The sequence below is a fragment of the Mytilus galloprovincialis genome, chromosome 2 (assembly GCF_965363235.1).
Source record: "Mytilus galloprovincialis chromosome 2, xbMytGall1.hap1.1, whole genome shotgun sequence".
NCBI lineage: Eukaryota > Metazoa > Mollusca > Bivalvia > Mytilida > Mytilidae > Mytilus > Mytilus galloprovincialis.
The window spans coordinates 111,706,950-111,847,528 of NC_134839.1; the positions used below are offsets into that span (position 1 = coordinate 111,706,950).

At 32.8% G+C, this 140,579-nt stretch overlaps 6 protein-coding genes across 8 annotated transcripts; 3 read left to right on the top strand and 3 right to left on the bottom strand.

Annotated features, from left to right (window-relative positions):
* Positions 1-201: 201 nt before the first annotated feature.
* Positions 202-2,943, bottom strand: LOC143062501 (aquaporin-11-like). Of its 2 annotated transcripts, none has more exons than XM_076234175.1 (3): positions 2,852-2,943; positions 1,681-2,327; positions 202-557 (listed from the first exon to the last, which is right to left on the bottom strand). In XM_076234175.1, exons 2-3 carry the CDS (start codon positions 2,315-2,317, stop codon positions 301-303), a joined length of 894 nt encoding a protein of 297 aa, XP_076090290.1. In that variant the 5' UTR covers positions 2,318-2,327; positions 2,852-2,943; the 3' UTR covers positions 202-300. The 2 variants fall into 2 exon arrangements, with proteins under 2 accessions (XP_076090290.1, XP_076090289.1); XM_076234174.1 differs by having other exon boundaries at positions 202-553; positions 1,677-2,327.
* Positions 2,944-6,651: 3,708 nt separating this feature from the next.
* Positions 6,652-24,430, bottom strand: LOC143065385 (glyoxal reductase-like). 2 transcript variants are annotated; one of them, XM_076238929.1, is made up of 9 exons: positions 24,321-24,430; positions 15,835-15,915; positions 15,078-15,185; positions 14,335-14,523; positions 14,033-14,124; positions 12,014-12,124; positions 10,967-11,060; positions 9,233-9,329; positions 6,652-6,770 (listed from the first exon to the last, which is right to left on the bottom strand). In XM_076238929.1, the coding sequence occupies exons 1-9, from the start codon at positions 24,388-24,390 to the stop codon at positions 6,743-6,745; spliced, it is 870 nt and encodes a 289-aa protein (XP_076095044.1). In that variant the 5' UTR covers positions 24,391-24,430; the 3' UTR covers positions 6,652-6,742. The 2 variants fall into 2 exon arrangements, with proteins under 2 accessions (XP_076095044.1, XP_076095043.1); XM_076238928.1 differs by lacking the exon at positions 6,652-6,770 and having other exon boundaries at positions 9,155-9,329.
* A 199-nt stretch (positions 24,431-24,629) lies between these two features.
* Positions 24,630-35,550, top strand: LOC143065386 (transmembrane ascorbate-dependent reductase CYB561-like). The gene is made up of 5 exons (XM_076238930.1): positions 24,630-24,724; positions 28,747-28,976; positions 29,545-29,753; positions 31,090-31,283; positions 31,658-35,550. The coding sequence occupies exons 2-5, from the start codon at positions 28,757-28,759 to the stop codon at positions 31,809-31,811; spliced, it is 777 nt and encodes a 258-aa protein (XP_076095045.1). The 5' UTR covers positions 24,630-24,724; positions 28,747-28,756; the 3' UTR covers positions 31,812-35,550.
* A 21,996-nt stretch (positions 35,551-57,546) lies between these two features.
* On the top strand, positions 57,547-89,081 carry LOC143065387 (salivary peroxidase/catechol oxidase-like). The gene is made up of 14 exons (XM_076238931.1): positions 57,547-57,635; positions 57,943-58,106; positions 66,688-66,796; positions 69,354-69,562; positions 74,833-74,994; positions 79,144-79,180; positions 79,800-79,903; positions 81,562-81,663; positions 82,329-82,421; positions 83,000-83,492; positions 84,540-84,764; positions 85,629-85,798; positions 87,662-87,764; positions 88,882-89,081. Exons 2-14 carry the CDS (start codon positions 57,953-57,955, stop codon positions 88,943-88,945), a joined length of 2,025 nt encoding a protein of 674 aa, XP_076095046.1. The 5' UTR covers positions 57,547-57,635; positions 57,943-57,952; the 3' UTR covers positions 88,946-89,081.
* A 2,716-nt stretch (positions 89,082-91,797) lies between these two features.
* Positions 91,798-107,346, bottom strand: LOC143065388 (peroxidase-like). The gene is made up of 11 exons (XM_076238932.1): positions 107,166-107,346; positions 105,018-105,194; positions 103,828-103,864; positions 102,526-102,647; positions 101,603-101,707; positions 101,058-101,171; positions 98,843-99,335; positions 97,294-97,494; positions 96,124-96,284; positions 93,517-93,622; positions 91,798-91,920 (listed from the first exon to the last, which is right to left on the bottom strand). The coding sequence occupies exons 1-11, from the start codon at positions 107,251-107,253 to the stop codon at positions 91,857-91,859; spliced, it is 1,668 nt and encodes a 555-aa protein (XP_076095047.1). The 5' UTR covers positions 107,254-107,346; the 3' UTR covers positions 91,798-91,856.
* Positions 107,347-126,268: 18,922 nt separating this feature from the next.
* LOC143065390 (ferroportin-like) lies at positions 126,269-131,213 on the top strand. Its single transcript, XM_076238933.1, has 4 exons — positions 126,269-126,423; positions 127,447-127,692; positions 129,545-129,759; positions 131,071-131,213. Exons 1-4 carry the CDS (start codon positions 126,273-126,275, stop codon positions 131,080-131,082), a joined length of 624 nt encoding a protein of 207 aa, XP_076095048.1. The 5' UTR covers positions 126,269-126,272; the 3' UTR covers positions 131,083-131,213.
* The last annotated feature ends 9,366 nt before the right edge of the window (positions 131,214-140,579 follow it).

Sequence of the window (140,579 nt, forward strand, 5' to 3'; positions counted from 1 at the left end):
TAATTCCTGACTAAATTTTGTGTCCCACGTAAACCTTTTTAACGATTTCCGGAACAAATGAGCCAATTCCATCCAAAGTATGTTGGAATGATAATCAGAGTGTCTAGAATCAAATTTGTGAATTTAATTTCTGTGCACCAACACCCGACATCGCTAAAATATATCTTAGGGATAAAAGGCAAATCTAAAAAAACACCCATATTTAACTATATCATTTTATTGCACTGTCAAGTCTGTTTGTACAAAGGGAGATCATTGTAGAATAAAACCATGACTCGTAAGCTAAATACTATTATTTAATTATTCAGTTTTCTTAATAGAAACTGCTTCATACTTCTTCTTTTTAACTCCTTTTTTATCAATAAAGTTTTTCCCTGATTTAATCGTACTTCCTTTTGTAGCAGTACTGTGTAACATGAACCTGTATGCTAGATAACTTCCAATTAGCGGAGCTAAGAAATATACTAATATATGTTGACTTGGACTTATTCCTTTACACCCAAATGTTAAGCCAATCGCTTTAGCTGGATCCCTGAACATGCCAGTAGGATAACTTCCTGTAATGAAAGGGAAATACATTAATAAATCTTAATGATAAATTGACAAAGAGTGATAAAAGAACTAAATGTACACAGCTACTTTTTCATAGGTGCTATTTCTGTACTAAAATATGTAGTACTGGAAATTTACTTTTAATATTTAGTACTATTTCTTTACTTTAAAATTACTGCAATATTTATGTACTTGTATTTTACAGTAATTGAGTTGTACTAATTTTTTTGGTACAGAAATAATACTAACAGTGATCACAATATTCCATGTTTGAAAATCATAACTTTAAGAGATTTAAAAAAGAAAAACTTTCAAAATGCTGAAAATGTAACAATAGTAACCACAAATCTGTAGTACCTAAATTTCAAGTACTAATAAAGTACTCTAAGATACAGGTACCTAATTATTACAATAATTTTAAAGTAACAAAATAGTAATGAATATTAAAAGTAGATTTCCAGGACTACAGATTTTTAGTACAGAAATAGTACCTATGGAAAAGTAGCTGTGTATACTTCCAGAAAATTATATATATTTTAAAGTATACGTAAAATCAACATTTTTCTCACGAATGTATGTGTTAACCCATTTCTTCTTATCAACTAAGACATGATTCCTAGTCTGAAAATGAATATTAACATTCAGCTGGCGAGTTATTGCGTCTGAAAACATTCACAACGAATGATTGTAATATTCCAAATAGGTATCCTGCTCTTTTACTAGTCTTTATCTATATCATTTTGATGGCTGCTTTCATGTTTGTATACTTTCATTTAATGGCACCAAGATATAGATCATGTATATGTACACTGTCGCAGGTGTCTCCATCAGTCACATTGTGGTCACATAGTCTTTTACCATGTTTTAGTCGTTCTAGAATCGTTTGGAAATAAAACAAGTTAAACTTTCTTGAAAAGAACAGTTTTATCAAATATACGTCATTTATTAAAAGGGTATGTAACATAAATTCAATATTTAGTTTTAAAGGTTTATCGTTTAGTCTATTGTGACAAATCTATATGTCTTTTTTCAATGTTGTGTGTTGTTACCTTGCTGTCTGATTGGAGTATATATGTCATCATTCTATATAAGTTTGAATGCAAACGTAAAAAAGCACACCATACATACCTAAGCAAAAGGTAAAAGACGAATTACAAAATTTCAAGAGCTTATCCAACACAAGATTGTCTGAAAAGTTTTGTGAATGAAACCATACATCCCAAGTTGTTCCGAAAAGTTCAATAATAAATCCCGTTGTAACTGCAACATTCAGCGCAGCAATACATTCTGTTTGACTAAGATTCTCCTCAAATGATGGATGTAAATCTAACTTCATTAATGTTTTACCAATTCTAAAAGCTGTTATTCCAGCCCCAATCTGGGTAATTATTCTAATAGTACATTGTTGTAGTGACTGAGATCCCTTCACAAACAGTAACCAATTACCGACGGGCGAGCCTTCGCCAGATGATAGAATTAATACTGTAGCAGTGTTCAGGGGTATGCTGCAAAGAGCGTACCCAATATCCCCATGGTATTTCCGTAAAATCATCAGACCAAATGGATAGGTACAAAATGCCAAAGTTTTGAAGAAATCTTGAGTAAGCATTTTTATTGTCGGTGGAAAACTTTCTGATAATCGATGCATGCAAAAACAGAATGAGAAAATGATAATAAACAAAATAATTGATGCCACTGCTGGAGGGAAATATTGAAGAGGAGGGTCCAGCCCAATAAGTACTGTCCATAGTTCCCGCCAACTCATTGTAATATTCCTAAAATATCAAAGATTTATAGTGATCTAAATGCAATTAAACATATATATTTACATTTTCTTTTTAATAAATAGTCAAGTTATAGAGATGTGTAGTATTACTTCAGTTTGAAATTTATGTTGATTTATTGCAGATGGGTAGAAGGATGAAAAAATTGCAGTCGTCGAATCGGTGCATAAAGGTACTATGGATTAGCCTGTAAGCATTAGATTTGATAAAGAAAGTAATACACTGCAAAACTGAAGCATGTATTAATATATTTCTTGTAGAGGGGAACCTTCAAAAGTTCAACTACAACAATATTATTAGTGTAAAGCACATTATTCTATCTCAGTTAAAATTTGAATAGATAGGTCGTTCGATTTAGACTTTTAAAAAGAAACACAATGAAAGATTTCAGTAAATTACACAACTCTGAAGAAAAGCAGTACTATATGCAATTTATTTTACAGCAGATATAATAAAAACTTAACTTTTAACAACTAAAAACATTATATGCAATGTGTTTAAAGGAATTAACCTACCTCTAGTAAACGTCAACTATATGTACATGTTCCTTCTCCCTGGGAACACAACTTTTTGACCTTACTATCATCTCATAATCTATCACTTTTATCTTTGACACAAATCCTTGAGTTTACATACTTTGTTACGCATGAACTGACTGTCGTCACGGATGTTTATGTATGATTAATACATGTATTTGTATATTTGATTAAAATTGATATTGGGTTTTCTTCGATTATGTCATATCATAATTTTAATCATTGGCTGTGGAATAGTTTTAATTACTTTAAAAAGGGTTTCATCTTTATTTGTTACATGTCCCACTTCATGTAAAATGTCCTGAAACTCGTATTACCTTTTTGGCTGTTCCAGGTACAGTTTCCTTCTTTCCTGAAATGGATCGTGTGATAAATTTCTAATAATTTCTTTCCTTGTGGTCATCTTCAATATGAAATGAGATTAAGTCAGTAAATGAATCTACCCCAATACTATCACACAAACTATTTCTGACTGTATGACACCTTCATCAATATAGGTATCTTTACCAACATGCACATTAACTTATCAGATAGAATATTACCAAAGTCATGGTCTCTGTACAACCACCCGTCTCATCTAATCTGACAAAATGACACCGCAGTCCGGGAAACTTGCACCTTTTTATAAAATATTTGATATTAGGAGTTCCCCCTGGTCTCATAACACAACTCAAATCATCTTTTCTGACAAAATGACTTCAGTTGGGATCTTTATAACAGCCACAACAATTAGATATGTGAGCTATTTCTAACTACCGGTAATGATACTCTCGCATTAACAGGAAGCTGACGAAAATATAACAAAAAAATAATGTTTGCATGGTAAGTCCTATAGCAAATTTCAGGGTGCTCATATTTGTAGGAAAATTACACCGCAATCTTGGTCTGCAACTGAACTCAAATTATAGATCCAGTGAAACGACACTGTAATATAAGTCTCTGCTCAACTATCCAAATTATGTTATCTGGTAAAATGACACCTTAATGCAGGTTTTATATCACTTTCAAAATTATATTATCTGGTGCAATTCAATATCAATGCATGTATCTTTATCACTATTCAAATTACTGGTATATCATCTTATTATGTTAAATGAAAAGGTCTCTGCAATTCAACTCAAATTATTAGATTTAGTCGAATAATCACCTCAATCTAGGTCTCTGTTCCCCTATCAAAGTTATATTCTCTGACGAAATGATACCTAAGTTGTAGTCACTTTACCACTATTCAAATTATAGTATTTGTTGAAATGACACCTCAATGCAAGTCTCTATAACACTATCCAAATGATCTTATCTGAAAAACGAAAGCTCAATCTAGTTCTCTGTTGACAACATAATTGTTGAATTCGGAGGTAGATAATTTCACCAAATTGTCGGCATTCCTATGGGAACAAACTGTGTGCCTCTTCTTATTTTCATATAAATCGGAGTTCCTTCAGACACTTGTCAAAAATAAGTAGATCAAAGAAGCCAGGTCATTTAATTTCACATTCAGATATATTGATGCTGTTCTTTCCATTAACAATCCAAACTTCTCTGATTGAGGTCCATTTATATACCCCCAAGAACTAGAAAGTTAAGAAACAACAGACATGGATTCCTTTGCCTCATTTTTGGACTTATACTTCGAATTTGACATACATGGTCATCTCAGCATCAGAATCTGACAAACGAGACGATTTTAATGTTGAAATTATCAATTTCCCTCACCTTAGTAGCAACATACCAACTTCACCTGCATACGAGATATACATTTTCCAACTTATTCTGTATTCAAGAGTTTGCAGCTCCTACTTAGACTTTGCAAAAACGTCCCCATTGTCTGAGCAGTACGTTGATGAAACAGGGGTATGTCAAAAGAACGTCTTGTCCTTTTTCTAAAAAAAGTTCATCGGAAGGTACAAAGACCTTGTTGATAAATCTTCCTATAATACACGATAATCATTAAGTATCGATTCTGGGAAGTAAAGTTGTTTATCATCTGCATAACATGTTATAGTATTCTTTTATTTGTCTTCATGAACATTACTTTTACTGTTTAGTCTGTTTTGGTGATATATATATGGCGTGACTGTATTTATACATCCCGTCATTGTGTTATTGTTCTATGATAATTTTTGGTATTCCTGGTTTTCTTTTTTGCTAATGTGCTTGATCTATATGCCTTTTAATGTTTCTTTGATACATATGAAGTGCCTCTGTACTTATACATTTCGGCATTGTGTTATGGTTAATTTCTGTATTCTAGTCTTTCATTTTTGCTTATGTGCTTTTCTACTTTTGATGTGTTTTGTCATTTGATTTTGCCATGTGATTATTGACTTTCCGATTGGATTTTCCTAAGAGTTCAGTTTTTTTGTGATTTTACTTTTTTCTATTTGCCTTTTTGTGCTTCTTTGTTATACATTGGGTTTTTTTTTATAATGATTAAGATTATAACACAATGTTGACTGCTGTTCCCCAATTTTTTTACATTTTTACCTAGTATGTTTGTTTGTTTGGTCACACAGCGTTCTCAATATAAAAGAATTTCATGTTACTGTCATACCAGTGAGAGGTTTAGCTAGCTATCAAACCAGATTCAATCCACCATTTCTCCGTAAGAAAATGTCTGTATGTGACAGTTGTTATTCATTCGTTTGATTTGTTTGAGCTTTAAATTTTGCAATTTGATTAGGAACTTTCCATATTGTATTTTCCTCTGAAGCCAGTATTTTTTGTTTATCCAGTAACCAAATCATATTATCTGATTGAATGAGACCTCAATGCAGGATTCTGGGCCACTATCTTAATTATATTCTCTGACGAAATGATACCTCAATGGCAGTCACTTCCCTGTGAAATTTGTTATCCAAAGGTCTGAAATATCGCGAGCCTAAATCAATCAATTGGAAATACAACTTCAAAATACTGATGGATTCAGTCGAAGATTATGCCAGGCAATGGCCTTAACGCGAGAAAGTTTATTAAGGCTGTGAGGTCTTTGGTACAACTCCGAATTAAGAAACTAAATGGGTCTATCAATACCCAGGCTACGTCAAATTTTAAAGACTCAAATGTTACAAAACACTTGTCCTACCTCCAGGACAAATATTTTGTTGTCCATGCAGATAAAGTCCCAAAACAACATCGTTTTTGTGTGTAAATATCATTTCATAAACTGTTTGGTGAATGAATTAGGTATTGACAATTCACTTGGAAACTCAACATATAACCTCAAGAAACTTACCAAAGAAGAAATCCTGGATAATCATAGGTCTGTTGTTTGTTCCTTTGGAATTTCAACCAAAGATGAAGAACTGTATTGGATACCTAAACTACACAAGTGTCCCTACAAACACCGTTGTATAATGTTGGGTCTTCCAAGTGCTCCACGAAACCTCTTTCTAAATTATTAACATCCATTTTATATCAGCAATCAAAGCTGGGCTCTAAAGTTATTGTGAAACTGCCTATTCTAGAGGTGTCGTGAATCAGATGTGGATACTAAAAAATTCCGAAGATCTTTTAGAGTACATACAATCTAAGACTCTCTCATCTTGCAATAGTATTAAAAATTCTACACTTTACACAAGTATTCCCAATTCCAAACTAAAAGACAAATTAAAAGAGTTGGTATTACTGTTTCATTAAAAAGAATGGCGAACGTTGATACAAGTATCTTGTCTTGGGGAGGGATACATCCTATTTTGTAAAGAATCACTATGATTCAAACAAAAAATTCTCTGAAACTGACATTATCAAGATGCTCGATTTCTTGATTGACAACATATTTGTTACGTTTGGAGGACATGTTTTTCAACAGACTGTCGGAATTCCAATGGGAACCAATTGTGCCCCTCTTCTTGCCGACTTGTTTCTTTATTATTATGTGGCTGACTTCATACAGAAACTTCTTCTGAAGAAAGATAAGAAGTAAGCAACATCTTTTAACTTTATGATCCGCTATATAGATAATGCTCTCTCACTAAATAATACAAAGTTTGGTGACTATGTTGAAGCAATCTATCCCATCGAACTAGAGATAAAAGATACTACAGATACAGTTAAGTCTGTCTCATATCTTGACTTAAATCTAGAAATTCACAATGAGGGTCGGTTGCAATTGAAAACTAAACTTTACGACAAAAGGGATGATTTCAGCTTCCCAATTGAACTTTCAATTTCTATGTAGCAACATTCCAGCAGTGCTGCTTTTACTTGATTTGAAATAACATAAGCAACACGACGGTTGCCACATGTGGAGCAGGATCTGCTTATCCTTTCAGAGCACGTGAGATCACCCACAGTTTTTGGTGGGGTTCGTGTTGCTTAGTCTTCAGTTTTCTATGTTTTGTCTTCTGTACTATTATTTGTCTGTGTGTCTATATATTTTTAGCCATGGCGTTGTCAGTTTGTTTTCAATCTATGAGTTTGACTGTCCCTCTGGTATCTTTCGTCACAAGAAGATACACCAAAAAAGGCCAGGAAGCTTAACTTAACAAAATGACACCCTAGTCAAGATGACCGTATCACTATCTATGAAAAATCTTTTATTATGGAATACCACCTCATTCTAGGTCTTTTACCAGTATCAAAATGTTTTAAATTTGTTTTGCTATAGTTTACACCATGTTTTACACTGCCTTTAATTAAAGTGATCAAAATAACTGATGGGAAGCAACATTCTATTAAGTTACAAGTTAATATTTTTAACAAACCATGATCACATATGTAAAGTTTTAAGTTTATATTTCATAAATAGTATAAATAACCAAATGAAGATATTTCTCTTAGATGAAGGATAATTATTTTTTAGTCTCCGTAATAAACCTTAGAGCAATTTAAAGAGACTTTTAACCTCTTTGTATCCAAAAATAATACTTGGATTTCAAGAATTGTGTATTGAGTTGTGTAATTTAAAAGTCTACTCTGTTTTAGGTCAATATTTAGGTACCTTGATCAACTAAGATAAGCCTGAAATAGGACGTGGAGGAAGGGAATCTATTTAAACCCTACCTGTCTGTCATAGTTTGTTGATTTTGACAGTTGTCAATCATACTGATATTCTGTCAGTGCTCTTACTGAGTAAAATGACTAAAACTAGCCTGCTAATTGACAAAAGATACAACAAGAATTTTACACAATTCATTTGTGCATATTTCAAAAGACTTGAAAAGTATTGTAAACTATGTTTCAGTGTGTATAGAGTTAGTGGTTAACATGGCTACATCTTAGTGGTGAGAAGATGACAGAGAAAAACTAAACAATTGTATCAATCATTCAAACAAAACAATAGAAAATGATTTTTTAATATATATACAAAACCTGTTTAAGGATGTATTCTTCTGACTTTTCAGTCTCGTTGAAATCTCGTTCTTGAATTATTTCCAAAACATGTGATACAAGTGGAAAATATCAATGAAATTTAAAAATATTATAATCAAACATAACTATGTGAAAAAAGTTATGTATTTACAATGAATGGTTTTTGAGTAATCCAGTTTTTAAATTTTACGACCAATCAAGTCAGTATTTTTAGCCAAAATTTTGAGAAAATGGGTGAGGGATACAAAAAATGATTTTACAAGAATTATGTATATCCCATATCATTTTGGTCTTTTCAAATTTCTTAGATATGTATTTTTTCAATCATTTAATAACAAAAAAGTTGAAATAATATGCATTTTGTTCTTAAAACTGTGAAAAATCACAAAAATACAAAATTGACAGCATGGTAAATTTTGCACAAAAAAGCATCAAAATATGATAAAACTTTCTTATATTAACACCTACCTATAGTTTTTTTAAATACAATTTATGCAGATTGGTCCACTTCATCTTAATAGAAAGTATGAAAAAAAGTTTAATTGTGGAACTGTGATTTTTTTCACGATAATAGCCAAAAAAAAGGTAAAAATCAATGAAAAATGGGAAAATCATCACAATTGGGCATTTTCAAAGGGCCGTAGCAAAAAAAGAAGTGCACCACCATATGATTTTTTCTTCACCAATTATTTTGTTAGTCTTATAAACCCAAAAATCAGGTTAAGAAAAAAGTTTAATTCTAGAAATTTTTGGCTCCTCAGAGGTGTACATCCTTAAATGGTTTCACATTAGTCATATTTTGGGGCCCTTTATAGCTTACTATTCGGTGTGAGCCAAGGCTCCATGTTGAAGCTCTTACTTTGACCTATAATGGTTTTTCTTTTAAAATATTTTGAATTAAATGGAAAGTTGTCTCATTAGCACTCAAGCCACATCATCTTGTATCTATTGTTGGCATTAAACACTGTCAAATAACATACAATAAACCTTATTTAAAAAACTTAAGAAACAGATTTTGGATTCCAACAATAATGTATCTGTTTATCTAACTTGTTTAAGATGTCTATATCCCGATGAGACAAAGAAAAGTCAAATATGTCCATGTTTTCTCTGATGTGTTCAGGATTTGTAGACTTTGGTATTACACCTGTAAATATAAACAATAAAAAGTCAAATATGTCCATGTTTTCTCTGATGTGGTCAGGGTTGGTAGACTTTGGTATTACACCTGTAAATATAAACAATGAAAAGTCAAATATGTCCAGGTTTTCTCTGATGTGTTCAGGATTAGTAGACTTTGGTATTACACCTATAAATATAAACAATAAAAAGTCAAATATGTCCATGTTCTCTCTGATGTGGTCAGGGTTGGTAGACTTTGGTATTACACCTGTAAATATAAACAATAAAAAGTCAAATATGTCCATGTTCTCTCTGATGTGATCAGGGTTGGTAGACTTTGGTATTACACCTGTAAATATAAACAATAAAAAGTCAAATATGTCCATGTTCTCTCTGATGTGGTCAGGGTTGGTAGACTTTGGTATTACACCTGTAAATATAAACAATAAAAAGTCAAATATGTCCATGTTCTCTCTGATGTGGTCAGGGTTAATAGACTTTGGTCTTACACCTGTAAATATAAACAATAAAAAGTCAAATATGTCCATGTTCTCTCTGGTGTGTTCAGGATTGGTAGACTTTGGTATTACACCTGTAAATATAAACAATAAAAAGTCAAATATGTCCATGTTTTCTCTGATGTGGTCAGGGTTGGTAGACTTTGGTATTACACCTGTAAATATAAACAATGAAAAGTCAAATATGTCCATGTTTTCTCTGATGTGTTCAGGATTAGTAGACTTTGGTATTACACCTGTAAAAATAAACAATAAAAAGTCAAATATGTCCATGTTTTCTCTGATGTGATCAGGGTTGGTAGACTTTGGTATTACACCTGTAAATATAAACAATGAAAAGTCAAATATGTCCATGTTTTCTCTGATGTGTTCAGGATTAGTAGACTTTGGTATTACACCTGTAAATATAAACAATGAAAAGTCAAATATGTCCATGTTCTCTCTGACGTGGTCAGGATTAGTAGACTTTGGTCTTACACCTGTAAATATAAACAATGAAAAGTCAAATATGTCCATGTTCTCTCTGGTGTGTTCAGGATTGGTAGACTTTGGTATTACACCTGTAAATATAAACAATAAAAAGTCAAATATGTCCATGTTCTCTCTGATGTGTTCATGATTAAATTAGTAGACTTTAGTATTCAGTGGCGGATCCAGAACTTTTCCTAAGGGGGGGCCCGCTCAAGTCATGCTTCAATGATTTCATATATAATCAACCAAATTTTTCCCACGAAAGGGGGGGCCCAGGCCCCCCAGGGTCCCCCCCTGGATCCACCTATGGTATTACACCTGTAAATATAAACAATTAGGGTAAAAAATATGAGATCATATAAATGGCTGAATCGGATAGTGAAAACAATTTTGGGTTAAAAAAAGAATTACATGAATTATCATAAAAGTAATTGCTATACATGAAATTGGTCATATGTTAAAATATTTTTTTCAACTGTATAATTTCATTTGTTTTGCTGTATAATCTTTGTTTGTGCTTAGTTATTTCATTAATCATTAATACTTGTTCCTTATACACGTATGTAATACCTTGAACAAAAGTAATTAAGATACATTAACACATATTCATTCAATTTTATTTTTTTTCATCTTATCATTACAGCTTTCTTACAATTGAGAAGTACCTACTTACCAATATTTTGTTGAACTGCCCACTTTAATAAAATTTGTGCTGTAGTTTTATTGTGGATTTTGGCAATATCTTTAATAGTTTCATCTGAGAGCAACTGAAAAATTCAAATAAGCATTCAAGGAACAATATATTCAACAGTTTTACATCTCAAAACAAGCAAAATATGTACATAGGTTTTACTCTTAATCTTGAAAACACTAAGACTGTTTCTAAGTATCAAAATCTGAGAAATCCTCAATACTTTGACTAAGCATCATAATGACTCAATCTGTCTAATGGCTGCAAGAAGTATACCATTCCCATGATTTTCTTATGGCTTGTTTATTTAGTTATTCCATATACTAAGGTTTGCTTAGCACATCTTATTTCTTGTATGTTTAACTTGGTTATGCTGGAATGTTTCTACATAAAATTAAGTCATCAACCTATAATTATTGTCAATTTAAGATGAAAGCATCTTGTATTCCTTATTTCAAGTAAGATGGGACAGACATTGTTAGCTTGGTCATCAAACTTTGAATCATTTAGTGAGAGAACGCTATCTACTGTTATATATACAGGAATGTCAAATGAAACGCATCTGTATGAGGCATGTGAGTATTGGAACAAGTTGCACATTATGTACCAATAGGAATGCTTGTTGTCAATAAAAAAACTAGGAATGATGTCAGTTTCAAAGCTATATATATATTTGAACCAGACATATGGGATATATTATATATTTATTCAAAAGTATAAAAATCACATATTTAAAAAAGTTTTCTTGTGTCTTGGGAACACTGAAGAAATGACATTTCAAGACTTTTCCTGAAACATGCAAAATACTTACTTGTTTTTTGGTACAATGTTTAAAGAGGATTCAGCACTGGTCAATTTAGAGTAAGCACATTTATAAATTAAGGTAAAGCTAATTTCAATGTCTATTTGAAAAAGAATATTACATTTTGATGCAACTAGCTATAGGCACACAATATAGACAATCAATTTAAGTTAATACAGGTTCTATGTATTTGACAGTGGTTAAATATCAGATATAAACAACATTACCTTGTTTTCTACTACAGAAGTTCCCAATGATGAATAAGCTTGAAAATGGATACCTTTTTCTTTACAGTAAGATATCAGATTATCTTGTACTAAATGTGGATGGTGTTCAATCTAAAAAACAAAAATTACTCAATTTTTAAAAAACAACTAAAGGGGAGTCGGAGTGACTTAAAAGATTATTTGTTTAAAATAAATCTGTTTACATGTATGTATTTTTAATGAAGTGAATTTGAAAGGATATGGTATTTTCTGGTATTTAATGTTTATGTTTACACATTTTGTGTAAGTATCTATTCAAGGCTATTTATATCAATTCTTGAATTTTGCTTTTCGTTTTTGCATGAGTGATACATTTTCATAGAACCTGGGGGTAGCTGGTTTGGGTTGTGTGGCGTCTTGTGCTGTCCAGCCTTATTGTAATTCTTATTTTATTTTATTATACACTAGAAAAAACAAAAAACAGAAAAACAGCATGTGTATTACTGTTCCTCATCTCAGAATGAGCCCTCCACACGATGAAAAAGCTCTCACCTCAAATTCAAGACAGTCTTGTATAGTTTAATTTAAATGTAAATGAAAGAGTCTTGATGAAGTGCAAATAATGTTTTGTCTTTTTCTAAGTCAGGAAATTACAGCTTGGCACAACCAACTAGAGGCTGTGTAGCTGATCTTGGTATATGTGGGCATATTAAACAAATTATACATATGTATTCATGACAAAATTGTGCTGTGGTGATGGTTATGTGTTCGTAGGTCTTACTTTACTGAACAGTCTTGCTACTTACCATTTTTCTATAATAAACTTGGCCCTTTCGTTACAGAGGAGAAAATATTTTGTAAAATTTTACAAAAATTTACCAAGCTAATCAAAATTGTTAAAAATTGACTACAAAGGGCAATAACTCCTTAAGGGGTCAACTGACCATTTTGGTCATGTTAACTTATTTGTAGATCTTACTTTGCTAAACATTATTGCTGTTTACAGTTTATCTCTATCTATAATAGTATTCAAGAAAATAACCAAAAATGGCAAAATTTCTTCAAAAATTACCAATTGGGGGCAGCAACCTAACAACCAGTTGTCCAATTCATCTAAAAATGTCAGGGCAGATAGCTACTGACTTAATAAACAATTAAACCTCGTCAAATTTACTATATATGATTTGGTTTCAGAGTTATAAGCCAATGTCTACATTTTACCCCTATGTTCTATTTTTAGCCATGGCGCCAATCTTGGTTGGTTGGCCGGGTTATTTTTAATCTAGATACCCCAATGATGATTGTGGCCCAGTATGGTTAGATTTGGACCGGTAGTTTCAGATGAGAAGATTTTTGTAAAAGTTAACAACGACGGACACAGGATGATGGCAGATGCCGGACGTTGGACGCCAAGTGATGAGAAAAGCTCACTTGGCCCTTTGGGCCAGGTGAGCTAAAAATGGAAAATAAATATATATGAAGATGTTGTATTTATTGACATAAATTTCCTCCAAAGAAACCCAACTCCAAATGTGTTTAATTTGTAAGAACACTAATCCATTATACATTGACTCATTTAACAAGAAATCTTACTAGAAAAATACTGAAGCACATTTTAAATGAAGGGCGAAAGCTCTTCATTCTAGTAATGTGCACACAATCAACACTTTTACAACCCTATAAAATAACAGGCTAGGGTCATGACAAATCCATTTCTATCATTTATTTCTTAAATTAACATGTGCACTTTATTGTGATGGCACGTGTCATCATAAATGTTTAACTTCATTGGGATATATAGGTTAATTTTAGTATGATGACTGCAAGCTTTGTTATCCAATCAAACTAACAGATTCTTTTGAGACATACATGTAAAGTAATTATTTCTATACAAGTTACCATTATTTTTTTCTTATAAGATTTATGTGGAAAGAATGGTAACCTATAAATTAAATTTTAAAACTATAGTTGGTGGTACTAATAATTTGTGAACAATAACAGGTTTATAAGTTAATAACTTTACAGAAATTCCATAAATACCTGGAGAACAGCTGGCACAACACTTGTCTCTAAAATTATATCCTCTATATGATGTTGAAGGAAGTTTGAAACACCTATGGCTTTCACTTTCCCTACAATTATAAAGCCAGTTCAACTTTAAATTTTCTAACCATTAAAATTCTTATTTAACATATATTATTATTCATAAAATAGGGAACATCATAAGAAAAGGAATTCAAGGAACATAACATAAATTATTGAAACCTTTACTAGATTTTCTTTACCACTCATATTCATGTATTTTTTGTATGTGTGTGAGTGTAAATCGTTGAAATACCAACCTTCTTTATGTAACTGTATCATGTCCTGCCAGCTCTGCAGTCGTAATTCCTTGTTGACTAGTTCCTCCGGTTTTTTACCCTGGGTACCAGGCCAGTGTATGAGATAGAGGTCCAGATAATCACACTGTAATCTTTGTATGGACTCAAGACAGGCTGTTCTACATTTGTCTTTACCTTGATTTGCTGGACCTTAAAAAAGATTATTAGTAAACTTGGGTGAAGAGATGTTTTTGAAAAAAATCATTGTTTTCCCTCAAAGGTTTACAAAAACACAGAAGATATACATGATTTAAATTTACTAATAATAAAGGTATATATAAAATAAAAGGGAATGTTGGGTAATCATCAATAAAAAGGTAACCCTTAAAACAAGAGGCTACTTGAGATCAACATGCATGTTTAGACCACTTGGTCTAATGAGGCACTTTTAATTAAATCTTTAAAAAAAAAAACTGTTTATATATAAGAAGATGAGGTATGATTGTCAATGAGACAACTTCCCATAAGAGAACAAATGACACAGAAAATAACTACTATACAATGCTGTATGTCACTGTAAGGCCTTCAACAATGAGTTTACCATACCGCATAGTCTGCTATAAAAGACATGGAAAGGACTTTACTATTTTATAGTGAGGTGAGGGACTGTAACTTGGGCAGTCAGACATCAGAGCAATCTCATTATGAAGTTGCAGCCAATACACAGTTAACATTTTGTAATTGGTCAGAATACAGTGTTTTACCTAGTTTACTGGTTATGAAAACATCTTCCCTTTGAAGTCCATGTTCAGGCAGTAATTTTTTCAAAGCTTCACCAATATCAGATTCATTTTTATAAACTGAAGCAGTATCTGTAACAGAGAGAAACAGAATATTTTTTTATAAACTGAAGCAGTATATGTAACAGAGAGAAACAGACTAAACATGCAAGTACTTTACTACATAGTCAGTCTGTCAAATTACACTTTTTAAGTTTAGTTGCTTCCTTTAGCTAATTCTAGAAACTATCAATCACAAGAAAACTGTTCACTTAATATTACAAAGCATGGGTTCTATTTTATTGAAATTCTGTAAAAGAGTTTTTATGACATAAATATTTCATTATTTATAATATATGCTTATGTTCATATGCCCATATTAGAGCATTTATAGACAGCATATTTTTGTTTTATATTCTTAATATTCAGAGCTATTTAAGAGCTTTTGCAGGACTGGACTCTTCTATTGATTATGTTTATAATTATGCACTGAACAATATATTAAAAGGCAGAGGGTTGAAAGTTTGAAATTCTATTTTAACCACGCCACATGCACCAGTCTAAAGTCACTAACCTTGAGAGCCGCTGCATATAATATAATTTAATGTTTGTCCAAAGAAAACTGTGTATTCAGGACTAGAAGTGATTATAGGTGTTTAACATATTGTAAAAACATTTGTATATTGTTGAAGATTTTATTACATTCTCATAACATAACTACATATATATATATATATCATACCAAAGGACCTATAACCTGATTCCAAAGCAACTTGTAAACATCTATGAATCAAATCTCTTCCTTTTATCTTGAAGGTTCCCACTGAAATAAAGCATCACTCAAAATGAAAATAAAATGTGTTTTACTGTACTGAAGCACAAAGTTGTATGTCTGACGTATGAGTAGCTATAATGTATGTCTGACGTATGAGTAGCTATAATGTATGTCTGGCGTATGAGTAGCTATAATGTATGTCTGACGTATGAGTAGCTATAATGTATGTCTGACGTATGAGTAGCTATAATGTATGTCTGGCGTATGAGTAGCTATAATTAAATTAAGACAACTATAAATTGTATTCTTCTACCTTAAAGAGTAAATGTTAATAATGATACCATGTTTAATGCTTTATCATACAAGTGTGTGATTTAAATTATAATGCTCTGTGGTGTTGTACTCAGAGTTATTCCATTATATTGAATCAATCAACCCACCTAGCTACATCTGCAACATTTTTCTTCTTCTTCAGATTGTATATTAACAACTGTTAGATGAAGGTATGAATGTTTATTACCGTCCGGCTACAGTTAGTGTCAAATTGATTAAGATTGTATATAGTCATTGCTAGTGCTTTGAGCCTTTGTCAAAATGTCCTTATCATAATTCCACAGAGATTTCAATAATTATGCATGTTATAGTTGCAGCTCTACTATTTTTTGAAATAATTGATCATAATTTAATGCGATTCATCATAATCAATAAAATTTTATTGTCTTGGGGAAAGTGTATATTTATCATAACTTAAGGGACCAAAAATCACCGTTAAGGTAATTAATTTTGAACTATCTTGTACTTTTATTCATCACGTAGGTACCCCCATGTAGGTTAGTCCAAATAATTATGACGTCTTTAAAGGCTATTTTAAAAAAAAAATCAGTGAACCTTTCAAGTCATCATAATTGTTTGGACTAGTGGTAATAAATGTACCCCTGACACCCATGCATGCATTTATTTGTATCTTTGGCTTTTTGTATTGTCATAAGAAACACATTGTATTATCTTACTTGTCTAGATATCTTATAATAAAGAGTAACTGATATTTAACTCCAGCTTTTTTCCAAGAAACCTGGTTATGTTAGTAAAGAGTTACTGTTGGCTAACTACTGTTTTTTCCCCCAGATGCATTTCTTTATTATCTCCCTTGCCTGTTTATCTTATTTGAAAGTAAATGAGAATGGAGATCAGATGGTGGTTAAAGTCATCTCATACATCAGTCAAAGGGTACAACTGTCTTAAACAAAACATAGCCCAACAAATTGGTCAGCTGGATAATATACACCTCTACGTCTGGCTAGGCACCTGTGACCTTACAAACTACGACAGGAAATTCATCTCACTCTACAGAAGAGAACAAAATACAACAAATAACTGATACATTCCAAGAAATAGTAGAACTTTTGAAACCATATCCTGCCTGTAAAATTACATTTTTAGAAATTCCTTCATATTCGATACTTGATTTCAACACATACAAAAAGCATGACAACCCGTCAACCTTCAAACACCAAGAGCAACAACTAATTAAAAAAGTAGAAGAACTCAACAGCAGCATTCGCTATATAAACTCAACTTTAGACACCTTCTCTCCAAATTTCGCAATAGACATCAGCCATCATCATCAAGAAAAAACCTCAAAATCCAAAAAATTAACCACCAGAGATAAATACTTTTTTGATCTATACAGGGATGGAATTCATCAAAAGCAGACCTTGTCGAAAGTTTGGCTTAGAAAATTGGCAAATCAGGTACAATATACAAATACAGTGCTGGGGCTGATATTATAGCCAACGGTGGTATCATAAAGTGGTTTTACTAAAACTGCATGTAATATAACAAAGACGTCTAAACTGTATGAATTTGTATTGATGACTGAAGTACAAGATAACGTCATAAGTAAACGACGTTGGATATACAATAATGCCGCGTTACGTTAACGTTCTCTTCTGTGCCTGATTTCCAACATTCTCCGGCCCACGAAAAGTGAAAATTTAAAACTTGGTTAAATAATTAAAGTCTCTCTGTTAATAACATGAAATAAAAATTAACTTTAAAATCCATCATTAAAATTAAATCTTTTAACCACAGTTTGTTATAGTACGGTTTCATTTATTTCATGTTCTTTTTTCTTGTAAGTTTCTCCCTGTAATCCAATTTCTGATATAAGTTGAGCTGTTTGAACTGAGATTTTGATTTTCCCATTCCTTGTAAATCCTCGTAAAAGCGTTTGTTATAGTTTGTGTGCGTAAGAGCAAATCCGGCAATGGTATATGACGCTTCTCCTTCTAGTAAAGATTTGAGGTAGTTGAACTTTTGAACTTCGGTTAGTGTGTTGTTGTTGTGAATTGCGGAATCAAAAGAATCCCAAAAGGATTGCCATTCAAGTACGTTTCCATCAAATGTTGGTAAATTCAATTTCGGTAGTTTATGAACATGATGAAAGTTGCTGCTATTGACGCTTGAATTTGAACGTAAAGATGTGAAATTGAGGCCAGTATTTTGTGAGTCATCTCTTATGTTATATACGGGGCCAACATTTTGAATGGGTTGCAGTGTCTCATTGTGCGGCGAAAAACTTCTAGCGGCTGCATTTAAATTAGATGTTTGAACGTGAATAAATTTACGAATTTTACGTATTTTCGTCTCCAAAATAAATTTACACTCATCTGTGTCAAGTATCTCTTGCTCTATATCCTCCTCTTGTACACTATCTAAAATGTTCTTATCCAAATCCTTCAGAATATCTTGCTTTTCCTTTAATGTATCCAGAATTGTTTCCAGCTCGTCCTCTTCCGGTTTTTCTTCTGTTTCACTTTTCTCCTCAAATCTTCTTAAAATCCTAGAAACTGCGCTTCTGTGTCCCGCTCGTATAGATTTCAGCTTTGAAGTCATCTTCTTCTGGTCACGGTACCAATATCGTAAAGTGGTTTTACTAACTGCATGTAATATAACAAAGACGTCTAAACTGTATGAATTTGTATTGATGACTGAAGTACAAGATAACGTCATAAGTAAACGACGTTGGATATACAATAATGCCGCGTTACGTTAACGTTCTCTTCTGTGCCTGATTTCCAACAGGTGGGAACATCCACGACGTACTCCCTGACTCAGCCTCTGCACCCAAATCCAAGCAGCAGAGCCTTCCAACAGTGGGAATATCCATGATGTGTTGACTCTACTGGCCGTTTGCCACTTTTATACAAACCTACTCCATAACTTGAAAACTTGCGTCTCATCTACCTGCTATACATAATCCTGTATAATTCCTTCTAGGCTTCATAATAGCAATAGACAGCAAACTCCTGAAAAAGTGATAACAAAACATAGGCATTAGGAAAATGAGAACATGACAAATGTACAGCAAATTCAGAGCAAAGAGGGATCTCCACTATTTAACTCACCGGGTGATATCCCATGTGATTGTTCTGCAGACTTATCTCCTCCTGATGGCAAACATCCTATGCAAACCATATCGTCCTCAAACTACCCTCCTCAATCAGATACAGCAACAGTTGTAACCTCCAGGGTCTGTCTTCCAACAACAAGTGTGAATGATCCTGAACCTGTAACATCTAACAACTCTTTTTAAGGGCTCATCCAAAACAGACATACCACCCGATCCAGGCCTAGGCAAAAACCGGCAAAATCACCATCTCTAAAACCAACTTCTCATATTAATGCTAAAGAACATCCTAGATTAACAATAATTAATATGGAAGGGAAGGGAAATGCATTATTTAGAAACTCATTAGAATCATCTTCTGACATTAATTGTATCCAAGAACATTGGTTATATGAATTTCAAAAACAATAATTATGTAATGTTCTACCAAATATGAACATGTTCACTAAATGCAGTGATACAAATGAGGAAATTTCAAATTTTAATCGGCCAAGAGGCAAAGGTGGTGTTGCAATAGCTTGGAAAAGATTCTTGACTCCATCACCCCTGCAGGAAACAACAGGATAATTGCAATTGAGCTGAAATCACCAATGAAGATATGCATCATTTGTGTATACATCATACATGCCTACAAACAACTCTGGGGACTAGTATCTAGAATACACAGAGTGTCTTGATGTTATTAGCTCACTTTTATCAATGTACTCAGTATCGCATAGAATCATCATAATTGGAGACTGCAATGGCACTTTAAAACAGCCCAGAAACTATAACAAACACGATTTACTTCTGCAAGCCTTTGTACATGAAATGAATTTTCAATCTCATCGCTCTGAGAAATCAACTTTTTTTCATACTTCTGGAATGTCAACCTCTCAAATTGATTATATCTTGCACATTGCCACAACTGCCTTTCTTTCAGACTACAAGATCCATGACCAATGTCACTCCAATACTTCAAGCCATGTTGCCGTGAGTGCAAAGATGAATGTTAAATCAAAACCAACGAATAAAGCAATAAAATCAGGCTATGTCAGTAAATTCAAACTACAGTAAAAAGATATAGATAATGAAACATATCATAATCATATATAAGTAATGAACTCTCTCAGCACAAAATTGAAAGTCACTCGATCAAAGAAAGCATTAACTTCCTGTGCAACTGTCTTAAAAAAGCTGCTACAGTTGCTGTACCATCTAAGATCATCAAATTAAAAGGTCCACATTTCAAGGCATCTCCAACCACTCTTATGCTGCTCAAAACTAGTAAAGAAAAATATCAACTCTGGAAATCTCATGGCAAGAAAAATTATCATCTCAAAACAGACAAAATACTGGCGCAACGAAATCTTCGCAAACAACTCCGAAAGGAACAGTATGTGGATAGAACCCAATTCTACAATGAATTAATGGACAATCCAAGCAATGATATGTTTCATAAACTCATTTGACGTAACAGAGGCTCCAAAAATAAAGATGCAATCTGTATAATAGAAAATGGCAAGCACTACTATGAGGGTCTGGATGAGGGGGTCTGTTATTCTGTAAACATTTGATTTTCACCCCTTTTTTCTCTAATCTTTAAAAAATTAACCCCTTTTTTCTCTAATCTTCCCAAAATTAACCCTTTTTTTCTCTAATCTTCTATTTTTAAGCCCATTATTCTCTAATCTTCATTTTTTAAGGGCATTATTCTTTAATCATTTAACCCCATCCAAACCCTCTACTATTCTGCAACTGACCAAACAAACAGCTTCTCTAGATACTTTGAGGACTTGGCTGTTCAGAAACAGTCTTAGACTTAAAATTGGCACAAATTATGTTGGCTGCCCAACTTGTGCGGACGACATAGCCGTCTTAAGCAACAATCATCAGGAATTACAATGCATGCTCTCTGTTGCAACTCATCATGCCAGACAGTCAAGAGTAACAATAAATCCTACCAAAACTAAAGCTGTCATCCTCAACAAACTGAAAAAGATAAACAAGTCTGACTTAAACTGGACCCTAGGCAACACCCTTGTTTATCCATCAGAAGACACAACACATCTTGGCTTAATAAGAGCAGAATTGAAGGAAAACAATCTAAATATTGATGCACGCATCAGCATTGCGAGAAGAACTCTATACTCTCTGATGAATACTGGTTTACATGGAACAAATGGACTAAACCCACAGACATCTTACAAGGTATATCAGAGCTATGTTATTCCCCGATTGCTATATGGAATGGAAATACTCCCTCTTAACCAAAGCCAACTTGATATCATGGCCCATTTTCACACAAAAACATTGTGAAAAATTCAGTCTCTACCTACACGAACAGCCACTGGATCAGTATTTATGCTGCTGGGAGTGCTAACAATTGAGGCAGAAATACATAAAAGGCAACTTTTATTTCTATACAGTGTTCTCTCATGTAACAACTCAACAATTCAAGGCTTAGTTGACAGACAAGTCATCATGAATATTGATAACCATCTCAGCTTCTTCTGTAAGGTCACAGGTGTACTAACTTTATATGATCTGCCAAGTATATCTAAACTAGTCAAAATTTACCGTCAAAATTAAAATGGAAAGCAACAGTTAAATTAGCAATTAAGGGTTATTGGACTAAAACTCTCATTAAAGAAATAGAAACAAAGTCTTCATTAACATATTTTAAAAGACAAAACCTTGATAAGAATTGGACATACATGTACACATCCGGTTTGGACCAGCCTTTCTTCAACTGTCTCAGGTGTTAAAAAGGGAGCGATAAAAGTTCGGCTATTAACTGGGACTTATTTATTTGAATCTCACAGATCTAAATTTAGTGGTGGCAGGGAGTCCGCATTACGTAAATGCTGTGAAACATCAGATGAAGTTATAATTCATTTCCTACTGTTGTGGCCGGCTTTACACCAGCAGAGAAAAGAAACATTTAGCAAACTCAAGTCTTATGTGATTTCAGTTACTGGCACAGGATATTGGTCTAAGCAATTTAAAGGACATTTGGATCTGATAAAACTTATTGTTGACAGCTCTTTTCTACTGCCATTGCTTAGAAATAGGACTGAACTGGACAAAATTCAAAGATTAGCTACGGACATGTGTTATAGACTCCATTCTCAGTGTGTATGGAAATTACAAGGAAAATAATAACTGTATACTTGTAGTTAAATATGTTTAGACAATACATTCAGTGAAATAAGGAAAGATATGAAATGAACATTATGTACATATGTGTATAGGTAGAGGCAGGGGTGTCCTGTTTCCATTGTATAAAGCACCCTATATTTTTAGATTTTAGTTGTGTACAGTAAATCTTATAAATAAATATTGATAGGGACTAGATATTTTTAACTTTTAATTGCGTAAATTATTTTATCAGTCCTTAAATATTTTAGATTTTATCCATGTACTGAGTGAATCTAATTTTTTTTAAAGTTATTTGTGGAAAACTTTTAGTGCATACTATATAAGTTTTAATTAACTCCTGTCTGGATAATATCCTTTGAGGTGTTCCATAATTGGAAAGATGATTTACATTTTATATGTGAATGCAACCTCTATCAAGATGAGAGGGAAAAGTTTTATGATGACATTGTTAATATTATACCATGTTTTTGTAGTTTAGATAACTTTGATTAATTCTAATGAACTGTACGGAGACTGATGTTCTCATCAGAATTCTTATATATATAGACAATTGTATTTTGATTAAACATTCATCAGTGGGAATAATACACCTTATCGCTATTTGTCTGCCATTACTGGATATCACACAGGTTCCCGTAAAACTTTGACGTCATAATACAAAATATCTGACTCCACAATGGAAAAGTGATTGTTGTATGCGTCAAAAGTTCAAGCGGCCGGGTCAGCAGGGATTAGCGATAAGGTGTATTGCATAATATTGAAGAGTGAGTGTCTCTTGCTTGTTATAAGTGTCAAAAGTGTTGGCTGTTATGTGTTATTGTTGTTTTGTTTTGTATATGTTTTTATATGTGTTCATGTGTTTCAGGGATGATCCTTTTGTACTGGATTTTATACTGAATAAAATTAGTTACTTAGTCAGTTTACAGAGGATGGTAAAGGGGGGGGTACTTGCACGAAAAAAACGTGAAATAATTTCTGTAATGAACGTTGCACGAAAAATAAATACTTTTATGTGAACCTTTTAATTTTTGTGACTGAATCACTGTCTTCTTGTATATATTAACTCTTTGTTTTACTTGATATTCCCGATTTAGTATACAAATTTATGATATAATTGGTTTACAGTTTTTAAAAAGTATTTCTTGACGATCCCTGTCAAGTGTTTGAATTTTATTTGAAAAAAACCGAGCACGCAAATAAGACTTTGAAAATCACGATGCACGTAAAATTAAATAAGCAGAACACGTTGAACGAGGCACCCATCTTGCACGACTGAACGTCAAATAAAAAAGTAAAAACATGTTGAACGTGAAATAAAAAACGGCGATCACGTTGCACGAAAATAACCCTTTACCACCCTCTTTACATATAGAAGAAAATTGTTAGATTGCATTTTATGGTATAATCTAATTTGTATATATATATATTTCCTAGAGAGGAAAGATACTGTCCTGTCTGTAAAAATGGGGAAATTGAGGATGAACAACATTTCTTATTAAAATGTAATAGATATACCTCAAAGCGAGAAATATTAGAAAATAAAATAAATGTTATATTTCAAATACAGCGTAACATTACCGCTGATGAAAAAATATCTCTATTGGTCAATAATAGCTCAGCATTATTACTTAGACTGTCTTCCTCTTTCATATCAGAATGTCTAAATATAAGAAATAGTGAACTTATATAATACATCATTTTGTAACTTTTCATAATTTAGCATGATATGTTATCATGGAACCTTTCATTCTACCATGTCAATTATTATAGTTGTACATGTATGTAATGCCATAGGTCTTAACCATTTATTGTTAATGAGTTTGTGCCAATAAAAATATTTGTATTTGTATTTGTATATAATTTTGTTTATTTGAATGTATATCATTGCCAAAGTTTTTCTTACATCCAACCAAGGGTATAAAAGTATTGCTGTTTAATGCAATCACAGGATATTTGCAAACTTGACTAGACATCAGTCACAAATAGAAAGGAAACTGTCCGAGATTTTCGAAAGGATTTCCCGCCAATTTTTGCCTTTGATAATATTTTGATTTTTTGTTTTATATTTTATTATATTGTATTTAATTCAAAGCCCTGTAAATCTTTTATCATATTCAAAACTTGTAAAATTTACTATCAAATACCTATTTAAAACATATTGTAAGTCATTAAGATTATGAAGTGTTATTCTTTAGTTGTATCTGCTGTTCGAAACTCATCTAGAGACATCTATTCTTTATTGATTGTTTACGTTTAGGCACAGTTCGGTGAATATTGGTATCTTTTTCGCCGGCTGGTTGGGCATTGGTAAGATTTATTTACTTAGCATTCTATTTGGTTTTAAAGATTTATTTTAAAACGATGTTTTCATGTCAGATTTTAAAATACAGACACATTCAAAATAAAATTTACACAGCTAAATGTCTGTGAAGTTTCTTTTTTGTTTACATATTTTTTTTCTCTTGTTGCATTATGTTTGTTGGCTATCATTTCAAATATTGTATAAAATTGTGCTAATACAAGTTTCAATGTGATATTTTGATATGATTGTAAATCTTGAAATGTGAACATATGGTGAAAGTCTGAAATTATGTTAATGAGGATGTCAATTGTCAGTATACACTACAGTCTATACAGGGTGAAAGAGATTCTAAAACAATTCTCAAAATGGCATACCACGTTAAAAAGAGTACACAGAATGACGTTGCAGAAGATTATTCCTAAAGTAATGAGTCTCAGTTTGTAGGCTCCTGCATTGTTTAGAGGTTAAGACGATGTGTGCTTTCCTGAAGGTCCTGGGTTAGCACTGTGGGTTAGATTCTGACTTGGTGCTGGAGCTTTCGGGTCGATCCGGCCCCACGTCGATCCGGCCCCAATAAAAAATATATTTATAAGGAATAAAAATAAAGATATATATTAATTGTAATTCATAAATGTTTATGATTTTTTTTATTATAATGTAAAAGGTGTACAGTGTACTGTAAAAAAAACAAAGGCCTTTGAAAAAATATTTTCTTTAGATGAGCATAAGAAAACTAGGTTGATTATGTTCTTATTACAAGTTTTCAAGATTGAGTATAATTATATTAAAACGTATATAAAAGAATTCAGACATCAACCTGTATGTATATATATATGTTAGATAAATAATTCATTTCCTATTATACAAAAAGGGTTCTGATCTTCTATCTACAATATACTAGAAGTAAAAAAAAATATGAAAGTTTCACCTTAGTGAAAGATGATGATGTCGAAATCGTTATATTTTTGTGTTTCGCCAACTTGAAATGTCTATGATTGTCTATGTAATGAAATAACTCAGTGATATTTGCATGGATGGCACGGTTAACTATTCGATACATGGGTGTAAAATGGCAACTTCATTCCTCTTGTGTTTGTGTTACTTCCACTTTTTATCAAAATGTGTGATCTGCTTATTGATTTGTGCACAACCCGAAGATTAAATCTCCAGCCCGAGGTAGATAAATTGACTTTAAATGCGCAATGCATACTGCTATTACAAAAATTTCATGTACTACAATCAACGGTTGTTGCAGGTTTCATTTAGGACAAAGTTCAAGGTAATCAGTAAGGTATCTATTTCCCGAAACGTAGACTTTTTTTTGCGGAAAGGTAGACTTATTTTTGCGGAAATGTAAAACGCCGAATGTAATCCAATACGTCTTTTATCTTGTGTTATAACAAATAGCTACATACACAACGGTACATGCCGATCCCCAAGCTGATACATACAAATTTTGTATTTCTTTTAAGTTCTTAAAATTCTCAAATTGAGAAATGTTGTTTAATTTGCCTAGTCCTTTCTATAAAAGATAAGACAGAATGCGTTTGTTTTTAATATCATGTGCAATGGCTTTTCCTTGTGTGTTATGGGACCAACATGTGCATTTAGTGTCATTGGTTTGTTATTTTCTTGCAATAAAGACATGAAAGAATAATGGATACTCATATTACTTTTTTTTTTTTTTTTAATTACACACAACTATTCAAAGTATTGTCAATTTTAAGAAAAATAAATTGACTATATTCGATATTACAAAAGAAAAACAAGTGTAACATGTGTTATAGAAGCCTCTGATGTTACTTGAAAAAAATACAATTAGTTATTATTATATAAACACCAAACAAATTAAGATCAAACTACAAAGACCATGTTGATAACGTAACTTTAATTAATCAAGATTTGATTGAATTAAGTGATTACGATTGGCATTACCTTAGTTCACAATCATCAGACAATTATTGAATAAACAAACCAATTATAGACTAATGATTTGGTTAAACAAGACATTAATAATGAGTTAAATTTTTACGGTTCCATTGGACTGTAAATATTTATTTAGATACTCTGTGTGAGAAGTAAATAAAATAAAAATCGCCATGACATTCAACGTCAAATATCTTCACATTTTAAAATATCATTGGAGCTGCTGTACAAATAGACACAATAACTATAGTTATACTAAACCAGAGACATATATACACATATATGTGTATATATGTCTCTGACTAAACTAACACTCAGTTTCATATCGATTTAAAATAGTTCTTTAACTGGTACTTCAATACTTCGCTTACCTGTTGTCATCCATCATCGACACTTTTTGCAAATTCCGTTTATACAGTTCAAATTTGTCACAAATTCCTCCATATAGTGAATATAGTTTATTCATATTTTATTATGGGGCCGGATCGACTTGGGGCCGGATCGACGTGGGCCGGAACGACTTGGGCCGGATCGACTTTGGGCCGTTTTGACTTGGGGCCGGATCGGTTTGAGGCCGGAACGACCGGATACCGTGCTGGAGATTGGAAGGTGAATTTTCATCCTCCCACACATCTCTCTGGTACCTAGATGGGAGGTTAAGGTAAAATTGGGGGCCTTCAAAGGTCAAAGTTACCCAAGACTTTGACCTGGAGGCAAATTAAATCTGCTAAAACATGTACATACATTTTGTACATCATACATGTAAACATCTCTGGATTTTGTCTGTTTCCGCTGAGCAGTTTGTGGTTCTCTCTGAGCACTACTGTGCCTGTCACATAATAATAGACCGAAGTGTCCGAGCACTCTCTTTGTGTTGTGAAGGGAATTGTCTTTGTAAATATTGTTGTAAATACATTGTAGATATAAGAAGATGTGGTATGATCATGAGTGCCAATGAGACAACTCTCCATCCAAGTCACAATTTATAAAAGTAAACCATTATAGGTCAAGGTACACTACCGTCTTCAACACAGAGTCTTGACTCACACCAAACAGCAAGCTGTGATTACATGCTTGTTATGAGCCCTATGATTAGGAAATAAAATATCTTTATCTTATTATCTTTATCTTTATAAGGGGCTCCAAAAAATAACTAGTGTAAAACCATTCAAACGGGGAAAACCAACGGTCTAATCTATATAAAAAACAAAAAACGAGAAACACTTATGAACCATATAAACATAAACGACAACTACTGAACATCTTAATATGTATGTATGTACATAAAATTGAGAAAAGAAATGGTTAATATGTCATAGAGACAGCAACCTGACCAAAAACCAGATAACAGCCAAAGTCCGTAATGGGTCTTCAAATTGCAGCGAGAAAATCCCGGGCCTCATTTGGCCCCTAAATACAAATGTAAATACTTGCATGTACATTTATGTTACTTTCACATCTCCATAAATCTCAGAAGGGAATGTACTCCGATTCCATTGTATCCTCACAGCTATAGTGGGTAGCTTAGATTAACAGGAATCTACTAATACAAATGTAAACTGACAACTAATAGTGTTTGGTGAAAGGTGCTTTATTATAATAATGCATTCAAATATAGTTATACCAAGCATGGTATCAATAAGCTATGTGTATAATGAACAAAGTTTCAATATGAAGCACCTGAACCCCAAATTTTATGTGGGTAATAATAATAAAAGTAATTAGAAAAATTAACAATAAAAATATTAATTAAAAAAAAAAAATACATCCACTACATAATGAAAAGTGGCTGGAACATGCTCTTTTCCTTAAAACCACATGGTAATATAAACCAGGATGAAGTATCAAAGGGAAGCAATCTCATACAAGGCGTTATCAATTAGGTACAATGAGAGTTGGCTCCTATTGTACACCATTGTACTTAAAAACATACAATGAGTACAAATTTGATATATACTATGCTACATTGTAGGTGATTATTTTGTTCTTTTCCTTATACATGTATATGCATATGTCCCTTGTGGTAATTACATATGTTCTTGTTCTTGTTCTATACTATATATTAGGTACAAAATGTAATATGTCCATTTTTCTTCTTCAGATAAACAGATATGGAAAGGTTTGACAAGGAACCAGAGCAGGGAGGGAGAATGTGCTGGTTTACTGCACTGGTTCTAGCTGTACAGATACTAGGACTATCAGCAGTAATTATTGTGGCTGTATGGATGGGACACTTCAGGGGCGGATTTGCCTGGCAAAGTGATCCAGCAAAGGAATTTAATTTCCATCCAGTGTTCATGGTGATTGGAATGATCTTTCTTTATAGTGATGGCAAGTGTAATTTTTATACAGTGACAGTGTGCAACAAAAATGCACAGCTGCCAATTGTAATTTAAGTAGCATTATGTATTGCAAGTATAGTATCAACTTTTTATTTGTTAAAAAACAATCTGCAGTCCTCTGGAAAATACATTTTCACCTCTTTTTTTTTTTGTATCTGTTTACAAGTTTCAGTAACCATGTAACCTCAAGTTTCCAAAATATTTTACAGAAACACCAAATAAAAAAATGATGGTGCTTTCAAACACCTAAGATATATGTTTATGAACCAGAGATTTTTTACTACAATGAAATATAGGATTCATTTCCTGCAACTGTCAAATTTAAGGGAATATTTTTTCAACCCTTTTTCATATGCAACCAGATACATGAGATATGACATACTATGATTTGGTGATATTACACTTAAAAAGTAACACTTTAACAATATTAATCCTTGCACTAAGAGAAACAATATTATACAGAAAATATAAAGAGTAGCAGCTCAGGTTTTCATGCTTCTTGACCATCATGACCATTAAAATAGTTTTAGAATGTCAATGATATTTTTCTTTTTCAGGTATTCTTGCTTACAGAGTATTCCGTAACATGAAGAAGCTGTACATCAAGATTCTCCATGGAATGATACATCTTGGAGCCCTGATATTTTCTGCTGTTGGTCTAAAGGCAGTATTTGACTCTCACAACCTAGCCAAAAATCCTATACCAAACATGTACAGTCTCCATAGCTGGATGGGCATTATAACTGTTGTGTTGTTTGGACTACAGGTAAAGGACCATTATAACTGTTGTGTTGTTTGGACTACAGGTAAAGGACCATTTTAACTTTTGTCCTGTTTGGACTACAGGTTAAGGACCATTATAACTGTTGTGTTATTTGGACTACAGGTAAACGAACATTTTAACTGTTGTCCTGTTTGAACTACAGTTAAAGGACCATTATAACTGTTGTGTTGTTTAGACTCCAGGTAAAGGACAATTATAACTGTTTTTTTGGACTCCAGGTAAAGGACCATGATAACTGTTGTGTTGTTTGGACTACAGGTAAAAGACCATTTTAACTGTTGTGTTGTTTGGACTCCAGGTAAAGGACCATTATAACTGTTTTGTTTGGACTACAGGTAAAGGACCATTATAACTGTTGTTTTGTTTGGACTCCAGGTAAACTGTTGTGTTGTTTGGACTCCTGGTAAACTGTTGTATTTTTTGGACTCCAGGTAAAGGACCATTATAACTGTTGTGTTGTTTGGACTACAGGTAAAGGACTATTATAACTGTTGTGTTGTTTGGACTCCTGGTAAACTGTTGTATTTTTTGGACTCCAGGTAAAGGACCATTATAACTGTTGTGTTGTTTGGACTCCTGGTAAACTGTTGTATTTTTTGGACTCCAGGTAAAGGACCATTATAACTGTTGTGTTGTTTGGACTACAGTTAAAGGACCATTATAACTTTTGTGTTGTTTGGACTGTACAGGTAAAGGACCATTATAACTGTTGTGTTGTTTGGACTACAGGTAAAGGACCATTATAACTGTTGTGTTTTTTTGGAATACAGATAAAGAACCATTATAACTGTTGTGTTGTTTGGACTACAGGTAAAGGACCATTATAACTGTTGTGTTGTTTGGAATACAGATAAAGAACCATTATAACTGTTGTGTTGTTTAGACTGCAGGTAAAGGACCATTATAACTGTTGTGTTGTTTAGACTACAGGTTAATGACCATCATAACTTGTAAAAAATCACTGGTCCAGTCTTTTTTCTAGTTCAAAAAGTATTGTTTGTACACTTAATACTTGCATGATTATTTTATTTTCAGTTGCAAATATTTCATGCACATTCACAAGCACACGAAATATGTTCATCAGTTGATATCATATGGTTTGAGATTTACATGGACATTGAGAAGGGGGAGATAATTGTGTATGCAAGTTACCAACAATAACAGGTGTTAAATGCGAATTTGTTTATACATTTTACATGTAGTTAAAACTTGACAACAGTACTACCATTAATTCATATGTTTTTGACACAGTTGTAGAATAATATATGTTAACAAAAATTTCAGTTTCTAAATGTATAAATCATTGTTTTTATTTCAGTGGTTAAGTGGACTAACATCCTTCCTGTTTCCTGGTCTTAGTATGGGTCTGAAGAAACAGTACATGCCTCATCATGTGTTCTGGGGTATTGCCATTCTAACAATGGCTGGGGCCACAGCACTCATGGGAATAACAGAAAAAGCTCTCTTCATGATGAAAACGTTTCCAGAGAATGGAAGTAAAATACCTGTGTTGTAAGTTTTAGTGAAATAATTATAGGTCAAACAGTCAGAGGTTATATCATTGCACAATGTTGCCAGGACATGTAAGCCTGAGTATCTGTCCATCCTGGGTCTTCTTAGGTTCTTTACAAAGAGAATGATAGAGTTGTCTGATACTTATATTGTTTGGTTAAACTAAAGCTAAAGGTTGCATATTGAAAATGCCTGAATTTTAATTATTTTGAGAGGAGAAATATCAACATCAGATGAGTACTCAGTAAAGAAACGGATAACAAAAAGGATGTTTCTCAGAGTACACAATCACATAGCCCAAATAAACATTTGATTTAGAAGGTGATGATACCATGCATGGCAATATGATGATCATGTAATGTTATTTATTCCAGAGACTATTCACACAAACCACCAGAGGGAATTCTAATGAATTGTTTAGGAATCGTGATTGTTACCCTGATTGCATTGGTGATCTACATAGTAACGAGACCAGAGTACAAACGTGAGCCGTCACCAGACGAGGAACATATAGAACTAGTTAACTGACTGGGATTATCTGTCCCTGGATTGGTCATTAGGAAATGTTGTAAGAGAAACTGTATATGGCTGCTGATAGCTATTATTACAGGGTTAATTCTTTTTCTTTAATATAAAATAATTCTGTGTGTATATTTTATCTGACAATGTGTGATGGTACATGTTTGGTGCTATGGTAACCTGATCATAAATTTATTTTACTTTCTACTCAAAAATAGTATCAATAATAGGCTACACATATAAAATAAAAAGTGGACTGTTTAGGAAATTTGCAACATTTAAAAATCAATATTAGACATTTCATGTATAAAAGTCCTTATCCTGACAGAACATGACCTTTTTTATCAATCAAATATGCAGTTCTATTGTATTATTTTAAAAGTGGCTCTACTTCAAGGATCTTATATGTGTCAGGGGACCAAATGACCCAATAGGACCTGAAAAGAATAGACTAATTCATTAGTTACAGATCATTTGGTTGAAAATTAAAATATCATTATTGATACAAGCTACTGTCATTCTTTATTTTATCCCATATTATATCAAGGGTCAAATATATGTCTAAAGTATGGTATTTTGACTAGAATTTACAATTATGTATTTCACTATCTCATTCGTGTCATTCTGCCCATTATATCCAATAAACCAATGCATTTATAATGAACAAGACTTTTTATAAAAATAAAGATTGATAGGGTGTCAAGCATTTTTAAACACCCCTTGGTTAGGAATATCTGATATTAGTAAGATCCTTATCTAGATAAATCAATTAATTCTATGTAAATGTGTAATACAGTATTTTCCATGATGTTGACATTGAATATTGAAGCCAACATGTTTGACTAACTGTATAAAGAATGACCAGTCCAAGGGTTTAAATGGAATATAACTATAGATTAAAAAATAGAAATCTATTTTTGTTGCATGTTGTGTAATATATTTTTGTATGTGATAAAGTTTCACTATATTGTCATGATTTTATTTACATAATATTCTACAGAAATCTTATTATGTTTATACTTATACAATAACACACTTCATAATACACAATAATATATTGTAGAGAGTAAACAGTAGTTGAAAAAAAGTTTCAATTTTAGCTGATACTGAAAGAAAAATAAGTTTTATAAGATGGGTTTAAAAGTGATCTATTTAATTATAATAACATTTATATATATGTAGTATATAATTGTCTCTGCTGCACTGCATTTTCTCAAACATTGCATTATTCCAATATTTACAAACATCTATTATTCTCATCAAACTCAAGGTGATATCAAAAGATTCTAAAGTTTCTATAGTCTGTTTGAGTTCTATAAGTCTTAAAAACAAATTATTACTAACCAAATGTGGTGGCTGAATTTGCATCTTTTTCTTTTTATTTAACAAACTCAGACATTTTTTGGCTAGAACTTTTATTCAAAAGATTTCACTTGGGTATCTTTTCACCATCCAACCTATAAGGAGTGACACTTTATGGTCACAACTGTATACTTGTGGTCAATAAATGACTGATATTACATTTGTATAAAATTTGTAAACAGAAGCTTGACCAGTTCCTGTCTTTCATTTCATTTAAGTCATAACTTAGTAGTTTAATTTGTAAATAAATGTTTACCTTAGCTGTAATGGTAATAGTCATTGTTTTAATTACTTGAGCATAATCTAAAAACGAACCGTCAGAGCTATACATTCTTAAGTATAATTCCTTTTTTTTTCATTGATTTATTATCACATGAGCTGTGACTCTTCATCATTTCATAAAATTCAGGCATTTAGAACAGAAACAACATGCAGGACCACAAAGTAATAGGTTTTTGTTTTATCTTTTTCCAATCAAGATTCTGTGACAAATGTATTGCTACTGCATTTATAAGATGTTGATTTTGAACTAGTTATCTCAAATGACATCATGCATCTATATTTCAAAGTCCTTAGCTATTGTATAAACCACATGGAAAAAAGAATTTATTGTATAATGTTGATAAATAGAGTTAAAGTTGAAGATCCTTCAAACAAAACTGGCTGTCAATCTTTTGTAATTTTGTTAAGTTCCTTTCATGTAAGTTTAAGTCTTGGAAGGTTACACAAAGCATTCCTTTCCAATGTTTATGACATCATTACCTACTTTTGATATAACTATATCTAAATTGTATAAAACAGTATTACAGTATGAGTTTCTGTTATTGAAATTCAATAGACAACACCTCTCTTTATGATGAATTACAATTTTTCCTTTAATTCTCTAAGTGTATGTAGTTATCTACAATATGTTATCAATAAACTTTCTTATTGTGCAATATTTCATAGTTTGTTTTAAGAACTGCATCTTTTTGTTTTCATATTAGCATGCATGTATTTTATGTAAACACTGTCACTAGGTTAAAAAGTTTACTTTGTACTATACTTCTAAACAAAAAGGAGCAGTGCTGTGTGTGAAAAATTAGTGAGAAAATTATATTTCCATCTTATTTACATGTAAACACAAGAAGGGAATTAATATAAAAGCCAATATTATATATGTAAATCTTTCTTTTTTTTTACTCTGTCCATAAACAAAGTGATTTTACTGCCAAATTAGAAAAAATATATTCAATTTGAAAATATTAGATTGTAATAGATTGTGTATTTTCATATACATTTTTAGCTTTTATCATCACAAATAATCATGGAGATAATATTAATAGATTATCGTGGGTCATCTCAATGATTCAGCAAAAGTGAGAAAAGCAGTCGAGTTGAGATGAACAATGGTAATCTGTTTGTTGCTATTTTACCTATGACGACGTTGATGCTGACTTATCTCTATACCAATGTTATTCGGTTTGTTGAGAAATAAAGATATATATGTTTACAGTGACAACGGCAAGTGCACCCTAAGTGTATAGTAATAGTTTTTATAATCCAAGGCATAGATTACCTTAGCCGTATTTGGCACAACTTTTTGGAATTTTGGGTCCTCAATGCTCTTCAACTTTATACTTGTTTGGCTTTCTAACTATTTTAATCTGAGCCTCACTGATGAGCCTTATGTAAACGAAACGTGCATGTGGCGTATCAAAATGATAAGCCTGCTACCTTTTATATCTGTCACACTGTTAAATATCTTACAGTAAAAAAAATCAGATTCCAGTTATATTTTGGCATGTAGACTGTAAATATGAATACAGTGGATGGGTATTTTATGGAAATGGTTCAGCAAACATTTGGATGGATTTTTGTGTATAGTTAAAATAAAGTGTCTTAGTCATGCAATAACTCATGTAAAATTTAACCAGATTATGAAAATACTTTGTATGAATATAACTTATATTAATATCATAGATGAAACAGTGTTAAGTCTACCCAGTGGGTATACAATAAAGGGATATAGTAAGAAAACTATGAATTTTAAAACCTTTCCATATGTTAATGTGCTTTTTAAGCCAAAAATAGGAAATATTTCATATATGAGAGGCTGTGAAATTGGTCAAATGTGATACATGTTACATGCATTAATGCGCTAGGCAGGGCTATGATTGTTTGTGTATAACAATATCATATGTTGTTGATTTATTTTGGGGGTATTTATTTGTATGACAGTTATTTGTTGGGATTTTGATTTTTTTAGGTAAATCTTAAGCTCATTACATTTATCATTTAATGTCATTCCATATATTTTTTGTTACTGTTATGATATTAAAATATAACTGTTGTTATTATATATTGTGATGCATGCATGTCAATAAACTTTAAAAAAAAATCTTAACTCACCTTTTTGTTAGTATTTACAGTCTATAGGATTTTCTCCCTGCATTGAAGTCCTAATGGATGCCTTCGACTGTTATCTGCTCTTTGGACGAGTTTTTGTCTCTGACATATTCCTCATTTCCATTCTCTATCTTATTTGATCGGAACTGCTCGATTATGATTATTTTCAAGCAATTTTAATGTAGTGTTATTATAAATTATACTGAACTGTGTAAGTGTTTCCACAATCAATGATTGAGGATGTGACTTATTTGGAATGTTGGGTCCTCAATGCTCTTTAACTTTGTACATTGTTTGGCTTTATAACCTTTTTGATCTGAGTGTCACTGACAATTCTTATGTAGACGAAATGCGCGTCTGGCATATTAAATTATAATCCTGGTACCTTTGATAACTATTGACACCACTGGGTCGATGCCACTGTTGGTGGACGTTTCGTCCCGAGGGTATCACCAGCCCAGTAGTCAGCACTTCGGTGTTGACATGAATATCAATTATATGGTAATTTCTATAAATTTCCTCTTACAAAACTTTGCGTTTTTCGAAAACTAAGGATTTTCTTATCCAGGAGTACATTACCATAGCCGTATTTGGCACAACTTTTTGGGGAATTTTGGGTTCTCAATGAACTTAAACTTTGTACATTATTTGGCGTTATAACTTTTTTTTATCTGAGCGTCACTGATGAGTCTTATTTAGACGAAACACGGGCGTATTAAATTAAAACCCTGGTACCTTTGATAACTATTAAGGAACAAACCAAATGTATTTGGTATCCATTCACAGTATGATAGAAAACATCACATTGCATAGAGAAATAATTGGAACAAGGGGTGTCATTCAATGTAACACCCAGTCAATGTCATGTCTGATTAAAAAGACTACTATAAGGTTGAGAAGATAGGGTGAATTGCCATATCAACAAGATAATGACATCTTATTTGATTAACTCATAACTTAATACTTTTGGGGAAAGCACTGCCTTTGTTCCTTTAATGTCCTACTACCTTTTCCTTAAGTAGATTTGGGGACAACACTGTTTTGGTTTCTTGAGATGTTTGAAAGCCTCTTCTTTGGCAGTAGTAGGAGCCAGCACTCACTCTGTTCCTTTTGATGTGTTTCAGCTTCTTTCTGAAGTAGATTTGGGGAAAGCACTGTCTCTGATTCTTGGGCTGCTTGACAGCATGAACATAAACCTCTTAAGAAGTCTTTGTGCAAATACTGCCTCACTCCTTTTGGGGTGTATGCAAGCCACGACTCACTCCGTACTTACTGTTTGAAATGGATAAAACGGGAAAAAGCTCTCAAAACATCTTTGGACTCTTTTTTTAATTCAGTAATAAACATTGTCGATGTACATATTCAATATTTTAAAGAACATTTTACTCTTAACAATAACCACAACAAACCTATTTCTCGTATCAAACATAAACTAAAAGAACTAGCCAAGGAATTTGTTTTTGTCCCGGCCGATAAAGCTGCTAATGATATTATTATTGTTTGACGTAAATTTTATATTGAGGTTCTACAAAAAGAAATCACCAATTCACCAACATTCCAACTGACTTCATTTTCAGAAAACGACATCTGTAACAAACATAAACTTTTAGCTACCGCTTTACAAGCAGAACCAAAAACAATGAAAGCCCCAACTATGTATTGGCTTCCGAAACTACACAAAACACCTTACAAATATAGATTTATTTCGTCTTCAGGCCATTATTCCACTACTAAATTATCTATTCTTCTTACCAGTACACTTGGTACAATCAAAAACCTGATAATAAATTGTTCAAATAAGGCCTTCGAAAATAGTTGAATTAATTACTTTTGGAGTGTCAAAAACTCGTTGGAAGTACTTGATAAATTGCATGCTTATATTGGTGATTTTGAATCTGTTCAAAGTTTTGATTTTTCTACCCTATATACCACATTGCCTCACATTCTCATTAAGAAAAATTCACAAGCCTAATTAAATGGGCATTTAAAAAGTCAGAATGTGAATATATATGTTCAAACTCTTTTAGGTCATTTTTTAGTAGCAATAAACAAAAAAACTATGTCAATTGGACATGCTTTGATACTATATCTGCCCTTGAATTTTTACTAGATAACATTTTTGTTCGCTTTGGAGATTCCGTATATCGTCAGGTTATCGGAATTCCAATGGGGACTAACTGTGCACCACTTATTGCGGACCTGTTTTGTATTGCTATGAGTTACAATTTATACAAAAATCAGCAAAGACCCATCGAAACAACATCTGATACACAAATTTAATAATACTTTTAGATATTTGGATGATAGTTTAGTTCTCAATAATGACGTCTTCAGTATGTATACTAAAGAAATTTATCCTGTTGAACTTACTTTAAAGAAAGCTAATACTAACAATGACCACTGCCCTTTCCTCGATCTTGATATATATATCATTAGCGGAAAGCTTAATACTAAAATTTATGATAAAAGAGATGATTTCTCATTTCCTATCGTTAATTATCCATTTTTAGATGGTGACGTTCCCTTGTCACTATCTTACGGTGTTTATATATCTCAACTTGTACGATTCGCTCGTGTATGTAACAATGTTTTAGATTTTAACGAGAGAAATTTCTGTATTACTGAAAAATTATTACACCAGGGTTTTCGATATCACAAACTAGTCAAAACATTTACTTAATTTTATCATCGGTATAAGGACATCATTCGTAAATATAGCTCAACATGCAGACTTCTTATACGTTCAGGTATTTCATATCCAATATTTTATGGAAATATTCTTTATAAAGCACAAAAATGTCAGTATTCACCTCAGAAGCTTACAAGACCTTTAAATAGACTTATTAAGAAGGGATACATATAGTTACGATACTGTTGTCAGGTCATTAAAGATTGCATATTTTGGCGTTAATATTGATTCACTTATAGGGTCTTTGCATCGGAACTAAACACATTTATTATTAATAAACCAGGTGTTGGCATGACACGGGTTATGTTCTTCTCATATATGTTATGATGGTATGATACTAAACACCTCACGGGGAGGATTGTGTCTGGTATTCATATGATGAAGACATAATTTTTCAATCAGTTTGATTGAAGTCCGGAGCTGGCATGTCAGTTAACTGCTAGAAGTCTGATGTTATTCATGTATTATTGTCATTTTGTTTATTTTCTTTGGTTACATCTTCTGGCATCAGACTCGGACTTCTCTTGGACTGAATTTTAATGTGCGTATTGTTATGCGTTTACTTTTCTACATTGGCTAGAGGTATAGGGGAGGGTTGAGATCTCACAAACATGTTTAACCCCGCCGCATTTTTGCGCCTGTCCCAAGTCAGGAGCCTTTGGCCTTTGTTAGTCTTGTATTATTTTAACTTTTAGTTTCTTGTGTACAATTTAGAGTTTAGTATGGTGTTCATTATCACTGAACCAGTATATATTTGATTAGGGCCCAGCTGAAGGACGCCTCCGGGTGCGAGAATTTCTTGTTGCATTGAAGACCTGTTGGTGACCTTCTGCTGTTGTCTGCTCTATGGTCGGGTTGTTGTCTCTTTGGCACATTCCCCATTTCCATTCTTAATTTTAAGCCTTTACCAAAACCCTTTGCGGAAGTAGTTTTAGGGTACATACTGACTCGGTTCCTTATGTTGTTTGCATGCCTTTACCTACAATCCCTTGCGTAATACGTTTTATGGCACATACTGACTCTGTTCCTTAAGATGTATGTCATTTATTTACATACAACTTCTCCATGTGGTAGTAGTTTGAGGGAAAATATTGCTTCCGTTCCTTGTGTTGTTATTCAGCCTTTATCTACAAGATTGTGCTGAAATTGATCGGAGGTAAGCATTGATTCTTCTTTTTATACGACCGCAAAAAAAATTTTGGCGTAGTATAATGGTATCATGTCGTCGTCGTCTTCATCGTCTTCGTCTGCGCCGTCCGAAGAAGCATTTAGTTCCCGGACAATAAATTTAGATTTAGTGAATGAATCCCTATTAATTTTTACTAGAAGATTTACTAAAGGAAGGTTGGGATTGATTTTGGGGTTATCGGGTCCCAATAGTTTAGGAATTAAGTACCGGGCGCCGAATGGGACTCTTGTGGTTTTGTACAAAATTCAATTCTGTCATGACAAAATCATTTTTGTCTTACAAAACTATGTGATACAGACTTGTTTTATGAGAACTTCAATTTTGGGATGACAAAATTCATTTTTGTCCAAAAGTCAATTTTGTCAAAAAGGTATGCAAATATAAACTTATTTGCATACAAAATTGACTTTTGTTACCTGATATGGAAATTAAAACACAAAAGTCAATTGTGTGAGACAAAATTGACTTTTGTGAGACAAAAGTGAATTTTGTATGCAAATTTGTTCAGTTTGGATTCTGTGAACTAATTTGCATACAAAATCGACTTTTGTGAGACAAAATTGACTTTTGGGAGACAAAATTGACAAAATTGAATTTTGTCTCACAAAATTGAATTTGTCTCACAAAATTGAATTTTGTCTCACAAAATTGAATTTTGTCTCACAAAATTGAGTTTTGTCTCACAAAATTGAGTTTTGTCTCACAAAATTGAGTTTTGTCTCACAAAAGTCAATTTTGTCTCACAAAAGTCAATTTTGTCTCACAAAAGTCGATTTTGTATGCAAATTAGTTCACAGAATCCAAACTAAACAAATTTGCATACAAAATTGACTTTTGTCTCACAAAAGTCAATTTTGTCTCACACAATTGACTTTTGTGTTTTAATTTCCATACCATGAAGGGTGGGCTAGTCATGACTTTGGGGTTATGGCTCAAAATGTTTTGAAATTAGGGGCAAAAAAAATGGCGAAATTAGGGGAAAACTAGTTTTTCCGGACAATAACTTTAGATTTAGTGAATGGATCACTATAAATTTTTACCAGAAGGTTCAATACCACTAAAGGAAGGTTGGGATTGATTTTGGGGGTTATGGTCCCAATAGTTTAGGAATTAGGGGCCCAAAATAAGCATTTTTGTTGTTTTTAAACAATAACTTGTGTTTAATTAGATGAATCTTTCTGAAATTTTTTCCACAAGTTTCCATACCATTAAGGGATGATTAGTAATGACTTTGGGGGTTATTGCTTTAAATGTTTTGGAATTAGGTGCAAAAAAGGGGGAAACCAGGTTTTTCTGGTCTATGGACAATTAAGATAATTTAAAAGCAGTGTAAGGGAGGTAATAAAAAAAAGTTAACATACAATGTTAATGGTATGTTCGAATTAACCTCCCTGACACTAATTGTATATAATGTAAAGAAATGTCAGGTTTTTGGACTTTTGCAAAAAAAAAGGGGTGGTAGTAGTTTTCAAATTTTGTTTCCATGTTTCTCAAATTCCAAATTTTGAAGAAGAAATCTTTAATTCCACAATATTGCATAATATGTTTGTAAGATCTTGACATTTGTTTTGTGTCAGAAACTCATATTATGTCAAGAATTTGATCACAATCCAAATTCAGAGCTGTATCAAGCTTGAATGTTGTGTCCATACTTGCCCCAACTGTTCAGGGTTCGACCTCTGCGGTCGTATAAAGCTGCGCCCTGCGGAGCACCTGGTTGATATTGAAAATCTTTACGATATACTTCTTGCTGAATTAGTTTTGGGGCAAGTACTACCTATTAATCCTTGGGATCTGTTGGAGCCTTTACTCACAATATAAAGTTATCCTGCTTTGTTGGAGAAGTATTGAGGCTAGCACTAATGTTTTTGTGATGGTTTTGTACCCACACATCGTGCTTAAACTGTTGCCCTTGGCTGAGGTAGCTATAAGACAATCAATGCCTAAGTACCAAGGATTTATTTCAACCTTTACAATCAACGTCTTCTGAAAAAAACTTTAGAGTTAATATTGTCTTAGTTCCTTTAAATGTATACCAGCCTGAATTTCCTAGAAATTTCCACTGTTGTTGTTCCTGTTGATGTATATCAGCCTTTGTTTTAACATAATGCTAAAATAATGGAGCAAGCTCGGCATTTGTTTCTGTGAATGCATTCCAGCTTTTATCTACAACCTACAACATCTAAATATGGTAATATGAGGTAAGCACTCTCTTTAGGTTTATCTACAATCTACTACATCTAAATATGGTAATATGAGGCAAGCACTCTCTTCAGGTTTATCTACAATCTACAACATCTAAATATGGTGATATGAGGCAAGCACTCTCTTTAGGTTTATCTACAACCTACAACATCTAAATATGGTAATATGAGGCAAGCACTCTCTTTAGGTTTATCTACAATCTACAACATCTTAATATGGTAATATGAGGCAAGCACTCTCTTTAGGTTTATCTACAACCTACTACATCTAAATATGGTAATATGAGGCAAGCACTCTCTTTAGGTTTATCTACAATCTACAACATCTAAATATGGTAATATGAGGCAAGCACTCTCTTTAGGTTTATCTACAACCTACAACATCTAAATATGGTAATATGAGGCAAGCACTCTCTTTAGGTTTATCTACAACCTACTACATCTAAATATGGTAATATGAGGCAAGCACTCTCTTAAGGTTTATCTACAACCTACAACATCTAAATATGGTAATATGAGGCAAGCACTCTCTTTAGGTTTATCTACAACCTACTACATCTAAATATGGTAATATGAGGCAAGCACTTTCTTTAGGTTTATCTACAACCTACAACATCTAAATATGGTAATATGAGGCAAGAACTCTCTTTAGGTTTATCTACAACCTACTACATCTAAATATGGTAATATGAGGCAAGCACTCTCTTTAGGTTTATCTACAACCTACAACATCTAAATATGGTAATATGAGGCAAGCACTCTCTTAAGGTTTATCTACAATCTACTACATCTAAATATGGTAATATGAGGCAAGCACTCTCTTAATGTTTATCTACAACCTACAACATCTAAATATGGTAATATGAGGCAAGCACTCTCTTTAGGTTTATCTACAACCTACAACATCTAAATATGGTAATATGAGGCAAGCACTCTCTTTAGGTTTATCTACAACCTACAACATCTAAATATGGTAATATGAGGCAAGCACTCTCTTAAGGTTTATCTACAACCTACAACATCTAAATATGGTAATATGAGGCAAGCACTCTCTTTAGGTTTATTTACAATCTACTACATCTAAATATGGTAATATGAGGCAAGCACTCTCTTTAGGTTTATCTACAATCTACAACATCTAAATATGGTAATATGAGGCAAGCACTCTCTTTAGGTTTATCTACAACCTACAACATCTAAATATGGTAATATGAGGCAAGCACTCTCTTTAGGTTTATCTACAATCTACAACATCTTAATATGGTAATATGAGGCAAGCACTCTCTTTAGGTTTATCTACAACCTACTACATCTAAATATGGTAATATGAGGCAAGCACTCTCTTTAGGTTTATCTACAATCTACAACATCTAAATATGGTAATATGAGGCAAGCACTCTTTTTAGGATTATCTACAACCTACATCTAAATATGGTAATATGAGGCAAGCACTCTCTTTAGGTTTATCTACAATCTACAACATCTAAATATGGGAATATGAGGCAAGCACTCTCTTTAGGTTTATCTACAACCTACAACATCTAAATATGGTAATATGAGGCAAGCACTCTCTTTAGGTTTATCTACAATCTACAACATCTTGATATGGAAATATGAGGCAAGCACTCTCTTTAGGTTTATCTACAACCTACTACATCTAAATATGGTAATATGAGGCAAGCACTCTCTTAAGGTTTATCTACAATCTACAACATCTAAATATGGTAATATGAGGCAAGCACTCTTTTTAGGATTATCTACAACCTACATCTAAATATGGTAATATGAGGCAAGCACTCTCTTTAGGTTTATCTACAACCTACAACATCTAAATATGGTAATATGAGACAAGCACTCTCTTTAGGTTTATCTACAACCTACTACATCTAAATATGGTAATATGAGGCAAGCACTCTCTTTAGGTTTATCTACAACCTACAACATCTAAATATGGTAATATGAGGCAAGCACTCTCTTTAGGTTTATCTAAAATCTACTACATCTAAATATGGTAATATGAGGCAAGCACTCTCTTTAGGTTTATCTACAATCTACTACATCTAAATATGGTAATATGAGGCAATTACTCTCTTTAGGTTTATCTACAATCTACAACATCTAAATATGGAAATATGAGGCAAGCACTCTCTTTAGGTTTATCTACAACCTACAACATCTAAATATGGTAATATGGGGCAAGCACTCTCTTTAGGTTTATCTACAATCTACAACATCTAAATATGGTAATATGAGGCAAGCACTCTTTTTAGGATTATCTACAACCTACATCTAAATATGGTAATATGAGGCAAGCACTCTCTTAAGGTTTATCTACAACCTACAACATCTAAATATGGTAATATGAGGCAAGCACTCTCTTTAGGATTTATCTACAATCTACAACATCTAAATATGGTAATATGAGGCAAGAACTCTCTTTAGGTTTATCTACAATCTACTACATCTTAATATGGTAATATGAGGCAAGCACTCTCTTTAGGTTTATTTACAACCTACAACATCTAGATATGGTAATATGAGGCAAGCACTCTCTTTAGGTTTATCTACAACCTACAACATCTAAATATGGTAATATGAGGCAAGCACTCTCTTTAGGTTTATCTACAATCTACTACATCTAAATATGGTAATATGAGGCAAGCACTCTCTTTAGGTTTATCTACAACCTACTACATCTAAATATGGTAATATGAGGCAAGCACTCTCTTTAGGTTTACCTACAACCTACAACATCTAAATATGGTAATATGAGGCAAGCACTCTCTTTAGGTTTATCTACAACCTACAACATCTAAATATGGTAATATGAGGCAAGCACTCTCTTAAGGTTTATCTACAACCTACAACATCTAAATATGGTAATATGAGGCAAGCACTCTCTTTAGGTTTATCTACAATCTACTACATCTAAATATGGTAATATGAGGCAAGCACTCTCTTTAGGTTTATCTACAATCTACAACATCTAAATATGGTAATATGAGGCAAGCACTCTCTTTAGGTTTATCTACAACCTACAACATCTAAATATGGTAATATGAGGCAAGCACTCTCTTTAGGTTTATCTACAATCTACAACATCTTAATATGGTAATATGAGGCAAGCACTCTCTTTAGGTTTATCTACAACCTACTACATCTAAATATGGTAATATGAGGCAAGCACTCTCTTTAGGTTTATCTACAATCTACAACATCTAAATATGGTAATATGAGGCAAGCACTCTTTTTAGGATTATCTACAACCTACATCTAAATATGGTAATATGAGGCAAGCACTCTCTTTAGGTTTATCTACAATCTACAACATCTAAATATGGGAATATGAGGCAAGCACTCTCTTTAGGTTTATCTACAACCTACAACATCTAAATATGGTAATATGAGGCAAGCACTCTCTTTAGGTTTATCTACAATCTACAACATCTTAATATGGAAATATGAGGCAAGCACTCTCTTTAGGTTTATCTACAACCTACTACATCTAAATATGGTAATATGAGGCAAGCACTCTCTTAAGGTTTATCTACAATCTACAACATCTAAATATGGTAATATGAGGCAAGCACTCTTTTTAGGATTATCTACAACCTACATCTAAATATGGTAATATGAGGCAAGCACTCTCTTTAGGTTTATCTACAACCTACAACATCTAAATATGGTAATATGAGACAAGCACTCTCTTTAGGTTTATCTACAACCTACTACATCTAAATATGGTAATATGAGGCAAGCACTCTCTTTAGGTTTATCTACAACCTACAACATCTAAATATGGTAATATGAGGCAAGCACTCTCTTTAGGTTTATCTACAATCTACTACATCTAAATATTGTAATATGAGGCAAGCACTCTCTTTAGGTTTATCTACAATCTACTACATCTAAATATGGTAATATGAGGCAATTACTCTCTTTAGGTTTATCTACAATCTACAACATCTAAATATGGAAATATGAGGCAAGCACTCTCTTTAGGTTTATCTACAACCTACAACATCTAAATATGGTAATATGGGGCAAGCACTCTCTTTAGGTTTATCTACAATCTACAACATCTAAATATGGTAATATGAGGCAAGCACTCTTTTTAGGATTATCTACAACCTACATCTAAATATGGTAATATGAGGCAAGCACTCTCTTAAGGTTTATCTACAACCTACAACATCTAAATATGGTAATATGAGGCAAGCACTCTCTTTAGGATTTATCTACAATCTACAACATCTAAATATGGTAATATGAGGCAAGAACTCTCTTTAGGTTTATCTACAATCTACTACATCTAAATATGGTAATATGAGGCAAGCACTCTCTTTAGGTTTATTTACAACCTACAACATCTAGATATGGTAATATGAGGCAAGCACTCTCTTTAGGTTTATCTACAACCTACAACATCTAAATATGGTAATATGAGGCAAGCACTCTCTTTAGGTTTATCTACAATCTACTACATCTAAATATGGTAATATGAGGCAAGCACTCTCTTTAGGTTTATCTACAACCTACTACATCTAAATATGGTAATATGAGGCAAGCACTCTCTTTAGGATTATCTACAACCTACATCTAAATATGGTTATATGAGGCAAGCACTCTCTTTAGGTTTATCTACAACCTACAACATCTAAATATGGTAATATGAGGCAAGCACTCTCTTTAGGTTTATCTACAACCTACAACATCTAAATATGGTTATATGAGGCAAGCACTCTCTTTAGGTTTATCTACAACCTACTACATCTAAATATGGTAATATGAGGCAAGCACTCTCTTTAGGTTTATCTACAATCTACAACATCTAAATATGGTAATATGAGGCAAGCACTCTCTTTAGGTTTATCTACAACCTACAACATCTAAATATGATAATATGAGGCAAGCACTCTCTTTAGGTTTATCTACAACCTACAACATCTAAATATGGTTATATGAGGCAAGCACTCTCTTTAGGATTATCTACAACCTACATCTAAATATGGTAATATGAGGCAAGCACTCTCTTTAGGTTTATCTACAATCTACAACATCTAAATATGGGAATATGAGGCAAGCACTCTCTTTAGGTTTATCTACAACCTACAACATCTAAATATGGTAATATGAGGCAAGCACTCTCTTTAGGTTTATCTACAATCTACAACATCTTAATATGGAAATATGAGGCAAGCACTCTCTTTAGGTTTATCTACAACCTACTACATCTAAATATGGTAATATGAGGCAAGCACTCTCTTAAGGTTTATCTACAATCTACAACATCTAAATATGGTAATATGAGGCAAGCACTCTTTTTAGGATTATCTACAACCTACATCTAAATATGGTAATATGAGGCAAGCACTCTCTTTAGGTTTATCTACAACCTACAACATCTAAATATGGTAATATGAGACAAGCACTCTCTTTAGGTTTATCTACAACCTACTACATCTAAATATGGTAATATGAGGCAAGCACTCTCTTTAGGTTTATCTACAACCTACAACATCTAAATATGGTAATATGAGGCAAGCACTCTCTTTAGGTTTATCTACAATCTACTACATCTAAATATGGTAATATGAGGCAAGCACTCTCTTTAGGTTTATCTACAATCTACTACATCTAAATATGGTAATATGAGGCAATTACTCTCTTTAGGTTTATCTACAATCTACAACATCTAAATATGGAAATATGAGGCAAGCACTCTCTTTAGGTTTATCTACAACCTACAACATCTAAATATGGTAATATGGGGCAAGCACTCTCTTTAGGTTTATCTACAATCTACAACATCTAAATATGGTAATATGAGGCAAGCACTCTTTTTAGGATTATCTACAACCTACATCTAAATATGGTAATATGAGGCAAGCACTCTCTTAAGGTTTATCTACAACCTACAACATCTAAATATGGTAATATGAGGCAAGCACTCTCTTTAGGATTTATCTACAATCTACAACATCTAAATATGGTAATATGAGGCAAGAACTCTCTTTAGGTTTATCTACAATCTACTACATCTAAATATGGTAATATGAGGCAAGCACTCTCTTTAGGTTTATTTACAACCTACAACATCTAGATATGGTAATATGAGGCAAGCACTCTCTTTAGGTTTATCTACAACCTACAACATCTAAATATGGTAATATGAGGCAAGCACTCTCTTTAGGTTTATCTACAATCTACTACATCTAAATATGGTAATATGAGGCAAGCACTCTCTTTAGGTTTATCTACAACCTACTACATCTAAATATGGTAATATGAGGCAAGCACTCTCTTTAGGATTATCTACAACCTACATCTAAATATGGTTATATGAGGCAAGCACTCTCTTTAGGTTTATCTACAACCTACAACATCTAAATATGGTAATATGAGGCAAGCACTCTCTTTAGGTTTATCTACAACCTACAACATCTAAATATGGTTATATGAGGCAAGCACTCTCTTTAGGTTTATCTACAACCTACTACATCTAAATATGGTAATATGAGGCAAGCACTCTCTTTAGGTTTATCTACAATCTACAACATCTAAATATGGTAATATGAGGCAAGCACTCTCTTTAGGTTTATCTACAACCTACAACATCTAAATATGATAATATGAGGCAAGCACTCTCTTTAGGTTTATCTACAACCTACAACATCTAAATATGGTTATATGAGGCAAGCACTCTCTTTAGGTTTATCTACAACCTACAACATCTAGATATGGTAATATGAGGCAAGCACTCTCTTTAGGTTTATCTACAACCTACAACATCTAAATATGGTAATATGAGGTAAGCACTCTCTTTAGGTTTATCTACAATCTACTACATCTAAATATGGTAATATGAGGCAAGCACTCTCTTCAGGTTTATCTACAATCTACAACATCTAAATATGGTAATATGAGGCAAGCACTCTCTTTAGGTTTATCTACAACCTACAACATCTAAATATGGTAATATGAGGCAAGCACTCTCTTTAGGTTTATCTACAACCTACAACATCTAAATATGGTAATATGAGGCAAGCACTCTCTTTAGGTTTATCTACAATCTACTACATCTAAATATGGTAATATGAGGCAAGCACTCTCTTTAGATTTATTTACAACCTACAACATCTAGATATGGTAATATGAGGCAAGCACTCTCTTTAGGTTTATCTACAACCTACAACATCTAAATATGGTAATATGAGGCAAGCACTCTCTTTAGGTTTATCTACAATCTACTACATCTAAATATGGTAATATGAGGCAAGCACTCTCTTTAGGTTTATCTACAATCTACTACATCTAAATATGGTAATATGAGGCAAGCACTCTCTTTAGGTTTATCTACAACCTACTACATCTAAATATGGTAATATGAGGCAAGCACTCTCTTTAGGTTTATCTACAACCTACAACATCTAAATATGGTAATATGAGGCAAGCACTCTCTTTAGGTTTATCTACAATCTACTACATCTAAATATGGTAATATGAGGCAAGCACTCTCTTTAGGTTTATCTACAATCTACTACATCTAAATATGGTAATATGAGGCAATTACTCTCTTTAGGTTTATCTACAATCTACAACATCTAAATATGGTAATATGAGGCAAGCACTCTCTTTAGGTTTATCTACAACCTACAACATCTAAATATGGTAATATGGGGCAAGCACTCTCTTTAGGTTTATCTACAATCTACAACATCTAAATATGGTAATATGAGGCAAGCACTCTTTTTAGGATTATATACAACCTACATCTAAATATGGTAATATGAGGCAAGCACTCTCTTAAGGTTTATCTACAACCTACAACATCTAAATATGGTAATATGAGGCAAGCACTCTCTTTAGGATTTATCTACAATCTACAACATCTAAATATGGTAATATGAGGCAAGAACTCTCTTTAGGTTTATCTACAATCTACAACATCTAAATATGGTTATATGAGGCAAGCACTCTTTTTAGGGTTTTTTTGGTCATGTCATTACCTTCAATTTTAGATTTATGAGTTTGACTGTCCCTTTGGTATATTTCGTCACTCTTCTAGCTGAAATAGTTGGGAGAAAGCACGACATTTGTTTCTGTGAATGTATTCCACCTTTTACTTGTTGAAATATGATTAAGCAAGCAAGGCATTTGTCTTTGAGATGTATGCCAGCTTTTACCTAGAACATCTTCCTAAGATTATTTGACAACTGTCTTTGTTTCTTAGGATGCATTTCTCGACAATGTCTTGGTAAACAGATATTTTCTACTGATCCATCCATATGACTTAGTTAAGGTGAGGAGGTCCGAAAATTGAAATACCGTGAGCAGTATACAGATGAGAAAAATTAAAAACATCAGACTTACAATGGTTCTTACCAGAAAGAATATGTATATTCACACAGCAAACCATCTGGGAACTACCTAAAAGGGTAGAAAGATGAGTTGCAGAAAACATATTAGGAATTGATCTTAAAGAGAGACAAAAGATACCAGAGGGACAGTCAAACTCTTAGATTGAAAATAAACTGACAACGCCATGGCTAAAAAATAAAAAGACAAACAGACAAATAATAGTACAGAAGACACAACATAGAAAACTAAAGACTAAGCAACACGAACCCCGACAAAATTGGGGGTGATCTCAGGTGCTCCGGAAGGGTAAGCAGATCCGGCTCCACATGTGGCACCCGTCATGTTTCTTATGTTATTACACACCCGGTAAATAGTCTAATTCGGTAGGTCACATTTGTGAAATGGAAGGGTATTGTAGTTACGACATAAGGAACATATCCGATATCATCTGTGAAACGTATCCAATATCATCTGTGAAACGGTTATTCCATATCGGTCAGCCAACTCGTGATGACGTCCGTATATTACGAAAGGAGGCTTTCAACTTCACCATTTTGGAACTCTTGGTTTAATACCTTCCTTATAAGCAGCAATCCTATATCAAGGAAAACATGATAGGAAATACATGCCCTGGAATATCGTATCAATTGGATGATATATACCCCGTATGCAGGCAGTGCTGTAGTGTTGCTACATAGAAATGGAAAGTTCACTGACAATTGGGAAGCTAACATCATCTCTTTTGTTGTAAAGTTTTGTTTTCAACCAACCCTCATTGTCAATTTCTAGATGTAAGTCAAGATATGAAGCAGACTTAACTGTATCTGTAGTATCCTTTATCTCTATTTCGATGGGAGTGTTCGTTAAACATAGTAAGCAAATTTTGTATTATTTAGTGACAGAACATCGTCTGTAAAGCGGAACGTAAAGTTAAAGGATATTGCTAAGTTCTTATCTTTTTTTAAGAAGTTCATGTATGAAGTGAGCCTGATAATTAGAAAGAAACAAGTTGGCAAGAAGAGGGGCACAATTGGGTCCAACTGAAAGTCTGTTGAAAAACACGTCCTCCAAACGTAACAAATATGTTGTCAATCAAGAAATCAAGCATCTTGATAATGTTAGTTTCAGAGATTTTTTTGTTTGAATCAGAGTGTTTCTTTTCAACGTTGGATTTATCCCTCCCCAAGACAAGATACTTGTATCTACGTTCGCCATTCTTTTTAATGAAACAGAATAATACCAACTCTTTCAATTTGTCTTTTAGTTTGGAACGGGGAATACTTGTGTAAAGTGTAGAAAACTCAAATGTTTTAATACTAAGAGTATTCGGGGCCTGTGGAAGCAATATCACAGCCAATTTCAACTAAGCCAAAAACTATATTTTTACCAACTATTTTTGTTTCAATCGATTAAGTCTTCGTAAACTTTATGAGAAAAGCATGACCTGGTGCAATGCCACAATGCAAGTATTGACAGGGTGTAGAACCAATATTTTCTCAAAAAGTTGTGCCAATACGGCTAAGGTAATCTATGCCTGGGATAAGAAAATCCTTAGTTTTTCGAAAAATTCAAAGTTTTGTAAACAGGAAATTTATAAAAAATAACCACATTATTGATATTCATGTCAACACCAAATTGTTGACTACTTGGCTGGTGATACTCTCAGGGACGAAACGTCCACCAGCAGTGGCATCGACCCAGTGGTGTAAATAGTTATCAAAGGTACCAGGATTATAATTTAGTACGCCAGATGCACGTTTCGTCTACATAAGACTCATCAGTGGCGCTCATATCAAAATATTTATAAACCCAAACAAGTACAAAGTTGAAGAGCATTGAGGATTCAAAATTCCAAAAAGTTGTGCCAAATACGGCTCAGGTAATCTATGCCTGGGATAAGAAAATCCTTAGTCTTTAAAAAAAAATCTAAGTTTTGTAAACGTGTTTATAGATGTGAAGTCGTCATACCAAGATACATTTAGTTATATTTTTATAAACATGATAAACGAAAAATAACTAAAACTAGAAAACCATAAGCTGGATCTATATACACAAAAAAAAATACGAAAAACAAGCAAGTTAAATTCAAACGAAAGAATCCTCCAAACGGGTCGTATGTCTGTTCTACATTCATTAAACGTCTATGACATGTGTGACTTACAACTGGGTCAGAACTGGTGTGTATTTATGTTTCGTGCAGTCAGGATTCTACTTCGTCAGAATTACCTCCCCATTACGCCGGTTCATTTTCACAATCGTAGAAATGGAAGCCATTGTAGGGATGACGCACTACCAATTTTGCTCATGGAAACCGATAAATTTATCCACATTGCACCATTACGATCCTTATATGCCAGTTGTATTTTAAAAGACAAATGTATCAACAAGCAAATGAGCATCAGTTAATGATCTTGTCTGCATTGATTCAACTTAAAACTATTGTCTGATCGGTTGTCAGGTGGAATTTTAGAAAATTCATAAACATTTAAAAACAAATTCTAATTAAATATTTCGTGGAAGGGCAGACTAGATTTTTTAGTGGTTGAAGACTATAAACCCTAGTTATCACACACAAAAAAATATAATTTTTCGAAGATATGCATTTTCATCATCCAACTTGGAAGACTGTCGTCAAGTACTTTCAGTCAAAAAATAGCTATTCGAACACGCCTACTCTGTTTTTGTGCTTGATTAGATAGGTATTTCAATTGACCCATATATATCATCTTTTAGCACTGTGAATGATTTTTTTATGTTGAAAAGTCAACCTGTATCTTTGGTATTTAAAAATGATAGAATCTGAAGCGAGACGATGTATGAAATATTCTTGCTTTTACGATATCAAGATAAAATGTTCAACTCAAACAAGCCCTAACATAAAAAGGTGGACTCGATTTTCTCTTTTCAAAACAATTGTTACCCTATTTGAAATTTTTTCTTGAGTCACTTAATAGAAGGGAAGACACGAAAATTACTGAAATAATAGATTGATATGTTTTCCGTCCGTGGTAATTTTTTTTTAAAAATCGGAGGTTATTCATTTTCTACATCCAACTTGAAAGATACCCATGTCGTCGACTTGATATTTAATTTTTCTGCTTAACTATGTTCTAGATAAATTGAAGCCTTATGCAAATGGTGTTTTTAAAATAAAACACTTCGTAGTTGAGAAGAAAATTGTCATTTTATTTGTTTCTATTAACTTTTAAAAATTTTGTCACTAGAGTAAACATTACAGTAAGCATTTATCGCCTTCTCTAACAAAGAGCTTCGATTCCTTTGTTCTATTTCAACCGGGTTTCCGACTGAATACATTCTAAGATATCTATCTAAAGTGTCCTGACACAAATTATGTGTTTATACGAATCATTGCCTATTAGAAATAAAATATTAGGTAACTAAGCTTTCTTAAATCAGTAAGATAACAATATTAATCAAGTCAAAAACATTTTTAAATGATTTATCAGCTATTACATATTTTGACCCTTCATTAATAGGTTTGGATCATTTAAAATTCTAAAAATCAACAAACAAATCTCTAATTATAAAAATGATATTACAGATTGTTCAATTATTTTAACGAATTAAATGTTATATGGGTTATGCGTCAGTTAGAAAACAACAAAACCACACGAAGGTTATATTAAGGGTAACACATCGATATGAAGGTCGTCGAGAGTAACTCCGCAACATTAACTTAAGGTCATACAGAGAGCAGTTCACATCGATAGGATGTCATATAGAGAGCAATACAACGACATAAATGTCATTTGGAGGGCAAACGTCGTTCTTCAACAAGAGGCAGGTGGCGGAACAATACTCTTGCCATATATAGCTGAATCAACAGATACGATAAATCAATTCTATCGAAGAACTATCTTAAACTTAATGCTACAAATAACAAAAACATTAAACATATATTGACATTATAGTGTGTACTTTTTTTACTCATAAAGGATATTTAGGAGTTAAACTATAATGAGACAAAACCACGCATATAATTAGATATGGAAAAGTGCATGTAATTGAGAACCTCTCACAAAATCACTACTGGATATACAACTATGGTAAAGATTAATAAATAGGTAACATAAGAAAAAATTAACACAGTCACATAATGAGAATACATTTTGTAATTTCGTTCATACTTGTTGATCGGTTGATCGTGGTCGGTTTCTTCCAAAAAGAGGTCGGTCATTTAAAGACTATCGACCGTATCATATACTTTGACGTTTACGCATCTGCAGATTTACCAATATTATGTGATCCTGAGCTTAAATTGTAAATGCTTTCAATAATGCAGATGGACAACTGATTTTAAATGACCGACCACTAGTTAAAACAACATATTAGCCAGTTACAATATTCTATCTAACCTACCTAAATTGGCAAGCAAAATAAAGTCACTACTTAAACAATTTGGTCGAAAATACAGCACATCTTGATCTATCATGACATCAGCTATATTTGTACATCGTTCATTTTTGTACACTTAATTAGGCCGTTGTTTTTCCCGTTTGGATTGTTTTACATTTGTCATTTTGGGACCTTTTATAGCTGACTTTGTGGTATGAGCTTTTCTCATGGCTGAAGGTCGCACAGTTATCTATAGATGTTAATTTCTGTTTCATTTGGTCTCTTGTGAAGAGTTGTCTCATTGGTAACCATACCACTTATCCTATTTTATACATATATATTGTTATTTATGTACTATTGTCATTTTGTTTATTTTCTTTGGTTACATCTTCTGACATCAGACTCGGACTTCTCTTGAACTGAATTTTAATGTGCGTATTGTTATGCGTTTACTTTTCTACTTTGGCTAGAGTTATAGGAGGAGGGTTGGGATCTCATGAACATGTTTAACCCCTCCGCATTTTTGCGCCTGTCCCAAGTCTGGAGCCTCCGGCCTTAGTCAGTCTTGTATTATTTTTTAATTTTAGTTTCTTGTGTACAATTTGGAGTTTAGTATGGCGTTCATTATCACTGAACTAGTATATATATTTGTTTAGGGGCCAGCTGAAGGACGCCTCCGGGTGCGCGAATTTCTCGCTGCATTGAAAACTTGTTGGCGACCTTCTACTGTTGTCTGTTCTATGGTCGGGTTATTGTCTCTTTGACACATTCCCCATTTCCATTCTCAGTTCTATATATAAGCTACTTTAACCTCAGAAAAACTACTTAAAACACGATCAAAGCAAATAAACAGGGAACGATACACCATGTATTAAAGATAATAAATGTGAACAACAATAACAGGAAATGCCGCAACCAAATTATTGACCATGGCAAATAAAGAGAGAACCATTCATATAAACTTAAAATTGAGAATGGAAACCATATGTCAAAGTGACAACAGATGAATGCCATTTATGGGTTTTCAACTCCACGAGAAAATTCTTTTCTTTTTTTTTTTTTTAGTTAATTTAATATATGTTTTGGAGTTTAGTCAGACGTCCATTTTCACTGAACTAGTAAACATAATACATTTTGTTTAGGGGAGAAGACCGACCGACTCCGGGTTTCCTCGCTGTGTTAAAGAGGAGACCCTTTGATGGCCATCACCTGTTTTCTGCTCTCTGGCCGGGTTGCTATTTGACACATTCCCCATTTCCATTCTTAATTTTATTCAATATCAAACACAAATGGACAACAATAAAAGGAAAATCTATAACGAGCAACATGACCATCTATACTATTAAACGAGAAGGCATCATCAAACCGACTTTCATGTCACACATGACTTCAGGTTTTAATATTGAGAACCAATCGTATGATAGATTACAAAAATGAAAAATAAACAAGCCAATCAGAGCATTGTCCATATCGTGGTGTTTATATCGTGTGAACAATTACTATTATACTTGAGTTGTAAGTTACACATAATTTTCATCGGTTCTCGGACGGGGAAAGGACAATTATTTTTGCGTTAATTTGCATGTATACTATGATTAGTATACTATTATAATATATAGAGACTCTCTATAAAATATAGCCTTGAGTTTCCATCATCAAACCGACTTAAAAGTCCGATCTTTAAGCCAGACATGACTACCGTTTTTAACCTTCATAACCAATCGTATGATAGATAAAAAAAAAATGATAAATAAATAAGCCAATCAGGGCGTTGTCCATATCGTGGTTTTTAAATCGTAAGAACCACTACTATTATATCTCGGTTTTACTTACACACAATTTTCATAAGTATTCGGACGGGGATAAGACAATTATTTTCACGTTTATCTGCATTATCCCCATGTATACTATGATTAATATACTACTATAATATATAGAGACTCCCTTAATAATATAGCAGTGATCGCCATTGAGAAGACACTTTATAGAATAAATAGTTAATAGAAAATTAAATACTCTTTAATATCTATAATATAGATACATGTTCAAAGTATACAGAAATGCGAAAATAATGGAATATAACAGAAAACAAAATAATAAAGGACTTTGAAAAAAAAGAGAGGGCTTAGAAATATTGTCCACTCTGTCTCCATGTACCTATATAACTTCTGATATCATTTCCTTAAATTCTCCAGGTATATTTTTTTACAAAAAAATCAGCCTAAAATAGTTAACGTACTTTCAACAAAGCTAAACAATGTCCGCAATTTCGCTTTCAATAAATGTAAGTCATACAGGGCTTGCGGTTTTAAACTTGCACAGGAATTTCATAAGAGTACTTGAGGACAGGACAATAATTATTGCGTTGATAGAGACTCTCCAAATAATATAGCAGTGATCGTCTAAGGGAAGAAATTCATAGTTAATAGCAAATACACTTTATTTATAGTATACGTATGTTCATAATATACAGAAACGCGAAAATAATGGAATTTAACAGAAAAAAATAACGGACTTTGGAAACAAGGGAGAGGGCTGAAACTGTTCCCTATGAATTTACATACCTGTTTTGAAATTTTCGAGATATGAAATCTTTTACTGAAAATTCTCCAGACACAAAGTCTCACAAGCTATAATGCCCGACATTTCGGGGTTGTGTTCTAGTAGCAAATAAAGGGAGAATCGTAACCCTTGTAAACCAATCATGGTATTATATTTACTTCCATGGACCAATGAAGTATGGTCACTAACAAAGGAAAATTAACAGATATACTAAGGAGTGGCATACACTTTGGTCCAACTTGTTTTTCTGTCTTTGTTTTCTCATATTGGGTTTTTTCATGTATTATCTAGTTTTAAAAGACGTATATATACTGTGACATATTCACACTTTTGATAAAATCACGAAATTTTAATTTAATAGATAGAAAGCACATTAAGAAAATCAATATATCTACTAGATACGTAAACAATTTTAATCTAGTGACGAATTTCTTTAAAAGCCACTGGACAATTTAATTCAAATCAAACCAAATGTTTATGAATATTAAAATAAAATGAAGGATTAATTGTTCTTGTTGTGACGTTGGATTGTCTCTATAATTTGATTTGTTTTGACTCCAGTCTAATAGATTAAAAATATTTAAAAGACAATTCGTTTTATAAATTTATCGTACCATTCCGATAAGGTTCAACGTTTATTTTCCCTGAAGCAACTACAATTTATATTTAAGTATTGTTAATTAAATATCTGATGTATTTATCCATTTCATTTCAGTTAAAAGGTACGTTGATTAAGATACATTTGTCTTTCTCCTTTCAGAATTCATTTCTTTCTTCTTCTTTTTTGTTGACGTATTGACAATAATCATGTTAAAATCAACTCGACATATTAATTTATGTCAACAATTTACAGATATGTCTTATGATTAGCTTTGTACCTCCAATTTGCTTGTAGCAAGATGCTTTAACAAAAAATTGTCAATTCGATGTAACAAAAAACTGTTTAATTACTTTACAAAAAAACACTTAAATAAATTTGTTATATCGAAAAAAAAACCAAACTCAGACATAAAGTTATGTATTTTTTAGACATTTGAAGATGCAGCTGAATGTATTGTGGATATTAGTTGCCTTGTTTGTCTTGTCAACAGCGAAGTCCAGACGAAAGACACATAAACAACTGGTGAAAGATTGTACTGAGTATGGCAAGGAACAATTGTCACACTTTAAAAAGAAAAACCAAGAAGGAGAAGGTTCGTGTTTAATTTAAAACATGTAGATTTATAATGATAAATAATATCGGCAAAGACAAGTTAAAAATGTTTTTCAAATGGGACCATTTAGCTGGATTTTTTTTTCGACGCCAAATCAATATTAAAGTCACCCAAAATAATCATTTCCTTATCTTCAATATCGACATTTGTTAACATTGATTCAAATTTTGTAATCCACTCTGCATTGCTATTTGGTGGTCTATATATGTTACCAAGTAATATAGGTTTTTGATGAATAAAAATAAGTTCGACCCACATTGATTCTATATCATCATTTTATAAATCATATCGTCTAACTGTGGTTAATATGTTAGAAATATAAATTAAGAACCCACCGCCAGATTTTCCAATTCTGTCTTTTCTGTTTGTATCATAACCATTAATATCTATTTCTTTATTTTGGACAGAATTTGACAAAAATGTTTCACTTAAACACAGGACATCTAGTTATGTGACATGTATTAAGTGACTTGTTTGGAAATATAAAAGGGTTTGTAAAAGTAGACGATTTGGATTTAGATAATAGAATATGTGTTGCAGTACATAAATACAAAATAAAAATACTGACAATATTTCCTAAAATAGAATTACATGTTCTAGAAGTGGAAAAGTTATTGACTTAAAACTTTCGCACCAGCAACATTTGTGTGAACATGGTCTGCAAATAAAGTAAGGTTGGGCTGGTCTCCATATAGAAAGTCTAAAGTATTGTCCAAAATTTCCACATGTTGTTCCTCTAGAGATAATAGACGGTTTTTGACATCGTAAATTGTACGATTAGCTTGATAATGAGTTGGCCTAGGTGGGATTGAGGAAATTACCAGCTTAGTTGTTGGTAAGCTTTGCCGAACTGTACAAATTAAATTCTGAAGTCGTCAATAATTGCATGAACAGAGTCTCCATCTGATACATTGTTAGTGCCAACACAAATAACAATGACATCAACACAATCGAGTCTGCCTTCTGATATGTACTGAATAAGCCAATCTTCAATGTCTCTAATACGTCCTCCCCGAATAGTCTTTACTTTGACATTAATTTGTTGCGTTGACATTTTCCTTGGAGACATTTTTTAAGAGAAGAAAAACTTATTTCTTGTTAAGAGTAGAACTCTCAACAAGAAATAAGTTTTTCTTCTCAATAGAACGATGAAAATGCGGATAAATATGTTTGACTTCACGGTCCGTATATTTTGTATTTATTGGTGATCTTTGTTTTTCGACATAGGTAGGTCTTTGCGCATCATTGTTGTTACCTAGATTTGTCCTATTTAAAGAAACTGGCTTATTGGAGCTTCTTGGTAATCCACTTCTTACAACGTTGCTGTATGTTCCAGGTGTCGCTTTATTTGTAGCTGAAATTCTTTCCTCTCTTTTTCGATTTGGTGTTTCGAGCACGGTTTCTGTTAATACGTTGACGTGAGCTGATTTTAAATTAATAGATTTAATCTCATTTGAAACGGCATTCAGTTTGTCCCACAACCTCTAGTTTTTGGTGGGGTTCGTGTTGCTTAGTCTTTAGTTTTCAAGATTGTGTCTTATTGTACTATTGTCAATTTTTTGTTGTTGTCCTTTTGTCTTTTTATTTTTTATCCATGGCGTTGTCAGTTTATTTTCTATCAATGAGTTTAACTGTCCCTCTGGTATCTTTTGCCCCTCTTTTAAACGATATTTTACAAATAGCACTTACTCAAAATTGAAAAAAAAGAAGATTTTAGTTGTGTGTCAATCTTCAATGTCCAGTTTCAATTGCTTGTTCATGTGGTTTGATAAACACAGATATACATGCTCTATATACTGTAAGTAGCTAGAGGTTATCTGGCATATTCTTGACTTTCATAATCGGTAAAGCTTAATTCTTGTTCCATTCGTTGTTTGTTATACTATAATATGTTCTGTCAAACGGAATGTCATTGACATTTTAAGAAGTTTATAATATTTATAGTATATTTAGAATAACAAAGATGTATATCGTACGATTTGGTACATAACCTAGGGTTTTATTCTCATCCTCATAAAATAACATTTAAACTTTCATTCATAATCAGCAAACAACGCCTCATATCTATATAGGAAAACACTATATAAATAACACATAGCTGAGAGGGTGATAGAGCAGATTGTTAACCCGAGAAAACATTGTCAACCGCGGTGAAGCCAAGGTTGGCAATGTTTTTTCGAGGGGTACCAGTCTGCTCTATCATCCTCTTAGCTATGTGTTGTTTAATGTATTATACTGAATGTCCAATTATGATTGTCTTTAAAAGATCAATTTTACTTTAAAAGTATTTTTCATGACATCGCGTACATAACAACGTTAAGGGTATATTAGAAAAAAACAACAAAAGTTAAGCAAGATGTTTTATTTTTTTTATTTTGGCAGTCAAAACATAATATCTGAGTCAAAACGTAGAACTAAAGCATTGTATTTAATTACTTGATGTAAGTTCAATTCATTGTCCTTTTAATTATTGATTTTTGATTGGTCTAGACGAGAGGGTAACATTATAAAAAATTGTCACCCGCTCAGCCATGTGATAGAGTATATTAACACCCTCGTATTAGCCAATCAAAATATGGCATTTTAACGTGAAGTATAATAATATCTCATATTCCATGGTAGCCAAACTCGACATTTACATTAGTTATGAAAACACTACCTACAAATAGGCCTTGACCGTGATTGAAATAGAACTAGGTCACCTAGTGTAGAAAAGTCATACACTTATACGTAATAAACGCCAGCCACGGTACATTGTGCAGAAAAAAAAATATCATTTAAAAAAAAAAACTTGCATAGACAAGTGAAGCAAACCATACGCAGACTTGTTCAGCACCATTTTGATCACACAAAAAAAGAAAGAAGATAACACGAGGCCAATCAGACTTCCATCGTTTTTTGTCCTGTTGGTAATTGCAAAATCGAAAAAAAAAAGACAGGATTGTAGCGCCTACAGCTTGAACATCTCCTTGTTCATCTCTGAAAAAGATGTTCCGTACCAACACACAAAATATTGACCGTAAATTTGATGCAAGCTATTGTACGGCCTTTTCGAGAAAAACCTTTTTCGCAGAGTCGGCTCAAAAAATCTCCGACATCATTTGAGAAAACTAACGGTCGAATTTATAACTAAACAATTTACGGAAACGAAATATGACATGAACCAACGATAACCACTGAAGTACAGGCTCAAAAAGCTTACGAATGTGGCGAATTAATGTATGAAGGCACAAACACTCCCACTATCATAGGACTGTGGTGTAATAGTAAAACATAAGCACAAGCTATAAAAAATCAATGTATATATGAAGGCACAAACACTCCCACTATCATAGGACTGTGGTGTAATAGTAAAACATAAGCGCAAGCTAAAAAAATCAATGTATGAAGGAAGGCACAAACACTCCCACTATCATAGGACTGTGGTGTAATAGTAAAACATAAGCACAAGCTATAAAAATCAATGTATGAAGGAAGGTACAAACACTCCCACTATCATAGGACTGTGGTGTAATAGTAAAACATAAGCACAAGCTATACAAATCAATGTATGAAGGCACAAACACTCGCACTATCATAGGACTGTGGTGTAATAGTAAAACATAAGCACAAGCTATAAAAATCAATGTATGAAGGAAGACACAAACACTCCCACTATCATAGGACTGTGGTGTAATAGTAAAACATAAGCACAAGCTATAAAAATCAATGTATGAAGGAAGGCACAAACACTCACACTATCATAGGACTGTGGTGTAATAGTAAAACATAAGCACAAGCTATAAAAATCAATGTATGAAGGAAGGCACAAACACTCACACTATCATAGGACTGTGGTGTAATAGTAAAACATAAGCACAAGCTATATAAATCAATGTATGAAGGAAGGCACAAACACTCCCACTATCATAGGACCGTGGTGTAATAGTAAAACATAAGCACAAGCTATAAAAATCAATGTATGAAGGAAGGCACAAACACTCCCACTATCATAGGACCGTGGTGTAATAGTAAAACATAAGCACAAGCTATAAAAATCAATGTATGAAGGAAGGCACAAACACTCCCACTATCATAGGACTGTGGTGTAATAGTAAAACATAAGCGTAAGCTATAAAAATCAATGTATGAAGGAAGGCACAAACACTCCCACTATCATAGGACTGTGGTGTAATAGTAAAACATAAGCGTAAGCTATAAAAATCAATTAAAAATAACATAACTAATGATTTAAATGTTGTTTCTGTTCCAATCGCATACAGTCAGTACTTTCCAAAATTACAAAGTTCTTTAATAAGAGTTTTCAACAGAAAATAATTTTTACTAATTCAACAAGTGTGGACACAGATCAGTGTGGATAGTATGTTTGGATGTTTGATACTGTTTTGTATGACAAAAGAAGTTCCATGTTTTTGCCAAAGGGTTCTATATTATTAACCGTCTTGCACAATTTGACAACCAACCTGAGCATAGGAGAGTTGTTTATTAAATATTTAGTTTTCTATGTTCAAGACGGGCATGGAAGAGACACTTATTGCATTAATTACCAAATGATTATGATAGAATATGTTCCACATCTTTGATTTTGGATACATTTTGAAGCTAGGAGAGGAACACATAACAGGTTCATTATTTTATGATGTGATTTTTTTTATATGGGAGATGATATCTGAGAACATGTATTTGCTTACTATTTGTATGGTTCTTTTCATATTAATTTGTGGAGGATCATCATTATCATAAATAAAAGATTTCGTTTAAATGTCGAAATTGTTTCTCAGATTAGAAGACATTTCATTGTTTTTAGTAATTAATTTACTCAGATTAGAAGACAATAGTAATGACAATGCCTGACATGATGCTTGGGGCTAGATGAGCTAGAGAGTAAACTTCTGTGTTATTTTATATTAATTATTTGAAAATATTTCCTACAAAGCAGGTTAAAGCAAGAACCTTTGTGAGCATGCTTCAAAGACTCATAACTGCTACAGAAGTCATCTGATAAAATTTCAAGTGGATATGAACATCTACTTAATATGTCTAAAGATCTAATAAGTTATAGTATTCAATAGGAAAAAGGTTTTGCAAAAATATTCTCTTTTCAATTTATTTTGTTATATGGATACAACTATAAGTAATACCAATACAGTAAGGCAGTTTTGTTGATGAAATGAATGAATGATAAATGTTGAACATGAACAATGAAATATAGTTTTTGAATTCAATTAGGCCAAATAGGCCTTATAAACTTTGGTCTTTTTTTTTAACATACTGAACGACCATTTCATACATGTGAACCTCCCGACGGGAGAACAAAACTCCCGTTTTCAGGGGTCCCCTCCCGTCCTCCCGTCGAAGAGAAAAAAATCCCGTGTAGAAAAAATTTCATGAATGAAAATTTTCAGTCGCCATTTTTACTATTTTGTTTACAAAATTTATCATTGAGATCGTAAAAACCCGAGATTTTTTAAGTCGTAAAAACACGAGTCTTTGGTCTTTTTTTTTAACATACTGAACGACCATTAAAGGCATTTACACTCAGGACTAAGGCGTCATGTTGGCAGTATAGATGTACAAAAATAAAGTGTAACATAACAATCTTGCATCATATTGCTCATTTGCTAGTAGCAAGAGTAGCGTTGTTTGGTAAATTTGTGTTTTTTTTTAAATTTGGCTAATGGACAAAAAATGTTTGATTTTTAAAAATCTAAATAAAATGCTATTACAATGTACATGTATCTCCCTATTACTTACATTGTACATAGAATGGATACTACTTTGATAAATCTTTGTACGTACATGAGAGTTGTCTGTCAAATCTTTATTTCCCAATGAATGAATTGATTGCATAACAATGAACTGAGCTCAAAGCTAAGCACTTTCATAATACACTTAGACAAAGAGCTCAATCCAGTGATATACTTTGTACTACAGGTCCTTCATGAACATCCATCGACCAAAACCACACCTTTTAACATAAAATAACATGCCATACTACATGGTTGGATCAGAAGTCCTGAAAGACATGAATTTTATTATTGTATTTTAAGTATATATACACAGGTTAAAACTTTCACAAATTTGTGGTAAAAGCATTCAGTATCTATCAACTATCAATCGCTTCATGCACAAATTGATATAGGTTGAGTGCATGCCCCTCTGTTGGAAATAAGAACATATCTCCACTTAATTTCAGTTAACTGATGAACATGATGAAGAAACATTCAGAACTATTAAATTGTATCTTAGACTTGCGAGTGTCTATTTACCATCACCACTAATCAATAATATATGTAAACATATACAAAAAATCTAGATACAATGTACATGAAGATAGAGAGAGAGAGGTATTGATGATTTTATACAGAGTTTTATGTAGTTTACTTTCGAAAAAAAGACATTCCAATAAAATGGATGTATCAGATAAATAAATAGCTAACAAATTGACAAATAATTAGATAACCGTTAGTCCAAAGGAATGTGTCGCAGGAAAAAAATAAAATATCCTTTCAACATGGTCAAGACGTCATAATTATTTGGCTTTGATGACCATTTGATAATTTGGGGGGCCAGAAGTAATTTTTCCAAATTGAATATTCATTTTCATCTGTTATGCTTATTTTATTCAGTGGACATACATGTGGACTGGTGGATATGATTATTCATTTTCAAAATCATCCTCCCCAAAAAGTCAAAGAATAATCCCCTTTCCTTTCAACTTTATACCTATATGTACTACCTCTGTACCTTTGTCTTCAGATCTAATCCTCTTGCACCCTGTTTTTGTTGCTCTCGAGAACATAACTATATTAAGTTTAGCTTCTACAGACCCTTATCTGGGATCTGGGAAATGTCCTACTATAGTGAGAATTTCTTCTTAAAATCGATAGGGATTTTTATTTGGGGTCAAAGTTTTGAAGCTGTGTGGTAAGGGGAGTGGGGTCATTATGTGGTTCATAAAGTGTTTTTTTTTTTTTTGGGGGGGGGGGGGGGGTGGTCAATAAATTTGAACATACCCCTCAGCTGATAAACAATGACCGTTCCCTAAGTTTAGCTTATACAGACCCCTCTACTATAGTGAGAATTTCTCCTCGGTAAGGTTCCAGTTTTCATTATTTAAATCCGACTGAAAACATATGAAAAAGCATTCCGACCTGGGAGTCCTTGCCTTCACCTTAGTCCAAATAATTATGACGTCTTGAAAGGCTATTATAATTTTTTTCTTTGACGCCTTACTTCGACGTCGAAGTAAGGCGTCAAAGAAAAAAATTATAATAGCCTTTCAAGACGTCATAATTACTAATTCAAAAATATATATTGAAGGTTAGGCCAATAATATTTCTTGATAAACTTCTACGCATCGGTATGATTTAAAATAAGAGAAACAATTAATTCTGGGGATCTAATAAAACACATCGCTGCTAAATGTTCTACCCCGAGTCGTCAATTCTAATACGAGGCTGCTAAATGTTCTACCCCGAGTCGTCAATTCTAATACGAGATAATTCTATACTGACCAGATCATTTTTATGATGATTGTAACATGGTATTGAACGGCCAATATTATATAAAACACTCCTTTATAACGTATGACAATTCGTGATTTTTAAGACCCAATAGATGTCATGCATTTAACTTTGTCAATTTTGCAATTTAATCAGATAATTTTCATTGTGTACATAAATGTCAAAATGATTTACAAAATGATCTTAAACCCGATATTAATCAGATTTACATGTATTATATGATGCAATTCTAGTAGTGATTAAATCTATTGACGTGTATGTAGCTCTCCGCCTACTAACCAAGTTTTATAGAAGTACATTACGTACATTCGAAATCATATACCATAAAGAGAAGAATTACGCATTCATCATTTTTTTCTAATATTTAACTGAAAATATAAATCAGTTTAAAAAAATACTCACCCTTCTCCCTTCATATATGTATGATACAATAATTCCGTTACGAAACTAGATGAGAAATACAACTTTATTGAAATTCAAACAGGACATTTAATGCATTAACGATTGTTATGGGCATCCCAAACAAATCCAATATTTTATCTCACCAGAATACAAGGACAAGCCAAGCGGGAGGGAAATAAGTATTACATTATGACTAAAACAATATATATATACATGTTGGAGGTTGAGTTGGCACCGACGCAAACATGATAGTTCTCCTTGGATTAATTAAAGGAAGTTCCAATACTTCCAAATGCTAGACTTGTGTACACATATATTTGTTGCATTTGGGTTGCTCGGCCTTCTGATATTTCATTATTTTTAATATAAATAGTACGAGTGTTTTACTCAGTGAGAGTTGTTACTGAATATAGTATTGTAGTCTATTCAGTGACAGTTGTGTCTAAATATAGTATTGTAATTTACTCAGTGACAGTTGTGTCTAAATATAGTATTGTAATTTACTCAGTGACAGTTGTTACTAAATATAGTATTGAAGTGTACTCGGGAACAGTTGCTACTAAATATAGTAATGTAGTTTACTCAGTGATAGTTGTTACTAAATATGGTATTGTACTTTCTCATTTCTGTAGATATACATTCACATTCGTTTGATGAATTGAGATGGAGAAAGCAAGAATCCAGTGAACTAGAGTATGCAGCTATACTAACTTTAGAGGCCACAAAGAAACTCAAAACAGAGTAAGTACACGACGTTGACTAGAGAATGCGCTAAACTCACTTTAGAGGCCACAAAAAAAATCAAAACAGAGTAAGTACACGTGAACTAGAATATGCAGCTATACCCACGCTAGAGGACACAAAAAAAAACTAAAAACAGAGTAAGTACACATAAACCAGTATATGCAGGTCATCACGTTAGAGGCTACACAGAAACAAAAAAGTACACCTGAACTAGATTATGAACCTATACTCACGTTAAAGGTCACAAAAAAACTCAAAACAGAGTAAGTACGCTAGAGTATGCAGCTATACTCACGTTAGAGGACACAAAGAAACTAAAAAGAGAGTAAGCACACATAAACCAGTGTATGCAGATATACTCACGTTAGAGGCTACACAGAAACTTAAAACAAAGTAAGTACACGTGAACTAAAGTATGCAGCTATACTCACGTTAGAGGCCATACAGAAACTAAAAACAGAGTAAGTACACGTGAACTAGAGTATGCAGGTATACTCACTTTAGAGGCCATAAAGAAACTTAAAATAGAGTAAGTACACGTGATTTAGAGGATGCAGCTATACTCACGTTAGAGGTCACAAAGAAACTTAAAACAAAGTAAGTACACGTGAACTAGAGTATGCAGCTATATTCACTTCAGAGGCCACAAATAAACTTAAAATAGAGTAAGTACACGTGAACAGAGTATGCAGCTATATACACTTTAGAGGCCACAAAGAAACTCAACACAGAGTAAGCACACACGATAGGTCATTTTTGTTGATAAAAATACTCTTTGGAGTCTTATTTCTACATGAATTGTTCTATCATAACTACTTAAATAATATAAAAAAAATTCGTAAGGGTTCCACGGAACCCAGTGTCTCGCCTACTTTTGCTGTTAATCAACAAAAATGAGGAAAAACATCAATAAAAATTTCCCTTTCGATACTGTCTTTTGATTGAAAGAAGCTTCCAAGTTTGGTAAAAAAAATCCAGGATAGTTTATGAATCTAATAAATGTTTTATAAACTTTAACTGGAGACTGTATGTAATGTTAACTGGAAGAAAAACTAAGTTCATTTATAAGTAAAATACGGAAAAAGGGATTTTTTTTTTACAAAATTTACTTCAGAATAATATCTTATGATCAGAAACAAGCTTTTGTCTAAGTTTGGTAGAAATCCAGGATAGTTTAAGAACATTATAAAAAATTTAAAATCTTAAACCACAGAGTGAATGTTTTGTTTCTGGCAAAAAAAAACTAAGTCCATTTATAAGTAAAATACGGAAAAGTGGAAATTTATTTTTACAAAATTTTCTTCTTGATACTTTCTTATGATCATAAACAAGCTTCTGTCCAAGTTTGGTACAAATCGAGGATAGTTTATGAAAGTTATTAAAATTTTAAAAAACTTTAACCACAGAGTGAATGTAATGTTTCCTCGCAGAAAAACTAAGTCCATTTATAAGTAAAATACGGAAAAGTGGAAATTTATTTTTACAAAATTTTCTTCTTGATACTATCTTATGATCATAAACAAGCTTCTGTCCAAGTTTGGTACAAAATCAAGGATAGTTTATGAAAGTTATTAAAATTTTAAAAACTTTAACCACTGAGTGAATGTAATGTTTCCTCGCAGAAAAACTAAGTCCATTTATAAGTAAAATATGGAAAAAATGGAATTTTATTTTCACAAAATTTACTTCTGGATACTTTCTTATGATCATAAACAAGCTTCTGTCCAAGTTTGGTAGAAATTCAGTTTAGTTTAAGAAAGTTATTAAAATTTCAAAAACTTTAACCACAGAGTGAATATTTGTGGACGCCGCCGACGACGACGGAATGTAGGATCGCTTAGTCTCGCTTTTTCGACTAAAGTCGAAGGCTCGACAAAAATGATACATACGGATTGGCTGATGGAATGTCAAGGGAATCGAGTGATAAAATTTCCCTTGAATAACAAACGGACTTTTTCAGATAGATAAATAAACTAGTATAAAAACCTGACCAAACCTAGTTTGTTAATCTTTTCTAAATGACTTTACACCCACATCTCTTTGTATTTGTATAAAATTGGAATTAATTGACCTTCCAAAGATCAACAATTACTTGGAGACTTCAAGGTTGTCTTGCAATTTTTCTGATGAATTGAAAATTCTTAGCATGAAACGATGAAGAAATTGAAAGCGTTGCTATATTGGAATTTATACGTGCTGAAGATATTTTAGTATTTGCATTTTCTCGTTATTATATATACTTTTTTGATAAATTTTTCATGTTTATACTAATGCGATATGTTAATAAGTTATATTCACAAATCGTATTTGCACCATTCTGACGCGTCTGAATGGATTTTTATTGAGTAAAGAATTTAAGCAGTTTATCTTGTTATTGTGTACAAAATTTCATAATGTTAACTATAAGTATGAACATTTAATTACGTTTTATATAGTTAAAGGTGTAAGAAATAGAGATATGCATTACAATGATACGAAAACAAGGATATTTTTCTCAGATTTCGATTCTAACCTTGATGATATATATATGCCTGTTAACTTCTTTACTTTACAGTACTGGATTGTGTTTATCTGAACTTCAGAACGACCCTGAGTTGTTAGAGATCTGGACCAGTCTTGTTGACTGTAGAAATTTCACAGACACCTGTGATGAGAACTATCCATACCGCTCTGCCGATGGGTCTTGTAACAATGTTGATTATCCTGAGTGGGGCAAGTCATTTACACCCCAGGAACGATTTATACCTGCTCATTATGAAGATGGTATGTATACTCAGTTTTTTCAGAGGGCATGTCATTTACACCTCGAGCAAGATTTCTATCTCTTCTCATTATGAAGATGGTACGTTAACCCAGTCCCCTCAGTGGGACAAGTCATTTACACATCAATCACGATATATTAGATATAATTATACCTGATGAATATGTTGATGGTACGTAAACACAGTCCACTGAGTGGGGCAAGTCATTTACACCTCAGACGAGATTTATACTTGCTCGATATGAAGACGAACAACGTACATGTTTATAAGTATATCTCCTTGTGATCTGACGTATAATACACATAGAAAAATGATCGCTTTTAACATTTTAGCATGCCATAAAAATTTGCAACTCTCTTTGAGATTGTTCTTAGTGATGTTTAGATAAACCTACATACTCCAACTTTCTCCTTAATATACATTTGTACTGGCCGACAAAGCAGCCAACAATGTGGTGGTGTTATGCCGTAAATACTACACGGACGTTCTAAAGAATGAAATTGTAAATTCATCTACATTCAAGTCCATCCGCTCCACAGATAGTAATATAGTAAACAAGCATATCACAACCACATCAAAGCTTAAGGCTTCTTCTGAACATTTGAAGGTCCCTACTATGTATTGGCTACCTAAACTACACAAAAAAACATTTAAATATCGTTTCATCTCGGCCTCTAGTAAGTGTTCTACAGCTAATCTTTCAGTGCTCTTAACTAGTTCATTAACTACTATTAAAGAGCTTATCATAAACTATTGTAATAAAATATATGAACATAGTGGTATAAACCATTTTTGGAGTGTAAAACATTCTTTGGATGTTTTAGATAAATTACGTGCTTTTGATGGTCCTTTTGATTCTGTTAATAGTTTTGATTTTTCTACTCTTTACACTACACTTCCACACTATCTTATTAAACAAAAGTTTTCCTATTTAATTAAATGGTCGTTTGGTTAAGCTGAATGTAGATATATTTGCTCATTTAAAGCCTTTTTCTCTAATGAGAAAGGTAAATATGCTAGATATACTTACTGGAGGTGTGATGAGATGATTGAAGCTGTTAATTTTCTCCTTGATAATATTTATGTACGTTTCGGCAACAAAGTTTATCGACAGGTTATAGGTATCCCTATGGGCACTAATTGTGTCCCTTTAATAGCAGACTTGTTTTTGTACTGTTACGAATCACATTTCATGACTAAACTCAGTAAGGACCCGTCAAAACTGCATTTAATTGATAAATTCAACAACACTTACCGTTATCTTGATGATATTTTTTCGTTAAATAATTAAGAATTTTCTCAATATACTGCGGAAATTTACCCCAAGGAACTTACTTTAAATAAATCAAATTTATCCGGTAATAACTGTCCTTTCCTGGATTTAGATATTTCGGTTTTAAACGGGAAACTCCACACTAAAATTTACGACAAAAGAAACGATTTTTCGTTCCCTATTGTTAATTTTCCATTTTTAGATGGTGATGTTCCTTTTGCACCATCTTACGGTGTTTATATTTCACAACTTGTTCACTATGCCCGTGTCTGTTGTCACGTTTTTGATTTTAACGAACACAACCTATGTATTACTGGTAAATTATTAAACCAGGGATATCGTTACCATAAATTACTTAAAAGTTAAAACCTTTACTAAATTTTTCCATAGATATAAAGATTTGGTTTTGAAGTTTGGTTGTACCTGTAGAAAACTTATTTCAAACGGGATAGCACATCCTCATTTTTTACGGAAATGTTGTTAACCGTGCCCGGAAATTTAGAAATGATCCATGTAAACTTGTAGCTCCTTTAAATAAACTTATTCTAAAAGGTTACCTATTCAACACTGTAATAAGATCATTGAACATTGTTTTTATTGGTATAAATATTGATTTTGTTATCAGTAAATTTAAAGCTAACTAAATATTACTAGTATGTTATATACATATACATATTCATGGATCTACAATCTGTCGATACCTGTAACTTGGCATTGCACAAGGTCATGTTTTTCTCTGGCTGTTTATGACGTCTTTACACTAAATCCATTGGATGTTGGATGTGTACGGATTGATAGTTTAGTCTTAGTTGCATGATTTTTTTATTAGTTGTTAGTGGCTTTGAACTAGCTGTCAGATAACTGCGAGTACTCTCAGATCTGTTCATTGTGTCTTTTTGTGTCGGGATGTATAAGTACCGGGCCATGTCCACTTGTATTTTTGTCCATCTGATGAGTTAAGCCTTTTTCAACTGATTTTTATAGATCGTTCTTATGTTGTACTATTATACCACTGTCCCAGGTTAGGGGGAGGGTTGGGATCCCGGTAACATGTTTAACCCCGCCACATTATTTATGTATGTGCCTGTCCCAAGTCAGGAGCCTGTAATTCAGTGGTTGTCGTTTGTTTATGTGTTACATATTTGTTTTTCGTTCATTTTTTTACATTAATAAGGCCGTTATTTTTCTCGTTTGAATTGTTTTACATTTTCTTATCGGGGCCTTTTATAGGTGACTATGCGGTATGGGCTTTGCTCATTGTTGAAGGCCGTACGGTGACCTATAGTTGTTAATGTCTGTGTCATTTTGGTCTTTTGTGGATAGTTGTCTCATTGGCAATCATACCACATCTTCTTTTTTATATTTAAAATAAAATGTCAAACAAACTTACTGAACTCACAGGCAAAATCAAAAAGACGAAATCACATACTGAACTCACAGGCATAATCGAAAAGACGAAATCACATACTGAACTCACAGGCAAAATCAAAAAGACGAAATCACATACTGAACTCACAGGCAAAATCAAAAAGACGAAATCACATACCGAACTCACAGGCAAAATCAAAAAGACGAAATCACTTACTGAACTCACAGGCATAATCCAAAAGACGAAATCACATACTGAACTCACAGGCAAAATCAAAAAGACGAAATCACATACTGAACTCACAGGCATAATCAAAAAGACGAAATCACTTAATGAACTCACAGGTAAAATCAAAAAGACGAAATCACTTACCGAACTCACAGGTAAAATCAAAAAGACGAAATCACTTACCGAACTCACAGGCATAATCAAAAAGACGAAATCACTTACTGAACTCACAGGCATAATTAAAAAGACGAAATCACTTACTGAACTCACAGGTAAATTCAAAAAGACGAAATCACTTACTGAACTCACAGGCAAAATGAAAAAGACTAAATCACATACTGAACTCACAGGTAAAATCAAAAAGACGAAATCACTTACTGAACTCACAGGTAAAATCAAAAAGTCGAAATCACTTACTGAACTCACAGGCAAAATCAAAAAGACGAAATCACATACTGAACTCACAGGCAAAATCAAAACGACGACAAACATACTGAAGTCAAAGGCAAAATCAAAAAGACGAAATCACATACAGGCATAACTAAAAAGACGAAATCACATAATGAACTCACAGGTAAAATCAAAAAGACGAAATCACTTATTGAACTCACAGGTAAAATCAAAGACGAAATCACTTACTGAACTCACAGGCAAAATCAAAAAGACGAAATCACATACTGAATTCACGGGCAAAATCAAAACGACGACAAATATACTGAAGTCAAAGGCAAAATCAAAAAGACGAAATCACTTACTGAACTCACAGGCAAAATCAAAAAGACGAAATCACATACTGAACTCACAGGCATAATCAAAAAGACGAAATCACATACTGAACTCACAGGTAAAATCAAAAAGACGAAATCACTTACTGAACTCACAGGTAAAATCAAAAAGACGAAATCACTTACTGAACTCACAGGCAAAATCAAAAAGACGAAATCACATACTGAACTCACAGGCATAATCAAAAAGACGAAATCACATACTGAACTCACAGGCATAATCAAAAAGACGAAATTACATACTGAACTCACAGGCAAAATCAAAAAGACGAAATACTTAACTCACAGGCAAAATCAAAAAAGACGAAATCACTTACTGAACTCACAGGCATAATCAAAAAGGCGAAATCACATACTGAACTCACAGGCATAATCAAAAAGACGACAAACATACTGAACTCACAGGCATTATCAAAAAGACGAAATCACATACTGAACTCACAGGCAAAATCAAAAAGACGAAATACTAAACTCACAGGCAAAATCAAAAAGACGAAATCACTTATTGAACTCACAGGTAAAATCAAAGACGAAATCACTTACTGAACTCACAGGCAAAATCAAAAGGACGAAATCACATACTGAATTCACGGGCAAAATCAAAACGACGACAAACATACTGAAGTCAAAGGCATAATCAAAGAGACGACAAACATTCTGAACTCACAGGCAAAATCAAAAAGACGACAAACATACTGAACTCACAGGCAAAATCAAAAAGACGAAATCTACATACTGAACTCACAGGTAAAATCAAAAAGACGAAATCGACATACTGAACTGACAGGCAAAATCAAAAAGACGACAAACATACTGAACTCACAGGCAAAATCAAAAAGACAAAATCACTTACTGAACTCACAGGGATAATCAAAAAGACGAAATCACATACTGAACTCACAGGCAAAATCAAAAAGACGAAATCACATACTGAACTCACAGGCATAATTAAAAAGACGAAATCACATACTGAACTCACAGGCATAATCAAAAAGTCGAAATTACATACTGAACTCACAGGCAAAATCAAAAAGACGAAATACTTAACTCACAGGTAAAATCAAAAAGACGAAATCCCTTACTGAACTCACAGGCATAATCAAAAAGACGAAATCACATACTGAACTCACAGGCAAAATCAAAAAGACGAAATCACATACTGAACTCACAGGCATAATCAAAAAGACGAAATCACATACTGAACTCACAGGCAAAATCAAAAAGACGAAATTCCATACTGAACTCACAGACAAAATCAAAAAGACGAAATCACATACTGAACTCACAGGCAAAATCAAAACGACGACAAACAAACTGAAGTCAAAGGCAAAATCTAAAAGACGAAATCACTTACTAAACTCACAGGCATAATCAAAAAGACGACACACATACTGAACTCACAGGCAAAATCAAAACGACGACACACATACTGAACTCACAGGTAAAATCAAAAATACGAAATCACAAACGAACTGAAAAAATCAAACGCTATCGAACAATGAAACATTTTAGCTTTCTGTATTCAGAACAAATAAAAAGAAGCATCCACACTTTTTTTAATGTTTTGATGTATGATTTAGAGGAATATGTTGTTAGTAGCCACTGTTTCATTCCAGGTATAGAATATCCCCGTGACTATGATCTACCTAGCCCTCGATTGATCAGTAATAAACTGTTCAATGATACTGGTGAAGGTAGTTACGACAAGAGAAAGACTGCAGAAATGATGGCATGGGGACAACTCTTGGCTCACGACTTTGTATTAACACCAACAATAGGTATGTACTAATTTTCATTTGATAAATGATTATACGTTAAGGCCTTATGGGGTTTTCTTATATCGTTTTTCTTCCAGGGGCTTCGGTGGCCAAGTAATCTAAGGGACCGTTCAATATTTATCAGATGGATGGGCCGGTGCAAAATGGGGCGGGGCAAGCACTTTTTTTGTGGAAATATTTGGATGGGCGAGAACTTTTTTTTAAATATTTAGTGGATGGGCCAGAACATATTTTATAGGAAAATTTTCTATCAATTTTATCGGTGTGTAGGAAATTTCTTTTGCGGGCTCTCAAAACATGTCTCAAAAACTGGTAGCTTGGTTCATTTCTGTCAACTTCAAAGGATTTAATTAAGGAATAAAAAAGCTAGAATTTTCTGTTCGGACTATCTTATAAATTATTTTGACCTTATAGAATACCAAGTTGTTTGATAGTTTGGTGTTTTGCTGTTAAATTTGTGGATTTAATTAACAGGTAAGAAAAAAAGCTCAAATTTTTAGTAATGGATAAATTCAGATAGTCAACTTTAATTTTTTTTGTAACTTTTTCAAATCAACTTGGATTTTCATAAAACTCTACAGCTAACTCATTAATATATTGATCTTATAGGAAACCAGGTTGTTTGGTAGTTAGGTGTTTTGCTGTTAAATTTATGGATTTAACTAATAGGTAAGAAAAAAAGCTCAAATTTTCATTTTAGGCTAAATTCAGATAGTCAACTTTAATTTTTTTTATAACTTTTTCAAATCAACTTGGATTTTCATAAAACTGAAGAGCTATTTCAATTATATATTGATCTTACAGAAAGCCAGTTTGTTTGATACTTTGGTGTATTGCTGTCATTTTTATGGATTTTATAAATAGGTAAAAAAATCTAGAGTTTTAAGTTAAGGCTGAATCTAGATAGTCATCTTTAATTTTTTTTATAACTTTTTTCAATCAACATGGATTTTCATAAAACTATACAGCTATTTCATTTATATATTGACCTTACAGAAAGCCAGTTTGTTTGGTACTTTGGTGTATTGCTGTCATTTTTATTGATTTTATAAATAGGTAAAAAAAATCTAGAATTTTAAGTTTAGGCTTAATCTAGATAGTCATATTTAATTTATTTTATAACTTTTTCAAATCAACATTGATTTCCATAAAACTATACAGCTATTTCATTTATATATTGATCTAATAAAATGCCAAGTTGTTTGGTAGTTTGGTGTGTTGTTGTCATTCTTATGGATTTAATAAAAAAGGTTTAAGAAAAAGCTCAAATTTTCAGTTTAGGCTAAATCCAGGTAGTCATCTTTAAATTTTTTTATAACTTTTTCAAATCAACATTGATTTCCATAAAACTTTACAGCTATTTCATTTATATATTGATCTAATAAAATGCCAAGTTGTTTGGTAGTTTGGTGCGTTGCTGTCATTCTTATGGATTTAATAAAAAGGTTTAAGAAAAAGCTAAAATTTTCAGTTTTAGGTTATTTCAAGATAGTCATCTTTAAATTTGTTCATAACTTTTTCAAATCAACTTGCATTTTCATAAAACTCTACTGCTATATCATTTTTATATTGATCTTACTGAATGCCAGGCTGTTTAGTACTTTGTTTTTTTGCTTTCATTTTTATGGATAATGATTTAGTTAATAGCTTAAAAAAAAAGCTGCAATTTTAAGTTTAGACCAAATTTGGATGGTCACCTTTAATTTTTTTTTTAACTTTTTCAAATCAACTTAGATTTTCATATAACTATACAGCTTTCTCATTTATATATTAATCTTACAGAATGCCAGGTTGTTTGATAGTTTGGTGTTCAGTTGTCAAATTTAGGAATAAGTTCATAGGCGAAAAAGGCTGCATCAAATTCAAAAACATGCCTGCCTATATTTGCTTAAAAGGACCATAATTTCTTTTTCCAAAAGTAGAACAGATAATTCATATTTGAACTAAATGTATACATATATATATGGAATTAACTAGCACATTTTAAATTTTGTATTAACACCAAAGTCTATTCTTCGATTTCAAGACATAAAATTTTAAAAACTTTAAAATAGAAAAAGAACCTCAATCATTTTTGATTGTCTTATAGTTTTAGAGGGGCAAGGACTTTTTTTATAGAAATTTTTAGATGGGCAAGGACTTTTTTTCAGAATTTAAAAGGATGGGCGTTAACTTTTTTAATGAAACAATATTAAGAATGCACCGGCCCATCCATCTGGTAAATATTGAACGGTCCCTAAGTATTTCTAATACTGTAATCACTAGCCAGTCAACACGTAGGTTGTGAATTCGAAACCCGCTCGTGTAAGTGCACTCGACTCCAATCTTAGTTGACTAGGATTGGCACTTTTCCTATCGAAGTTCGGTGATTTTCTGCGGGCACTCCGGCTTTCTCCACCCTCTAAAATTGTCGCTCAAAAGTGGCGTTAAAACACCAGAAATCAATCAAAAACTTCTCTTTTTTGCGTTTTTCGCTATAAATTTAAGTGAATTTGTAATCAAAATGATAAGCATGGGACATTATGTTAATAACACATACCTGGAAGGGTGATTCATTATATAATCATCATCTTTAAAATTTAAAATTACTGCTTCTGCGTCAAAGTTTTTGACTTTGTTTACAGTCGCATTGAAGAGGGACGAGATCATAAAATATCCATGTACAGAAAAAGTTAAGGCAACACAAAGTGGTTACTTTGAAAAAGCAGGCTTCCCCCAAAGTTATGTTTAGATTTTTTTAATCGTCAGTAGTTTGATGTATATTGTGAAATGTATAGACATGTCTTTTCTTTGAAAAATGCTTTATACGAATGAATGAATGAGTATTTTAATATTAAAGTGCAACCTGAATTATAACAAACAATTACATTCATATATATATACAAATAATTTTCAGCCAGCCAAATAGGCTGATGATAGTTTATATATTAAACTTATAAATTTACGGTGTGTGTCTGATGATCGAACTAGCAAATTGTAATTATCATAGTAGATTAGTTTATGTATAACACATATTGTCGAAACATTCCTCATCAAAAAATGGCCTAACAGAACATCAACAACATCACAACTGTAAAGGTAGTCTTTCTAATTGGGAAACCTCAGTTTTGGTACGATTTCTCAATATATAAATTGAAAATATAGAGTTGATAGTTATCAAAAGTACCAGGACTATAATTTAGTACGCCTAACGCGCGTTTCGTCTAAATAAGACTCATCAGTGACGCTCATTTTAAAATAGTTAGAAAGCCAAACAAGTACAAAGTTGAAGAGAATTGAGGATCCAAAATTCCGAAAAGTTATGCCAAATACGGATAAGGTAATCTATTCCTGGGACAAGAAAATCCTTAATTTTCGAAAAATTTAAGTTTTTGTAAACAGGAAATTTATAAAAATGACCACATAATTGATATTCATGTCAACACCGAAGTGCTGACTACTGGGCTGATGATACCCTCGGGGACGAAACGTCCACCAGCAGTGGCTTTGACCCAGTGGTGTAAATAGTTATCAAAAACACCAGGATTATAATTTAGTACGCCAGACGCGCGTTTCGTCTGCAAAAGACTCATCAGTGACGCTCATTTCAAAATAGTTATAAAGCCAAACAAGTACAAAGTTGAAGAGCTTTGAGGATCCAAAATTCCGAAAAGTTGTGCCAAATACGGCTAAGGTTATCTATCCCTGGGACAAGAAAATCCTTAGTTTTTCGAAAAATTTAATTTTTTTGTAAACAGGAATTTTATAAAAATGACCACATAATTGATATTCATGTCAACACCGAAGTGCTGACTACGGGGCTGGTGATACCCTTGGGGACGAAACGTCAACCAGCAGTGGCATCGACCCAGTGGTGTAAATAGTTATCAAAAGTACCAGGATTATAATTAAGTACGCCAGACGCGCGTTTCGTCTACATAAGACTCATCAGTGACGCTCATTTCAAAATAGTTATAAAGCCAAACAAGTACAAAGTTGAAGAGCATTGAGGATGTCGATTTACAAACATATTGGTTGGGCTAAATGAATATTACAATATGGATATTATAACGATATACCAGTGTTACTTAAATCATTCTTTCAAAGGTATATGTTATGTATGCTATTTGTCTGGGAATTCTCAAACAATTGAAATATATTTGTTTGTAGCAAAAGTGGACTGTTGTGATCAGGCAAATGAAGACAAGTAAGTTAGATAAAAACACATGTACGGTATAACTCATTATGAATAAGGCTATCTCATGAAAATGTAAAAAAAATGTGGAATGAGTTAGCTATATATATATATATATATATATATATATATATATATATAGCTCGCCAATTCAATTTCGTTTTTGGTTGATTCACTGAACTGTCCATAGACAAATTGAGTACTTCTAGACAAAGACGAAGAGCACCGCTATGGAATATTAAAATCAAAGCGAAAAATAGTAAAAGAAAAAAGAAAAGACGCAATGCAGGGTATTTTTCAAAATTTAGTAAGTCGATGTAGTTTCCGTTCCTCCTAAACAAATAATTACACATTTATATATTTATTATGTATTAACATGTGTTATTTGATATATAAACGCATATACTTACATGTCATTCGGGTATCATACCGGCTGAGGATTTATTTTCCCTTGACCATCTCCATGCGTAATGTCTATATAAGCCGACTGCGGTGAACTTGTAAAACAAAGAAGTTAAACATGAAAGGGAGATAATATTTTTTGTAACCAGTTTTCCCTCACAAATCTTGTTTTAAAGTTCTTGTCCTATTGTTACACTTTATCTAGCTTATGCATCATTGTAATTTCTAGTCCTGCTTGCTTCACCATTGAGGTACCAGAAGATGATGCACATTTTACGTCTACCTGTATGAACTTTGTACGGTCGTCTCCAGCTACAGTAGGATGTGTGCCAGGTAAATCTATACTTTCATTCGTCTCAACTCGGCCGATTCCGTACCCTCATCTAAGATAGATAGAAGGAGAGTAGCGGATTTTACCGAGGATGGCCGAATGTCCATAATTTCAGACTGAAACAGACAATCTCCCTAACGTAAAACATTTCCGTTTCACAGTTTACAAGTATAACAGAAATAGGACCAGAAAAATGGTGGATTGGTGTAAACAAATCATTCGAATTATTTGCGACCAATCAAATATTTGATTACTATTGATCTTATTATCACATTACAGATCGACGGTTCGTAAAGAACCATCATCTAAACGTGGTGCATATCACTTTCCTTGCTGTTATTCATCAGGTTGCTCAAATACTTGTCATAACAAGACAGACCGTATATAGATAAAGGCAAAAGTAGTATTCCCTGTTTTCAAATTCTATGCTGGTTTTGCTTTGAATTCAAAAGTAAAAAAAGTGTTCTAAGTTTTATAGAAGTGAAACAAAGTAATAATGTACAAACGTTGAAAACGGAACATATCCAGATTACATGAAGAATGAATTAAAAAAAAAACATAAAGTTAGATTGGGGGTATTACAAATGTTAGAATTGTTTTAAACTTTGTAAAAAATGTACTTTAAATAGTATTTTAAAAAATTAAGAGAGCTCTCATAAAATGGAAAAAATGGGATCACAGAACTTTTTTTATGCCCCAAAACAACATAAATGTATTTTTAGTGTACATTACTTCATAAAATACGTTTATATGAGTCATGAACCCTAATATAAATGATAGGGGGGGGGGAATTGTGCCGAACAAAATTTATTCAGTATTTGTAAACAAAAAAGCAGTCGTAATAAGTTAAAACACATGATTTTCTTCATCTAGATTAAAAGTCTCACAAAATGAATTGCATTCCTCTCTCATCTAGACCGATTGTATTATACTATCTTAAAATCCAAGACAACCAAACCAATTTTCTTGAAATCGACTATGTAACATCTTCTTAAACTGACCATGTGAGGGCTTTATAAGGTCGTTAAACATACCCATCAAATTATTTTTTTATATAATTTTATCATAAACTCGTATGCAATGACTTGTTTTGTTTTAAAGGACATAGGGAAGTAAATGAACTCGTACATTGATGGTTCTATAGGTTTCAGACCACCAATTAAAAATCCCTATCTGTTCAACCAAATTTGCAATTTTCACAGCTTTCTAAATATTTTACCTTAAGTTTAACTTCATAGAAACCAGGTATATCCTTAATTGTACATGTATCAGCTTTCTACATGCCAATTTTCACCATACCTTTAAAGCCTTCTAACAAAATAACTGACCTTCAAACAGAGGTACTCCAAAAAAAAAAAACAGGTTTTCTGGAAATCTAAAATTAGTATACTATGGAGTGCATTAATCCTCAATTTTTAGACTTAGATTTTTAAAACTCATAGACAAGTAAATTTTGGCTCAAAATGATCTAGATATATTTCTCTTTCACCAAAAGTTTCATTTCTGCAAATTTGTTTTTTAGTTTAAGTAAACAAGGACATCAAAAGCACTCTTTTGTGTCAGAGTAGGGCTACTTTTACATACATTCTAAATTGGAGGGAGTAATGGTGGTCTGACACCTCCTGTACGGATCAACTAATATACATTGTTTGTTTTGAAGGACATAGGGAACAAGTAAATGAATTAACTGCGTACATTGATGGTTCTATGCTGTACGGATCTACTAAGAAAGAGATGGATGGTCTACGAGAGTTTTCCGGAGGTTTGATTTTATTCAAATTAATGGTGTTTATATTTCATTAAAGGACATATGTTTACATGTAACTTTAATGATAGTGTATCCAGTGTTTGCCGTCATCTTAAAATTAAATTCTATAATTGTTTTTCTCTCACTATATATATTAGGCTTCAATGTTTATTTTATATGTATGTTTTTGGCGTTAGAGCGGAAAGTTATGCTTACTTGTAGACTGATAGTTCCTTTCACGGATTTGGCTATACTTTTTGGACCTTTTGGATTATAGCTCTTCATCTTTTATTTTTTTGGATTTCAAATATTATGGCCACGAGCATCACTGAAGAGACATGTATTGTCGAAAAGCGCATCTGGTGCAAGACAATTGGTACCGTTAATTTTATTACTTTCATTTTCAATTTGATTTCATTATAAGCTCTGTAATGTTTACCGTTAATTCTAAATAATCATTTGTGACATTTAATTTATTAAGAATCATCATCAAATTATTTGTCTGTGTTGTAAAATATATTGTTTTCTATCGATACAGAAAACCCATGCATAATGATAACCAGTTGTGGTTTTTCAATGCTCCAAATATTGGTTTTGTTTTGAAGGTTGAATGAGGTGAACAGATAAGTAATAATTATGCCAGTTGTTTCAATGCTTCAAGTAATGTTTTTGTTTTGAAGGTCGAATGAGGTGTACAGATACGAATCTGCTACCTGCAAATCCTGCTGGAATGTGTCTGAAGTTAAACCACAATGATGTCTGTCAAGCTGCTGGTAAATATAGTTCTATAGAATCGTCGGTCTGATTAAATAAAATTATACTGGAACACAACTTTATAGTCTCTACTGTTTATGTCAGTCCGTATAATCGTAGAACCTTCTTGATACTCATTGCAAAACTCGAAGTTTCGGAGGTCAACGGGCCTTTGCTAATTGGTTATCAATCCTTGTAAAGTTTCAGTGTCAACACACTGTAAATTATTTGATATCAAACATTTGCAGTTTCGGTGTTAAACCCGCTGTTGCTATTTAGTTATCAATCCTTTTGAAGCTTCGGTGGTCAAAACGCTGTTGCGAAGTGTATATTCAATCCTTTTGAAGTTTCGGTGGTCAGCACGCTATTGCCAAGTGGATATTATTCCTTTTGAAGTTTCGGTGTTCAACGCGCTGTTGTTAATTGGTTACCAATCCTTTTGAAATGTCAATGTCAACACGCTGTAACTATATATTTTTAAGCAAGAAACTCTTTTAGAAAACTCTAAAAATGGGAAACATGTTAGATAGAAACGGTTCATTAGTTTATTTTCAATAAGATACAGTTTTGTGACATATTTGAATACTACTATTAATAGGCGATAGCAGAGTAGATGTCGTCCCAAATCTTGGAGGAAACCATATTTTGTTGATGCGAGAACATAACAGGATAGCAGATGAACTTGCAGTAATAAATCACCATTGGGATGACGAAAGAGTGTTTCAAGAAACACGTAAAATTATAGCCGCAATGATACAACACATATCCTATAATGAATATTTACCTGGTGTCATCGGTCCAGATGCTATGACCTATTATGACCTTGATTTATCACCATGGGGACATGATGACCCTTACGATCCAGATTTTAATCCATCAATCCGAAATGCATTTGCTGCTGCTGCGTTTCGGTTTGGACATTCCCAAGTCATGCCAGAACAAGCCTACCTCTTCCATGATTATGTCTCATTTGAACACTATCCCCTGGAAAAAGAGTTTATGAATACACACATGATACAAAAACAAGAAGGAAAGAAAGTACCAGCCTTGATGAGATGGTTGTCGTACGATAAAGCCATGGATACTGATAGGTACATTTGTTTCTTACGATAAATACAGATACTTGAGGGACTAGCAGATTGGTACTTTCATAATATATAGTCATAAAACCAGGTTCAACCCACCATATTTTCTTAAAATGTCCTATACCAAGTCATGAATACGCCAGTAGTTTTCAAATAGTACACTCTATGTATCTTGGTGTTTGTTTTTGTAGCTATTATGAGTTTCAATTGTTCCGTTGTTTACCTCTTATAGTTAATGTGTTTCGCTCGGGTTCGGTTTGTGACACGGATTTGTTTTGGCTTACTCGATTTTCGACTATACAACTGTATACTACTATTGCCTTTATTTAGTGAACTTTAGTTTTCATAGATCTTCTTATTTCAGTTGGCTCTCCAAGTTTTGCATTAGGATTATTTTTAAACGTTTCTTTAACAGTTTTTTTATGTACTTCATATGTTGTATGCATTTACAACTTTTTTGTTGTTTGTGTTCTTTCTTTTATTTTGTGTTCTTTTATTTTGTGTTCTTTCTTTTATTTTGTCTCTGTATTGAGAATATTCGTATTATCGCTTCTTGCTTATGTAATGTGGAGTGTGACTGATGGTTGATGAATTCAAATGGTATGAACTGATGGTTGATGAATTAGTAACATCTTGTAATATAAGATTCCAACACATAAGGTCAATGTTTTGAAAGCTTAAACAATAACAACTAAGCTTCTTACTATGACCATGAACTGAAAAAAGTCTAACAATAACAAGTTAAAAACACCAAACGTGTATAACATATTAGGCATCAGTGAAAGAATGTTTTAGGAAACCATATTTTTTACACCATTGATAAGTTTTAATTTTTGGTTCGAAATGAAAGAGCAATGATATTTAACACAGGTTCATATCAGCTGTTGAAAGCTAGAACGACGTAATCACAGTTTTGGGGAAAATCTGATAGAAAAAAAAAGAAATACGGATATACTTTCTCGTAATTGCAGAGTTATAATTGTTCAAATATGTGTTATCTTTTTAAAAGTTTAGATATTGTTGCCCCAATAATAAAACATCTTTTGTTTTAAGATTTTTCGTAAAAGAAATAAGAGATCTTCTGTTCCTGAAAAATGGCAAGAGTTCCGATCTTCCCGCCATAAATATTCAAAGAGGAAGAGATCACGGCCTTCCATCATACAACGCCTTCAGAGAACACTGTGGACTATCGACTGTTTCACAGTGGAATCCCAATGCAGACGAAGGTTTGGAGGATCATAGATGGAGTGTCACACGGATATTGAAAGATATATACCAGTGAGTATACTGATAATAACAAAAGAGGAGATGTGGTATGATTGCCAACTATCCACTTGAAGTGGTAATCAGCAATCAAAGACCAGCGTACGACATTTAATTTCAATAATAAGAAAAATAATAAAAAATAATAAAAGGTCCAGAAAAAAAAATATGAAACACGTATATTGGAAAAACTAACGGAACGGCATAATTCGAAACAAAACTATTGATGATAAAATAAATATGACCGACTTGAACCAACGAAAAGAACAATACTCCAGGTTCTTGACTTGAGACGGACACATAAAGAATGTCGCTAAGTTAACATGTTTCTTTTCGTTCACCTAACCCGGGACAGTGGCGAAACAACACAATATAAGTATAATATTGATAAAGATAAGATATATAAAATAAGTGGATGCAGGAAATGTAATGTTCCTCCAAACCAAATATATGAATAGTTGTTTTAATATATCAAAAGTTTTCTAAGTCAATAGTTTGATCCCCGTAAAAAGTATTTAATTAATCAAGATGTTGTCTGTATATGTAGTCTTGGGTGATATGTATTCTTGAACATCAATGAATTCTAATAATTCCAGAAATCAATGTAAGGTAACATATTTTATCTGGTGTGTGTCTGGTTACACTTAGGTCATAGGCATTCTACCTTTTTAATTGGTTTCAAGAAAAAAATATCACTTATATCTGCTTAAAGAAATTTGATGATATATTTTTGTTATAATGTACTTTATGACTTTTTGTTTAACGGATTCTTTTATCAGTATATTTCCCGCTGTTTAATACCGGATTTCTTCAATATATACTTTCCCGTGTATTTCCCAATGTTTAACGATTTTTATACATTATTTCAATGTTTTACAGGAATGTGGAGGACATTGATTTGTTTGCAGGAGCTATCACAGAAAAAAAAGTTCATGGTGGACTTGTTGGACCTACATTTGCATGTCTAATTGGAGAACAATTTGAAGCTTTGAAAAAGGGTGATCGATTCTGGTATGAGACACCAGATTCAGCAATTGGCTTCACTGACGGTTTGTTTGTTTAATATAACTATAGATTCTGTTATGAGACACCAGATTCAGCAATTGGCTTCACTGACGGTTTGTCTGTTTAATATATCTACATATTCTGGTATGAGACACCAGATTCATCAATTAGCTTCACTGACGGTTTGTTTAATATAACTACGGATTCTGGTATGAGACACCAGACTCAGCAATTGGCTTCACTGACGGTTTGTTTGTTTAATATAACCACAGATTCTGGTATGAGACACCAGACTCAGCAATTGGCTTCACTGACGGTTTGTTTGTTTAATATATCTACATATTCTGGTATGAGACACAAGATTCAGCAATTGGCTTCACTGACGGTTTGTTTGTTTAATATAACTACAGATTCTGGTATGAGACGCCAGAATCAGCAATTGGCTTCAGTGACGGTTTGTTTGTTTAATATAACAGTGTTGATGAGCCGTCATTGATCATAAGAACTGTTAAAAAATTATATCATTAAACAACTGTTGTAAACTTTCTGATATCCGTATACATAATGAAAGCTGGAGATATCATCATAGATACCAGGATTAAAAAATTATATATACGCCAGAGCGCGTTTCGTCTACAAAAAACTTATCAGTGACGCTCGAATAAAAAAATGTTTAAAGGCCAAATAAAATACGAAGTTGAAGAGCATTGAACACCAAACATTTCCTAAACGTTTTGCCGAATACAGCTAAGGTAATCTATTCCTGAGGTAGATAAGCCTTAGTATTTCAAAAATTCAAAATTTTGTAAACAGTTAATTTATGATTATGAACATATCAAGGATAACTCAAGCCCGTCCTGTTTTCCTCGGTTTTGAGATAATCAAAAGTATTAGATTTATAAAAAAAAATTGTATGTACATTAGTTACACGTCGGATGCCACATTCTACTGCTCCTTCAAGGTTATCCGAGATCACCACAGGTTTATTTATTGGGTGCATGTATCTCAATCTTTAGAGTGCTATGTTGTGTGTTATAGGCTGCTGTTCGTCTTTTGGTCCCTTTTGTTTATTTTTGATGGCATTGTCAGTTCGCCTGTCTATTGTTATCTATGAAAAAAATCTTTAATGATTTTATTCTAAGATTTTATTTTGGCATGACACAGAGTCATGATTTCTGCTTTTGTATATAGACTTTACACTTAATCCGTTGGATGTTTACCGGATAATATCGAACCCTTGCATGGGAAATATAATTCATATGTTAGCTGTTATAGCGTTGGACTATCGTTTACTAACTGCCTTTACTTTTTGATTAATACTGTGGTTCTTTTGTTGTTGTGCAAGATATTTTTGTATCGTGCCAGTAAGATGAGTGAAGTCCTTTCTAGCTTTTTTAACAGTTTGTACCTTGGGGTGTACTGTTAAACCCCTGTTCTACCGTCCGATGTTAGATAGGTCTATCGCCAACATTTTACCAATCATCTAGTATCATACAGTGGTGTATCCCTTACATCTCATCAGATTAATTTTGCTGGCTGAAGTGTAACCTTTACATTTGCTGTCTTTTAATCTTACTGTCCCTGTTTCTAAGTTTTGTTTTACTTTTCAGGTAAAGTTGTTTGATAGTTTTGTTTAAACTGGTTTTTTTTTCTCAAATAAACGAGATGTACGGAACGTGAAAAGTTGAATATCCAGCACAAAAATGCGCGAACGAATGAAGCAAACAATGGTGACATTTACGAATTGTGTAGGCATGTTATGAAAAGTCGGAAATAAGCTATTTTAATTTATTAGAAAATTGTGTGCAAGGATTCTTTCAATGTACGATGATCTTGTTCTATTGAATAATTCTCATGGAAAATAGATAACAAAAGCGCAGTTTCGAAATTTATATTTTATATTTCAGATCAGTTGCATTCGATAAAGAGAATGAAGCTATCAAAGCTATTCTGTGAGAACTTTGGTTTGCATCAAATTCAAAGACGAATTTTCAATGTGGTATCAGAATGGTAGGTACATTTAATTCAAGACACATACATATCGATGACAATAATGTTGTTTATAAGTAAACCAAAAACGAAGATAAACCAGGAATTGAGTCAAGTAGACACATAAAAAGTCAACGCATAGGTTATACGATGTCTACTACAACACAGTATAATATATGAAATCAATGTGCATATACTCGATTAAATTTGGGAAAATCAACTAAAATCTGGAATAACAGCAAGTCAAAGTCCTGACGTGATGCAAACACTTTCAAATGAAATTGCAAATTGGAAAGTTAAATAATTCTCCACGCTGTTTGACAGTCATTAATTTTCCTGTTTGGATGCAAGTATGTAACTAAGTGATAACACGTCCAATATCTCGTGGCTGTGTATCTATATTTCTTGTATTTAGTTTTTTTTAAACATTTCATTATAAAGAAAACCATGCAGGTTTCACTGTCAATCATATAAATAATTATGATGTAAATTTAGAGAATGTGGTATGTTGCCAATGAAACTTTTCCACCGGATACAAAATGATGTCGATGTGAGACGATTGTTGATATGAATACATGAGTTACTTCAAACCAGTAACATTCTGAAAAAGGAAGTATTTTTTTCTCGACTGTAACATTTATAACATGACCATTCTGAATTGGTCTGAACTTTACTCAATACTGCTCGACTCTAGTCTGAAACATGCTAATCAGTCTGACCTTGTACGCAACCTGTCCTCGACCATTTCTTAATCATTTTAAAATCTGAATCATACTCAAACAAAGGCTGAATTAAAATTGACCAAAGTAGATGAATTATGATATTGCAAATTACTACATGGTTGTAATTGATGATTTATATTACAAATAGTTACATTGACTTTTTGCCTAATCAAGCGAATACCTGAGATCACCCCCAGTTTTTGTTGGGATTCGTGTTGCTTATTCTTCAGTTTCCAATGATGTGTCATGTGTACTTTTGTTTGTCTGTTTCTATTTTTCATTTATAGCCATTGCGTTGTCAACCTATTTTCGATTAATGAGTTTCACTGTTCCTCTGGTATCTTTCGTCCCTCTTGTATAACATTTAACAATATTGTGTTTATAATGAAGATGTGTTATTTTGTTATTAATTTCAGGAATGGACTAGTACCTTGCTCCGATTTACCGGATATCAACCTACAGTTATGGCGCGAACATTAATTAAATCGGACAATATGCTGTATAATATATTTAGTGCTATGTTATAACACCCTTTTCCTGTTCCTGTTCCACTGTACTTAAGACTGTGATAAAGAAAAATTAAACTACGACAATAAAATCATAGTTTTCTAAATAATGTGTTTTAGTTTTTGAAGACAACTAAACGATATTGTAAACAAACATGCGAAACCCTACCAACATATAAAACCCAATATCGTGTTATGTAGTTTCCTGTCCCAAGCTAGACTCAGGTCCCTGTTATTTAGTGGACTTCTTTGGTCGTTGTCTTTAATATTTGTTTTTGTTTTTTATTGTAATGTCAATCAGGCCGATGATTTTCTTATTTGAACTATTGCACATTTTAATTTTTTGTCTTTTTTGTTTTGGCTCATTACTGAAGGCCGTACAGTGACCTGTTATCGTTTTCGTCGATTTTTCGTCAAAAAATGGCTGTACAGACACAATTGGTTATGAATGAAAAACAATTCTTGCAAATTTAAATATTTTTTGAAGAAAACTGACATAACCAAAACGTTTATAAATAATTGCTTGGGGTTTTGAATTATCGTATGATTCCTTATGTTGGATTAAACCTGGTTTTATAGCGCTAAACTTCTCACTTAATGAGATAATAATAGAAGTCGATGCGACTATCATACAAATGAGAGGTTTAGCGCTATGAAACAGGTTCAATCCACCATTTTCGAAATAAGAAAATGCCCGTACCCAGTAAGGAATATGAGTGTTGTCCATTCGTTTGATGGATTTTATCTTTTGATTTTGCCATTTGACTAGGGACTTTCCGTTTTGAATTTCATCGGAGTTCAGTATTTTTGTTATTTTATTTTTTTTCATAGATTATTCAATTAAGCGTATTTTCGTGTTACGAAGTATGAATTCAAGGTCGATTTTTTTTTTATTTAAACCGTTATCATACTGCGTTACACAATGTACTTTCAAATCACTTTTTCAACAAGCCAACAATAATCAGATGTCAAAAGCATATTTGCATTTTTATATATCTAGTTATATTTACATATTTATCGCACATTTTTTGTTAGTATATTATAGATTTTTCGTACTCATATGGACTTAAATTATAATTGAAAATTTTATAAATCTTACAATTGAGAATGGAAATAAGGATTATGTCAAAGAGACAATATCTCGACCAAAGAGAAGAAAACAGCCCATGGTCCCTAATTGGTCTTTAACAGTCATTAGTTCGGTGAAAGCTTTCCGGACATTATTTAGGCTTTTACTTGTCGTCTGTTCGGAAACAGGATATTTTGCAAAGCGTTATATAATCACGTTTCTCACCTAGGTTTACTACTTTAATATTGTAACTTCTAAGGTTGTCAAATTGTTCATGACCAAAGAAAAATGTTGGTTAGCAACTGGTCTTTTCAGAATAAGCTCCTTCTGTTTGAATTAAAATTCGTAACGTTTCCACGGAACCCAGTGTCTCGACTTCTTTATGAAGCTAATAAATGTGTAAGGAACTTTAACTGTAGATTGTATGTAATGTTAATTGGAAGAAAAACTACGTCCATATATAAATATCATATGGAAACTAGAGGCTCTAAAGAGCCCGTGTCGCTCACCTTGGTCTATGTGAATATTTAACAAAAGACACAGATGGATTCATGACAAAATTGTGCTTTTGGTGATGGTAATGTGTTCGTAGATATTGGCACACCCCTGTGATGCCATATTACTTTACTGAACACTCTTGCTGCTAACAATATATCTATCTATAATGCACTGTGTCCAGTAGTTACAGAGAAATACATTTGTAAAAATTTACCAAAATTTATGAAAATTGTTACATTTCACCCGTATATTCTACTTTTAGAAAATGGCAGCCATCTTGGTTGGCAGACTGAGTCATCGGACACATTTTTTTTATCGAGATACCCCAATGATGATTTTGGCAAAGTTTGGTTAAATTTTGCCCAATAGTTTTAGAGGAGAAGATTTTTGTGAAAGATAACAAAATTTTAAGAAAAAATGTTAAAATTGAATATAAAGGGCAATTACGCCTTAAGGGGTCAATTGACCATTTTGATCATGTTGACTTATTTGTAGATTTTACTTTGCTGAAAATTATTGCTGTTTACAGTTAATCTCTTTCTATAATAATATTCAAGATAATAACAAAAACAGAAAAAATTTCCTTAAAATTACCAATTCAGGGGCAACAACCCAACAACGGGTTGTCCAATTCATCTGAAAGTTTCAGGGATAGATCATGACTTGATAAACAATTTTACCACTGTCAGATTTGCTCTAAATGCATTGGTTTCGGAGTTATAAGCCAAAATCTACAATAATTCCCTATTTTTGTAAAAGTTAACAGACGGCGCCGGACGACGGACGACAGACGACGGACGCCAAGTGATGAGAAAAACTCGCTTGGCCCTTCGGGCTAGGTGAACTAAAAAAGGCAATATCTTATCTCGGTTACACTGTTACTGGAGGTTTCTTTCTATATGGGATCACCATACCAGTAGTCAGTAATCTGTGTTGACATGATTCATTTTTAATATAGCCATATTCATAAATTAACTGTTTAAAAAAAAATAATAGTTCGTATAAACAAAGATTTTTTGCCCAATGAATAAATTACCTTTGCAGAATTTCACACACCCCTTCGTGTATTGTAGGCCCAAGCTCCTTATTATGCCATTTATGAATGTTTTAAATCAAGCGTCATAGAGTTGTTGGGGTTTTTTTTGTAAACGAAACGCGCGTATGGCGTACAAAACTATCAGCTAGGCATCTTACACCCGTTTATATAGAATAGATCCAGTAAATATCTTAAAGTTAACTCAATCATATTAAAACAAAACAGTTCTTTATTTCATCAGAACTACACCGGAATACATTGCAGATATACGTTCCGTTAAACTTATTCCTGCCACAAACTGAAATCCAGGCCAGTCAAGGACGAACAGTTACACAAAGGATTGGCACTGCAAAAACAATAAGCAATAAGTGATATTATTGAGATTAAAACATTTTAATTTACATTATTTATATTTTTTAATTACGACCTCATAGACAAATGATTTTAATCAGGATATAACTTAGCTACAAAGTGTTGTGATAATGCGTTTACTAGTTATCTAATATCTACCAGGGATTAAATTACAAAAATGTACACATTAAAATATTTGAGACCTTGTGTTTTTGTTGTTGTTTGGTTTCCTTTAAATGTCGATCCTTGAAGGTTAACGCATTTCATTTCTCGTAATTTGATGAAGAAGATAAAAAAGAGACAATCACAGTTTAACTGCTGAGTAACTAAATTTTAACCGCCTCTGAACAACTGAGTAATTACAGTTACCCGATGAGTAATTACAGTTTACCCGATGAGTAATTACAATTTACCCAATGAGTTATTACAGTTTACCCGATGATTTACCCGATGAGTAATTGCAGTGTACCTGATGAGTAATTACAGTTTACCCAATGATTTACCCGATGGGTAATTACAGTGTACCCGATGAGTATTTACCGTTTACCCGATGAGTTATTACAGTGTACCTGATGAGTAATAACAGTTTACCCGATGAGTAATTACAGCTTAACCAATGAGTAATTACAGTTTACCCGATGCGTAATTACAGTGTACCCGATGAGAAATTACAGTTTACCCAATGAGTAATTACTGTACCTGATGAGTAATTACAGGTTACCCAATGAGTAATTGCAGTTTACCCGATGAGTAATTACAGTGTACCCAATGAGTAATTGCAGTTTAACCAATGAGTAATTACAGTTTACCCGATGTGTAATTACAGTTTACGCGACGAGTAATTACAGTGTACCGGATGAGTAATTACAGTTTACCCAATGAGTAATTGCAGTTTAACCAATGAGAAATTACAGTTTACCCAATGAGTAATTACTGTACCTGATGAGTAATTACAGTTTACCCGATAAGTAATTGCAGTTTACGCGATGAGTAATTACAGTGTACCCGATGAGTAATTGCAGTTTACGCAATGAGTAATTACAGTGTACCCGATGAGTAATTACAGTTTATCCAATGATTTACCCGATTGGTAATTACAGTGTACCCGATGAGTAATTACCGTTTACCCGATGAGTAATTACAGTGTACCTGATGAGTAATAACAGTTTACTCGATGAGTAAATACAGTGTTCCCGATGAGTAATTACAGTTTACCCGATGAGTGATAACAGTTTGTACAAGATGAGTAATTACAGTTTAGCCGATGAGTCATTAGAGTTTACCCGATGAGTAATTAAAGTGTACCTGATGAGTAATTACAGTTTACCCGATGAGTAATTACAGTGTACCCGATGATTTACCTGATGAGTGAATACAGTGTACCCGACGTGTAATTACAGTTTACCCGATGAGTAATTACAGTGTACCCGATGATTTACCTGATGAGTGTCTTATCTAATGCGGGGGTTCTAATTATGATATTTAGGTTCCTGCTATACTTATTATTTATAATAAACAAGCACAAACACATCCTTTTGAATCGTCGGCATGTTGTACACGTGTGTGATATTTAGGTTCCTTTTATACTTACTGATTATAATTAACACGCACAAACACATGCTCTTGGATTGTTGGTATGTCGAAAACTTGGCACGTCAACTTTGCTAATTTCACCTGTTTAATAGAGTTCAGTTGGTCTGAAAAATAAACGCACATATTTTACCGGGTTTGTATTAACATGACCAACACCACGACCGGTGCCACATATGGAGCAGGATTTTCTTACTCTTCCGGAGCACCTGAGAACACCCCCAGTTTTTGTGGGGTTCGTGTTGCTTAGTCTTTAGTTTTCTATGTTTTGTCTGGTATACTATTATTAGTCTGTTTGTCTTTTTAATTTTTAGCCATGGTTTTGTCAGTTTATTTTCGATCTATGAGTTTGAATGTCCCTCTGTTATAATTTGACTCTCTTTTAAGTAACAGCCGAAAAGAATTTAACCAAAAAAATCACATATGAAAATTTCGAAAGAAAAGGAAAAGTATGAAAACGCATACATATACATTAATGTCATGCTGACATGAAAAATGGTAATAATCTTGATGGATTTTTACATAAATGTTACACTAGTGTGGTTTTGTTTTGTCAAAACTAAAAACATACAGCCTCGGAATGCGTGAATCTTTCATTTGTTACCAATACCTTCTAATCCAGTGTAAACATCGATCACTCATTTGAAATTCCTACACAGTAAAAACATGATTGGTCTTTTATACCAATATCTATCACTAATTATAAAGTCTTACCTAGTGGAAACATGTTTGGTCTTTCTGCCGAAATCTTACACTAATTATAAAGTCTTACCTAGTGTAAACATCTTTGGTGTTTCGTACAAATATCGATCACTAATTATGAGGTCGTACCCAGTGCAAACATGTTTGGTTTTTCGTACCAATACCAATCACTAGTTATAAATTCTTACCTAGTGTAAACATGTTTGGTCTTTCGTACCAATATCCATCAATAATGATAAATTCCTACCCAGTGTAAACATGTTTGGTCTTTCATACCAATATCGATCACTTATTATAAAGTCTTACCTAGTGTAAACATGTTTGGTCTTTCGTACCAATAACGATCACTAATTATGAAGTCGTACCCAGTGTAAACATGTTTGGTCTTTCGTACCAATATTGATCACTAAATATAAAGTCTTACATAATGTAAACATGTTTGGTCTTTCTTACCAATATCGAACACTAATTATAAAGTCTTACCTAGTGTATACATGTTTGGTCTTTCGTACCAATATCGATCACTAATTATGAAGTCGTATCCAGTGTAAACATGTTTGGTCTTTCGTACCAATATATATCACTTATTATAAAGTCTTACCTAGTTTTAACATGTTTGGTCTTTCGTAACAATATCTATCACTAATTATAAAGTATTAACCAGTGTAAACATGTTCGGTAGTTCATACCAATATCGATCACTAATTATAAAGTCTTATAAAGTCTTGGCGAGGTTTGGCATGCCATAAAACTAGGTTCAACCCACCACTTTTATTCCCCTTTAAAAGTGTCCTGTACCAAGTCAGGAAGATGGCCATTGTTATAATATTGTTCATTTCTGTGTGTGTTGCATTTTAACGTTGAGTCGTTTGTGTTTTCTCTTATTTTTGAGATAAGACGTGGCACGGTACTTGTCTATCCCAAATTCATGTATTTGGTTTTGATGTTATATTTGTTATTCTCGTGGTGTTTTGTCTGTTGCTTGGTCCGTTTCTGTGTGTGTTGCGTTTCGGTGTTGTGTCGTTGTTCTCTTATATTTAATGCGTTTCCCTCGGTTTTAGTTTGTTACCCCGATTTTGTTTTTTGTCCATGGATTTATGAGTTTTGAAAAGCGGTATACTACTGTTGCCTTTATTTACCTAGTGTAAACATGTTTGGTCTTTTATACCAATATATATATCACTTATTATGAAGTATTACCTAGTGTAAACTTGTTTGGTTTTTCGTACCAATATCTATCACTAATTATAAAGTCTTACCTATTGTAAACATGTTTGGTCTTTCATACCAATATCTATCATTAATTATGAAGTCTAACATAGTGCAAACATTATTGGTCTTTCGTACCAATATCCATCACTAATTATAAAGTCTTACCTAGTGTAAATATGTTTGGTCTTTCGTACCAATATATATCACTTATTATAAAGTCTTACCCAGTGTGAACATAAATGGTCTTTCATACCAATATATATCCCTAATTATAAAGTCCTACCCAGTGTTAACATGTCTGTTCTTTCATACCAATATCTATCACTAATTATAAAGTCTTACCTAGTGTAAACTTGTTAAGTCTTTCATACCAATATCTTACACTTATTATAAAGGCTTACCTAGTGTAAACATATTTTGTCTTTCGTACCAATACCGATCACTAATTATAAAGTCTTACCTATTGTAAACATGTTTGGTCTTTCGTACCAATATCTTACACTAATTACAAAGTCTTACATAGTGTAAACATGTTTGGTCTTTCGTACCAAAACGATCACTAATTATAAAGTCTTACATAGTGTAAACATATTTGGTCTTTCGTACCAAAACGATCACTAATTATAAAGTATTACCCAGTGTAAACATGTATGGTCTTCCGTACCAATATCGATTACTAATTATAAAGTCTTACCTAGTGTAAACATGCCTGGTCGTTCGTACCAATATCGATCACTAGCTCTTATCAGCGAGAATTGTTTGATTGTCAAGCAGGTAAATGTAGGTCCAAGGATACTTCCTCCAGCTGACTCTTCTGTCATAGCTCCTACATATAGGTCAATGTCGTCGGCATTACTAAAAATAGTCAAGTATACTATCTCATAGAAGAACTTGGGTATCATGCTTATTGAGGCTTAGAAAAAAGTGCACTACACACATGAGTAATTTATAAAATTTCGATAAAATAAAAGTGTAGGGTCAATTATTCCTGTACTTGTTTTACTAACAGGGTCGAAATCTGATTGAAGCCAAGTCCTACTGAAAATTGATGTCTGTATTACACACTTAAAATACTTGTTCACAATATTACATATATGTTGCTGTTTAAGGCATATTCATTAAAAATGTTGTCAAATTTGCATTGCAGGACATGACAAAACACAATGTAATAATATAGCATCTTAAAGACAATATTTAGATTTACTTCCAAAATAAGGTTGATTATGGTAATGTCCCTTTCATAGGTATTGGGGATAATTACTTAACAATTGTCAAAACCTCGAGAAATTGTGTGCATTCATCCGGAGTTAATCATTTAATGACTTGCTCTGAAATAAGTAAACTATTGTTTGAACCCCAAGAACCCACATTAGGTGGTAATGTTATGAATTATTTGAAAGCTGAAAACGTTTGAAAATAAGTCAGGAGAAATTGGCCACATTCTTTGAAGATGTGCTAGAGAATGTTTTAAATGGCATTTTAAGGTTCCTAAAAGTTTAGTGTCCATGAAAGACGCGTTTGTCATCAATAGGGAAATATGTTTCATGTAGCAGCTATATCTTAATATTAGTATTAGGGGAAAACAGGACAACAAAACTAAAGGAACAAATATAGAGGGTCAACGACTGCAATAAAACATACTGCATGATATGTATGGTAAATGGTCAATCCTACATACAAACAAACCAAGAAATAATTGAATAATTTGTTTTGTTACAGAAAAGTTTTGAATTAAAAGTCAATTAAAATATTAAAAGAAATCTCTTTCGTTATGATTTAATTCGTCATTTCTTTATAAAAACATACGTCTAGGTAATTTCAATGAGTAAAACCTGAGTTTTAAACATGATTCTACTGTAATAACCTGTACAGATTTCTGAGTGCATTTGACGATTCCCAGTCGTGGTCCTCCATTATAAAATCATCAAAGGACACCGGTTTCAAGCCACAAAAGGTTCGGAAATGATTGTAAGTAGATAACCCATGGTCTCGTCCTCTTTGTATGTTACGGGCAGCCAGATCTTCACCTCCAAACAGATAATTACGGTATTCGTCTTCCATAAATCTATCAATTAAAATACTAAAACATTCACAACATTACTAATCGTTATACACCCGACGACTTTTCAAAGTTTTAACCAATGAATTGCCTTATAATAAAACGATTTCAGGATGATAAAGTATGCCAGTTTTAAAGGATTACTATAAAAACAGAACGGAATGGAAGTCAACAATAAGTTTGAGCATTGCTGAATTTGCCATTGAAGTTGAGATTGCTATTGAATAATATTCTTCACTCGGTACAATACAATTCACCGTCAAATGCAGATCGAAATCGTTCACTGTTGCTGTTTTAAAATACGTCGTAGAGTTAAGCCTCGTCCCAAATATTTGAAAAGGGTTTCAAAGTGTAAGTTGTTCCTTCTTTTCAGCGAGGATTTTTTTATCATTGTTTCATTTCTTGGGATGGTTCAATCAAAGCCAACTGTTCAATATTTAATGATATGAACAAAATTTCCGTTTTGTACAAATGAAAACGGAAACATCTAAATTAAAAGAATTTAAAAAATAATACAAACTGATTATCAAGATGTTTGTAAATTCAAAATTGTAAAGTACAAACACGTCAATGAGTCAGCAACCTAAAGAAAAAAAAATTACAACAAGACACCTATAAGACAACAAACACATTTAGATACATATGAATAAAAAGTACTGAACTCAGAGTAAAATTCAAAACAGAAAGTCCCTTATTAAATGCTGAAACCAATTAAACGAATGGATAACAACCGTCATGTTCCGGACTTGGTACAGGCATTTTCTCATGTAGAAAATGGTGGACTAAACCTGGATTGAATGAGTACATAGTTCAAACCAACCAATTAATTATGGATTATTTGAAACAGTTGTGATTTTCTGCGATTACATCGTTTATATAAATCTTTATAGTTAATGTCTGTATAACTAGTAAAAGCTTTTTTTCTAAGTTAAAGGTTTAACCCACCATTCTTCTTCTGTTCTTTCCGTTGGTAGATATTGTCGATCGTTTGGTTTCGACAACTATCATGCAGTTCCATTTTTATTTAATTATCCTAGGATTTCGGTATTTGTAAAAAATTAAAATAAAACACCGACCCCAACCCCAACCCCATGAAGAAATCAAAACGCACAGTTCCTTATTAAATGGCTAGATCAAACATAAAATACAAGTGGAAAACAACTGTCATATTCATGTCTTGGTACATGCATTTAGGGTAGAAAATGGGGGATTTAAACAGGTTTTATAGCTTTTAAGACGGTCACATAACATGCCACCACCGATATTAACAACGATGTCTGAATAAAACAGAAATATAATACATTTTGATATTGTTTTGCATTATTGCCATTTTTGATTTGTGAGGACTACTTACCTATCGTTTTTCATAGATTTTTCCCAAGACATCCACCTAACATACGCAGTTAAATTCATTCCACCATTAGCATACAACATCTCAGAACATTTAAACGTATCTATAACAGTATACCAGTCCATAAGACAATGGTCAGCCAGCAAATACGCTTGATGACCAGGCAGAATAGAGTGACCCCATCGAAATGCAGCTGCCAGAAATTCGTTTCTGATCTGACCATTGTATGTGGTGTTATAATCATCTTGATATCCAGTATCATTTACACATAGCTTGTTGTTTTTGGAAAGGTAAGGACCTAATACTTCTGGCAGATACTCTTTATAAACAATGTTTTGAAACAATGCTATGAGAATTTTTCTAGCCTCTTGATAGAGTTTCTCGTCGTCCCAATGAGGATTGATTTCAGTTAAATTGTCTGCAATCCAATTGTGCGCTCTTACCATTAACAAATGAGTTGCTCCTATAAAGTTAATATTGTCAACCCTGGGGTCACCTGCAAATTAACAAATGAGTTACTCCTATAAAGTTAATATTGTCAACCCTGGGGTCACCTGCAAATAATTATTTTACTTTGCATCACAATGGAAATTTGAAGCATGTGCCTTTATAATATTTTTCACCTGAGAAAATATTCAACTTATAGTTGTAGGACAGATGCAAAAATAAACTGCATCGGCTGAATCAAAAGTTCAAACATCTGAAACTAACGGAAAACAACTTTCATATTGCTGATGTAGAAAATCTGGTTTCATAGCTAGCTAGTAACCTCTCTTTTTGACAGTCGCATAAAACTCTGTATTACTGTAAAAGCAGAAATTTTCGTAGGGGATTTAATTTTGTCCATTTCGTGGATAATAATAGTATATATATATATATATATGCTGTGTACAAGATGTAAGTATGTACAAATTATAATTTGTACAGAGTTTTTGTACAAGTTATAAGTTTTTTGACACATAGCTTCTTTCACCAGGTGATACAAGTTTATCTTTTAAAATGTATCAGTTTAATGTTTTAAATTCAATTGTATATATGACAACAATGAGTATATACATGTAGTGACCTAGGCCTATCAGACATTAAGACCCGTCAGACAGTCGGTTCAACCGCGTGGGATGTTCGGTTTTTGGAGAATTTATAGGACGGTAACGCTCTTTAAAATTTCCGTCGGTAGACAGTTGCACGGCAACATTTATGTGCAATGCAAATATGTTTTTAGTGGAAATAAACATTTTAAAGCTTTTATCACAGTTGATATATTTTGCACAACCCATCGCTTTGGTTTAATGTGGCATTCTCGAACTGAATATATCACCACTCAGTTTGAAAATCCAATTATTCCCTTGAAGAACTTGTGCCGTCAGGAAATAATTCAGCGTAACAAACAGTATCCTGTAAAAGAGGGACGAAAGATACCAGAGGGACGAAAGATACCAGAGGGCCACTCAAACTCGTAAATCTAAATAAACTGACAACGCCATGGCTAAAAATGAAAAAGACAAACAGAAAAACAATAGTACACATGACACAATAAAGAAAACTAAAGAATAAACAACACGAACCCCACCAAAAACTAGGGGTGATCTCGGGTGCTCCTGTAAACTATGCACCTATATAAAACACACTTGTTCATTATAGGATACCATTCATCTTTATCCATTGGTACTTGCTATATATTTGTGTGTACACAAAGTCGGCTCAAATGCAAAAAAAATTTAATGAACCATTGGGAAAATATATTGTGTATCGTAAGAGTTCTTCGTTTATGTTAAATTCAACTTTAGTTTATTAAAAGTTGAAAATGTCTAAAAGAAAATAACGTTTATCAAGTTGGTTTTTTTTTCTCTCTTAACCCTTTGATTCTCTTTTTTTTCGACCCTGGTGACAATTATGACGCGAAAGATAGACAAAGCTACAGCAGTATCATCAACATTTAGGTTCCGTCTGTGATTAATTTGTTTTAAGACACCAATACCTTTGTCAAACCATCAGGGAATTTTATGAAATTTAGACAAGGTTTATTACTAAAAGACATTATCAAGAGCAAAACAAAAATGAATATATTTATGTTTCATTTATCCGTATTTTACGGATAAATTAACTTTAGATTTATGAGTTTGACTTGACCACGGGTATCTTCTGACTCTCTTATACATGTTTTAGTTGAAATAAAAACGGTAGTAAATATTAAAAGTAAGATAAGTTCTTTTTATACCTGTTTTTTGACAATATCCGCTTCCGTTTTTCTTTTTCATGGGACATTCTAATGTATTATTTCTTTCTGGTAAAAGATGTTGTCCTTGTTCACTTATTTTAACATTTAGTCTTCCTACAAATATACAAGTTTTGAAAGTATCAGTGAGATTCTCAGTATATCTTATTCGAGGTTGTTAGAAATAACTCCCATGTACCTATGTAAACACTACGTTTTCACTGTGATCTATAATGCGCGATACACATGCAAGGGATCATAGGGGTTCCAAAAATTTGAAATTGAAACAAAATAAATTAAAGCTTTAGAAAATATGATTAAAATATGATAACAATGTCTCGAATCGATAATATGTACACAAGCCATAAGGTTGTTCTGACCGTTCATCTGTTTTGAATTGTCTCTTATTTGTATTGTCTGATTTTTGTCTGTTGTAAATTGTCAGTTGTGTGTTGTCTCTATCAGGATTGTTTAAATAGTGTCCATAGCGAGCCATCTTGATTTAGTTTCGCGATAATCATCATTCGGTTTATCAACACGTTTGTTACCTCCTGTTAGGTTTCTCAATTCCTTCGCTTCCTCATCAGAATTACCATACGTAAGAGAGAGATCAATATAAGATGTTTGAAAATTGTTGATTTCTTTATAGTTATCTACAATGAAGAATTATACAGTTAGATATCTTAATTAACTTATTATTTTACGATCTAAGGTGCTCATAATCATAAAAAAATCGAGTTCAAAGATAATTTTCAGCTGTAAGATAGACAATTTTCTCCAAATCTACAATGCAATCACTACTCTGTATGGTAGTCCAGCCCTGGCCTCAGTGAATTATTTTTTTGTTGTCAGTACCTATTAGTACCTTAACTTGTATTGCCATCCAGAGTAGTCCAGCCCTGGCCTCAGTGACTTATTTTCATTTTTTTTTTGTTGTCAGTAGTCCAGCCCTGACCTCATTGACTTATTTTCATTTTTTTTTTATCTTTTTTATTTGTTGTCAGCCACTGAGGCCCGGTGACAACAAAAAAAATAATAATAAGTCACTGATGCCAGGGCTGGATTACTCTGAATGGCAATACAAGTTAAGGTAACAGGTACGTAAATGGCTTGTCCGGCGATTTTTAAAAGAAATTGTATACACGTAGAACTTTCAAAAAGATAAAAATAAATATAGTTGGTTACCGATCTAATTTCCGAACTCCCTTTCATTATATCAGCCGTTGAAAGGGTGTTGCTGACAGGAAAAAAGAAAAAATCCATGACGTCGCCAAAAGGATTACTCAACGAAATGAATCGGTATTTTAGGTAAAAGTCCAGATTCAAGAGTATTGGTTTTATTTTGCTAGGTCACTAATTCTTTGTAAATCAAATCAAATCAAATCAAATCAAATATGTTTGTTTCCTAATCAAATGTATACTTATCTAGAGTGTTATTACTATCTGGTATAATCATGACTTGTATACTAACCTTTGGGATTAGTACTACTTGGTAGGCATCCTTTAGTACCAATAATTGAACGCGTAAAATGTTTACACTTCACTGTGTAATACTGGTCCGAATCCGGTACAGCAATTGTGAAACATCGTTCACTGTAAAAACACGGAAATAATAATTACATAATATTTAACTTATTACCATAAAATATATTATAGTTAGATAACACATGGTTTTATCAAGTAAATTCAAGCTAGGATAGCCGAATTTCGAACGAAAAATCAAACATATTTTATCAGTCCAAATGCAATGGCTAATAAAAAACACTCTTCTTTTTATGAAGGCTTGAGAGCAAATGCAATGCAATTTCCCATTTGATTAATTTTTCTATTGGGCATAACTCTTTTAAAAATAATTGATCGGCACTGATTTTCAAAGTTGCCCCAAATATTGCTGATATGAACCTATGATATAGATTTCACAAAACTATGGTAAGAATTGTACACGTAAGAGACATTAAAATGCAATTTGCCATTAAATAGATATTTCGTTACTCTTTTAAGAATATTTAATCAGCACTGATTTTCAAATTTGTCTTGCTGATATAAACATATGATATAAGTTTCATTAAAATCTAAAAAGAAGTATACACATGAGAGCGCTAACAAAGCAATTTTAAAAAATAACTAATATTTCCAAGGGGCATTACTATTTTAAAATAGTAGAAGGTCATTATTTTTTTTATTTGTCCGAGATATTGCTGATAATTGTATACTTATAATATAAGTTTTGTGAAATTCAGTCATTTTGGAGGGGACGGACTGACGGACGCCCAGTATTAGTATATATATATAGAAGAATATTGAAAGGACCAACTAGCAAATTTACTATGTACCGGATCCTCTAAAATAGACGATACTATATATGCAGATAAGGAAAAAAGTCTAAAAATTTGCACAACGGTACTGATATAAGATGTTATTATACGAAGATGTAAATCGTGTTAACAAATAAGCCGAAATATTTGTCAAAACGATTTATAACAACATCTTTGTATAATAATATCTTATATATCAGTACCGTTGGGCAAATTTTTAGACTTATATCCCCGCAATTCATCGCGCGGGGTACAACCATAACATATTGAATTGTTTAATTGTTAAAATTTTCGGCCAAATAGGAATTTAATTGTATGCAATTCCTTCCTTACAGTCACTAAGTTTGAGATTTAATATACTGCAGCATAATGGTTTAATATAAATAGTGTTTGAAATATTATTGATTCAAAGTAACCAAATCTTTAAAAGTAAAAACGAAAGAAGAAAAAATACTTACTCGCCGAGATTAGTTTCATTACAGCAATTTTTTGGTTCTGAAATACAAATATACATATATAACTTTTGTATTTCTACCTTTTAAGCTATATTTATGTACATTTTTTATATAGATTAGACCGTTGGTTGTCCCGTTTAAATGGTTTTACACTAGTAATTTTTGGGGCCCTTTATAGCTTGTTGTTCGGTGTGAGCCAAGGCTCCGTTTTGAAGGCCGTACATTGACCTATTGTGGTTTACTTTTATAAATTGTTATTTGAATGGAGAGTTTTCTCATTGGCACTCATACCACAGCTTCCTATATCTATATTAAATTGTCGTGCTATATTTTCAGGCAAAAAAAATTGAACGATGTATTTTGTCATTGTGTATCATCAATTTCATTCATTATAAACATGTTTAAAAGATTGAATGAATTGGCTGGATAGAACACTAGGAATATGATATATTAATATTCATGAGAAAAAAAACTAAAAAAAAGCGCTATTAATGTTTGTCCTTTGACAAAAAGATTGAGTGAGACATTCAACACGAAACAAAACCTCAAATTACACTGCATTTTAAAAACAATAAAAACTCAGCAATACCGAAATAGAACTAACAAATACTGAAATAGAAAAGTCACAAATACTAAAATAGAAAACTAACAATTACTTAATAGGAAAACTGACAAATACAGAAATAGAAAACTCACAAATACTGAAATAGAAAACCTTCAAATACTGAAATACAAAACTTACCAACACTGAAATAGAAAACTGACAAATACTGAAGAAGAAAACTGACAAAAACTGAAAAGAAAATTGACAAAAACTGAAATAAAAAACTGACTGAAACAGAAACCTCAAAAATAATGAATAGAAAATGGATAAATACAGAAATAGAAAACTCACAAATACTGAGACAGAAAACCTACAAATACTGACTTAGTCTCACAAATACTGAAAAAGAAATCTGACAAATACTGGTTAACTTGATAAAAAATCTTTTTATTTTTTTTAGATATAGCCTAGTGTTAATGTATCTTCATTTGCATTCATGCTGTTTGGCATGTGGGTCTTAGGTCATGGGCTTAAAACTGTCCAACTTGAAGTCTCAGAATTAATACAGATTTACCTTTATGCTTTTTGATGAGTCCTAGATCGAGGACTTAAATCTGTCCAAGAGAGATATTTATTATAGAAAATGTACCTTTGGGTTGTTTGGTGAGTCCTAGATCGTGAGATAAAAATTGTCCAAGCCACAGAAGAGATGCAGTGTGCTTTTCAGACCAATGTTGATTATGAATGGCATTAAATACTTCGTTGCTGATCTCACGGGCACTTTTCAGGTTTTCTGATCGTGGAATATTGTCGCTTGTGCTAGTTCCTAAAATTCAAGTGATTGATATAATTATATTAGAAATAAGAAAAAAAAAACTCAATTTAAAAATTATAGAAATTATACACTTTAATCAAACCAACTTCTTTACTACAGTAACACACATGACAAATATGTATCAGACGACGATTGTGTTTCAATTCAGACGTTGTATATTCCTTAATCCTGTATTAGTAAAAACGTATCAGGACTTAAAGACATGGGTTCTTAGCAATTCAATAAAAAAAATTCTAGTGTAGCCTGCTTCATCTGTCTTTTTTTCTTGTTTTTCAGTGACAATGAACCCTTCTTTGGATCAATCGAGTTTTCGAATTCCCATTTTGAATATATGTGAGAACTAATTCTCATCCTTTTCATGTTAATGCTTTTAGTACTTACTGAGATTCACGCGTATCTTACCACACAAAAACTGGATATCTCTTCAATGACTATATACCTGTTTATACTTTTAATAATTGTGTAATTGAAATTGATTACCGATTTACTTATCACACTCCACCGATTTTAACCTCTGTTTTACCTGGTGTAATAATACGAAATATACAAAATTATTCATACCATTTACTCTCTCTTGAATAGGAACATAATTTTTGACGTTTCCCTTTCTCGGTTTGGAACATACTTTGATATAGACAAATACGCGGGAAATTTATCAATGTCGGTGTCTTCCATGCTGAGATCCACGTAACTAAACATCCGGTCTCATCCCGAGTGATTTATACCCGTATAGCGTCTGCAGTTACGATTCATTGCAGGTTAAATGTTAACAAGAATGTGTCCTCAGTACACGAATGCCCCACTCGCACTATCATTTTTTATGTTCAGTGGACCGTGAAATTGGGGTAAAATCTCTAATTTGGCATTAAAATTAGAAAGATCATATCATAGGGAACATGTGTACTAAGTTTGAAGTCGATTGGACTTCAACTTCATCAAAAACTACCTTGACCAAAAACTTTAACCTGAAGCGGGACAGACAGACGAAAGAACGGACGGACGGACAGACGGACGAACGGACGCACAGACCAGAAAACATAATGCCCCTCTACTATCGTAGGTGGGGCATAAAAACAAACGAGTATTGATACCATTATTAAATCTTCATAATGCTTATAATTTTTTTCAACACATGGTCCGTCCTTAACGTTTCAGGATACAATTACGTCTATATATCTAGAACCAGTAAGAACAATGTACCAAGACAAAGCCTAAATTGACTATCGACTGCATGTAATCAAAACTGATTTAACTGCGTGTAAACATTGGTTTTAATCCATTGTCATTTTTTTTATTTGTAGAATAAAGAGTTCATAGATACCAGGGTAGAAATTTTGTACGCCAGGCACACTTTCAACTATAGTTGACCGATCGAATCTATCGAAGGATAAAACGTTTTCATTTAGTAATTTTTTCTGATAAAACTATTGCAACATAGACTTCAAATTTACAATTTGATACACGATAAAATCACATACCCGTTTTAAATATAGGATCAAGAAATCGTAACTGTACAGTGTCGGCTGCTCCCCAGGTAGGATTGTCAAGATTATTACATGTACCATCAATTGTTCGATAAGGGGAATCGACACATGGTAGACCCTCATCGCAAGTTCGTGGAATGGTTGTCCCATCAAAATTGCTACAAAATATTTTACATAAACAGCAATACAATCAGCTGAATACAATTACTACTTGAGTGACAATTTAAATTGTAAAAAAAAGTGGACTATACGGATGGTCAGCCTACTTACTCGATAAAGGTGGCATTGACAAGTGGACAATACGGATGATCAGTCTACGTACTCGATAAAAATGGCATTGACAAGTGGACAATACGGATGATCAGTCTACTTACTCGATAAAGGTGGCATTGACAAGTGGACAATACGGATGGTCTGTCTACTTACTCGATAAAGGTGGCATTAAAAATTGAATAGTACGGATGGTCAGTCTACTCACTCGATAAAGGTGGCATTGACAAAAGGATCGTGCGGATTAAAGTCATGAGCATCATAGTAGACAGGCTTCCATATTTCATTATTGGCATCCCATTTAGTATTTTCTGGAGGTTGATAAGAGCCAGAACTGTTCACATTGGGTTCTTCAGTTACAACTTTGGGTTCCTCAGTTACATGCACAACATCTGCAAATACACATACAATTGTAAGTCTTAAGATAGCCCATTTAGATAACAGTTTTATTAACAACAGTGTATATGAAACTGTGATTTTTAACTATATTCATTCCTATTGTTTTCGTTTCATCGAGGAAAAAATTACAAAATTGTCGAACTCCAAGGAAAATTCAAAAATTGAACGTCTATAAAAACCATATTCATCTGTCGTCTCGACTCTGCCTATACTGTTTTTTTTATATTCACCCTGTACACTGTGCTCAAGTTTCTTATCTTAAAGTCATATGAAACCTCAAATTAAAAAAAAATATGCATCTGTTTTTTATAACTAAATGGATAGTTTTCATTATAAAACTTTTGTACATATACTTTTTTCTGAGGAAAATTCATTAATTTGTCCACATTTAGAAGAAGTTTACTTATTTTTAATTGCTTGCTTCCAGGAAGCAATTCGCCGACATATTTTCCGTATGCATAGTGACCTGAGCGTAACCCTCCTCGTAAAAATCCGGTGATCACAATACGCATGAATCTGTCATTAAAATAAACAATTATCTGATTGTACATGTTAAGCACGTGCTCAATACCCATGCTTTTTGTTATTTATTTACTATAAGGTGACAATCGGTAAACTTCGGCTTCAAAACACGGCATTTAATGAGTAGCCATATTTGTTAAATCATAACAGACAGAGAGAAAAAAAATTGACGATTATACGATATATTTGCGTAAATAATGATAAAATCGTGCACAGAGGACTTATTTTGTGATATATACATGCATTGGTTCAAGAATTGGAAAAACATTATTTTTCACCACTCACTCGTTTCATATGACTTTAACAGGTCGAGAACTCTAGATTTTCTGACGTCAGAATATATTTGCATAGTAATTTCCAAAACACAAGGCCAATATGGCCTTGAAAAACTGACTAATCGACTCAATGAACTACAATGCATTGTGGGCTACTACGAGTAAACTACTACTTAAAACACGTGGAATTAGTGGGAAAACAGTCAATTAATATATTGTCTGGGACTCTCATTACCAAAGTTTTTATTCTGCAAATATATTTAATGTAAAATATATAACGTAATCTTCAATTTGCATGCTCAGATTAAAAAAATATTGTTTATTGGCTTCACGATTCGACTTTCTTTTTCGCCTTGCAAAAGTAGTTGAACCGGTTTTGTGCATTGTTATGAATTGAACCTGCATTAATTTCACGACATGACACAGTGAAATATCCAATGAAGTGACCACTGTCCAGTAAGAAAATCATTTGAGCTCTTTTAAACCTGTATAATGGCATTGCAAAATCATTTCTGCCTAGAAAAACACGAAACTTTCATTGAAACACTTCTTTCTGTACTGAATGTGTATTTTTTTTATCAGGACCTGAACTAATAGTAAGAACATCATAATATTCAGTATGCTAAAAAGAAGTGTTATGAAAGCGGCAGGGGCGGGTCCAGCCATTTTAAAAAGGGGGGTCCTAACCCTGGACAAAAGGGGAGGGGGTTCCAACTACATGTCCCCATCCAAATGCACTGATCGTCCAAAAAAAGGGGGTTCATCCCCAAGAACCCCCGCCCCCTGGATCCGCCACTGAGCGGGTACGGTATATAGCTCAATACATTTTTTATAGTTTCATCCATCGATAATATCCGTTTGTTGCTAATTTTATCACAAAATATACCTCAGAGTTTTTTTTATCGTTCGGCTGCTGTCCTGTTGACATATGTAAAATATCTCCAATATTAAAAGTCTGTGGATCATAGTGGGTGCCATATTACCTATTATTTTTTTCTTTCTAAAACGTGCTTTGTATATAGAAATAAGAAGATGAGGTATGAGTGCCAAATGAGACATCTTTCCAACAAAGACATAATTTAGTAAAGTAAGCAGTCATAGGTCCAATGCTGAAAAGTAAGCTATTAATGACCCAAAAATTACTTGTGTAAAACAATCCAAACAAAAAACACAAAAAAAAAAACCGGCCCAATTAAATATATAAAAGGACAAGAAATGTATCCCATCAAAAAAAAAAATATATTGTATAGGAGCCTGTAGTTCAGTGGTTGTCGTTTGTTAATGTGTTACATATTTGTTTTTCGTTCATTTTTTTATATAATTAAGGCCGTTAGTTTTCTCGTTTGAATTGTTTTACATTGTCATATCGGGGACTTTTATAACTGACTATGCGGTATGGGCTTTGCTCATTGTTGAAGGCCGAACGGTGATCTATAAATGTTAATTTCTGTGTCATTTTGGTCTCTTGTGGACAGCTGTCTCATTGGCAATCATACCACATCTTCTTTTTTATTATAGATCCAACGCTGCAATTTTCTCAAAACATATCAAATTTTCCACCTTGTCGCACATACATATGGATAATATCATTGCAGCTTATTTCCTAATGCATGTGGAGCAAAACTTTGGTTAGCTTGTTTGCTTTGTTTGTATATTGTACAAAATATAAAATATACAAGTTAAACTATGCCTATATATATATATATATATATATTGTTTAAAAATGTCAATCTTATTTTCAAAGCTTGTATAAACAACTATACAAACAAAGCAAGCAATCAAACCAAAGTTTTACTTTGCAGGTTTAAGAAATCAGCTGTAATGATTTAATTCAGTTTGGCAAATGTCCGAGCCCGTTTAAAAAACGAACAAACTGAAACTACAGTTGCTGACTTCACTACCTTCAAAAAGAAGGGAACAGTTTGGAAGTCCCATATACTGAAATGTGACCAACAAAAATACTTATAGATTTTGTTAACACTGCCATGTATGTAAATATTTCTTCGCCTTTTTTACAAACACAAAATTCAAGGATCCCACATTTGCCTTTAAATATCTATACGAACATTGCTGTACTCTTGAATATCAGCACCGGCTGTTATCGACGGCTTACTTTACACCAGTAAGTTTGTCTCATTGGTAATTGTGTTTTTTCGCTGTTGTTTCGTTGCTTCTGGTGGACAAATACATGAAATCTCTGTGCCATCATCAACCATGTTAATGGCTATATATCGGGTAATTCAAACCCTTTTTTCTTCGCATAGAAACAACTCTTCGTTAATCTGAGCATGGAAGTAATACTTTATATCACGAACTATAAATGAGGATACACAAAATGAAAAACTAAGCGAAATTGTGAATCCCGCATTGCACGAAAAAATGTGTTGTATTTCAGTAAATAACACGTGTTCTTGGTTGATTGTAAACACGTAGTAGTCCATCATGCATTGTGACTCATTTAGTGGATTGGTCAAAAACCTAGGTAAAAATAAATTGCGTCACATGTAAATAAACAATTACATGTGCGAGAACTTAAGTATGCTAATTTATGCATTTCCATATAAGGTAGTGGTCCCGACCTGTTTAACATGTACACTGTGCTCATGTTTATTTCATTCACCTGTACACTGTGCTCAAGTTTATTACATTCACCTGTCCACTTTGCTCCAGTATTATATTATATTATATTCACCTGTGAACTCTGCTCATGTTTATTATATTTACCTGTCCACTCTGCTCAAGTTTATTATATTCACCTGTCTACTTTGCTCATGTTTATTACTTTTACCTGTCCACTCTGCTCAAGTTTATTATATTGACCTGTACACTGTGCTGAAGTTTATTATACTTACCTGTCTACTCTGCTCATGTTTATTGTATTTACCTGTACACTCTGCTCATGTTTATTTTATTAACCTGTCTAATGTGCTCATGTTTATTATATTTACCTGTCTACTCTGCTCATGTTTATTATATTTACCTGTACACTCTGCTCATGTTTATTATATTCACCTGTACACTGCTCAAGTTTATTATATTGACTTGTACACTCTGCTCAAGTTTATTATATTCACCTGTCCACTCTGCTCATGTTTAATATATTTACCTGTCCACTCTGCTCAGGTTTATTACATTCACCTGTACACTGTGCTCATGTTTATAATATTTACCTGTACACTCTAGTCAAGTTTATTATGTTTACCTTTACAATCTGCACCACAATAACCTACATTACATACACAGAATATGGACCCATTGTCTTTTTTCACACATTGTCCATGATTACAAAATGTTTCATTCTCTTTACAATCTATAATGATAAATAATCAAACAATTTAAATATTTGAACGGGTTTTTGTCTTCTTCAAAGAGTTTTTAAGTTATAAGACATGCATGACAATAGTATAGGGTCGTTGTTGGTCTTTTTATTATTTGTTGAGTTGAGCAAGCATTTTCAGGTGAATTTCAGTTTGTTCTTATGTTGTCTTGCTACTTCAGTGTCAAATGATAGTGAGGGCTGAGGTTCAAGAACATATCTTACCCTGTCACTTTCTATGCATTGAAAGTCAAGACCATCGATTTTTTTAAGATGCTTACATCTAAGACATTTAGGTTATGGTTATCTCAATGAAAATCATACCATATCTCCGTATTAGTAAATGGACGACAAGTTAAATATCAAATATGATGATATAGTTTGACTCATTTACTTTGTTTATCTATGCTACGCAAATATTCCTAGCCTATACCAACACACCCTTTATATAAAGAATAAGACTATGTGCTATGATTGTCAATGAGTCTTCTCTACACCAGAGACCAAATTACGAAGCAGTTAACAACTGTAGATCATCGTACGGCATTTGACATTGAGCAAAACCCATATTTACATATTTACATCACTAGATCGATGCCATTGCTGGTGGACGTTTCGTCCCCAAGGGTATCACCAGTCCAGTAGTCAACACTTCGGTGTTGACATGAATATCAATAATGTGGTCATTTTTATAAATTTCCTGTTTACAAAACTTTGATTTTTCGAAAAACTAAAGGATTTTCTTATCCAAGGCATAGATAACCTTAGCCGTATTTGGCACAACTTTTTGGAATTTTGAATCCTCAATGCTCTTCAAGTTTGTACTTGTTTGGCTTTATAAATATTTTGATATGAGCGTCACTGATGAGTCTTATGTAGACGAAACGCGCGTCTTGCATACTAAACTATAATCCTGGTACCTTTGATAACTAATTGCATAGTCAGCTATAAAAGGCCCCAAAATTACAAAAGTTAAATAATTCATAAAAGAAAACTAATTGTTTGATTTATGTTTAAAACAATACCGAAAAAAATTTGTTATTCATTAAAATCGACAATCACTGAATAACAGGCTTATGACGGTGGACAGACACATACACATGCAGGTGGCGTGATTAAAAATGGTTGCTGGTGCCAGACCTCTTACGTTACCTGGGACAGTTGTTTGACAGTACGCAATTAGTTGAAAAGAAGTGAACTCGTAAGATCGATACAAAGAACAGAAACATTCAACAAAAAGACACATAATACAGATCTGAGAGTACTCGGAGTTACTCAAAGATAGTTAAAAGCCAAAAACAACTACTAAGTTTGTGTTTCTAGTTTTATAAGCAGATGTTCGTCTAGGCATTACTTCAGTTTCATTCAAAATGGATAGACTGAAATCAAAGTGAAAGAACAAGAACATTCACCCCAGGCAGTTTAACAGATCGACAATAGTGAGAAGGATGTGAACATTCACCATAGGCAGATCACCAGATCGGCAATAGTGAGAAGAATAAGAACATTCACCCCAGGCAGATTACCAGATCGACAATAGTGAGAAGAATGTGAACATTCACTCTAGGCAGATCACCAAATCGACAATAGTGAGAAGAATAAGAACATTCACCCCAGGCAGTTTACCAGATCGGTAATAGTGAGAAGAATGTGAACATTCACCCAGGCAGTTTACCAGATCGACAATAGTGAGAAGAATGTGAACATTCACCCAGGCAGTTTACCAGATCGACAATAGTGAGAAGAATGTGAACATTCACTCTAGGCAGATCACCAGATCGACAATAGTGAGAAGAATAAGAACATTCACCCCAGGCAGATCACCAGATCGACAATAGTGAGAAGAATAAGAACATAAACCACAGGCAGTTTCTTGGTAGCAGTAAAAGAGGGACGAAAGATACCAGAGAGAGGGACAGTCGCATTATGTAACGGTTGATTTTATTTAGCATATTTTAAATGTTTTGTTATATCAATCCTTAACTGATCATCAATCTGCGCTCATCTCTTGATTACTTGAAAGTTTATTACAGTGGCCACGTGTGAAGCCGAAACATTGGAATATCTATATATCTTAGAAATGATATCGAGCTTGATGCGATATGACAACAAAATCTTTTAACATATCATACCAAGAACTAGCTTCATGTCGGGTTTTTAATGGAGTTTGTGTTGTTGCTTAATTATTATTTATGACTGTTGTTGTAAAAGTCCTTTGGTTTTGTGAGTCTTTGTTTACTCCTTGGTTTTGATTGTTATTGTCTTGAAAGCATATGTCTGATTTAATTGGAATACCAAATGCGTTCTATGTAGATTTTAGAGTTAATCTTTACCAGGGAGGTACGGAGGTCCACATTGAGGATTTGAGATACACTTTTAATATAAGTTTGAAATTCAAAATTCACGATCTTACTAGTTCTTTATAAATTACTAATATTAGTATACAGTTTTACTCAATGGATCTAATGTATTATACCCTGTTCATATACATGTTATATTTAAATCGGATACTTAATTCCGAAATATATCTAGCGCAAATAAAAAAATGAAATAGAATGGACGCGCATTGACAGATTCTATAATAAGTATTATAATTGTATTTGCGTCCACCTATTTAACTCATTTCAAATCGCAGTCTTCTGAAAGTCAGCTGAGACAATTAAACAAAACAGCCCTTTTGATTAAATAGAAAGGATAATCAAAGACAAAATGACGAAAGACCTTAATTTTAAAACCCCACTTTCATGTTGAATCAGATATAATGTGAGCTCTAATCTAAACATGACACAATTCCTGTAAAATTGGGTAATATTATATTCAATTTCTAAGGACCATAGAAATAATGTTGAGATTGATTATCATTCCGAATGACGCGCTGTTTTAATTCTACTTTGAATTTTGATATTGATAAAATTGAGAATGGAAATGGGGAATGTGTCAAAGAGACAAAACCCCGACCATAAAACAGACTACAGCAGAAGGTCATCAATATGTCTTCAATGAGTCTACATTTTAAACTGACATGTTCAGATTATTTCAAAGTGTAATTGTTGAGGAAATAAAGAATTGGGAAGTCAGTTTCAGCCTACAAAATAGAATAATATTTTGGAATGTTGTAACGCAACATTGAGATGGTCACTGACAGAATCAGCTGATATGCTTGTTATATTTCCTAATGTCTTTTGTTTCATGTATATTCTATCTCTCAATTACTTACTGTTATCAGTACTGCAGTTCGGATTCGCAATAGTGCTATTGCATATACAAAATGCAGTATCTCCGGAGTTGATCAGAACACAAAATTCGTCCGTTGTACATCCTGGTTCATTTATAGGGTGACAAGCTGAAAAAATTATTGAATAAAACAATTATAATATCTATACGGTTCAAAAGAAAAATATAAACAACATTGTGTTGGTATGCTTTCTTTTTGGCGATTTATATTCATGTAAATCAGAATATTGACTTAATCAAGTATGTGTGGCAACCACATCATTTACGAAGTCAACGTCAACAAATACGGCAGACGACGAACACACATATATATATATATATATATATATATCGGAGAAGAAGAAAATAAAAATCAATAAATCATGATTGCTGAAAGGAGTCAAATATAAGTACTAGAAATATAAAATCACAAAAATACTGAATTTCAAGGAAAATACAAAACGGAAAGTCCCTAATTAACTGGCATAATCAAAAGCTCAAACACATCAAACGAATGGATAACAACTGTCATATTCCTGACTTGGTACAGTCATTTTCTTATGTACAAAATGGTGGATTGACACTGTACTGGTTTTATAGCTAGCGAAACGAAACAACGCTAGTCTTCGCTAATTTTTCTAACACATATTGACTCTTTATTCTTTTATTTAAAAAATTGTAACACTGAATGTAGAATTTTAAGTAAAATAAGGTAATTACTTACGATTATCTTCGTCTGTAATGACTTCACTATAAGCTACATGAATTCCTATCGTTAGTATTACCACCAGTGCATTCATTATGCCTTGTTTTGTACGCTTTCTAAGACCACTTATTTCAAGCAGCAAACAGTGAGAAAGATTTGACTAAACACCAGTATATGCTGACGATAGAAATGCAACGACAACACACAGAAACATCTGTATAGATGGCAACATTTGTTTTAAACAGCGTAGGTTTTACAATATGTGACAAACAATCACGTCTAATTACAATAGTAATCGCTGAGTAAGCAATACATCTTTTTTTTAATATCTATACCTGCATGTAATCAAATTTTATTTCAATAATTTTTTTCCTTGGATAACGTTCACTTACCTTTATTTTTAAGAACATGCGTAAGGAATTTTGATATGAATAAGGTAATATTTTATTGCGAAACGCTCATGTATATTACGTTATCACTTTACTGATTTTTTTTATTCTGAATTTAGAAATACTAAGTTACTCATCGGAAATTAGTGTTCCTGAGAAAAGAAATGTAGTCAAATGATAAATCATTGCGTTAAAGTAAAGAACTAAAAAATGGTACGTTAAAACATAGCATATCAAATTACCGTATGATCTCTTTATATAAGAGGGGCTAAAGATACCAGAGGGACAGTCAAACTCATTAATCGATTAAACTGACAACGCCATGTCTAAAACAAAAAAACACAAAAACACAAATAATAGAACAAAAGACACAACATAGAAAACTAAAGACTAAGCGACACGAACCATACCTAAAACTGGGAGTAATGTCAGGTGCTAATGAAGAGTAAGCATATCCTGCTCTACATGTGGCACCCGTCGTGTTGATCATGTTATTACAAACCCGGTAAATAGTCTTATTCGGTAGGTCACATTCGTGGAGGGAAGGGAAGTGGATTGTTGTTACGACATACGGAACATATCCGATATAATCTGTGAGACGGTTATTCCATAACGGCCAACCAACTCGTGATGGCGTCTATAAAATTTACAAAAGGATGATTTTAACTTCACCATTTGAAAATCTTGGTTAAAGAGTTCCCTTGTGAGTAGCAACCCTCTATCGATGAAATCATGATAGGAAATAGAAGCTTGGGAATATCGAATTTGTAGATTTGCATATTAGTGCAGAGTTCTGCACGTATTTTGGAAAACTTACGATAGTCTCTGCTAACTTCTATAAACATAGGCGGCAGATACCAAATGAGTATTCAAACTCATCGGTCAATTACAAACTGGTAACGCCATGAGGGTTTGAAAGGGGCACAAGCAACGCGATACATAAAACATCTAAAGAGGTTTTCAGTTAATAGTTCAGAAAGAGGTTTCGTGGAAGACGTTTGTTCATAGTTTAGAAAGAGTTTTCATTGGAGCACCTTGGTTGTTGGTCTTGTTTAAAATATCCATACATTGTAGGTACGTACCATCATTTTACAGTATATATATAAGAGCCTAGGTGGTCGAGTTGTCTAGCACGTCGTGTAGAAAAACATTATAAATTTCAAATAAATACCGTATTCTTTAAATAGTAAATTATCAGGAAACGCACCGATCATTGCTATCTAATGCTATCAAAGAAGTGCAGTTACTAAGTAAGTGATACCATGGGGATGAAACGTCCAACATTAGTGGTATCGACCAGGTTAATAAAACTTTGAACCATGCAAGTCAGACGAGCCTTTCGCCAGAGTAATTAGTGAAAAGGTTATTTGTACATTGCCAAAGAAAAGCACAGCGATTTATTTATCAGCTCCGAAATAGATGTTTTACTTATTGTTTTGAAATCTTTAATATTACGGTGATTTATGTTTACCAGTTGCTCTTAAATGGTACTCAACAAAAGTATTAATATTTGGCCAGAACATTTTGCCGTTCAGTTTAAATAACACTAGGATGTCCACAGGCACTTGTCTAAAAACAAAATTTTCTAAATGTTGCGTTATATTAAGGTATATAGGATCCTTTTTTGAGACAAGTGTCTATAAGAATGACATCAATGATAATGTGATTTTTCCAAATACGTTTTGACTGATTCGTACTGATTAATGTATGTTAATCATTGATTAGCTGATTGCTGGATATGATATTAGATTGGAAGGAAATAGTCCCTGAATAAACAGATACAATAGAACTTTAAACTTGATGATAGTATATGTAGGCATTTTTAGGCATTTTATCAAGCACTATGGTGTAGTGTCGTCTGTACTATACATTTTGGATGGTCTAGCATCATACATTGTATAAATAATCTTTATTAATCTAGAGAGAAAGATATCACTGTGTACTCATAAAGATTGGTTTATCCCAGGTAGATAGAGAGATACTCACAAAAAATGAGTGTAACTACACCCGTAATATTGGGATTTGTGTGTTGCAATTTTATTGTCCTTTACTTGTAACAAACAAGGCAGATTAAAAGATCGCATTGAGGAAATCAAGAATTATTAGCATAAAAGAGACAAAAAATCTTTGAAAAAATGAAATGCTACGAAAAAAATAATCCTTGTCAATGAACCCATGGTGAGACCCATGGAGGTGGTTGTCGTCGTTGTTTTTATTGTACTTTTATTCACATATTTGAAACTGTGACTTTGATATTGATATGCACGATAATGATAGATGGTATGATTGCATATGAGAAATAATCAGAAGACAAATGAAGTCGATGTTAAGCAGCATTAGCATGATAAGGTCACCTTACAATTTTCATCAATCATCAAAACCCATATCGTTGAGTAAAATATGTGGAACTTGAAGTTAAAATAACAACTTGTAGACTCTGGGAGATTGAAACATGTTTTCATCATCTAAAATCACATTTCCATAAAAGAATTCTTGTCTAGAAGTATTTAACCCTCCCCATTGAACAATCAAATTATATTTTTTCTATTGATATTAAAAGAAAAAAATGTAAAGCAATTCTTAGTTTTATTGGAAATTAAAAACCCTTTATATGATAAATTTCAATATCAACCTTCAAACGAAACATATGTTTATGTTTACCTTACTTTCCATATCTTCATATGGTATTATTCAGAATTAACCCTGATATGACATTTTTCATCTAACAAAACCTTATATAAAAATGCTTAATTTAGATACGTTAATACGTTTTGAGTTCGTTCTGTATAAATTTCAATATACGTATTTTTACAAAATTATGGTAGATGTGTACCAAAAATATCACTACTGTTGTGTAGCCTTTAAAAATATCCCCCCCCCCCCCCCCCCGATTTCTACCAGAACCATTATTATGTTCCATTCATTATACTTTATTTCAAGCAGAAGAACTAATCAAAATCATTGACTGAAAGAATCTACTGTCACAAAGATATGTCTCGCCTTTTTGTAATTTTAATAATGCAAATGTTGAAATTAAATAGCAATACTTAAACACGTTACACAAGTTATGCAAATATTCAAAGTCAATGAACCATGAATAGCAGAATGGCTATACAATCTCAATGTTCCATTGCTAATACAACTGCATACCAAATACCATTGACTAATTATGATGCGTTGCCTTTAAATAAATTTAAACACAAACATAAACTTGTAAACTATGTAAAAGTTTCAAATGAACCATGAAGAAAAGGGGGGGGGGCAATATAAACTCTTTGGAAACGGTTCTTGCAAATGACAATTTTTGCATACCAAATACCATTGACTTACATTATCAGTTCATCTTAAACTGATCTAATCACAAACTAATACATGTAAACTAAGCAAAAGTTTCAAAGTCAATAGACCATGACTAAGGTGGCGGAGCCAAATAATCTCCATAGAAATGAGATATGTCAAGGCGAGACAAATTATGTATGATGAAGTTCAAAGGTAAAACAACTACAAAGAAATGTTGTTTCGTCAAATTATGAAAAAAATCACTCATCTCAATCATAGGCAGTAGTGTGTAACCGATGTTCAAATGTAAACAATCGATTTAGAATATACAAAGTAGGATAACAAACAAAGACTGTGGGAATGACACAATTATAAAAACTCCGGGGAAGGTTCAAATCGAAAATTCCATAATAAAATAGCAAAATCAAAAGCTCAAACACATCAAACGAATAAACAAGAACAATCATATAAATGACTTGGTACAAGCATTTTCATCTGTAGAAAATGCTAGATAAAACCTGGTTTTTAAAGCTAGCTAAAACTCTCACTTGTATGACAGTCGCATAAAATTCCTTATATTGACAACAATGTGTGAACTAAACAAACCTGCAAAATAGGTAACAATGTCAAAATAGGTGTACAGCAGTTAACATTGTGTTATTATCTTGATCACTATAAAAACAAACAAATGTGTCAACAAAGAAAAACAAAAAATCCTAATAGCAAAATCAAAATACAGGAATACAAAACTAGCGAGACCGGTGCGTATTTATATTCGCTTGTAATAGTTAATATATTAGTAAGTGTTAATATTTAAGATATATATATACGCATATGTTGATATAAAACAATCTGAAGTTGATTATTCATTATGTCTAACAAAATATGTTGCATTATAATCTTACAATAATCACTGATCGATAGCTCATCTTCAGCTAGAATTTTACTTATCATACTAGAATATGAAACTTTTATTTCTATAAATACCTTAAAAGTGGGAGATTTTATAAGTTGTACAACAAAAAAGAAGAAAACGGGATTGTTGTAAAAAGTAAAATCGAGTATTGTACTAGTTTAAAAGATTCGAATCTAATGCTTTTTACATATTTTTATTTGACTAATGACTTCAATTTACATTCAGTTTTTATACTTATGGAACAATTTGTTCTACTTAGTTAACCAGCGTTTATATCACTAAAGGTATTTAAAATAAACTTGTCGATACTGAACACAAAGTTAATATCTTGTGTTGAGAAACTAATGATGTCGATAAAGAGGGGCCCTGTTGAGCAAGGGTGTCATTAGACTAATCAAGTCGATAAAGCGGGGTGAAAGATACCAAAAGGACATTCAAACTCATAAGTTGAAAACAAAATCCAGTTTTTATTGGCTTTGAACTAGCTGTCAGTAACTACAAGTATTCTGATATCACTGCCTAGTGTCTTTTTTATTTTTGGATGAACAAGTAAATGTTCTCGTCCACTAATTGTTTATATTAGATGTATTTGTATTTGTATCCATCTGATGGGTTCAAACTTTTTCCACTGATTTTTGTAGTCCTTTTTTATATTGTACTGTTTCGCCAATGTCCCGGGTTATGTGGAGGGTTGGGCGCTCACAAACATGTGTAACCCCGCCACATTCTTTATATGCTTGTGCAAAGTCAGAAGCCTGTTGTTCAGTGGTTGTATTTGTATCGTGTCTACAAAAAAAAGACATTATAGGTGAAATTGTCAAAAACAGTGCTACAGCAGTCAACATTGTGTTATAATCTTAATCACTATAAAAAAAAAACAATTATGTAACAAACAAGCACAAAAGTGCATATATACAAAGCTCATTATCAAAAATGAAAAACAAGAATACACAAATTTACCATAGCCCAATAACACAATGACGGGATGCAAAAGTACAAAACCACGTCATATATATACCAAAGATAGAAACACAATCAAGATCGGTTCAGTATGTGTTCAGATTTTTTATGCTTGTGCACATAATTATATTACTGAATTGATGAGAAACAATTGAATATGACTGAAATGACAACAAACAAAATGTATGACCAGTAGTGAAGTCTCAAAATTTACAAAATGTATAAGGAAATAATTGTGGTATGATTACAAACGAGACAACTCTTCACAAGAAACCAAACGATACAGAATACAGAAATTAACAGCTATTAAATTATTTCAATCGAATGATTCAATTAAAATCTGTCATCATAGCATGGAGTATAATAGAAACAGTTATAGGTCACCGTATATGGCCTTAAACAATAAGAAAACCACATACTGTATAGATTATAAGTTCACATTATACATACTTCATTAATAAAAGAGAGCGTTCGACGAAATAGATATTGCAGAAATGATTTAAGAAAGGCGAACTGAAATCAACACAACTTAATTTGACATTCTGAATACATGGTTTGTTATAAGACGCATCCACTTTTGGGGTTGAGGCATACATGTATTATTGTCCTGTTAAAGTTTACAAATAGCCTTGTATGGTATCATTAAACAATTAATAAATATGGTTAGGCCTTTCTTGATTAACTTATATGAAGTCAGTGTAAACTAAGGATGATAACAACGGCTCTAATGTTGATTAATCAGGTTATATAGATGATAACAAAATCAACAGACAGTTTATAAATTTCATAAAATTTCTTTCATGGTAAGTTCTTGTTTAACCCCATGTGATAACATTGCATTGGTTTTTCAAAATATTCGATAACTTTGATTGTCAAAAGCACTCTGAATGCATTCTCAATGCATTCAAAAATTATCATTTTATCTCAACATATTTTTATCTCAAAATAAAATGCGAAATATATGACAGTATGTGCTCTCCGAGACAAAATTACAACACTGTATAAGAAAAGAAACAAACTTATCATGTTATTGTTATTGTAAAGAAAGTTAATATGAAAATCGATGTTTTTTTCTTTTGTAATTGTATACGGTTTTAAAACCATAGTCATATATTCATAAAAAATGTGATTCGGGTAGCGCTTTTTGGACCCAAAAAATTACAAAAAGAATAATTCAGTTCTTAGATAGTTATCAAAGGTACCAGGATTATAATTTAATACGCCAGACGCGCGTTTCGTCTACATAAGACTCATCCGTGACGCTCATATCAAAACAGGTAAAAAGCCAAACAAGTACAAGTTAAAGAGCATTGAAAACCCTGCATTAAACACTGCCTAATACATATCGGCTCTGCAGTTATGAATACATAACTTTTCATAACTAAAATTCATTTACAAGGGATCCACTTTTCAAAGTCCGTTTGTTTATCATATGTTTGTTTACCTATGTAGATATAATTCATTTAGTATTCTAAGTCATTAACACAATAAAACATGTCTTTTTATCTCGTTTAATATGTAATGTTTTATTTACTTGTCAACAAGTCAAGGTCTAAGTTATGATTAAATAAGTTTTGCTATATGCATGAAAGTAGCGTATACTGTGACGTTAGCATCTCCCGTAAAAGAATCGGATGCGTTTGGTTACGTTTTAAAATACAAAGCAATTTATTTGGAAAATAACATAAAAGAAACACAAAAAGGTATATAGACAGAGCACATTAGCAAAAAATGACAGACAAGAATACCAAAACATTTGTCCATATGCAGCAATACACAGAAGTATAGTTTCGCATTTTGGCCATGGTGGTTTTTTTTAATATGAAAGCTTTCGTAAATTATGTTTTTTAGATGGTTGAAGGATAATATAGCCTTCCAAGTGGGTTTATATGAATATCAAGATTGGTTTTAGCATTTTTTATAGGCCATTTTCCTGTTTGGGCCCACATATTGGCTTTTATATTCCTTCTTTAAGAAAACGTCATAGAGATCTGGCCAAATTATAAGTAAATATTCTAAGCAATAAATGCATATTTTTAAGGGACGGCTCATTTTTTTTAAGAAGAGGTAGGCATTTGAGCCTGAAACATGTTATATTTTATTTCGTCCGATTTGAGTAATTTAACGGATATTATCACAGATTTTGCTGTTTATGTGAAATTTAAAATCGTATTATACATTTTAACTAGCTAATTTTGAGCCCAAATTCTTGTCAGGTAAAAGTAGATTGAAAGAGGTCATGTTTAAAAATAATAATTTAATGCCGTGACTGTACTTAGTCTACTAGTGGACAAATTCTTCTTATGGTATAGGTGTTAGAACAAGATAGCTTGCTGTCATTCTATCGACCTTTTGTGTACGGTTAATAGTTTTAATCGGCATGTTATTATTTTGTAAACATTATTTGATCAGGGTCACGTGGAAGGATGTTAACTGAAGGTAAGTTTTTGTTCCGGTCGTTGCCCCTTAGCTCAATTTTAATATGTCACAATGTCTATAAATACATTCTTTGCAAAAATACATGAAATAATATATTATTATTTTGAGAAGTTTTTATCAACCATCAGACAGGAAGTAATGTTATCTGAAATAGCGTAGATATATAACGAACAGTTGACAGTACTACAATCTTCACGTAAAAGAGTTGTTTTAAGGTTCATGTGGACCCTATGGCTAAAATGACCGTAATTTCACCTCAAAATTTTCTCTGAGTACAGGCAAACCTGTGCATCTGGAAAAGTTTTAAGGCATAGCATGCCCTAGATAAATAGAATTCAAATGCATTGTAGGATTTAGAAAATTCATAACTTAACTGAATTTTGCCGTACACTTTTTTTCGTCTTTGCAGAAGATGATAAAATTAACAAACAGTTGAGTTTACCTTGATATTGTCCACTCAGGTACACAGTTTAAATAACCAATTATTGTCAGGTATCTATTGTCCATCTAATGTCCATGTCAATTAAAAATGCTCACTTTAATTTTTACCTGTGGGGAAGTTCTCAAACCTGTTTCCCAACTTAGTTTATTTTGGCACCTTCTGGAGGAATGAAAAAAAGTGCACGGCAAAATCCTGGTAAGTTTTTATTTTTCTAAAACATAAAACATATTTAAAATTCATTCATCTAGGGCATGCTATGCCTGAAAAAAATTAACAGATGCGCAGGTTTGTCTGTACTCAGAGTAAATTTTGAGGTGAAAATACGGCCATTTTAGCCATAGGGTCCACATGAACCTTAATTAGTTATGCTGCTGTAGGAAGGCTACAAGCAAACACCTTCATAAACATTCTAATATACGTCAACTATTTGACCACATCCAATATAAAAAGTAAATGCTATCTATAACAAACGTAAATGTATACTGATCATTCTAGATTTCTTACCAAGAGTCTTTGGTTCTGTCCGGGTATTCCTGCTTCGTCCGCAAAACAAAACTGACCGCCCACGAAATATCACAATGCTGTAGTATTGAAAAGTGGCGTTAATCACTAACCAACCAATCAGTCAGACAATTCGTCTGAAAAACTGATAATCACGTGATCATATTTCAATCCGTATTCTGCTCACTTGAACATTAACATATTCAAATAGGCTGTAATATGACATAGTTTCTTGACCACAGGGATTCAGTTAATAGATATACTTTTTATCGCTGTACATTTGTTCATTTTTATTTTGTCAATAAATCATTAACCATGTAAAATGTGGCTACAATATTTATATATTATCTATATCGTGCACTAGCGAAGGTGCCAGATTTGAGGAGTAAGTAAGAAATCACCCTCTCCCACTATGCATAGGCCACTGTTGTGTGCTACATTAATGTTGTTTCTTTAAAATTTCATTGATTAAAATTGAGAATGGAAATGGGGAATGTGCCAAAGAGACAACAACCCGACCGATTGTCTGATATCGCGATCTGTTTAGAATTGTTGAACAGTCGTTGATAGAATAGATAATCTGACCATTTGCGATCATACGTTTTCTAACGTCTGGTTGAGATTATGATATGGAATTATATGTGACGAAAGCCAACTACACACTAAATTACAGGCTTCTAATGTTGGTCAAGTTCATATATAATACGACCGTGAACATGTTAACGAGCGTTCAATCTTCACCTTAACCTGGGACAACGTTGAAAACATAAGACAATATTCGAGAGAATCTTGTCATGTGTAAATCTAAATGTGCTTTCTCAATTACGACATTTGACTTAAACGATTTAAAAGATTAATTTGTATTATTTCTAATAATCATATTTTGTTATGTTTTAGACTTGATGATATTTGCAAGACATAAGCCATGGTTGTAAACAGCTTATCAAGAAGAAACAAGATTTGTGTTTATCTTTCCCACTTCTTCACCACTGTGGTAGGTTTTATCGAGTAGTTTAGTATACATATTTGGGTTAGTATGTTTGTTAGGTGGGCATTTAAACAATATCAATCGAATGCAAGACAAAACAAACGTTGAAGCGGTAACACAGTGATGATTGAAAAACTGTTTGTCACTTTGTTTCAATGATAACATGAGACGATGGAGATTTTCTACATCATTTAGACTTGTGTATTTCACTGTTGACGGAGGCTGTCATTTTCGAAAGCATACAACTATTTCAGAAGTAAAATTACAAAAATACTGAACTGCGAGGAAAATTCAAAAATGATAGTCCCTTATCTAATTGCAAAATCAAACGTTCAAACAAATCAAACGAATGGATTACAACTGTCATAGCCCTGACGTGGTACAGGCCTTTTTTTTTAAGTCGAAAATGGTGGATTAAACCTAGTTTTATAGCTAGCAAAACCTCTCAATTATTTAACAGTCGCATCAAATTTCATTATATTGACAACGATGAATGAACAAAAGAAACAGAAATAATAGGTAAAAATGTCAAAAATAGGAGCACAAAATGGCATATAGACCAAGCATATCAGCAAAAGAGTATAGACATATGGATTCTAACATATCTCTCTCTCTCTCTCTCTCTCTCTCTCTCTCTCTCTCTCTCTCTCTCTCTCTCTCATATATAACAATATGGCTTCTTTTTAAAAATTCCTATGGAGATATGATATATGTTCTCTTCTAATTGAATTGCCACTATTGTCAAATAAATTTTACAAATATAATTTATTTTCGCTGTATTCAGCACTGAAATATTAAAGGGCTGTAAAAAGCGAATCCTTATTTCACTATTTCACTATATTTTATATTTTGTTATATATCTCGTAGCAAGTGCCCTTTTAATGAAACTCTTGACAGTTCAGTTGTAACACACCTGGTTATTAAAGAATATGTTGTTTATTGATTTTTTTTTTTATTTTAGGGTGCGCGCATGTGGTGGTTTGGTATTGGTCTTTTTATTATAGAAGTGACTCCAGATTCATTGCAGTTGACTGCAATCTACGGGTTCAGTAATGGTGGTGCATTGTTACTGTTGTCGACTTTAGTAGGAGATATCATTGACAGAACAGCAAGACTTAAGGGTATATTGGTATCTAGTCGTTTAAATACAAAACCAATGTATTCTAATCTTTAATTTGATTTTTAAAGCAAACGTATTTATAAAATCTTCGAGGCTATTTGCTGACTTTAAACATGCAAGCTTTGTACATTTTCCTTTCACATTATAACCATCAGAAATGTTAAAAGTTTTATTTGTGCAAGTTAAGTAACATGACTGCTAAAATAATTGTTCCAAGTAATTTTTCATCTCAGCGTTTTGCGAAAGACAGTTTATCACAAGACGTCATAATTGCAAGTTTGATGTAGCATCAAGGAAGGATAGTTCAGATGTGCTTAGACAAACAGGGTCTATGGTGGTGGGATTATAAGGAAAAGTCTATGTAAAAATGATTAGTGTCCACGCTACAGTGCAGAATACAAGCAAACTCGATATTATCTCTAACTTATGAGCTAAAACGTCATGCGACATACTAGGAATTCATTATTGTTCATTGGATACTAATTGTCGTGGCTTTCGTAGGTTCAGGTGACCACGATTTACAAATTTTCTGTAGGCTTTGTATGCAGAGTTTGGCAAACAATGAATCCAATATCCATAAAAATTCTCGTTTTTCTCGTAAATTGATACCCACGAAAATAAATAATCTACAGTAATAGCCAAGATCAAATGGCAAAACTAAAAGCTCAAACACATCAAACTAATGGAAAACAACTGTCATATTCCTGACACATTGTGGATATAAACCTGGTTTGATAGCTAGCTAAACCGCTTGCAAGACAGTCGTATGGAATTCCATTATATTGCTTATAATGTGTGAGCAAAACCAACAGACATAATATGTAAAATTGTCAAAATAAAGGGTACAGCAGTCAACATTGTGTTATAATCCTCGGCTTTAAATCTTAATCTTAACATGCGTCAATGTTAAACTATCCCGTTTTGTAGTTTGTATAGTTTAACAGTCTAGTGGTAGTCTAATTAATTACATCATGTTTTTAGTTTTGATTAGTTCACTTTTCAATGATACATTTGTCTTTTTCAGCTGCACGCATAGCCTTGTTTCTAAATAATTTTGGGATCGCCTTGTGTTGTGTAATTGTTATCTTTGTCTTTACTTTTCGTACTGAGATTGAGACAAAGCTTCCGGAACAAGGACTTCTTAAGTTATGTTTCACACTGATTATCATTCTTATGATATTTTCAAATGTATGCAATCTTGGAAGAACCTTGGTCATGGAAAGAGACTGGATTGTAGAAATCTGCAATAGAAAGACAGATAACATCGCTAGTAAGTTATAAAACTAATTATAACAAAACAAAAAAGATATAAGAAGATGTGGTATGGTTGCAAATGAGACAACTATCCATTCAAGTCACAATATGTGAAAATGATAAACCATTATAGGTGAAAGTACTGCCTTACGGAGCCATGGATTACACCAAACGGCAATTTTATTGGTGTATTAAAACTCGAGGTTTTAGAATTAATTTGTGTAGTTTATAAAGAATCTGTACCAGTTAGAAGGGTCTATTGATTTTGTTCGTCAGTTCTTTTTTCTATACTAATTTATCTATTTATAGTCTCTTTATTAAAAAATGAATTGGCAATTTCTCTTGTAACTGTTTGATCCTTAGACACAACATTGGAAAGTTTATGAAACATTTTGGAATTCGAATATTTAATGGGGCATTAGATGAATTATATATAAATTTGAAATATAATTATTTTGTTTCAAGTACTAATAAAAGCGGAATTTTGAAAGAATATTTCTTTACAAGCAGTCAAATTGGCTCAAATTGATCAAAACAGCGTTTATAAATCATTGACCAGGAAATCAATGATTTAACCTCATTAAATCTGCATTCAATGACCTTCAATGTAATCCTTAGCTCGAGATTTGTTAAGTATGTACTATGCGCATTCATCTATTAAAAGGAACAAAATTCAACAAAACAAGGGCAAACCATTGGTTGACAGATTCGATCCAGATACAATCTTTCTCATGACGATTAATGTGTTTTTTAATCTATAACCTGAAATCAAACATACCATTCAAGTGCACGTGCTTGCTATCTATTTTTTATATGAATGTTAATATCGGGTTATATGATCTCTGATTTTCTTTGGCTTTCATATCGATGGTTAACTATATAGCGCATAGATAAGAATATACCCAAAGTGAGGATACATATTATCGAGTCCATACGCTGTCAACTGTTTAGACGTTTTGTAATTAAGACATACGCTTAAGTGTAATGAGGATTTTAATCAAGTCGGTAAACATCAATGTGACATCAAACTCACCTGAAAGCATCTAAATGATGTATAAAAAGGGATATCATCAATAATTTAGAAAATCAAGAAATTCCATACGTAGAACGCTGAAAAATTCTTGCGATTGATGTTATTATACAGTCTGATATAGGTTTATATTAACTTTACATCTCGTATATATTGAACCATTCTCATGTTGTGCGCGGAAAAACGCATTTGAGTTTAGTTCATTTCTAATTGAATACCTTGGGGTTTTTTTTACAAATATTGAAGAGAGCGGACCTACAGAATTTGTTCCTGAAATACCATAAATTTGTTTGATGAAGAAGGAAAATTTGCAAAAGTTCTGTTTTAGGAGCAATAAACACCAAAATTTAATAAAAATATAGTTCCTAAAAATTTGCAGGGAGTGGTGATAATCTAATTTTAAGGTTTGGAGCGAGCAATTAAATTTAGAGTGACATTAACTTATCTTTTTTTTATGCTAATGAAATTAACAGGCTAAGTCTGTCAATGAATTTAAGCTGTCTGATAAACTCATCATAGATACAATGCAGGATTGAAATTATGTATTTTCGCTGGACGCGCGTTTCGTCTTCATAATGTTCATCATTGACGCTGGAATAAAACAAAGTTGAAAAGGCCAAATAAAGTACGAATTTTTTTATTTTGATTAAACACTTTATTGTCAATATATTTTTAACCTACTTTTATAGTTATTACGACCTTGCACCATGGACTTGTCATAGCGTTTTGAAACATATATTTTGAAATGCATGATTAACGCCTGTTTTTCGAGTTTCATTCAATTCCGTAAAGTATAATTTTTATTTTAAACTAACATTTTAATCTGTTCATTTTATAGCAATGAGTGCCACATTTCGTTTCATCGACTTATGCACGAACGCCTTTGCACCATTATTAACAGGCCAGCTAATGACATATGTGTCTAGTATGTACGGTGCTGTTTTCATTGGCTCTTGGAACATCTGTGCGTTCTTCATTGAGTATTGGCTTATTGGAATGGTTTATGGAATGAATCCGGCTCTACATTCTAAGGATTCAACTATATATGGTATGGTAAGTTTATTTCTTTTTGTAGGCAAACCACATATTTTATATTTTGAATACTTTCCCTCCCAACATATTTCTTTTGCAAAAATATAAATAATATCAGCTTGTTGCCGGTTTACTCAAACAAATTTTGATGGATTTCTTTAAAATATACACATTTGAATAGAAGTGTGTCATTTTTAAGTGATACCATTTAGTTGATGTGAAAAGGGATTTTGCATACATATGTTACATTATGTTTTTGTCTCTATGAGAACCCTGTCTCCTCGTTATCAGCGTTAAATGAGCGCATTGACAACATTCATCATTAAACTAGTAATCGTTGAGAAACTTAAAATTACTTACGAATGAGAGTGATGATATTGAAAATAGAAAAAACAATTCCATCCATACTTTTAATGCAGAGTTCATTATAAACTATACTAGAAACAATAGTAAACTGTTTGTGTCTGTAATGATAGTGAACAGTTTGTGTATGTACCAATCGTATGCGAATCATATTTTATAAAGGAGTAGGTCCGGTAAGACCCCTTTTTGGCCCCAAAATATAGCAGTTTTACAAAATTGTTAAAATGTAAACTTTTAGTTGTTTATAGGACAGTAGAATGCTTCTGCTACATAAATATGGGCTGTTTTTGACAATATAATGTCCATATATCGGGTACTAGCACAATTAAGTCATGCTAAATCAATCAATTCTTCACAATTCTAGCATTTTAGTTAAATTTTAGACGCTTTTCGTTTAAAACAAAAGTGGCCGGATTCGTGTTCATCCTTAATATTAAAATGAAGGTTGTATTTGATGATAATACATAACATATATAAAGGTTGAGGATGAACACGGATGCGGCCACTTCCATTTTTGACAAAAACTATCTGAAAAGTGACATTATTCTGCATATTTGTTAGATTTTTCATATTTGAGCTTGAATCAGATCGTTTGTAATGACTAAATCATTCAAAACCTTTCACATAAACTAATAGAATCAAATGAAAAAGACACTTAGGTGTTTGAATAGTTATCAAAAGTACCAGGATTATAATTGTATACGCCAGACGCGCGTTACGTCTACATAAGACTCATCAGTGACGTTCAGATCAATATAGTTAAAAAGCCAAACAAATACCAAGTTGAAGAGCATTGAGGACCCAAAATTCCCAAAAGTTGTACCAAAGACGGCTAAGGTAATCTACTCCTGGGTAAGAAAATCTTTCGTCAGATGAACCTGAAATTTGAGGCCAAAATCGGTTCTTACCGGACCTACTCCTTTACTAAGAATAATTCAACCATGTTTTTTTTTTCTTTTCATAATACAGAACTTGAGGTGATACAGAATGAGGAATTGATGAAATCGTCTACAGGTCATCTGGGAAAAGAAATATCTTCTCAAGAAAAACAACTAAAAGAGAATGAAAGTTCCGTGGAAAGTGTTCCAATAGCAGATCAAAACCAGAACAAAAGCTCTCTGAAATCAGTGAAGTCTCCTGAATCAAAAAAACAACATTCGTCTTTCGTTGGAAAATTGTTTTTCAGTTTTATTGCATTATATAGAGGATGGCGCCATTATATACAGTATAAAGTAGCAGTTGCAGGCGTAGCCTTAGCGTTCCTTTACTTCACAGTGCTCGGTTTTGATAATATAACTATTGGTGAGTTTGTTTTAATATATTCAGTCTTTAGTATTTATTAAGTAATTATGTATTTAGTAAAAGAAAACAATAGCATACTTGTAGGTTGACTTTTTATTGAGATTTTTGTCTAAATAGGAAATCTTATCCGAACGTCTAGACGTATGTTGATTCCATTCGTCACTTTCAAATTTATGTCTATGCAAACAAACTCATCAAAGTTAGGAGGCTTATAGAAAGTGTCGCAAGACAATCGTTTTATCTACATACAAATACAAATATTTTATTGGCACAAACACAATTACAATAATTGGCAACGGCCCATATTTCAGTGCATTACAACAATGACTACATCATACTTGTAGTTAAATATAAGCCTTGTCGAATAAAACAATACAAAATTTAATACTAAATTAAATAGGATATCAAAACCGAAAATTTCCATAGAATAAAATGTTCGTAAGATGGCTATCGCTATCTGTCCGAGTGTAGATTTTTTTTTTCGAATAATTCAACATTTTATTATTATATTTTACCAAAAAAAAATAACAGATTCATTGATACGTCATGCCAACACAAAATGATAACTAGGCTGGTGATGAAAATACCACAAAACTTGTAACAACCCGTTTGTTAAGTATTGACAGGGTGTTTAGCAGTCTATTTTGAGTATTAAAAGTGTAACATAAAGTTTTTATCTTTAATGGCCAAATATTATGTTTAGTCTTATAAAATACAAATAGGAAATCAGAGCTTTGCTTATATTCTGTATTTGTAATGATGCATACACATATTTATTTTCTCAGGGTACGCCTATAGTCAAGGTATGACTGAGTCTATTTTAGGTATTATCAATGCAATATCAGCCTGTTTTGGTATTATCGCATCTGTTGCCTATCCATTTTTACGTAAACGTGTTGGGCTGGTGAACACTGGTTTGATTGGCCTAACTTGTCAAATATCATGTTTAGCGTTATGTGTTGTCTCACTATGGCTACCGGGTGGAACATTCGGACCGGCGTCTGACGTTCAGATGTCCCATGTTAACGTTTCTTGCACAACTCAACTGTATATCAACACTACCTTGCCAGCCAATGAAACATTCTGTTTTGACAGTATCGCCGATAAAGGTTTTGCAGGAATGTCAACATCCCTTATTGTTCTGTTCTCGGGAATTTTGGGTGCACGATTTGGTGAGTATAATGATACATGACTATTGAACAGTGGTATACTACTGTTTTATTTTTATAAAAAAAATTCCCGGATGGATATTTAATGATTAAGTATAAATACCCTGACGGAGAGCTTAGTCGATTCTTAAATGAGGGGTGTAACTGCAATGGAAAAATTTGAGTCGTCTGAATCGTTCAAATGTTCTTTTGCCTGGATGGAAAATTGCGAAAATTTGACCTATTTGGTCAAAGGAATATTTCTTTTGTTGATATTGTTGTTAAAAACAAAAAAAAAAGTGGTCTATGGTTAAATTCGTAGATATGTATGACGCGTTTATTTCATAGAAAACAGAACTTGTAAATATACAACTTAAAGCGTGTCTATCATACAGTCATAGTCAATTATCAAATGCCAAGATGTACAGTTGTATATTCATTATAACGTACATGATGTTGTCCTTGAAAAGATTAAGTTTTTGGAGAAGGATTTAGATATTGTTTTCGAAATTAATCGTGAAAATTCAGGCAACACATTTTTGTGATAGTGAAAGCAATTCTTGACCATATAAGGCTGTATTTATATATAGACTTGGCTTTTTGTTGAAGGCCGTACGGCGACCTATATTTGCATGCATCTGCGTCATTTTGGTCTCTGGTATATAATTTTTGCATTGGCAGTCTTACCCCATCAACTAATTTGTATACACTAAGTCATCAGAAAATTATATTACTTTTACCAATTGATATACTTTGATATCTTTATAAGAAGTTCAGTTTTAGGTTCTTTTTCTTTACCTTTATTTGTATATTAATAAATATACATCGATGAACTACTGTTGCTTAGACGTTAGACTCGCGAATCAATGAATGTGTTTGTGTTTGTGTTCTGTTAAATTGTTCCTTTTAAACTGTTAAACGATGATGACTGATGTACCCATATCTTGACTATTTTATTTATTATGTCTGTTTAGTTCACGCATCATTGTAAATATAACAGAAATGTGATGAGACTGCCATCAAAGTGAGAGGTTTAGCGCTTTAAAACCAGGTTTAATCCACCATTTTCTACATTTGAAAATGCCTGTACCAAGTCAGGAATTTGACAGTTCTTGTCCATTTGTTTTTGATGTGTTTTGTGATTTGATTTTGCCATGTGATTAAGGACTTTCCGATTGGATTCTCCACTCAGTTCAGTATTTTTGTGATTTTACTTTTTAGACGTGTCTGACATATGCTACCCGCAGACAATAACAGTTCTATCAAATACAAAAAGAAAGTCACATATCAGTCGAAAGGATTGCATGCCAATTCAGTGAAATCTGTACTCTAAACACCTTATATATTCGATAAAAACCTACTTCGTTGGTAGTGAAAACCTCATCAGTGACGATCCAAATTGTTAATTTGCGATTTATGAAAGACATTTGGAACATTTTGTTCGATACAAAACTGTGATATGTAAAACGGTAGTGTTCAATTAAGGGTGTTCATAGTAAGGAAAGATTTAAAATCTTTGTGTATTTAAAGTGTTTTTCTTTGAATTTTTAGGTGTTTGGACTGCTGATTTAGTTATAACACAACTGTTTTTAGAAAGTGTAGACGAATCAGAGAGAGGTTTGGTGAATGGTTTTCAGTCATCACTCAACAAATTGATGGACATGCTCAAATTTGTAATGGTGATGTTTATATCCGACCCAGCTATGTTTGGTTATCCGGCTATAGTTTCGTATTGCTTTATTTGCTCAGCCTGGTTGTTATATGCTGTTTATAAAAAGAAAGCAACGGGAAGCATACTTTGTAAAGGATGCCTGTAAATCTGAATTAACATTATTATACAATATGTGCAATATATACCTAAAGTTCTTAACATGAGGATCTCAGGCATACAGTTTTGTTATCATAAAATGTACACGTAATATTTTTTTTGCTTAGTTAAGACAATATAAAACCTGTGTGCAGAAAAATGAAATTATAAAGCACCTTTTAATTTCGATAGAGTAAAACAAAAGGAAGATTTGTATAAAAAAAACACTTTAATGTTCGGCATCATGTCCTGGTATTTGTGAGAAAACTAAGGTAACCACTGCCAAAGGCAAATTTTGCACATGACAGTTATTGCTCTTTTATTTTCATTCTCATTATAGTTACATATGTTTGTCTATATTGAGTTTCTTTTAGAGCTCACATCACGAAAGTCATCCTAGATAATGTTACCTATTATGTCTGTTTGTTTTGTTCACGCATCGTTGTCAATATAATAAAATTTGCTAGCGGTTCATTCCACCATTTTCTGCATAAAAAAATGCCTGTACCAATTCAGGAATATGACAGTTGTTATTCGTTCGTTTTATGTGTTTGAGCTTTTGATTTGGCCATTTGATCAGGACTTATATCTAGAAATTGACAATGAGGGTCGATTATAACAAAAATTTACGACGAAAAAGATGATTTCAGCTTCCCAATTGTGACCTTTTCATTTGAAACCAAAAGTTCCAAATGGTGAAGTTGAAATCATCACTTCGTAAATTTTATGGACGCCATCATGAGTTGGTTGACCGTTATGGAATATCCGTTTCACATATGATTTGGATATGTCCCGTAAGTCGTAACTATAATTCCGTTCCCTTTTTCACTTATGTGACCTGCCGAATTAGACTATTTACCTGCTTTGCAATAACATGAGCAACACGACAGGTGCCACATGTAGAGCAGGTCTACTTACCCTTTCCGAGCACCTGAGATCCACCCAGTTTTAGATGGGGTTCGTGTTGCCCTATTTGTGACATTTCACTTATTGTGTTTGTTTTGTTCACACATCATTGTCAATATAATGGAATTTGATGCGACTGTCATACAAGTGCGGGGTTTAGCTAGCTTTAAAAATAGGTTAAATTAACCATTTTCTACATAAGAAAATGCCTGTACCAAGTATGAAATATGACAGTTGTTATTCATTCGTTCGATGTGTTTGAGCTTTTGACTTTGACATTTGATTAGGGACTTTCCGTTTTGAATTTTCTTCGTGAGTTTACTTTTTCCTAGTACATAAATTGACATAATGGTACTTACTCTTCCAGGTAAATTTGACTTTAGACGGTTCTTGTTGTTCTGTAACGGCTTTTGTTTCATCCCCCCTCCCAAAAAAAAAAAAATAAAGTGACATGTATTTCTTCACAAAGAATTGGTTTGAAGGTTTCGAAAACACTATTGCACATAAGCCTTGATTTGTGCTTAGTAATACCGTATTTTCATTTTAAATTTAGTTGTCATAGCCATATAAAAATAAGGCAATTTGGTATGAATGTCAATGAAACCTCTCAATCATCCACCAGAAAAATAGAGGTGTCCCTGCGACCTTCAACAGTGCTTCTGTTTCTGCCATTTGGTGGTGGCCATTATTTCTGAATATTCTGCCTTTTTTTTGTCAAATAACGGTGTTCGCATACTCTTAATTGCATGGTATTAACTTAGTATACATGTACATAATGATTAACAAATAAACAAATACAATGCTGTGCATAATTCAAAACTCACAGTCGTAGCAGTATCAGCAGGCATTCCAGTCTCGAATGATCTTGGATAGAATGATTCTCTAAGATCAAGTATGCTGAAAGATGATGTTAGGCACGTTTTCACCAATTCGAATATGTGTGATTAGTCTGTCAGGCACATTTATATGGACTAGTCAGCTTACGATTTTGTTCATGAGTACTCATCTTGATTTTTTTCTGGGTTCTTCGAGTGCTGCCCATTTTATTTCTCTAATTAGGTGCTGTGGTATCTGACAGCCCTTTTCTACTTATTGACAATCAGATGAATATCCTACTTCAGATATGAGTATATCTCAGAGTTTCTATCAAAATGTAAAAGAAGTAGAAATTCAAAACAGGTATAGATCTGATCATTCACCAATAGTTCTACACTTTAAAATAAGTGATTTCAATATTGGGAAGGGTTTGTGGAAATTTAATAATAGTTTATTGTATGATATAGAATATGTTTAATCTGTTAAAGAAAAAATAAAACAAGGGAAAGATCAATATGCAACTTTAGTATACAATAGAGACTCACTAGACCAGATTGATTGCTTAGATATTCAATTTTTAAAAAATGATCAGCTGTTCTTAGAAACATTAATGACAGAAATTAGGGGTAAAACAATTTCATTTGCATCATATAAAAGAAAGAAAAAAATTAATTGGAAAATGCTTTAGTAAATGAAATTAAAAAATTAGAAGAAAATATACAAACCACAGAAGCTCTTGAAGATCTCAACCAAAAGAAATCTGAATTACAAATTTTAAGACAGGAAAAAATGTTTGGTCATTATGTTCGCTCAAAAATGCAATGGGTAAAAGAAGGAGAAAGATCCTCAAAATATTATCTCAACTTAGAAACTAAGAACTTTTGTCAATAAAACAATTCCAAGACTAGTCAATGATGAAGGCTGTTTAATAAACAAACAAGAACATATTTTGTTGGAAGCTAAAAACTTCTATAAGAATTTATATTCAAAGAAAGATACAATAAATAGGGTTGATCTCAATAAGGAAATTCCATTTTTAGACGTTCCCAAGTTAACAAATGAAATAATGGATACCCTTGATGGAAAAATCTCCTATTTAGAATTAACAGCTGCTATTAAAAGAATGAAAAGTAACATAAGCCCAGGATCTGATGGGTACACCAGTGAGTTTTTTAAATTCTTTTGGATAGATTTAGGTAAATTTGTTCTTAGATCAATCAACTATGGGTATAATATGAGTGAAATGTCAGTATCCCAAAAAAGAGGGATAATTACTTGTATACCAAAGGGAGATAAACCAAGACAATATATGAAAAACTGGCGACCAATAAGTCTTTTAAACACAAAATATAAACTTGGGTCTAGCTGTATCGCAGAGCGTTTGAAGTCTATTTTATCACAAATGATATCGGATATGTTCCTTACGTCGCAACTACAATCCCCTTCCCTTTCATGAATGTGACCTACCGAATTAGACTATTTACCGGATTTATAATCACATAAGCAACACGACGGGTGCCACATGTGGAGCAGGATCTGCTTACCCTTCCGGAGCACCTGAGATCACCCCTAGTTTTTGGTGGGGTTCGTGTTGTTTATTCTTTTAGTTTTCTATGTTGTGTCATGTTTACTATTGTTTTTCTGTCTGTCTTTTTCATTTTTAGCCATGGCGTTGTCAGTTTGTTTTAGATTTATGAGTTTGACTGTCCCTTTGGTATCTTTCGTCCCTCTTTTATCACTTTTAATAAATAATGATCAAACAGGGTTCATTCCTGGAAGATATATTGGTGCAAATACTAGACTAATTTATGATATTTTATTGTATACAGAAGAACATGATATACCCTGGTATTCTCCTCCTTATTGATTTTGAAAAGGCGTTTGATTCAATTTCTTGGAGTTTTATTGAAAGTGTAGTAGACTTTTTTTAATTTTGGACATTGCATCACTACTTTTTATGCCAAAATTCATTCTGCAGTAACTCAAAATTGCCATCTCTCAGATTTTTTTGAGATTCAGAGGGGCTGCCGACAAGGGGATCCCCTATCACCTTATATATTTTTACTATGTGCAGAAATACTTCGTATACTTATACGAAATAAAGACAAAGTTAAAGGAATCACTATAGATGACTCAGAATATCTCATCTCACAATATGCAGATGATACCTCTCTTATACTTGATGGATCACCTGAATCTTTGGATACATCTCTCCGTACTCTAGATAAATATGCAGATTTATCAGGTCTTAATATAAACTTAGACAAGACCAAGGTTGTTTGGATTGGGAAGAAAAGTTTAGCCAAGAAACTATGTGTGTTAAGTGGGGATTGGAATGAGGTTCCAGCAGATTTACACTTCTTGGGATAAATTTCTCAGTGGATAATAGTGAAATTGAAAATTTAAACTATAACCCCAGGTTGAAAGAAATTGAAAACATCACAAAAACTTGGACTAATCAAATACTCTCACAAATTGGATAAAATAACAGTAACTAGAGGCTCTAAAGAGCCTGTGTCGCTCACCTTGGTCTATGTGAATATCAAACAAAGGACGCAGATGGATTCATGACAAAATAGTGTGTGTACTGAACATTCTTGCTGCTTACAATTATCTCTCTCTATAATGAACTTGGCCTAGTAGTTTCAGTGGAAAATGTTCGTAAAAATTTACAAATTTTATGAAAATTGTTAAAAATTGACTATAAAGGACTAGAACTCCTAAGGGGGTCAATTGACCATTTTGGTCATGTTGACTTATTTGTAGGTCTTACTTTGCTGTTTACATTTTATCTCTTTTTATAATAATATTCAAGATAATAACAAAAAACGGCAAAATTTCCTTAAAATTACCAATTCAGGGGCAGCAACCTAACAACGGGTTGTCCGATTCATCTGAATATTTCAGGGCAGATAGATCTTGACCTGATAAACAATTTAGCCTCGTGATAAGCCAACAACTGCATTTTACCCCCTATGTTCTATTTTTCAGCTGTGGCAGCCGTCTTGGTTGGATGGCCGGGTCACCGGACACATTTTTTAAACTAGATACCCCAAAGATGATTATTGCCAAGTTTGGATTAATTTGGCCCAGTAGTTTCAGAGGAGAAGATTTTTGTAAAAGATTACTAAGATTTACGAAAAATGGTTAAAAATTGACTTTAAAGGGCAACAACTCCTAAAGGGGTCAACTGACCATTTCGGTCATGTTGACTTATTTGTAAATCTTACTTTGCTGAACATTATTGCTGTTTACAGTTTATCTCTATCTATAATAATATTCAAGATAATAACCAAAAATAGTAAAATTTCCTTAAAATTACCAATTTAGGGGCAGCAACCCATCAAGGGGTTGTCCGATTCATCTGAAAATTTCAGGGCAGATAGATCTTGACCTGATCAACAATTTTATCCCGTGTCAGATTTGCTCTAAATGCTTTGGTTTTTGAGTTATAAGCCAAAAACTGCATTTTACCCCTATGTTCTATTTTTAACCATTGTGGCCATCATGGTTGGTTGGCCGGGTCACCAGACACATTTTTTAAATAAGATACCCCAATGATGATTGTGGCCAAGTTTGTTTTAAGTTGGCCCAGTAGTTTCAGAGGAGAAGATTTTTGTAAAGTTAACAACGACGGACGCAAAGTGATGTGAAAAGCTCACTTGGCCCTTTGGGCCAGGTGAGCTAAAAACAAAAAACAAATAGACTCCACATATAATGTATATATATTTCATATCCAAACAGCCTCTGTCTTAAAGTATTTGTCTGCAATGTATCAAACTAAAACAGCTGTGTCTATTAAATATATTATATATATCTTCTTTTTAGTTTATAAATTTTTTCAAAACCTGTGCATTTGTTATACAGATAATTATGTTTGAAAATCTTAATAGTAAACTTCTTTCTTTTTGAAATTACTGACATGGTCTAATTTTTTATTTTTTTTTCAAATATTGAAAATTGAATGTATAATACTAACAAATGTATAAATGTTATTTACTAATGTTAATGACTATGAGGCGGGGATAAGGTACCAGTACTTGATGTTTTAAACTAACAAATGTACAGAGTTCAATAAAATATGATAAATTTAAAAAAAAAAAAAAGTTGTCTTGATTGTTGATACAATGGTTGGAAAACTTCAAGTCATCAATTTCCTTTTTGTGCAACATAAAAATCTCTCTGAAGGTAAGAATTAAGAATTTACAACTCATTCTTTGATTCTGTATGTGGATTCCCTTCGATTTAAGGGGATTGTTATTATCGGATCTGTGGTGTTCGATGTAGCTTCTACATGTATTTTTTGTGACCATTCAGTTGAGGGCGCCTATACTCTATATATTTCTGATGTTGTTTATCATCTTGATTACGTGTTATAGTGCTTTTGTACTTGTCCTTATAAAATATTTTGGCAATATCCTTTTGACATGAATCAGTACTAAAGCATTCCACCAGTATGTGATGGTAATTTTTTGTATTTCATCTTTCATTTATGCTAT

Bases quoted from the DNA above. Each gene is read 5' to 3' on its own strand.
- LOC143062501 (XM_076234175.1), bottom strand. From the start codon at position 2,317: ATGAGTTGGCGGGAACTATGGACAGTACTTATTGGGCTGGACCCTCCT. The intron at 558-1,680 runs GTATGTATGGTG...CTTTCATTACAG, and splicing joins GTCTTTTACCTTTTGCTTAG to GAAGTTATCCTACTGGCATG.
- LOC143065385 (XM_076238928.1), bottom strand. From the start codon at position 24,390: ATGTCTAGTCAAGTTTGCAAATATCCTGTGATTGCATTAAACAGCAAT. The intron at 15,186-15,834 runs GTATGATATATA...TCTCTGTTACAG, and splicing joins ATCAGGTTATAGGTCCTTTG to ATACTGCTTCAGTTTATAAA. The intron at 14,125-14,334 runs GTTGGTATTTCA...TTATAATTGTAG, and splicing joins GATACAGTTACATAAAGAAG to GGAAAGTGAAAGCCATAGGT.
- LOC143065386 (XM_076238930.1), top strand. From the start codon at position 28,757: ATGGAAAGGTTTGACAAGGAACCAGAGCAGGGAGGGAGAATGTGCTGG. The intron at 28,977-29,544 runs GCAAGTGTAATT...TTTCTTTTTCAG, and splicing joins GATCTTTCTTTATAGTGATG to GTATTCTTGCTTACAGAGTA. The intron at 29,754-31,089 runs GTAAAGGACCAT...TTTTTATTTCAG, and splicing joins TTGTGTTGTTTGGACTACAG to TGGTTAAGTGGACTAACATC.
- LOC143065387 (XM_076238931.1), top strand. From the start codon at position 57,953: ATGCAGCTGAATGTATTGTGGATATTAGTTGCCTTGTTTGTCTTGTCA. The intron at 74,995-79,143 runs GTATGTACTAAT...ATTTGTTTGTAG, and splicing joins TGTATTAACACCAACAATAG to CAAAAGTGGACTGTTGTGAT. The intron at 79,181-79,799 runs GTAAGTTAGATA...TGTAATTTCTAG, and splicing joins GATCAGGCAAATGAAGACAA to TCCTGCTTGCTTCACCATTG.
- LOC143065388 (XM_076238932.1), bottom strand. From the start codon at position 107,253: ATGCCAATAATGAAATATGGAAGCCTGTCTACTATGATGCTCATGACT. The intron at 103,865-105,017 runs GTACATTTTCTA...TTTGTATTTCAG, and splicing joins ACTCACCAAACAACCCAAAG to AACCAAAAAATTGCTGTAAT. The intron at 96,285-97,293 runs GTTATTACAGTA...GACTATTTTTAG, and splicing joins GCACTCAGAAATCTGTACAG to TAATGCCGACGACATTGACC.
- LOC143065390 (XM_076238933.1), top strand. From the start codon at position 126,273: ATGTGGTGGTTTGGTATTGGTCTTTTTATTATAGAAGTGACTCCAGAT. The intron at 126,424-127,446 runs GTATATTGGTAT...TGTCTTTTTCAG, and splicing joins CAGAACAGCAAGACTTAAGG to CTGCACGCATAGCCTTGTTT. The intron at 127,693-129,544 runs GTAAGTTATAAA...TTCATTTTATAG, and splicing joins AAAGACAGATAACATCGCTA to CAATGAGTGCCACATTTCGT.